Source organism: Chiloscyllium punctatum, chromosome 12 (genome assembly GCF_047496795.1).
Source record: "Chiloscyllium punctatum isolate Juve2018m chromosome 12, sChiPun1.3, whole genome shotgun sequence".
NCBI classification, from domain to species: Eukaryota; Metazoa; Chordata; class Chondrichthyes; order Orectolobiformes; family Hemiscylliidae; genus Chiloscyllium; species Chiloscyllium punctatum.
The window spans coordinates 33,188,101-33,332,279 of NC_092750.1; the positions used below are offsets into that span (position 1 = coordinate 33,188,101).

The 144,179-nt window shown below is 41.4% G+C and overlaps 2 protein-coding genes and 1 pseudogene across 4 annotated transcripts; 1 reads left to right on the forward strand and 2 right to left on the reverse strand.

Moving 5' to 3' along the window:
- Positions 1 to 23,561: 23,561 nt before the first annotated feature.
- actr8 (actin related protein 8) lies at positions 23,562 to 55,501 on the reverse strand. Of its 2 annotated transcripts, XM_072582303.1 has the most exons (14): positions 55,106 to 55,489; positions 54,785 to 55,075; positions 49,367 to 49,537; positions 48,340 to 48,450; positions 47,864 to 47,968; positions 46,151 to 46,324; positions 44,679 to 44,772; positions 43,261 to 43,393; positions 35,498 to 35,651; positions 33,855 to 33,950; positions 32,788 to 32,928; positions 32,317 to 32,581; positions 30,535 to 30,698; positions 23,562 to 24,005 (listed from the first exon to the last, which is right to left on the reverse strand). In XM_072582303.1, the coding sequence occupies exons 2-14, from the start codon at positions 54,896 to 54,898 to the stop codon at positions 23,862 to 23,864; spliced, it is 1,866 nt and encodes a 621-aa protein (XP_072438404.1). In that variant the 5' UTR covers positions 54,899 to 55,075; positions 55,106 to 55,489; the 3' UTR covers positions 23,562 to 23,861. The 2 variants fall into 2 exon arrangements, with proteins under 2 accessions (XP_072438404.1, XP_072438405.1); XM_072582304.1 differs by lacking the exon at positions 30,535 to 30,698 and having other exon boundaries at positions 55,106 to 55,501.
- Positions 55,502 to 68,010: 12,509 nt separating this feature from the next.
- Positions 68,011 to 76,040, reverse strand: selenok (selenoprotein K). 2 transcript variants are annotated; one of them, XM_072582305.1, is made up of 4 exons: positions 75,851 to 75,916; positions 71,484 to 71,574; positions 71,278 to 71,364; positions 68,011 to 68,104 (listed from the first exon to the last, which is right to left on the reverse strand). In XM_072582305.1, exons 1-4 carry the CDS (start codon positions 75,870 to 75,872, stop codon positions 68,011 to 68,013), a joined length of 294 nt encoding a protein of 97 aa, XP_072438406.1. In that variant the 5' UTR covers positions 75,873 to 75,916. The 2 variants fall into 2 exon arrangements, with proteins under 2 accessions (XP_072438406.1, XP_072438407.1); XM_072582306.1 differs by lacking the exon at positions 75,851 to 75,916 and adding an exon at positions 75,925 to 76,040 and having other exon boundaries at positions 68,020 to 68,104.
- An 11,126-nt stretch (positions 76,041 to 87,166) lies between these two features.
- Positions 87,167 to 89,108, forward strand: LOC140483768 (transaldolase-like; annotated as a pseudogene).
- Positions 89,109 to 144,179: the final 55,071 nt, after the last annotated feature.

Here is a 144,179-nt window from a genome sequence, read left to right on the forward strand (position 1 = left end):
TTATCCATTTCATTGCTGGCAACATGTACCACAATTGCTGGCTGTTCACTATCACCTCTCAGGTGGATGGAGAGATGAAGAGTGAAATTAAGTGAGTTGACTTGATTGGGAAGGATGGAGAGCAATTTTGAGAGTGTCAGAATCAGTTGGAGTGAATTAGAGTGTGCTGAGTTTGGTGGGGTTACCTAGATTGTGTTGGAGAGCGTTGGTGTTAGGCAGAGCGATATTGAGTGAGGCGAAGTTAGTTGGAGTGAGAAGTAAACACATGTGAGGTAGTGTAAAGAAGAATGGATTCAAGGGAGTCAAATTGACTGGGAGTGAGGCAGAGCAATTTGTAGTGAGTCAGAGAGAGTTAGAGTGAGTTGAAGTGAGGTATAGTGAAGAAGACTGAATTCAACTATGTTCTTATCAATATATGAATTTAGTTTTACTCCAGAAGCACATGTACAGCTGATTATTTGCAGAGGATAAATCCTCACTTGCCTGCTTTATTCCCTTCAAGGGTCCTGGACCAATGTTGAAATTCGGAAAATTCATCTGTACAAACAACCAATTTATAAAGCATTTGTTATGAGAACAGAAATAATGGTATTGCTATATATGTAGCTGTAGTTATAGCACAATTGTGGGCTCTCTGTAGTGGTTCAATTGGGCACAAATTGCAGAATGATGTTGGAGGATATATTTTCCCTTAATTTGCATCAGTTGCAATATGGTTGTTCCAAAATGTTCACATTTCCATTTTATTTTGTCCTAATTTAGATGGACTAAGGAAAGAATGAAAAATTCTGACATTTCACATCAAGTATGCAATATACTTCTAAAATAACTAACTTTCAGCACTAGCAGTTTCAGCAAGTTTTAAGAAGATTTGTAGCTCAGGTTGAGGTTCTGGATGTAGGTTTGCTCGTTGAGCTGGAATGTTCATTTCCAGATGTTTCCTCACCCTACTAGGAAACATCTTCAGAGGGCCTCCAGGCGAAGCTCTGTTGCTAATTCCTGCTTTCTATTTATATGTTTGGGTTTCTTTGGGTTGGTGACATCATTTCCTGTGATTATGTCATTTCCTGTGGTGATGACATTTCTTGTTCTTTTTCTCAGGGGGTGGTCAATAGGGTCTACCATATTGAGTTAGACCCCATCTACCACCACTGAGAAAAAGTACAGGAAATAACATCACCACAGGAAATGATGTCACCAAATGAAATGACATCTGGATTATTGTAAAACCTGCGTCCACACCTCCTCCCTCACCTCTATCCAAGTCCCTAAAGGAGCCTTCCACATCCATCAAAGTTTTACTTACACATCCACTAATATCATTTATTGTATCCGTTGCTCCCAATACGGTCTCCTCTACATTGGGGAGACTGGGTGCCTCCTAGCAGAGCACTTTAGGGAACGTCTCCAGGACACCTGCACTAATCAACCACACCGCCCCCGTGGCCCAACATTTCAACTCCCCCTCCCACTCTGCAGGGGACATGGAGGTCCTGGGCCTCCTTCACCACCGCTCCCTCACCACCAGACGCCTGGTGGAAGAACGCCTCATCTTCCGCCTCGGAACACTTCAACCCCAGGGCATCAATGTGGACTTCAACAGTTTCCTCATTTCCCCTTCCCCCACTTCACCCTAGTTCCAAACTTCCAGCTCAGCACTGTCCCCATAACTTGTCCGGACTTGTCCTACCTGCCTATCTCCTTTTCTACCTATCCACTCCACCATCTCCTCCCTGACCTATCACCTTCATCCCCTCCTCCACTCACCCATTGTATTCTATGCTACTTTCTCCCCACCCCCACTCCCACCCTCCTCTAGCTTATCTCTCCAAGCTTCAGGCTTACTGCCTTTATTTCTGATGAAGGGCTTTTGCCCGAAACGTCGATTCCACAGAAGATGTTACCTAGTAGGAATGTGAAACATCTGGAAATGAACTTTCCAGCTCAGTGAGCAAACCTACATCCAGAACTAACAGTTCATTAACAAACTACAGGACTGTTTCATAGTATAGTATCAATATCATTCACTTTTTGGTTTTGTGTTTCAAATAGGAATTTCGTCATCGCAATAGCAGATGAACATGGGAGAATACAGAAACCCTGAAGCATTCAACTATACTGGAACTGAATGGGAAGTTTTAACTTCTAATGATCAAATACCTAGTGTCTGGAACCTTCTGAAAAAGACTTCAAATCTGACTTGTAGGGTGAAATGTTGGGCTAAAGTGCCCTAACTGGTTCTTTAGACTTAGAAGGTTGTTAATTTGCTGAGTGCAAGACCAATGCCCTTAATTATTTTCCTGACAGTCTAAGGTCAGGAGATCCCTTTAAAGTGGAAGACATTTAATCTCATGGATTTCCTTCATCCAGAATACCTGCCCTGCTCAACAAGTAATTTCTTTGCAGTATTTTGAATTATTGGACATCTGCTCTCAATGGTGACTTTCGTGGAATTGGACATGCTATACATTCAAGATACATCAGCAAACATTCCATCTCAATCAGCTGGTAAATCTGTATTGAAGTATTCAACCTCTTTATTTCATCTTGTTGATTAGTCTGGACTTGTACTTTTGCTCTCAATGATTGCTTTTTTAGTGAAACTAATATGTCGACTCCCTCACTTATGCAATTTAAAGATTATTTCTTGCTTGGTATGATCTTTGTCACTGTTATTGAGGATTTTTCTTGGAAAGATGAGGAGATTAAATATTCTACTTAAACTTGTCTCTTTCAAGTCACCTCAGATCTGACATCAGACTAGTGATAAATCTGTTATCACTACCTATTCATCCAGTTGAGTTACCCTCTGAATTTTATCAGTTGAGGATTTATTTGTTTGCTCAGTATTGTACTGTTCATTGGCTATCTTATCATTTACATTTCCTTACAAACCTTGGAAACCTTGTCGTCTGACCTTTCTTCAGTGTTAATAACAGTGGAAAGCACATCTGCTAATCTGGTGGGCACAGGTTTCATGTCTGGACTAAGATCTTTAATGCCCTTGGAGATCCCAGACCACTATACTGCTGACCAGCTCTGGCCCTTGGTAATCCCCATGTGACCCTGGTGCAGTTTCCTTCGGACATCTTCCCAAAGTGAAGTTGAAATGACCATGACTGTTAAATTCTATGGGTGCTCAAAATATGTTTTCATGGCCAACCTGCTGGCCTATTCCTCTGACCAACCCACGGCACAACACCAATATATGTACCATCCAGGTCCCTCACCTTTCTTGTCAGAACTGGTTGAGCCAATTGTGGATTAATGACCACTGTCTGTGCCTGTGAGACTTCTTTGTTCCATAGTGCTGAAAGGGATTTACATGTCTGTTCTGCTCACTGTACTGGTTTTTCCCAGTGGTCTTGTGTTTTTTTACCTTAAGAATTGAATAGATTTTGCTGATTTCCTTGGCCAAGGTTGATCTTCTAACCTAATATGGGATGTCTCTGTATTTCTTCTTCACTCATCAGCTGAAGGTGAAATCTAATGAAGATCTATTAGCAATTCTGATAACAATTCTGTCTCTTTTGTATTCTGACTTTATGTAATCACAGTCACATTTTTCCACTAATCTAGAGACCACTAATAAACTTATATATGGATTGTTCTGGATACGAAATTCTTTTGTTAAATCTTGCTCATTTATGCATTCTAGTAATTTTCATTCACTCATGGGGCATGAATGTCACTGGCTGGCCAGTATTTAATGCCTGTTTTAGCTGCATTTGTGAAGGTGGTGGTGAGCTGCCTTCTTAAACAGCTGCAGTCCACATGTTGCAGAGTGACCACAATGTCATAAGGGAGAGAATTCTAGGATTTTGACCCAGCAACAGTGAAGGAACATTGATATATTTCCAAGTCAGAATGCTGGGTAGCTTGGTGGGGAACTTGCAGGTGATAGTGTTCCCATGTATCTGCTGCCTTTGTCCTTCTCGATAGAAGGGGGTTTGAAAGGTGCTGTCTGAGGATCTTTGGTGAATTTCTGCCATGCATCTTGTAGATCGTACATGCTGCTGCTACTGAGCATCAGTAGTGGAGGGAGTGAATGCTTATGGATGTGGTACCAATTAAGCGGGCTGCTTTATCCTGGGTGGTGTCAAGCTTAAATGTTGCTGGAGCTGCACCCATCCAGGCAAGTCAGGAGCATTCCATTGCACTCCTACTTATGCCTTGTAGATGGTGAACAGGCTTTGGGAGTCAGGAGCTGAGTTACTCACAGCTATTCCAAGTTTATGACCTGCTCTTGTACTTATGTGTCCAGTTGAGTTTCTGGTCAATGGTAACTATCAGAATATTGATAATGGGGGATTCAAAGGTGGTAACATCTAAGAATCGTGGTTAGATCGTCTCTTATTGGAGATGATCATTAGCAATGATCATTTGCATGGTGCGAATGTTACTTGCCACTTGTCTGGATATTGTCCAGATCTTGTTGCATTTGAACATGGACTGCTTCAGTATCTCAGGAGTCATGAATGGTGCTGAACATTGTGCAATTATTGGTGACCATCCCCACTTCTGACCTTATGGTGGAGGGAAGGTCATTGATAAAGCAGCTGTAGATGGTTGGGCCTAGACATTACTCTAAGAAACTCCTGCAGGGATGTCCTGAAGCTGAGATGACTGACCTCCAACAGCCACGACCATCTTCCTATGTGTCAGGTATGACTCTAACCAGCAGAGAGTTTGTGCGATATCCATTGATTCCGGTTTTCCTAGGGCTCCTTGATGCCACACTTGGTCAAATGTGACCTTGATATCAAGGGCTGTTACTTTTACTTCACCTATGGACTTCAGCTGTTTTGTCCATGTTTGAACCAAGGGGGTCAGGATATGACTAGTCTGAGTGGAACCCAAACTAAGTGTCAATAAGCAGGTTATTGCTAACCAGGAAGTGCTTGACAGCACTGTAGATGATACCTTCCATCACTTTACTGATGATTGAAAGTAGACAGTTGGGGCAGTAATTGGCTGGATTGGATTTGTCCTACTTTCTGCGTATAGGCTATGCCAAGGCAATTTTCCACATTGCCAGGTAGGTGCCAGTGTTGTAATTGTACTGGAAGAATTTAGCTAGTGGAGCAGCAAGCTCTGGAACAAAAGTCTTCAGTACTATTGACAGCATGTTTTCAGGGCCTATTGCCTTTGCAGTATCTAATGCCTTCAACTGTTTATTGATATCACGTGGAGTGAATCAAATTGGCTGACAACTGATATCTGTAATGCTGGGCACCATTGGAGGACGACGAGAAGGATCATCCATGTGGCACTTCTGGCTAAGATCACTGTGAATGCGTCAGCCTTATCTTCTGCACTGATGTATTTAGCTCTTCCATCATTGAGGATGGGAACATTTGTAGAGCCCCCTCCTCCGGTGAGTTGTTGAATTGTCTACCCCTAGTAACGACTAGATTTAGTAGGACTATAGAGCTTAGATCTGATCTGTTGGTTATGGGATCACTTAGTTCTGTCCACCAGTGGGACAGGACATCTCCAAGGATGGTGGTGGTGGTGGTGTCTGAGACATTGTCTGTAAGGTATGATTCCGGGAGTATGGTTATGTCAAGCTGTTGCGCTAGTCTGTGAGACAACTCTCTTAATTTTGGCAGTAACCTCCCCCCCACCCAAGATTAGTAAGGAGGACCTTGCAGTGTCAACAGGGCTGTTTCTACCATTGTTGACATAAGATGGCAGATGTGACCTATAAACCCACAGTGGTAGTGTGATGATATCATCAGTATGTCTCTTGAGGGTATACTGACTATGAGACATACCACAACATCTACAACCCTACTCACTTATCCACCTACCAATTACCCTCTTACCACACTCCCAACTTGCCACCCACTGACCTACCACCTTATCATTCACTGTTTTATCCAGATGTCTATTTGCCCAGGTGAAACCCTTTTCCTTTATCCATATATCTCACCATTGCATCCCTTTACTCATTTACATCACACATAGTTAGTCAAGAATCATGAATGTTAGATAAATAAAACTAATTACACCTAGAATTATGAAATAAAATTCACAGTTAACCAATAACATTAAATGTTGAAAAAAGAGAACTTAACAGAAAGCTATGTAATACCTAAAAAGAATACTTACATGGGGTATGGGTGCCGCCAACATCATCAGCATTTGTGACTTGTCCTTGTTTGCTTTTGAACTGAATGGCTTGCTAGGCCATTTCAGAGGTCACTTTGGGGTTAATCACATGGTTATGGGTCTGGAGACTCTAGTATACCCTAAAGGGTATACCTAAAGGGTATAAGTGAACCATATTTAAGTTTTGCAGAAATCAGTAATTGAAATGGTTGTTATTATTGAGACCAGCGTTTTGTCCAGATTGACTAAGTACAAATTTCACACAGTAGTCATGATGAGATTTGAACCTACCATCCCACAGCATTAGCCTGGGCATTTTCATTTTTACTCCAGTGAAAATACCACTACATATGTTAAACCTACCTTGCAGTTTAAATCTGTATGTTGTCTATTGCTGCCCTTAGAGGACATTCTCTGCATTTGGAAGAGCATGTTGAGTGAGGGCCTAACTAGCTTACTGTGTCAGAGGCATTAAGAATGGCCAGCACTGGAAGATGCACATTCTCCCCGTGTCTGCATGGGTTTCCTCCGGGTGCTCCGGTTTCCTCCCACAATCCAAAGATGTGCAGGTTAGGTGAATTGGCCATGCTAAATTGCCCCTAGTGTTAGGTGAAGGGGTAAATGTAGGGGAATGGGTCTGGGTGGGTTGCGCTTCAGCGGGTTGGTGTGGACTTGTTGGGCCGAAGGGCCTGTTTCCACACTGTGGTCTAATCTAATCTAAAAAAAAATGCAAGAAGCGCAGGCAGGTAACTGGATACTTTGACCTCTGATTGGCATCAATCAGAACAGTTTTGACAGAAAAAGGAAGTTCTGGGCCTCTCTTAACTTGTAGAAATTTCAAGTCAACTCTCCTTGAAAGTTGCCACCCAGTTGTTAAGTAGGCATACAGTGTGTTAGCTTTTATTGGTAGAAGGATAGAGTATTCGAACCATAAGATTGTGCTGCAGCTGAACAAAACTCTGGTGCAGCTACATTTGGAGTATTACATACAGTTCTGGTCACCGCATTATAGGAAGGATTTGGAAACTTTGGAAAGGGTTCAGAGGAGATATACTAGGATGTTGCCTGGTGTGGAGGCAAGGTCTTACAAGGAAAGGCTGAAGAACTTCAGGCTATTTTCGTTAGAGAGAAGAAGGTTGAGACGCGACTTAATTGAGACATATAAGATAATCAGAGGATTAGATAGGTTGGACAGTGAGAGCCTTTATCCATGGATGGTAATGGCTAGCACGATGGGACATAGCTTGAAATTGAGGAGTGATAGATATAGGATAGATGTCAGAGATAGTTTCATTACTCAGTGTAGCAGGGGCGTGGAATGCACTGCCTGCAACAGTAGGCTTGCCAACTTTAAGGGCATTTAAATAGTCATTGAACAGGCATAGGGACAAGAATGAAATAGTATAGGTTAGATGGGCTTCAGATTGATTCCACAGATCGGCGCAATATCTAGGGCTGAAGGGCCTGTACTGTGCTGTAATGTTCTATGTTCCACCTCTGCAGATTACAACATAACATGCATCTGGGAACATACAAAGAAGAAAGGAAGCAATTCTCATAAGAATATTCTTCCCATGTTGAGGAACCACTATCTGAAATGTGAGTTAAATTGTGTCAAAGTTGTGATTTCAAACAGGCAAATCAAAACTCTGTCAACATATAATCTGGGCTAATCTTCACTTTTTGTGCCAAATGAGATGAAAGATTTTGTGTGCAAAGCCAAGGCACATCTCGTCAAAAGTAAACTTGCAGTTCAGTTTTCTATTTCCATTTGTCTTTGTTTGGCACATGGATATTTTCAGGATTTATTCACAATGAAAACACAAAAAAAAATCATTTCAATGTACAAAGCAGATCATCTACAAATAGTTTTAGTTTCATTTCTATTTCTGCTTGTGCTGTTTATATTATCAATATCATCAAATATAAAGAGTCTAACCCCCACTCCTGGACATTCAACAAGATTCCAACATTAAACCCCTCACCATCAACATCCCTGAAGTTATTTTTGATCAGAAACTTAATTGGACAATATTTATATGGTACACTGTAGTTGCAAACATTGGGTGGAGACTGTGAACTTTACCATGGTTAACTCACCTTCCAAAAGCCCTGAAGACTTACCATCATCTATAGTTCTCACTTACTGGGATGAGAGCAGCTCCAACAGCAGTGACACCATCCACTCTTCCCAATCTCATACTATCCTGATTTGCAAAGTTATTGCACTATCACAGATTCAAACTTATACAAACTCCCTCGCTAATAGAACTGTGTGTGTCCAATATCTACACCACAAAGCACTGCAGTGTTTCAAGCAGTCAGCTCACCGCCACCTTTGCAAGAACAATTAGAAATGGGCAATATTCTGCCAGTGACAGCTAGACTCCATGAATGAAATTAAGTGTATCCAATATGAAATTAATTTGTCCAATATGATAATAAGAAACCTGAAATGTTGCTTCAGTTACAGAAACAGAGTTTCTAACAATACAATAGTTCCCTCTGGTGGTATGAGGTTAAAATGTTCCAAAAAACAAAATTACTGAGGAAAGGAATAGAAATAAAGTTTAGAACAGTATAACGTTGTGTCAAGTGTCAATGTAAACTTTTATTCCTTAAAGAAGATATTTTAAGAAGACCCTTTTGTAAATTAGAATCAGTGCCCTATCAAGAATTATCATCGGCATCAAAAAAACCCTGAATTCTGATCAGGAGTCATCAGCGGGTAACAACCCTAACTCCAACTTGCTGTCTTATAGAAATGAGTAGGGATTATATTAATATTTACACTATCAGCCTTCTACCTGCTGCCACCACCCAAATTAGGATCTGTACAAGGTACTGACAGTGAACTAAATAATCTTTAATTGCTGATTATCAAGGAAGTGAGGCTTTTACTTAACAACTTAATCATTATCATTGGCTGCACTTAAAAACTGAGTCCTGGAAATTGCTGTGACAGTTTAATTAATAAGTTATACCAAAATTTAGGCTCACTATTACAACCACTTTGGTAGTACCAATTTCCTGACAAATCCATTTACATGGAGAAAGTGAGGACTGCAGATGCTGGAGATTAGAGTTGAGAGTGTGGTGCTGGAAAGCACAGCAGGTCAAGCAGCATCCAAGGAGCAGGAGAATCAAAGTTTTGGGCAAAAACCCATTCTTGATTAAGGGCTTTTGCCTGAAACGTCAATTCTCCTGCTCCTCAGATGCTGTCTGACCTGCTGTTGTTTTCCAACACCACACTCTCAAATTCCATTAACATGTTGGAATATAAGATTCAGCCCAAGCAAGCAGATGGTCTGAGGAGAGTGAATAACACATACCATATATTTCTCAAGATATGAAAACTAATTCAAAACCATCTATGCCTCATTTATGCACATCAGGCATATTGGGATAATGTTTTCACCAGGTGGCCAAATCATGGCTTAATCAATCAATAATAGACGCTGCAGTTGTGTTTCCCCAATGCTGTACATTGTTTTAAGGTTAAATTTGTTGGATTAAAACCACTCACAGTCCAACATATTCACAGATCAAACAAAATTTTCCTTTCTAACTATTTATTATTTTAGTTTGGTTTTCTAGATGTTTATCTATTTCCTTGGCCATTGTTGCTTCAACAGCAGGAAGTGCAGGAGCGAGAAGTAGGAGGCTGTCAGAAACGTCATGAGGTTACATATTTAGGTGGTTGCTTTACCTGAAACACTACTCGGGTAGTGGCCCCAACAATCCTCCTCCTCTAACCAAGCATAAAGTTCTGTGCGTCGGTTGGTAAGGTGGTAAGTTTTTCTTTTGTGTTTCATTTTCTCAGCATCTATTTGGGAATTTAGAATAATTGGAATGGAGGTTAGGACTGTTGAATGTTCCTCCTGCAGTATCTGAGAGGTAAGGGTCACCTCTAGTGTCTCTGCTGACTTCATTTATGGGAAATGCACCCAACTCCAGCTCCTTGAGAATCATGTTAGGGAACTGGAGCTGGAGCTGGATGAGGTTCGGATCATTTGGGAGGCAGAGGGGGTTATTGAGAGGAATTACAGGGAGGTAGTTACTCCACAGCCAGAAGAAAAAGGTAGATGGGTTACTGTCCGGGCTAGGAAAGGGAACCAGCAGGGCAGAGCAGGGATCTCCTGTGCTGGTTCCCCTCAACAACAAGTACTCCATTTTTGATAATGTTGAGGGAAGTTTTAGCAATTTTGGAAGATCTGAAAATAGTAAGACCCCTGGGCCGGATGGGATTTATCCTCAGATTCTCTGGGAAGCCAGAGAGGAGATTGCAGAGCCTTTGACTTCAATCGTGGAATTCATTGCCACAGAGTGCAGTGGAAGCCGGGACGCTAAATGTCTTCAAGGCCGAGATTGATAGGTTCTTGTTGTCTAGAGGAATTAAGGGCTACGGGGAGAACGCTGGCAAGTGGAGCTGAAATGCGTATCAGCCATGATTGAATGGCGGAGTGGACTCGATGGGCCGAATGGCCTTACTTCCACTCCTATGTCTTATGGTCTTATGGTTATGTCATCATTGTCGACAGGAGGAGTGCCAGAAGACTGGAGGATAGCAAATGTTGTTCCCATGTTTAAGAAAGGGAGTCAGGACAACCCTGGTAATTATAGGCCAGAGAGCCTTACTTTGGTTGTGGTAAGTTGTTGGAAAAAGTTATAAGAGATAGGATTTATAATCATCTGGAAAGAAATCATATGATTAGGGATAGTCAACTTGGTTTTGTGAAGGGCAGGTCGTGCCTCACTAATCTTATTGAGTTCATTGAGAAGGTGACAAAACAGGTGGATGAAGATAAAGTGGTTGATGTGGTGTATATGGACTTCAGTAAGGCATTTGATAAGATTTCACATGATAGGCTTTTGCACAAAATATGGAGTTTTGAGACTGAACGTGATTTAATTGTTTGGATCAGAGATTGGCCAGCTGAAAGAAGACAGAAGGTGGTGGTTAATGAGAAAAGTTCATCCTGGAGCTCAATTATCAGTGGTGCACTGAAAGGATCTGTTTTGGGGCCACTGCTGTTTGTCTTTTTATCAATGATCTTGATGTGGGCGTAGAAGGATGGGTTAGTAAATTTGCAGACGACACTAAGGTAGGCAGAATTGTGGACAGTGCTGAAGGATGTTGTGTGCTATAGAGGGACATAGATAAGATGCAGAGCTGAGCTGAGAAGTGGCAAATGGAGTTTAATGGAAAAGTGTGAGGTAGTTCACTTCAGACGAACTGGAATACAGAGTACTGGGCTAATGGTAAAAGTCTTGGCAGTGTAGGTGAACAGAGAGATCTTGGTGTCCTGGTGCATAAATCCCTGAAAATTGCCACCCAGGTTGATAGGGTTGTTAAGAAGGCATATGGTGTGTTTCCGTTTATTGGTAGGAGGATTGAGTTTTGGAGCCACGAGGTCATGCTTCAGCTGTACAAGACACTGGTAAGGCCGCACCTGGAGTATTGCGTACAGTCTGGTCACTGCCATTAGAAAAAGGATGTAGAAGCTTTGGAAAGGGTTCAGAGGAGATTTACTAGGATGTTGCCTAGGATGTTGGAAGGAAGATCTTACATGGAAAGGCTGAGGGAACTGAGGCTGTTTTTGTTGGAGAGAAGAAGGTTGAGAAGTGAATTAATCAAGACGTATAAGATCATGAAAAAAATAGATGGGGTGAACAGTGAGAGCCTTTTTCCTCGGATGGTGAAGGCTAACACGAGGAAAGATTTAGGACAGACATCAAGGGTAGTTTCTTCACTCAGACAGTAGCAGGGGCATGGAACGGCCTGCCTGTGACAGTAGTAGACTCGCCAATATTAAGGGCATTTAAATGGGCATTGGACGTGCATATGGATAATAATGGAATGGTGTAGGTTAGATGGGCATCAGATTATTTTCACAGGTCGGCGCAGCATTGAGGGCCTGTACTGCGCTATAACGTTCTGTTCTTCTTTAGGAGGATTCCATTATTTTTGGTACCACCAACGTTAAACTGACTGTTCTGTAATACTCTGGGCATGTTCTGCATCCTTCATAAATATTAGAAATTACATTAGCTATCCTCCAGTCCTCTGGTATAACCATCAATTTGAAACAAATGATCAAATGTATGTAGAAATGCCTCCACGATCACTTCCCTAAATTGTTTTAAAATGATTTGATGTGATCTAGCATTTGATTAGGTTATTGAATTTGCATGTATTTTATGTTTCTTGATCATTTAAATCCCAAGTTCCTTTTTGCCTTCCTAATTGTGTTTTAACTTCTCTTATTCTCTTCATGTTCTCTCTTATCATGCAGTTCTTAACATCTGTCTCTTTATTAACTTTTGGTTGTTCGCTTACATCTTTTTTCATTCTTGGAGAGTTGCACTAGTGTTTATTTTGTTCATTCCTTTTTGTAGAATATTTTTATTTGGTACTCCATTGAAATTTTATGTTTCCATTGTTATTCCACAACATTATTTACCTACATTTCTTGCTTATATTTACTTGTCTTATTTATCTTGTTCATTCTCCATTACTTGTTCATTAATTAGTGAATCTTGTCAACAGGACAGAATAATGTGCTTCTTTGATTTGTGCTCAATTTCCTCCTTCATTTGTACTGGAAATCAGCAATACAATATAGTTATGCATTTGCTTTGATTCAAATTTACAGGTTATTTTATGCTGGAGTATGCAGATTGTAGAATAAGATAATTATACAGAATATAAGGCTGCTATTCAGCTTATGCTCATGCCAGATCTTTGAAAGAATTACTCAATTTGCTCCATTTTTGTGTTCTTCAATTTATTTTTTGAAATTGATCTACATTTTTAGATAAAATTAGAGAGGTAACCAACATTGTCTGTAACTAATACATGCACTGTATATAAAATTATATTGATCTGTTATTAAATTATTAAACTTAAATGTAGTAAGCAGCAATTTCTGTCTGAATTGTCCTGATTACTGGCCTTCTCGCAAACACTTAGCATTAATTAAAATGGAAGCCTTATGAGTAGGTGCTGGTCGGTTGCAAGTGAAGAGTATCCATACCAAAACACATCAGGAGGGCGGTGGGCGCGTTGGCAGAGTTTGGCTCCTGAGCACAGGGCTTGGCTGCTCATGGCTCATGCAGCAGGTTCTGGCACACCCCCATGGCTTCATCATTATCTTTCCAGCTTGGTAACATATTTTTTGTTTTGGTTGTCCTGGATCCTCCTCCTGAAGTCCTCCTATGGAAGGCCGGGACTTTGCGTATCTTCATCCCCTCTCCATCTCAGGTGGCAACATCAGAAAATGGGCCAGGACCTGTCAGTCAACTCGGAGCCACGACCCCATCAGCCCACGTCCAGTTTCAGAGGAAGTGCGGGACATGCGCAGCATAACCATCGCTAGCTCGGAAGTGGCGATGTGAAAGCAATGGGAGGTCATTGTCAGGACCCTGGGAATGAATTCAGACAGTTGTGACTGGAGGAGCAAAAAGGATGAGGTCTACAGAGTGGTACAAGTGTCAATATTAAATGATATTTAAGTTGGTAGCAGGCCTCAGGCTGTTAATGGCTCTCACCCATCAGTACAGCTAGGAGTTGGGGTTAGATCTCATAAAAGCCATGTAAGCCTTTAAATATAGTTAAATGTTAGCATTATGGCTTAGGAGAAGCTTGGGAGCCATTCAAAGAAATAGGGGCCTGGATAAAGCCTTGGAGCCATGGTAATTCAGTGCAGCTGAAAGTGGGCTTGCGGTGAGCACAGAGCAACATTTGCTTGGTGCAGCTGAGAAATATTGGAGCTCAAAGAAACCCCAGTGGTAAGAACAACATAGAAAAGCTAGCTATCTGTGAAAGAAGTGAGATTGTGCCTGTGAGTCTTGGGAGTCTATTGGAATGCAGTTTCAGGGGAAGGGATTCAACTGCAAGGATATAATTAGTCATTGAGACAATCCATGACAGAGCTTTTGAGGGAGTTTAGATTAGATTACTTACAGTGTGGAAACAGGCCCTTCGGCCCAACAAGTCCACACCGCCCCGCCGAAGCGTAACCCACCCATACCCCTACCCCTACCCCTACATCTACATCTACATCTACATCTACCCCTTACCTAACACTACGGGCAATTTAGCAATGGCCAATTCACCTGACCTGCACATCTTTTGGACTGTGGGAGGAAACCGGAGCACCCGGAGGAAACCCACGCAGACACGGGGAGAACGTACAAACTCCACACAGTCAGTCGCCTGAGGCGGGAATTGAACCCAGGTCTCTGGCGCTGTGAGGCAGCAGTGCTAACCACTGTGCCACCGTGCCGCCCACTGCCACCGTGCCGGTCTTCAAACTAGGTCTTCAAAACTGAAGAATCCCAATCCTTTGTAAAAGGACACAAAGCTTTAATGAAATTTGATGACCCAAACACAGTCACTAGCACCTGAGGAGTCGCTGAGAAATCTGAGAGAACTGGCTTGACTGTATTTTCTACTTGATGTGCTCTATGCAATATTTGATCACAATTTGTCTGTTACACATATTAATCTCAAGTGGAACTGTTGACAGACTGTACTAGTAGCAGATGCATGCTGTGCAGGACTAGACAGTGCTATTCAAAATTCAGAATGGTGGCAAGCATAACTGTCAGAGAAATTAGCCCAATAAAGCAGAGACCACGCAAACCAGATAGGGTGAAATTGACAAGCTGTTTATTACAAGCGATATCACTGGAAGATAAATTGACTAGGCTGACACAGAACTGATAGTCTGTACAGGTAGGTCAAGAGTTCTCTTCCTCGAGCTGAGGAAGAAGCCAGGTTTTATAATAATCTTGCACAATAAGGTTAATTAGAAATGGGGAAAGATACAATTTGTCTGGAAATTGAGTAATCTAGTTACAATGATGCTAACTGGAAAACAGTCGTCAGATGAATGTCCTGATTCTCAATACAATTCAACATCCTGACAGTAGCTGAAAATGTGTTGCTGGAAAAGCGCAGCAGGCCAGGCAGCATCCAAGGAACAGGAGAATCAATGTTTCGGGCATAAGCCCTTCTTCAGAAGGGCTTATGCCCGAAACATTGATTCTCCTGTTCCTTGGATGCTGCCTGGCCTGCTGCGCTTTTCCAGCAACACATTTTCAGCTCTGATCTCCAGCATCTGCAGTCCTCACTTTCTCCTCGAACATCCTGACAGTATCAATGGGTCCAGAGCTTCCAGTCCTCTTCACAGGTAGGTGCTAATGTCTCTTCTGAAACAGTAAGGTGCTTCCATTGTCTTGTCCTGGGAGCAATGCTCTTCGAGGTGCTTCTCTGTCTGACCTGTTCTTTGTGTGGCTTTGTTATTACTGGGTTATGAGACTGCCCTTGGGGCTTTGGGACAGCTGTGTTGATCTGGTATTGTTAGTGGGTGCTGGGAAGTGTATTCCCTTGTCTGCGATGCAATCTGGTTTCGCTTATCAGCCTGCTTGGTCCCTGCAGAAGCACTCTGATTGTTTTTGATATAGTTTGGCCAAATTTGCTTTCCTATGTAAAAAAGCAAATTACTGCGGATGCTGGAATCTGAAACCAAAAGAGAAAATGCTGGAAAATCTCAGCAGGTCTGGCAGCATCTGTAAGGAGAGAAAACAGATGACGTTTCAAGTCTAACTGACCCTTTGTCAAACTTTGTCAAAGTTAGACTCGAAACATCAGCTCTTTTCTCTCCTTACACATGCTGCCAGACCTGCTGAGAATGTTCAGCATTTTCTCTTTTGGTTTGCTTTCCTATGTTCTGTATGTGCCTACTATGGGTAGGCAGGGTGGCAGATCTTTTCCCACAATAACCCAGTCCACTATGGCTCTAGGCAATTTACAGAGACAGAACAGTGCTATGCCACAATAGAGAAAAAATCTCCAGCATTAACAAGGGTATGTAAAATCATTTCAGATTACGCTATAGGATTACAGGTAAAAACAGAAACAGGCCATAAACTATTGGTTCGGAGAAAGTGAGGACTACAGATGCTGGAGATCAGAGTCGTGAGTGTGTTGCTGGGAAAGCACAGCAGGTCAGGCAGCATCCGAGGAGCAGGAGAATCGACGTTTCGGGTGTAAGCCCTTCATCAGGAATGAGGCTTGTGAGCCAGGCTGAGAGATAAATGGGGGGTGGGGGTGGGTTGGGGGAGCTGAGAAAGCGACAGGTGGATGAAGATATGGGAGAAGGTAATAGGCCGGAAGGGAGGAGTGATGGATAGGTCCGGAGGGCGGTGCTGAGTTGGAGGCTTGGGACTGGGATAAAGTGGGGGTGGAAAAATGAGGAAGCTGTTGAAATCCACATTTATCCCGTGTAGTTGCAGGGTCCCAAGGCAAAATATGAGGCGTTCTTCCTCCAAGCATTGGGTGGTAACTGTTTTGCAGTGGACAAGGCCCAGGACCTGCACGTCCTTGATGGATTGGGAGGAAAAGCTGAAGTGTTCAGCCACGGGGCAGTGGGGTTGGTGGGTGCTGGTGTCCCAGAGATGTTCTCTGAAATGATCTTTAAGAAGGCGTCCTGTCTCCCCGATGTAAAGAACACCACACCAGGTGCAAGGGATGCAGTAGATGACATTGGTAGAGGTACAGGTAAATTTCTGATCGATGAAGAAGGATCCCTTGGGGCCTTGGATGCAGGTGAGGGGAGTGGTGTGGGCACAGGTTTTGCACTTCCTGTAGTGGCAGGGAAAGGTGCCAGGAGTGGGGTGTGGGCTGGTGGGGAGCGTGGACCTGATGAATGAGTCGCGGAGGGAATGGTCTCTCCGTAATGCTGGTAGGGGTAGGGAGGGAAATATATCTTTGGCGGTGGGGTCTGTTTGGAGGTGGCGGAAGTGGCGGAGGATGATGCGATGTATGAGGACGTTGGTGTGGTGCAAAAGTGAGGACCCGGAGTACCGGGTGGGGGTGGGGGGTTTCTGTCCTTGTTGCATTGGGAGGGGTGGGGTTCAAGGGTGGTGGTGGGTAAAGTGGAGGAGATGCACTGAAGGGCACCGTCAACCACATTGGAAGGGAAGTTGCAAACATGGAAGGAATAGGCCATCTCAGACTTTCTGAGGTGGCATTGGTCATCCTGGGAACAGATGTGACAGAGGCGGAGGAATTGGGAATAAGGGATGGTGTTTTACAGGAGGTAGGGTGGGAGGAGGTTTAGTCTAGTTAGCTGTGGAGTTGGTGGGCTTGTAATAGATGTCCGTGTTTAATCAGTCGCTGGAGCAGTGATGGAGAGGTCCAGGAAGGGGAGGAAGGTGTCTGAGATAGTTCAAGTGAATTTGAGGTCAGGGTGGAAGGTGTTGGTAAAGTTGATGAACTGTTCAACATCGTCATGGGAGCACAAGGCGGCGCTGATACAGTCATCAATGTAACGGAGGAACAGATGGGGGGTGGTGCCAGTGTAACTGCAGAAAATGGACTGTTCCACTTACCTGACAAAGAGGCAGGCATAGCTGGGTCACATGCAGGTGCCCATGGCTACCCCTTTGTTTTGGAGGAAGTGGGAGGATTGGAAGGAGAAGTTGTTAAGGGTGAGGACCAATTTAGCCAGGCAGATGAGAGTGTCAGTGGAACGGTACTGGTTGGGACGGTGTGAGAGGAAGAAACGGAGGTTTGGAGGCCTTCGTCGTGGTGGATCAACATGTGCAGGGACTGGATGTCTATGGTGAAGATGAGGCGTTGAGGCCCGGGAAATGAAAATCTTGGAGGAGGTGAAGGGCGTGGGTGGTGTCACGAACATAGGTGGGAAATTCCTGGACTAAGGGGTAACAGGACGATGTCAAGGTAGGAAGAGATGGGTTCAGTGGGACAGGTGCAGGCTGAGGCAATGGGTCGACCAGAACAGTCAGGTTTGTGAATCTTCGGTATGAGGTAGAATCGGGTAGTGCGGGGTTCATGGACAATGAGGTTGGAGGCTGTGGATGGGAGATCACCAGAGGTGATAAGGTTGTGGATGGTCTGAGAGATGATGGTTTGATGATGGTAGGTGGGGTCATAATCAAGGAGGCAGTAGGAGGTGGTGTCTGCGGGTTGGCACCTGGCTTCAGTGGTGTAGAGGTGTGCCAGACTACTAATGGGGTGGCACGGTGGCTCAGTGGTTATCACTGCTGCCTCACAGCACCAGGGACCTGGGTTCGATTCCCACCTCGTGTGACTGTGTGGAGTTTGCATATTGTCCCGTGTCTGCGTTGGTTTCCTCTGGGTGCTCCGGTATCCTCCCACAATCCAAAGATGTGCAGGTCAGGTGAATTGGCCATGACAAATTGTCCATAGTGTTAGGTGCATTAGTCAGAGTAAACATGGGATAGGGGAATGGGTGTGGGTGGATTACTCTTCAGAAGGTCAGTGTGGACATGTTGGGCCAAAGGGTCTGTTTCCACACTATAGGGGATCTTATCTTGAATCTAATCTATTGCATCCCCCTTGTCTGCTGGTTTATTGGTGAGGTTGGAGTTGGAACGGAGGGAGTGTAGGGCTGTGCATTGTGAGGGCAGGAGTTTGGAGTGGGTGAGGGCGGTGGACAGGTTGAGGTGGTTGATGTCACGGTGACAATTTGAAATGAAGAGATCGAGGGTGGGTAACAGGCCAGCACGGGGTGTCCAGATGGATGGGCTGTGTTGGTGGCAGCAGAAGGGGTCCTTATGGGTGAGTGTGTGTCCTGGTATGAAAAAATTGGCCCAGAGGTGGAGGTATAGATAAACTATTGGTTACCCTACTGAATGTGAACTACCTTGTCAAAATGCCAATAACAGTTCAGTGGTACAGATTAAGACTCGGAGATATTCAATTTGGATTCAGTCACCAAGTATGTACTTGGGAAATACTAAATAATAGCAGACACACTCTTAAGCATATCATCAAATGCAACCAAATAGGAAGATTTACACTACACTGAGGAGACTGAAGCCGAGACTTGCTAATCATTTAGAACTTACTGGCTGCTTAAAGGAAGTTGCAAATGATAAGACAAACCTAAAAAAAGAGATGAAAAATGTCTTCAAATCTGGAAATACTGTCTTGAAAGATGGCCAAATAATATACTTAACAATCCAATGCCACACCAGTAATTTAGGCAATGCAAGTACATCACTGTTATTGATGATTTATTAATCTTTAATTGAGAGATTAGTTAGACTGAGAATATTTTGGCCTGATAATTTTCAAAAGCTTCACTGGGTTTTGTTGAGAATGTAACAAACAATTTGGTGGTCAGGTATCACACTCTATACACTTTAACTGCATTCTTTGTACAGTAAACATCCAAGAAGAAAATGAACCAGTCTTACCTGCTTTTCCATCAAGGTCATGGGAGCACTTGGGAGTGGATGTATTCAACTTAAAGGGAAAATTCTTCATCATGATTAATGCTAAAACTTCAGACTGATTGACGTGCATCATTTATATTGTTTCACAGCTGTTAATTACCAATCCTTCAAATTATTCCACACATGGGACCCTGGTCTTTGTAGTATCAGACAATGGACCACAACTTTTCAAATAAGGGAGTTGCAAAATTTTCAACGCAACTATAACTTCAATCATGTTATCAGTTCATCATATCCTCAAATGAAGAGGCTGAGAAAGGGTTATGAACAAAGTTTTATTAAATAAAAAAAACAAAGCTTGTGTCGTTGTGCATGAATCACAGGAGGTTGGTCTGCAGGTACAACAAGTAATTAGGAAGGCAAATGGAATTTTGTCCTTCATTGCTAAAGGGTTTGAGTTTAAAAGCAGGGAGTTATGTCACAGCTATATAGGGTGCCAATGAGGCCACACCTGGAGTAGTGTGTGCAGTTTTGGTCTCCTTACTTGAGAAAGGGATGTACTGGCACTAGAGGGGGTGCGGACGAGGTTCACTAGATTGATTCTGGAGTTGAGGGGGTTGGCTTATGAGGAGACAGAGTAGACTGGGATTATATTCATTGGAATTCAGAAGAATGAGGAGATATCTTTTAGAAACACATAAAATTATGAAGGGAATAGATAAGATAGAAGTTTTCACTGGCAGGTGAAACTAGGACAAGAAGGTATAGCCTCAAGATTAGAGGGAGCAGATTTAGGACTGAATTGAGGAGGAACTTCTTCACCCAGAGGATTGTAAATCTATGGAATTCCTTGCCCAGTGAAGTAGTTGACGCTACTTCAGTAGAAGTTTTTAAAGCTAAGACAGGTTTTTTTTAACAATAAAGGAATTAAGGGATATAGTGAGAGTGTGGGTAAGTGGATCTGAGGCCATGAAAGGATCAGCCACGATCTTATTGAACGGTGGAGCAGGCTCAAAGGGCCAGATGGCCTACTCCTGCTCCTAGTTCTTATGGTCATACTGTATTGAATTAAGTTAAAAAAAATCACACAACACCAGGTTATAGTCCAACAGGTTTATTTGAAAGTACTTGCTTTCGGAAAGCTGCTCGTTCATCAGGTACAGTGCTCCAAAGTCTAGTGCTTCCAAATAAACCTGTTGGACTATAATCTTATGTTGTGCGATTTTAACTTTGTCTACCCCACTCCAACACCAGCACCTCCTCATTTATTGAATTAGTAATCCTTTTCACTCCAGAATGGCTTATCGCTGTCAGAGTTACTAATGGATAGGAGATTGTTTTGAACAAATGGAATTTATATTCTCAGTGAAACTGGACATTGCACAGCACAATGAGTAAAATAGCAAGAGGAAGAGCTACAGTCAAAACTTCAACAACAGGCACAGTGAATGAATGTTTCAAGTGCTGGATTCCAAGGAGGCAGAATAGGTAACAGACTAGCAATGAGAATGTGCAATCATTGAAGAAATACCACAACTGAGATCATTTATTGTCGAGATGTATAGAATGATGCTAACATTATAAGTAATTATGATGATGATGATGTAATAGTCACATGAGTAGATAGAAATTCTAAACTCATGAAGATATACTCAATGTAAAGAACCATTGTAGATATTGAATTTTTGCACAAAAAGACCGCAGACTCCAGCAGCATATTTTTACGAGAGTGAATAGTCCGAAACTCTACCACACAACCAATCAGTTGGCAGAAGTAAATAATCAATTTTTTTTTCCAATTAATTACCTTTAGTTAGTATTTAAACATAGAGACTCCACCATAGCCCCTGGTGAACAAGGAAGTGCTCAGCATGCTTAAAGGAAGAACTATTATTTAAAATAATTCCCTGAAATCATCTCAAAAATAAGGTCATAATCTGCCACCAACCTCTTCCAGTTATTTTCTGCTACTTCCCTCACTAATTTTTTCTCTCACTAATTATCAAGGTATTAGATATTTAAGCATGCAATTTGTCAGTCACTCAAATATTTAGTATGAATGGCCACACTTTACTCTAAACTTACTATCACACTTGTTTAAAGTTAGAAATCACACAACACTTCATCGGGTGTTGTCTGGTGAAGAATCAGCGCTCCGAAAGCTAGTGCTTCCAAATAAACCTGTTGGATTATAACCTGGTGTTATGTAAATTTTAACAATGCACACTTCAATCCAACACCAGCACCTCCAAATCATGACACCTTTTAAAGATACTATTGCAGCTAAAATTAATGGTTCATTACTTGAATGCATGAGGCATTCAAAACAAAAATACGTGAAATGACAGCTCAAATTTAAATTATTAGGTCTAATCTTATAGCCATTATGGAGACACAGATACGAAGAGATCAAGTACGGGAACTAAACATTCAGAGGTGTGTGACTTTTCGGAAGGACAGGCAGGAAGGAAAGATGCCCTGGTAGTTTTAGCTGTATGTTTGAAATAAGTAAAATTGCAATAAATGATTTTGGATTGGAAAATGTAGAATCCGAATGGGCGGAAGTAACAAATAACAAGGAGTAATCTATAAACCCCTTAACATAGGTGGGACTGAGCATAATTCAGATGATACTGATAGCATGTTGAAAGGCAATACATTAATCTGAGGTGATTTTAATCTTCATGTAGATTGGGAGCCAGATTGGTAGACGTAACCACAAAGAATTCTTAGTTTCCAAGAGAGCTATGTTGCAGATCCAACTAAAGATCAGGCTATTTTTATGAGGAGACATTGAGCCGGTTAGGCCTCTGCTTATCAGAGTTTATAAGAATCATAGAATCCTGTAAAATTCTAATAGAACTAGACACAGGAAGGATGTTCCTGATGACCAGTGAATCCATAATTAGGAGTCACAGTCTTAACAAGATGGGGTAGGCCATTTAGAACTGAGATGAATAGAAATTTCTTCACCCAGGGAGTGGTATGCCCATGGAATTCTCGGACACAGAAAGCAGTTGAGGTTGGCACATTAAGTGTTTTCAAAAAGGAGCTGGCTATAGTATTAATGGACTTAAAGAGTATGGGGAGAAAACAGTCATGATCATATTGATTGGCAGAGCAGGCTTGAAGGGCCAAATGGCCTACACCTGTTCTATTTTCTATGATTCTACATACAGTAGCGCCTCGACATATGAACAACCTCGTTCATGAACAAATTGGTTTACGAACAGGATTGTACGTAAAATTTTGCTTCAACGTACTTACGAAATTCAAGATACGAATGAAGGTACAAGCGCAAAAATCCTGTGTGCGACCATTGTTTCATTGCTCTGCTTTGCTACGTGCTTGTTGAACGCAAAAGCTCTCAGGCCCCGCGTGATCTCATTCAGTTCGTCTTTGGCGCGTGCGCTGTGAACAGCATTCATTGCTACGTCCGAGCATTCTTACGCTATCCGAACAATGGGAAAAATTGATTCAGTTCGCAAACTTTTCGGTTCGTGAACCAGGTCCCGGAACAATTAAGTTCATAAGTCGAGGCGCTACTGTATATTAAATTACATTAAATGCAACCTGCCAGACAAGTGTCCATTTCTACCTTAGATCCGATTACAGCCTTGCTTTTCCAATGCCAGCATAAATCTTTGTATCTTGGAATTGCGCATAGACTTGAGGATAGTTCCACCCAGTTGTCCTTCAATTGAATATGTGAATAAGGCTTTCTTTGTAACATCAATTTTTCTCCATTGGCTAAAATAGTGCTTTGCATGTCTTGCGATGCAGTGTAAGTATCCTTTCCTCTGGGGCAGAAACTCTGAGTTCAAGTGCCTTCCAGTACTTGACTATGGAAGGACTGTTTATGACATAGAACAATAGGCTAATCAGCCTATGAATCCTTCCATGACTTTACCACTATTTCCCAATGGGAAAAGGGTACATTTGAAACTCTGTGAAGCAGCAGCTAAAATAGTACCTAAATCTCTCAGCCAAGACACCATAAGTAAACTGGGAGCAGAACCTGCAGCTTCTGAGCTATTGGTATTTCACCGCAAGATTTCTTGTCTGCTGAAGGAAAATTGAAGGCTGTTTGATTGAAATCCTTTTTAAATGATGTCAGGCACAAGAAACCGGAATCAAATCTTAAAAAGTATTTTTAAATATGAAAGGTAATATGTAAAACAAATGTGCTTACATGCCTAAAATTTAAGACAATGTGAGATACAAAAAAGTTTTATTGATAATAAATAGCAAATATTTGCATGGTAGCAGCATAATTACAAAAATGGTTTTGCAGCCATGACATGGATTTGAATAAACGTTTACTCTTGAATATTTAAAAAATCGTACATATATCAGATTATTTAACCATTTCTGAAATAATTCTAGAACTATTGCTTTTTTCAAAAAAGGACTACATGTATTTATTTTTTAAAAATCAATATTAATAAACTCTATGTTTTCAGAAAGGTCAGCCATCAGCTTTTATTAACAAGGGTTGTTGTGGATAGGACATTTCACCAAACAAATGGTGCTCTCTCCCGTAACATGCGTATTCCAAACCGCTGCCACTCTCGTTGGTGTATCCATAGCTCCTGTGTTGTATCCAGACAAGCCAGAACAGCACCACCTTTCCATGCTATCAAACGTGGATCCATGTCCTAATTACAAAAAATATATAAAATCAAAAAGAATTCAGCTTATGAATGTCTCCAACAGTGATGAAAAAGTACTTTAAAACTGTGCAGCATTATTTTTCATTTTCTAAAAACTAATGAGGATTTATTTAACTTTGATGAATGTCAAATAGAATAAAAAGAACAAAAAGTAAGCAGAAATGCAGATTTTTCCAAAGTTCTTATTCAGATGTGCAACCAAATTCCTAAAAGCTTACATACTTTGCCCAAAGAACAAATACTGACCCCTTCTATTTCCCAGGAGAAAATCTCAGATATATTCCCACCAGTAGATCTACTCAGATACTCAAAATTCTTGAAAACTAATTTAATTAACTTTTAAAAGAAACAAAAGACACAAATCAAAAGACATTACCACACTTAGCACCAGCACATTGTAAATATGAAATATATCACTGGTGTGGAGAAATTTATTAAAGAATACTGAGGGCACAGAACAATTATTCACAAAAAATTAGAATGGTGGAAGAAAATGTTACCTATATGCAGGGAAGCATACAAATAATTTAATTTGCTTTATTTTCTTCCAATTTCCCCTCACTTCCCAGGATATGTTTCAAGACAAAATGGGTTTCTACTAAGGAATTTAAGAAATAGGAAGAGCTTCTAGCACCTGCTCTGCCACATAATATGATTTGTGGCTGATCTTTTGCCTCAGTTCCACTCTCTTGCCCAATGCCCATACACCTCAATTCCCTGAGAGTTCAAAATCTATGATGAACAGCCTTAAAATTGGAATATCCACAACCCTCTAGGGTAAATAATACTTAATACTCAAAAATTTTGAGAGAAGAAATTTCTTAATTCAGTTCTAAATAATTAGCTCCTTCATCCAAGACCATACCTCAGTGTTCTAGATTCCCCGGTCAATGAGAAAAATCTCGCTGGGTATACCCTGAGAATCTCCTTCAAACTTTTGTACATTTCACTCAGATCGCCTTTCATTCTACAAAACTCTAGAGTATAGCCTCACATTACTCATCTTCTAACCACAAGACAATCCTATCAGCTCATGCAAATAAGTCCTTCCTCAGAGAGACAACAAGACTGGGCACCGTACTCTATGAAAAAGCTATTCAGCTGTAACAAGACCTCCTATTTTTGTACTCCAAACTCTGATAAAAGCCCAATATGATATTTGCATTTAATAAAAATAGAAAATATTCAGGAGACAATGGGTTAGCTAACATCTGAGCAGAGAAATTGTTAACCTGAGTTCTTTGTATAAGAAATAACCCATATCTCGTTAAACATCAACATTTTGAAATGTCACATCCTTTAAAATATTTTGCTTTTCACACACACTAAAATAAATAATCTTACGCTTCCCATTTTACACTCCAGATATCACATTCTTACCAACTCACTTAAATTGTCTGTATCGCTTTGTATTTTCCTCATAGCTGAACTCCTTAAAATTCTATCTCGCCATTTCATCTTGGTCTCTTCACTTAAGTGAAGATTCTAAATTCTAAATACAGATTCTAAATAGCTGATGCCCTTGTCCTTGTAACACTCTGATAGTTGTAATTTACCAATATGAAAGCAGCCATTTATCCCTAATCTCTGGTTCCTGTTCAATTACCAATATTTCATCCGTAGTAATACAATACTGTCAACTCCATGAGCCATTATTTTTCTAGAATTTCTACGATTGTGCACACTAACCTTTTGCGTGGTATCTTATCAAATATCTGTTGGATATCAAAGTATCTTTTAGCTACTGGTGGCCTTTACTAGTTGCAGCTTCAAAATGAATACATTTTTCAAACACACTTTTGTTTTCCTAAAACCATGCAACTTTGTCTGATTTCCAAGTGCATTGTTAAAACTCCCCCCATAATTATAGATTCCTGGATTTTATCACCAAAGGGCATGAGAAAGGAACAAAACAGGAAAGAGATAGAGTACTTAGTGGTGTGGTGTAAAGATAACAATCTTTCCCTCAATGTCAGCAAAAGTAAAGAGCAGATGATTGACTTCAGGAAGCAACAAGGAAGGCACACCCATATCTACATTAACAGAGCAGAGGATGAGAGGGTCAGGATCATCAGGTCCTTAGGAGTGATGATAACCAAACCCTGTCCTGGACCACACACATGGATAAGACAGTCAACACCTCTTCTTCCTCAGGAGGCTAAGGACACTCAGCATTTCCATAAGGTTTCTCACCAATTTTTACAGATCACCACAGAAGGATTGTATCTGGAAGCATTACTGGTTGGTGTAGCAACTGGACTGCGCAGGTCCATATGAAACTATAGAAAGTTGTGAATGCAACCCCATTCCATTACTCAAGTAATCCATGGATGCCATCTATACATGTCGCAGTCTCGGAAAGGCAGCCAACAAAGATCCCACCCACCTTGGTTATAATCTCTTCTAAACTCGGACATCAGGCAGAAGATACAAAAGCTTAAACACAAGTACCAACAGATTCATGAACAGCTTCTTCCCTGCTATTATTAAACTTTTGAATGAACTTCTCAAAATTTCAAATCTAGTGTTGATCTTTGCTGACTAACTTTGAATTCCTCGCTTGGTTCAATCACACTATGATCTTTGTATGTTATGATCCTCTATCGCATGCAGAACACAACTTTTTGCTGTGCCTAGGTACTCGTAACAATAATAAATCAAACCAAATTGGAAAGAAACGTGTAACAACCTACTGTTTTTCAGACTGGAGGCCTGTGATCAGTGGAGTACCATAAGGATTGGTGCTGAGTCTACTACTTTTCATCATTTACATAAATGATTTGGAAGTGAGCATAAGAGGTACAGTTAGCAAGTTTGCAGATGACACCAAAATTAGAGGTGTAGTGGACAGCAAAGAAGGTTACCACAGATTACAATGGGATCTTGATCAGATGGGCCAATGGGCTGAGAAGTGGCAGATGAAATTTAATTCAGATAAATGCAAGGTGTTGCATTTTGGGAAAGCAAATCTTAGCAGGACTTATACACTTAATGGTAAAGTCCTATGGAGTGTTGCTGAACAAAGAGAACTTGGAGTGCAGGTCCATAGCTCCTTGAAAGTAGAGTCGCAGGTAGATAGGATAGTGAAGGCGGCGTTTGGTATGTCTTCCTTTATTGGTCAGAGTATTGAGTACAGGAGTTGGGAGGTCATGTTGCGGCTGTACAGGACATTGGTTAGGCCACTGTTGGAATATTGCATGCAATTCTGGTCTCCTTCCTATCGGAAGAATGTTGTGAAACTTGAAAGGATTCAGAAAAGATTTACAAAGAAGTTGCCAGGATTGGAGGGTTTGAACTGAACGGAGTGGTTGAATAGACTAGGGCTGTTTTCCCTGGAGCATTGGAAGCTGAGGGGTGACCTTATTGAGGTTTATAAAATCATTAGGGGTATGGATAGGATAAATAGACAAAGTCATTTCCCCAGGGTGCGGGGGAGTCCAGAACTAGAGGACATAGGTTTAGGGTGAGAGGGAAAATATATAAAAGAAACCTAAGGGGCAACATTTTTCACGCAGAGGGTGGTACGTGTATGGAATGAGCTGCCAGAGGATGTGGTGGAGGCTGGTACAATTGCAACATTTAACAGGCATTTGGATGGGTTTATGAATAGGAAGGATTTGGAGGGATATGGGCTGGGTACTGGCCGGTGGGACTAGATTGGGTTGGGATATCTGGTTGGCATGGACGAGTTGGAGCGAAGGGTCTGTTTCCATGCTGTACATCTCTATGACTCTAAAGCGACAACAGTGAGAAACAAGGAATGAATGATAGAATCATGCTCCAAGCAAGAACATTTTTTTGCATGTTTTTCAGGTGTGCAAGATGTGCTGGGGAAACCTCTGCAGGCGTTTTATTTCACAGCATGAAGCTACAAGCTGTGTTATGAAAAAATTGAGACACTTTAGAAAAAAGGGACTTGATTTTTAAATTAGAAATGGTAACAAAAGCAGTTGGTTATCCTATACTTTAAGATTAAATATTCTGCCTATCAAAATGCATCACAGAAGTACAGAATGTCACAGAATCCTGGGGCTTGCAGGATTTTCTATTCTCTATTTCAGCTGGATGAATGAGGTTTTAATATTCATAAATACTCGCCATCAAGCCAGGTGAAATGAAACTGTAATCTTTATATTTTAATATGAGGTTTCCAGAAGACAAGTAGGTGCTGTCTGTCCTCAGGTTATAAGAGCATGATTTGCAAATTTAGAAAGGATCTCAATCTTGCCTTGTGTTGAATGAGGTTGCAGTCTAAAATGTAAAATTCAAGTAGATCAAATCAAGCAAAGAGTGGGTAAGATCTTCATTCTATTTTAAATCCACCCGCCCAATCCAAACGCACAACACTCAACAACACATCTAATTTCAAATAGGCAGAACAAGTTAAAATAGATTTAATTGCTCAGAGATGAACTGGCATATACGCAACTGAATTCACTGCTAATGCTGATTGGCAATATAATGAGTTATATTCTAGAAATTACAGAATATGTACATTTCTATAGCATTGGTTAAGTGAGTGGAATAAATGAAAGTCAAGCTTCTCTCATAAGCCATAATTATTGATGTAGTTGGATCCATTCAGAAAAACTGTTCTATTTAAACTACTTTCTCTGTAAAAGATAAAACATTTTATAACAGAATCTATAATTCTATAATCTGGCATAATAGAAACTTGTGGTAAAGACCAGAAGATTAAAGGTCATCCTCGATCATTTACAAAAAATGCATACATGATTCAACATACTTTTAAACAGGATGCAATTAATTTCTTGTTGTATACTGAACAAGCGAGAACAACAGCATTCCTACGAGCCAAAATCTGTTCGAAATGGCTTCTCAAACCTAATGATGTCCCATAAAGTATGTTTCAAACATTTTTACCAAGGATTCCTTGTCCATGGTGTCTGGAAATGGGAAGGTAAAGATTAGATCAGATAAGAGCAGGTCAGCTCCCACAGCACTTCATCTGGACTGCTGATGTACTCCTGTGAATATAGTCCCAAGATACTTTGGGGTAGAAGGGGTTGGGTCAGATATCCTTTGTGCGTGTGGGTCACTTATGGAGACAAATTCCCTTTGGGTCTTTCTAACGGTGGAGAAGGTTGTGCATAAAAGATGCAGAAACCGCTTGGAAGTGTCCAAATTGTCAAGACCTGTCAAAAACTGTCAACAAGAGTCTAGAATGGTCAATAAGTGTCAAGAGTGTCAAGTGTCTAAATGGTTTTATAACCTTCAATACAGGATTTAAGTAATAGAACTATATGTTTTCACCTATGTGCGCAAGTACTTGTAGATACTTAATAGCTGGCATGGTAGATGCAGGTGAAAAGATGGAAGCAGGTACTAATTTGGTATAGGAGTATAAGAGGTCATGAGAATGGATTGAAGGCATTAAGTTGTTTGGTTGGGGTACAGGGAGTGCCGTGAGGGTGAGGGCTGGAGGGAAGTCATACATTTCTTCCCCTTTTGAGGCTTAAGTTTGGCCATTGAATTGTGAAAAGGCGTTCTAGTGAGTAACGTATGTATATGCTCATTGGATAATTGCTTGGAAGTGTCAACGTTTTCAAAGTGCAGAGTTTAAATAAAGCTTTTGGATATTTCAGACGGCATGTTTGCATAAAGCTGTTGTAAGATATGTATTGCATGACTGATATAACAAACTATCATTCTTATGATGGGATGCTTATGAACAGTTCCAACAGTTTATTGAATAGAAATAATTGTTGACATAAATACTTAAGGGAAATTACTTAGGTATGAAGCACTTGAATGCAATGTGCATTTATGTAAGTCATTGAGCACCCAAATGAAATATTTGTTAAAATAAAAGATTGACTAAAGCTTTTTTTTGTACTAATGAGTGTGTATTTTTTCAAGGGCGATATCATCAATAGTCTGGTAACATTATTTGCTGTCAGGATGCCTCCAGATTAATGTACATGCTGGATAATAATTGGGCAAAGACTAGTGGGTGAGGTTGTGAGCTGGCACTAAATTGGCACAGGGGCCATAAAGGCTCTTGGGGATGCCAGGGAACGTATGGGTACACAGGACCATGGGAGATGGTTAGATGGGAATACGTTGGCACTAAGGGTACAAGAGGCCTTGGGAATGGGAACAAGAGCATGGGTTTGCACAGGATAGCATAGATGGGGCATGGAGAGTGAGGAATGATGGAATCCCAAGTTTGAACAGTGTTGGAGTCCCAAGCTGGACTTCTTCTCAGACCATTGCCGGAAATGGCAGAGTCCGCCTTTACTCCTGGCCCGACTCCAAATTCAGCCTGGAACAAAGGGGAGTGTGGGCAGCCATTTTAAAGGATTTTAATTCAGAGATGAACTTCCAACCTCATTTTCATGTTATTGCCAAGATTAGGATAGCGTTTTTGTTAACCTCCTCGTTTATCAAAACTCTTGATAGACAAAATTGTCTGGATTAGCCAGATATTAAAACTTTCTTTTTATAACAATACATTAATTTTTTGGTGCAATATAAAATACATTTTTCCCACCTTGGGCCTTGTGATAACTTCAACATTCTCTACTATTCTGCGAAAAGATGGTGGCATCTTGTTCAGAATTCTGTGTTGTAAAAATTCTTGAGCCCCATGGAACATTAGACCTCCTCCAACCACCAAAATGGAACTGTACATTTTCTTTTTTGTTTCGTCAGATCCTGAAAGTGTATATGTTTTTCTTAGGTAATGCACCATTCCAGAAGTATATAGATAACAGATGTAAAATTTATCCTCATTAAATTACACGACGTGCTTTGCTAAGAAAATATTTTATGAATTAACCTATTAAAAATTATACACTCAAACTTCATTCAAAAATTACAGTGGTATTGATGAGGAAGTTCAATTGTTCCATTGTAATCTCACAAAAATAACTCAGTTTCATAAGTTTATGATGGTAAACAAAAAGCTGAGCTCAGTTGATACCCAAATTCTGTACCATTAAATTACTATGTTTCCTTAAATATATTATTGACTTTTTGCTTATACATTTTACATAAATTACTAAAATAATTATTTTTGGAAATATTGAGTCATAAACTGTAAGTATAAAAGGTGATTATAAGATCCACTGGGGTTCAGGCAACTAAAAGCATGGCACCAATTGTGGAGCAATAAAGGAATTAAATGGGCACAGATATCACAGAGTTATGAAGCTGGAACATATCAAGGAGAAAGGGAGGACAGAAGAATTTGAAAACAAGGATGAGGGTTTTTAAATCAAAAAATTGCTTGCCTGGCAGCCAAGATTAGTGAGCAAAGCAGTCACAATGAAACAGTAGTCATGATTTGGAGATGCCGGTGTTGGACTGGGGTGTACAAAGTTAAAAATCACACAACAGGTGGACTATAACCTAATGAAGGAGCGTCGCTCCGAAAGCTAGTGTGCTTCCAATTAAACCTGTTGGACTATAACCTGGTGTTGTGTGATTTTTAACAATGAAACAGGATTTGCTGTGAGTTTATGGAGGATAGAATGTGGGACACAGCCAGGAATGTTTTGAAATACCTGTGTCAAGAGACAATGAAATAAGAAATTAAGGTTTCAGCAGCAATTGAGAACCAAGACAGGAATGTAGTCGAGCTACATTTCAGAGATAGAAATAAATGGAAATAATCTTAGCAATAACATGAAAATGAGGTTGGAAGTTCATCTCTGAATTAAATGTGACACCAAAGTTGTGAATAGACTTGCTTAGAGCTCAGACTGTTTCTATGGAGAGGGGTGGTTTCAGTAGCTACGGAACAGATTTGGAGCAGGAACTGAAAACAATGGCTTCAGCTTTCTCAAATATTTAACTGGAGGAATTTTCTGCTCATTCAGTAATAAATATCCTTTATATTATTGCTATTCAAATATGTATACAATTTTTCCAAATGGTGGCAACAGTTTTTGCCTTACTCGTTTTCAGTGACAAAGCATGCCATCGCTCCATACAAAAAGTTTCGTCTATAATCTGCCCTCATTTGATCATTTTAAATTACTGACTCCTCTCCACTGGGTCCCAGCCAGAAAAAAATAGAAAAGTCATCAAAATGCTTCATAATTCTAAAACCTCCTCTTGGATTCTCCTTTTGATAACGAAATGTCCAAAACTATTCAGTTGCTTCTTTTTTCTTGTATTTTGTGATTCAAACTTGCTATTTAACTTTTGTTTCAATGAAACACAAAATATACCTGATTATCCTCCAAGTATAATATTCACTGAAACCTGTTTTCAACTTAATCCCCATTATTCATTTTTATAAAATAATAAATGTTGTAGTCATTCTTACCACAGCAATCAATACTATGCAGTATTGATTTATCAAGCCCCAAAGCCTTTCCTTCAAACTGTGACATGGTTGTTTTTCTGGCCATCAGAGTTGCTGGCAGATCCTCCGAATCATTTGCTCCTAGTAGACAATCATGTTGAGAAGTTCCAAGTTCTAGTTCATGAGAATGACTCTTCTCTGCACTATCTGTATTCTGAGTGCTTGACTCTACTTCAAATCCAGCAAATTTAGCCAGAGCTTTCCTCTCGGCAATAGCTTTGGCAGCCTATACAACAGAAATGGTAACACATTAAATGACTTGGTAAAACTACGTTTGACTACTTCAAAGAATTTGTAAGGTTAAAACAACTATTTACTCTACAGATTCTTCAGCAAGCTTATTAAACCACTGCACAATGATGTCATTGTTGGCTTGTTTCGCTTCCATTTTGTTGCATAACTGTTAAATATTATGAAATTCATAACCATTACCTGCTCCTGTTTACTCTGGGTTGCCACTAGATAATGTTCATCATGTGGATCCTCTGAATCACCTTGTGATCTGTGTTGCAGTGAAGTTATCTTCTGTCCCACAATTCCAAAAGTAGCTGGATAAAACAATGCCATTGGTGCCTAAGGATGTATGCAAATATTAAACTGATTAACTATCACTCAGTATAATTTGTCTTTTGTGGTTCTGAATAAAGTAATGGAAGGTTACAAAACAAAATCCCTAAGAGCCTTTCAAAGAGATCAGGTTATCATTTTCACCAATTTAAGGCAAGAGTAGTCTCATTTATAATAAACAAAATAACTACAGAAATTGCTTCAGAAAGGTTTGATGATGAAGAGTCACTAAACTCGAAACATTAAGTCTGCTTCCTCCACACTGATGCTGCCAGACCTGCTGAGTTTCTCCAGCAATTTCTGTTTTAGTCCCATTTAAATTTTGTTTACGATGCAAAGTGATGCCAACAGCACAGGTTCAATTCCTGCACTGGCTGACATTACTATGAGGGTCCCACCTTCTCAATTTCACTGCTCACCTGAGGCATAGCAACCCTCAGATTAAACCACCATCACCTCTGATGAGACAGCAGCTCTGTGATCCTCTAGACTTTGGTGACTTTACTAACATAGAGAAACAATTTTCAAACATGAAAATGTGTAAACCTCTTTAGTTTCCTTGTAATCACAATCATCTCCTGGTGATCTCAATAACTTGTTAATATAATGCAAGAAAAGCACATCTTCATTTGTAATTATACATTTTCACCAACAGATGATACTGCTGCATTCCCTTTAGAATCCGTTGTGGAATACAATGGTGGTTAGTTAGTTATCTAAAGCTATCTTTAGCTTTGACTGAATCTTAGTGCATAAAGATCTAGTGTTTCTGCACACATAACACAGAATAAGTAAATAATGGCAGCCACCGAGACAATACAATTACATCTTCAAAACACAATATTTAGGTCAGACTGAACGTGAAATTCTTCAGTCATTACAAATTGTGATGGTACTCAAAGGAAATACGTCAATGTATAAAGTTCAGACACCTGTAGCTTTTCATCTCCTTGTCGCAATTGGTATAATAATGCTGGAGAATCTGGTTGACGGACCTTGAATTCATGATCCTGAATTCCAGAGATATCCTGTTTAGGAAATGGAATAGGAAATTTGATTTACTCCACACATTTATAAAACTTTCATTTTACATAATCATTCAAATATTGTCATTTAATGAAATTATTAAAATTTTGGGAGGTGGGGAGAGGGTAAGATGCAGGAAGGGATGAAAGTGAATCTGAGAGATTGACATTTTAATGTGATTTTCAAACTACATCCTGATTACTGAAAAGTTGGGATAGTGGACTACCTTTACAGATTAAAATTATTAAGTATTTTTAAGGTTGTTATGGGCAATTCCTGTGCATACCTTGATATTCTTCCACATTTTATGATCTGTAAACTCCTAACTCTCATCAAGTCCCAGTCACCATAAGCCCTGTGCTCTCCAAACAAAATTGATAAGACAATTATTTAAAGTCTTCATTCCCATTTATAATTTATTCTATTGAATCACCTCTTCCCATTTCTGTTCTACTCCAGTTCTATTGCTTCTACAAGGTGTGACCTCTGCATTCTTCCAATTCTGGCCTCTTGCTTTTCGCCACTCCATCAATTGCTGCTAAAGCCCAAAGTCACCAATTCCACCTCTTCTCTGATTTCCTTGATTTCTTTAGGGACTTTCTGATATTTTACCATGCTCAAAGGGCGATATAAATTCAAGTTGGTGCTTTTGTGCTATTCTACAGAATACTCTTGTCATGTCTGACGGATTTCCTTATAAAATGCAGGATATTTAAATAGAAGGCTCAATTTAACTTTATACAATGGCAGACTCACATGGTAGAACGAAAGCAGCCTTTCCTCCAACCCTGCAATCACTTTCAGAGAAATCAAAGAGAGATTTCAGTGGATCTGTGTCTGAATACATCAGATGACCCAAGTAAAGCAAGTTTTGGAAAAGTGAAAGGGTCATTTCATAGGCTCCTAATTTTTCACTATTTACATCAGTGAAGGAAAAAAAATTATAAAGCTCATTTACAAGCATGAGCTCTAATTTTACAATCCTAATTTTCCAACATATACTACAGCATACCTAGGTACAGATCTGTAAAAAAAACACTTAAAGCCAGCACTCTCTAATTTTGTGCTGATTTTCTATAGTTGGTGAAAAAATATCTGATACGGACACACAGTGACAACAAAATTGAGCCAACTCTTGGTTCACAGCAGGTGCAAGGTACCTGCAAGGTACCCTCATCTGTGGAGTTGAAACTGGAAAATTAACAATGGGTTAACTTCATAAAGCAAAATACACAAAATATTCAAAGATTATTCATTAGGATTTTTTTTTGTTTTGGAAGTCATTAGCTAGGCCAGCATTAATTGCCCATCCCTAATTGCCCAGAGCACTGACTGAGTCAACCATATTGCTGTAGGTTTGGAGTCACATATAGGCTAGGTAAGGGTGGCAAATTTCTTTCCCTAAAGGCACAATTGAATAAACTGCATCTGCCTTTTTCCAAAATATATTTTAAAACATGAAAAATTGAAATTACAAAATCCAGAATTGTGAATTCACTTATTTTCCTGCAGCTTTACAATTCAAACTTTTATCAGAACAATGTTTGACCTGGTCTAGATGACAGAATGTCTCTTTAAGCTGCTGAAGAAGCAGACAGTCCATTCGATTAAATAGTTGACAATCTCTATAAGGGAAACCAGACCGCTGCATAAGCCAGAAGAAACACCTGGTCACATCAGATCCTCCATAGGCTAAACGCAATCTGTATGGCATAGATAAATCAGTTGTCAAAATACAAATTACTGGTGGTACAGCACTAAATGAAAATGTAGAGTTCTAAACAGACAAATGCTGAAAAAAAAGCACCAAAAGAAAAAGCACATTTATCAAGAATTATGCATATAGATAAACTCAAATTGCAATTTCCCTTCATTCAAACCATCAGCAACTGAACATCAGCCACTGCACACCAAAGAATTCTTTCACTGAACACGACCACCCAGTCACTTCCCTCGTTTTTTTCTAAATCCTCTCCATCACTTTGAACTGATTTTTGCCACTCCTCTATTAACTCCTATTTTTGCATGGTGTCTATTTTTGTCTGAAGATACCCTCTAGGAGAAAGTGAGGACTGCAGATGCTGGAGATCAGAGCTGAAAATGTGTTGCTGGAGGACCTGCTGCACTTTTCTATGTTAAAAGCACTAAGTAATATTATGGACAAAGCCGCAGGATTCCAAAGCAAAATGGATCACATCAAAGTTCAGCAGCCCTACCACATCCAGTTTTGAATATGTCAGGGATGGAAATAAATTATGCAGTGGGTGACTCGCTCGTATTGGTCCAATTTAGATAAGCAATTGTGCCACACAAACACTGAGTTATTGACTGGTTTATTCATGAGCTCACGGGGAGAGGCAAGTCGATCAAATGGTCACAAGTTACTTCGGCGAGTTACAGGGAGTTGCATGAGAGCATGGTGGCCCAGTGGTTAGCACTGCTGCCTCCCAGCGCCAGGGTTTCCGGTTCAATTCCAGCCTCGGGTGACTGTCTGTGTGGAATTTGCACATTCTCCCTGTGTCTGCATGGGCTTCCTCCGGGTGCTCCGGTTTCGTCCCACAGTCCAAAGATGTGGAGGTCAGGTGAAGAGATGTGAGGGAGGAGCGAAGGACTTCTGGGAAGGTGAGTCTAACTGTTTAAAAACCTTACTTCAGGTGTTGGGGCCTCCATTTGCCGAGAGGTGCAAGGGAGGAGTGAAGGACTTCTGGTAAGTCATATATTTATGTGGTTGTGTTACCTGAAACACTGCTCGGGTAGTGTCTCCCACCCATCCTCCTCCTCTAACCAAAAAAAAGGTTCAGTGCGCCAGATTGGTAAGGTAACGAATTTACATTTTATTCCTTATTTTTCAGTAGTCTCTTTGGGAATTTAGAATAGTGGGAATGGAGGTTAGGGTAGTTGAATGTTCCTCCTGCAGAATGTGGGAGGTAAGGGTCACCACTAGTGTCCCTGCTGACTACATCTGCGGGAAGTGCACCCAACTCCAGCTCCTCGAAAACCGTGTTAGGGAATTGGAGCTGGAGCTGGATGAACTTTGGATCATTGGGGAGGCAGAGGGGGTAATTGAGAGGAGTTACAGGGAGGTAGTCACTCCTCAGGTACAAGAAAAAGACAGATGGGTTACAGTCAGAGAATGGGAAGGGAACCGGCAGGCAGTGCAGGGATCCCCTGTGGCCATTCCCCTCAACAATAAGTATACAGTTTTGGATAATGTTGGTGGGGGAACAACTTAGCAGGGAAAAGCAGTGGGGCACAGAGTCTGTCCCTGCTGCTCAGAAGGGAAGGGGAAAGAGGAGCAGAGCTGTAGTCATTGGGGACTCCATAGTTAGGGGGACAGATAGGAGGTTCTGTGGGGACGAGAGAGACTCACAGTTGGTGTGCTGCCTCCTAGGTGATGTCTCTGATCATGTTTTTGGGATCCTCAAGGGGGAGGGGGAACAGCCCCAAGTCATGGCCCACATAGGCACCAATGACACAGATAGGAAGAGAGATGGGGATTTAAGGCAGAAATTCAGGGAGCTAGGATGGAAGCTTAGAGCTAGGATGAACAGAGTTGTTGTCTCTGGTTTGTTGCCTGTGCCACGTGCTAGTGAGGCAAGGAATAGGGAGAGAGAGGAGTTGAACATGGCTACAGGGATGATGCAGGAGGGAGGGTTTTGGATTCTTGGATAATTGGGGCTTTTTCTGGGGTAGGTGGGACCTCACTAAGGTGGGTTTAAACTAATTCAGCAGGGGCATGGGAACCAAAATTGTAGTTCGAATATAGAAAAGGTTGAGAGTAGGGAGGTCTGAAATCAAGTTTCAGGGACGCAAGATGGTGCCAGCAAGCAAGAAGTTGGTTTGTAGTGTGTCTACTTCAACACCAGGAGCACCTGGAATAAGGTGGGTGAACTTGCAGCATAGGTTGGTACCTGGGCCTTCAATGTTGTAGCCATTTCAGAGACATGGATAGAGGAGGCCCAGGAATGGTTGTTGCAGGTTCCAGGATTTAGATGTTTCAGTAAGAACAGAGAAGATGGTAAAAGAGGGGGAGGTGTGGCATTGTTGGTCAAGGACAGTATTACAGTTGCAGAAAGGATGTTTGGGGACTCGTCAACGGAGGTAGTATGAGCTGAGGTTAGAAACAGGAAAGGAGAGGTCACTCTGTTGGGAGTTTTCTATAGGTCTCCAAATTGTTCTAGAGATGTAGAGGAAAGGATAGCAAAGATGATTCTTGATAGGAGTGAGAGAGACAGGGTAGTTGTCACGGGGGACTTCAACTTTCCAAATATTGACTGGGAACACTATAGTAAAAGTACTATAGATGGTCAGTTTTTGTCCAGTGTGTGCAGGAGGGCTTCCTGACACAGTATGTAGACAGGCCAACAAGGGGCGAAGCCACATTAGATTTGGTACTGGGTAATGAGCCCGGCCAGGTGTTAGACTTGGAAGTAGGTGAGCACTTTGGTGATAGTGCTCACAATTCTGTTATGTTTATTTCAGTGATAGAAAGGGATAGGTGTATACCACTGGGCAAGAGATCCAGCTGGGGGAAAAGGCAATTACGATGTGATTAAGCAAGATTTAGGAAGCATAGGATGGGGGAGGAAACTGCAGGGGATGGGCACATTAGAAATGTGGAGCTTATTCAAGGAAAAGCTCCTGTGTGTCCTAGATAAGTATGTACTTGTCAGGCTGGGAGGAAGCTGTAGAGCGCGGGAGCTGTGGTTTGTAAAGGAAGTGGAATCTCTCATCAAGAGGAAGAAGAGGCTTATGTTAGGGTGAGATGCGAAGGCTCAGTTAGGGCGCTTGAGGGTTACAAGGTAGTCAGGAAAGACCTAAAGAGAGAGCTCAGAAGAGCCAGGAGGAGACATGAGAAGTTGTTGGCAGATAGGATCAGGGTAAACCCTAAGGCCTTCTATAGGTGTTTAAGAAATAAAAGAATGACGAGAGTAAGATTAGGGCCAATCAAGGATAGTAGTGGGAAGTTGTGTGTGGAGTCAGAGGACATAGCGGAAGCACTAAATGAATATGTTTCGACGGTATTCACTCTAGAAAAAGACAATGTTGCCAAGGAGAATACTGAGATACAGGCTACTAGACTAGGTGGGATTGAGATTCACAAGGAAGAGGTATTAGAAATCCTGCAGAGTGCGAAACTAGATAAGTCCCCTGGGACAGATGGGATTTATCCTAGGATCCTCTGGGAAGCCAGGGAGAAGATTGCTGAGTCTTTGGTATTGATCTTTAAATCGTCATTGTCTACAGGAATAGTGCCAGAAGACTGGAGAATAGCAAATGTGGTTCCTCTGATCAAGAAGGGGAGTAGAGACAACCCTGGTAATTATAGACCAGTGAGCCTTACTTCGCTTGTTGGTAAAGTGTTGGAAAAGGTTAAAAGAGATAGGATTTATAATCATCTCAAAAAGAATAATTTGGTTGGGGATAGTCAGCACGATTTTGTGAAGGGTAGGTCGTGCCTCACAAACCTTTGAGAAGGTGACTAAACAGGTTGATGTGATGTATATGGATTTCAGCAAGGCATTTGATAAGGTTTCCCACAGTAGGCTATTGTACAAAATGCAGAGGAATGGGATTGTGGGAGATATAGCAGTTTGGATCAGTAATTGACTTGCTGAAAGAAGACAGAGGGTGGTGGTTGATGGGAAATGTTCATCCTGGAGCCCAGTTACTAGTGGTGTACTGCAAGGGTTGGTGTTGGGTCCACTGCTGTTTGTCATTTTTATAAATGACTTAGATGAGGGCGTAGAAGGGTGGGTTAGTAAATTTGCAGACGACACTAAGATTAGTGGAGTTGTGGATAGTGGCGAAGGACGTTGTAGGTTACAGAGACATAGATGAGCTGCAGAGCTGGGCTGAGAGGCGGCAAATGGAGATTAATGCGGACAAGTGAGGTGATTCACTTTGGTCGGAGTAACCGGAATGCAAAGTACTGGACTAATGGTAAGATTCTTGGTAGTGTAGATGAGCAAAGAGATCTCGGTGTCCATGTACACAGATCCTTGAAAGTTGTCACCCAGGTTGACAGGGTTGTTAAGAAGGCTTACAGTGTTTTAGCTTTTATTAATAGAGGGATCAAATTCCGGAACCATGAGGTTATGCTGCAGCTGTACAAACTCTGGTGCTGCTGCACTTGGAGTATTGTGTACAATTCTGGTCACCACATTATAAGAAGGATGTGGAAGCTTTGGGAAGGGTGCAGAGGAGATTTACTAGGATGTTGCCTGGTATGGAGGGAAGGTCTTATGAGGAAAGGCTGAGGGCCTAGAGGCTGTTCTCGTTAGAGAGAGAAGGTTGAGAGGTGACTTAATAGAGATATATAAGGTAATCAGAGGGTTAGATAGGGTGGACAGGGAGAGTCTTTTTCCAAGAATGGTGATGGTGAGCACGAGGGGGCATAGCTTTAAATTGAGGGGTGATAGATATAGGACAGATGTTAGAGGTAGTTTCTTTACTCAGAGTAGTAAAGGTATGGAATGCTTTGCCTGCAACAGTAGTAGATTCTCCAACTTTAAGTACATTTAAGTCGGCATTGGACAAGCATTTGGATGAACATGGAATAGTAATTGGATCAGTAATTGACTTGCTGAAAGAAGACAGAGGGTGGTGGTTGATGGGAAATGTTCATCCTGGAGCCCAGTTACTAGTGGTGTACTGCAACTGTACTGTACTGATGGGCTTCAGATTGGTATGACAGGTTGGCGCAACATCGAGGGCCGAAGGGCCTGCACTGCGCTGTAATGTTCTATGTTTCTATGTTTCAAGCTAGACACCTTGCCCAGTCACTAGCTTCAGTCACGTAGTGTCTGGACAGTGTTGCTAAGTAGCTGCTAAGCAGGTATTAGTATACAATAAGTCCTTGCAAAGAGAAGAGTAGTCCCCTGCAAGGAAAGAATTTCTTTATCAGATATCCGTACAGCTGCAAGGCCAATTGTCTTTGCTGAGCATGGGAAACACAAGCTTTAACAAGCAGGCACTAAGATGAGATTCAAAATAGTTTCCAGGTTTTTAATATGTGACAAAATGGCTGGCCCGAACCTAACAATTCTCCCACAGAATAGTAGTAAGCAACTCAACTAGGCTCCATTAGTCTGCACTCTATCAATAATGGGTAAGCACAGCATGTCAGTGCAAACATTTGGAACCATCTTCAGCCCGACATGTCGACTGGGTGATCCGTCTCCACCTCCTTCTGAGGTTGACAGCAAGACAGATGCCAGTTCACTTTAAAGGAAGTCTTCACTGAAGCAAAGAAAGCGAAAAGCGGATGAGTTTAGGGAAAGAATTCTTATTTACAAATGCTGATCGTAAAGCAAAGGGAGGTGTAATGAGGATCTGATTCACTCCACGTGACATCAAGGGTGGGTTGAAGATACTAGATACAACAAGAATAATGGACCATCAACACCCTAGCAGTAATACTGAAGACGTGCTCTCGAATTAGTTGCAAATCTACTCAAGCGGTTTCAGCACAGCTCCATTCAACTCTGACCAGAACATAAATACTGTAGTTAAAACAGGTCAGAAGCTGGGAATTCTGAACCAAGTAAACACATCATAGTTTCCAAAATGCAAAATTACCAAAAGCAAATAGGAGTTTGATAGAATGTCCTCCACTTACTTGGATGAGTGCAGCTCTAATGCCGAAGCAGTTCGATACCATGCAAGATAAAGCAACCCACTAAACAATCTCTAAACATTCACTCCTCCCACCACCAGTGCACAGTGGCAGCACTGCGTATTATCTTTAAGATGTAATACAGCCAAGCCACTTTCAACAGCTTCTTTCAAGTACACAACCTCTTTCTTTCAGAAAGACAAAGGCAGCAGAAGCCTGGGAATACCACAATGTGCAAGTTCACTTTGAGGTATACATGATCCTGGCTTGGAAATACATAATTACTTCCTCATTGTTACTGCTTTAAAATTCTGCAACTCCCTCTCTACTAGCACTGTGGGTACGCCTATACAATATGAGTGCAGCAATTCAAGAAGGCAGCTCATTCTCTTCTTCTCAAGGGTAACTAAGAATAGACAATAAATACTTGCTACCGATGCTGACAGCCTGTGGAAAATTAAAAGTACATTTACAAAAATATACTTTTGAAAACTACATAACTAAAGGAACTAGTTCAATTATGCTTTAAAAATGGTTATAAATTGCAGAACACCGAAAGACACATGCTCAAAGAAGAGATGTCAATGTGGACTTAAATCCTGGTCGTGTTCACTTTTTTCCTCCACCCCATTTTTGTACTGTCTGTCTTTGTAGCAAGGTCAGAATAATCCTGTCATGGAAACTCGCAATGAGTTAATAGACTCAGGTATTTAGCCTCAAATGTGCAAAATGAGATTGGTAAATGTGACTTCAACTAAGCCCAAATTAACAACCCACTTTTCACTAAAATGTGAATAAGTCTCCCAGGTAACTGTCCAACAATTTTGCTTTTATGTAACCTGTTGCATGTTTTAAAACAAGGTTTTCTTTTGGCATCACGGCAGCACTGGAGCATTACTATTTATCAACCATCATTATTCTGCTGATAACTAATACTAATATATTACTGATGTTGTGATTGAAAACAAGTCAGTGAGTCCCAGAAGCGAGTTGCGGCCGGAATCTGGAGCAGAAGCAGATGCAGACCGAGCACAGGCCAACCTGGAAGTCAGCGCATGGAGGCAGCAAGGCTTTGTGTTCTGAAGCCTTGTGGGCATCGATTCAGTGAAAAGGACTATAATTTGAGTACTTCTAAAATTTTTTTATTCGTATTCTGGACTTTGAATAATTCGAGTACTTTTGAAAATGGTGTATTCCAATGTTAGACTTTTGCTTACTTTGTCAATTCTGTAACAAATACTTAGAAGTATCTGTACCCTGAACCTAAATGGTGCCAAAGAGGTGACATTACAAACTTTTCACTGCACTCTATTCTATTCTAAGTCCATTAGAAAACAATTTAACTATACAAAGCATTAGTTCATTTTGAAGTTAAAAATCACACAACACCAGGTTAGAGTCCAATTTCATTTTGAAGGTAGCATACATTAAAAAATTCATACATTAGATCAAAATGAGTTCAGCTGTACACCAAATAAATGAAACCTGAAATATCGGAATTGCAGATATTTCCTTTCTACCATTAGTGCCTGTGACAAAAGCTCTATGCCCAGGTTAAAACTCTTATGAACTTCTTTGTCCTCAGATATGATGCATAACAAGTTGGGGTATTCTTCTGGTAACGCTAATCCAAACCCAATTACATCAGAATCAAAAGTTTCTAATCCATCATTAAAAGTAGAATATTGACTGACCTGGTATTACGATGTGATACTCCATCTTCTACACAACATACACTGGTCTTCTGTTCTCCCACATCTACAACACAAGCACTACTTAAACCACTTCCAAATGTAGCACAGATGGATTCCTGATGAACAACAACACCTAGGAAATATTTTTAAAAAGGCAAAGATTAATTAAAAATATTCATGATCAAAAGGTTTTAATACTGACCAAACATATATGATAACAGAAATAGTTTTAAGGTAGAATTCTGCTAATTCTCACTTAGTTGAACATATTTTAACTAAATTATAAATGAGCAGTTCTTAAACTGTAATAAACCTAAGAGAAAAATTATTCTAGACTTATAAAATATCATATATACAAAGTTAAACAGCAGGTAAAGTAAAAGTTTTCAATGCTGAGGAGGTGTCTCTACCTCAGAGGGAAGCAAATTTTTCACACTGACTATATGTAGTGATGTGATAGACTGTAGTTTCTCAGGGAATCAGGGATAAGGCAAGCTGACAGGAAAGTGGAATAGAAGCCCAATATCACTTATAGTCATACAAAACGGTAGAGGTAGCTTGGCAGGCTATAAAATGCACACTTGATCTTGTTTCTTACCTTTTCAAAATTTACCCTTTGTTTTTCTTACAGAAATGATTTATACTTGGTTGCTGAACATTTTAATATATACATAAGAAAATAATATTTAGGAGCAGGAGTAGGCCATCTGGACCCTTCAAGCCTGCTCTGGCCATTCTATAAGATCATGGCTGATATTTTCATGGATTCAGCTCCACTTACCCGTGCTCGCACTATATCCCTTAATTCCTTTATTGTTCAAAAAATCTATCTTAGCTTTAAAAACGTTTACTGAAGTAGCGTCAACTACTTCATTGGGCAAGGAATTCCACAGATTTAAAACCCTCTTGGTGAAGAAGTTCCTTCCCAATTCAGTCCTAAATCTGCTCCCTCTGATGTTGAGGCTCTGTTCTCTTGTCCTAGTTTCACCTGCCAGTGGAAGCATCCTCTCTACTTCTACCTTAACTATTCCCTTAATAATTTCATATGTTTGTATAAGAGCCCCCTCAGTCTTCTGAATTCCAACGAATACAATCCCAGTCTACTCAGTCTCTCCTCATAAGCCAAACCTCTCAAATCCAGAATCAACCTGGTGAACCTCCTCTGCACCCGCTCTAGTGCCAGTTAGCAGACCAAAATTGCATGCAGTACTCCAGGTCTGGCCTCACCAGCACCCTGAACAGCTGCAACATAACCTCCCTGCTTTTAAACTCAATCCCTTTAGCAATGAAGAACAAAATTCCATTTGCCTTCCTAATTACTTGGTGTACCTGCAGACCAACCCTCTGTGATTCATGCATATATTAAAAATAAATGAATGCACCTTGATCACTGGCAATAACATATTATGTATACTTACCTGAGAATCCTATATTGTTCAAAAGTAGGTTTATCAATTCTTTAACATGTTGTCTGTTGTAGATATCTGGGATTAGCAGAATACACCTGTAATACTTGTGGAATTAAAACATAGCAATTAATACTACATTGTAAAAAAATCTTGAAAGTGAAGTGCAAAGTGCTTTAATATAATTTTTGATTAGATTACATTACAGTGTGGAAACAGGCCCTTCGGCCCAACAAGTCCACAACCCGCCGAAGCGCAACCCACTCATACCACTACATTTACCCCTTACCTAACACTCCACATTAAAATTCTTGAATGGACTGCAACATTGTTTCACAATACCATGAATACTCCTATGTCAGGTTCTACCTATTTATAGTGAAATATATTTTAAACATTTGAGCAATACTTTGCTCCCAAGTACTTTCCTGGGCTTGATGGCATAATAAAGACTCACTTCAGCACAGTATTAAAGAACTTCTGCAATTTTCCCTGTTGTTCCTTTACAACTTGGTGTTCCAAATATGGGAATACATTAGATGTTACGGTATTTCACAATTTTATTAAAAACTCCAGCAAATTCACCTTCAGTGCGCTAGATGCACATTTATTCATATTGGAATGATCATTTAATCAAGAAAACCTGATTTGCTGAGAAACTGGCCTTGGAACCAATTTGAGGTTTGATTAAGTGGAATAGATTTTTAAAAAAAGGCAGGAGGAAACAGGAAATTAAAATTCAATTGAAATGTAATTCGTCTATACTGGAAGCACAATGGATTTGCAGCAAAATACGTAAACAATTTTCCACTATGCCTAATCTGTTTTCCACTGATGTTTACAGAACATTAATTTAAACTGGAGAATAATTTCCTAGTCCCCACTGTTACTTTTACATAGTTAGAAATTAAAAATTTTGGCAATAATATGCAAGTCAATGAAAATAAAAACTGATGTGGTACAAAATTGCTTGCTGATTTTCTATGAATATATATCATGTTGCTGCCACAGACCAATTCCACATTAAATCAGATATTTTTAATCCAAATTAAGTTTCCATAGGCAATATTAACATTATTCCTAGAAATTATATTTGTATCATCACAGTGTATTACTACCTTTAAGTTGCTGAAAATTTAAAATTGCAAATGAAGAAGGAACACCAGTATCAAATGTTCCTAACACAGGGAGCAATACAAAGTATAAAATATGCAAAAAAGAATTCTAACATTGTTTTCATTCAACTTCTCATTAAAAATGATAATGTTTGTTAAAGGGAATTAATTGTCTAAGTGAATTAAAGAGACTTATAAAACAAAAGCAATAACGTCCAATCTACATGGTTTCCTAATTTCAATAAATTATTAATAATAAAAAATTTACACCAAAACATAATTGATAGCAAAATGGTCAATAATTTTAATACTTCATAATAAAATAAATTTTAGGAGTTTAACTGTTTTCAATAAGAAGCTAATGTTAACCTTTAAATCTTTACGAGGTATTTCAAGGAACTTCTGAATGGCGTATGTCCAAATAGTTTCCAGATCAGCCAGTACTGCAGTGAGAGAGCCTCCAGGTCCTTCATGAAGGTTAAACTGGCCTCTGCGAATTGGCCAATGTACATTGTAGCAGTCTGATGGGTTTACATACAATGCCTTTTGGAAGAGAATAAATTGATAATATTAGATTGTATAATTTCAGTTTCTATTTCGATACAAAATTATTGTTTTATCTATTACTGAATTAACACAAAAACAAAACACACTATATTCTAACAATATTGGAACAGACCAACTTGGTACAAAAGCTTTTCCTATGCTGCAATATATATAAAGAGGAGATTGTTGTTGTTGGAGATCAATCATCTCAACCCGAAATCATCATTGTGGGAGTTCCTCAGGGCAGTGTCCTAGGCCTAGTCATCTTTAGATGTTTCAGACTTTTTCTCCAGCATAAGAAAGGAATGCTTACTAAGGACTGCACAACATTGAGCTTCATTCACAACTCCTTAAACAACAGCAGTCCTTGTGCATATGCAGCAAGACCTGGACAACATCCAGGCTTGAAGTGATGACTGGCGAGGAACATTTGCACCACACAAATGTTCCGCAATGAGTGAATGTAACCACCAATTCTTGACGTTCATTAATATTACCACTGTTGAAGCCCCAACTATCAACATCCTGTGGATTACCATCAACCAGAAATTGTACTGGTCCAATCCAATCCAATATACATTGTGTAACTGCAAGAACAGGGCAGAAGCTGGGAATTCTGCAATGACCAACCCATTTCCTGACTCCCCAATGCCTGTCCATCAGCTATACGCCATAGGTCAGGAGTATGATGGAATATTCTTCTCTGATCTGGGGGATCCAACAAGAAATAATTAAGAAATCTGACAGGATATTGGACAGAGCAGCCCACATAAATGGTACTCTAGCCACCATCTTCAACATTCCCTCCTTTCACTACTGATGCACAATTGCATCAACAACTACAATGCAGTAGCCTCACTAAGGTTTCTTTAACAGCAACTTCCATATATGCTGCCACTACCATCCTGAAGGAGAAGGGAGCAGATGTATAGAAATATCATAATCTGCAAGATCCCCTCTAATGCACACATCATTCTAACTTGGAAATATCTCACTGTTTTCTCATTGGATCAAAATGCTCAAATACGCTTCCTAATTGCATTGTTGGTGTACGTGCAGCAAATGGACTGCAGTAGTTGAAGAATACAGCTCACCACCATCTTCTATGGCAAGTGACATCATATACTATGAATGAATTAAAAAAAAAATTGACCTTGTGTGTCTTCAAATTAAGGCTAACTGATCTTTTATATTCGATTGAGTGGGCAGATACGGTTTTGGTTTATTAGCTTAATCGATACAACAGTGCACTCGTAAAACTCCACTGAAGAGTGAACTTAAATTATGTCCTCAAATCTTTGAATGGGACTTCAACTCTTAACCTTTTGACACAGAGGCAAGATTGCTACCATTGAACGAAGTCTAAAACTTGTCCAAGTCACAATTTATTTGAGACGTTTCAGGACTTTCCGACATCACATTTCACAGCTGACAGAAGTTACTTTGTAATTACACAGCTTAATAACCACAGTCAGAAGTTCACAAAGTTTCATTGTTGGTGAACTTTTTTTAAAGATTTAAAACAAAATGCTCTACCTCTTCTCCTACAAGAAACTCAGGTTGATGTGACGTGTTTGTCCATTTGACCCCTGAATTGGTGTCCAGGACTGCTGGCCTCATCTGTTTGTTATATGCCCTCACCTGAAAAATACATAAAATGTTATAATATGCCATCCACTATTCAAAGTTCTCAGATTCATACATATGTTATATTCATATTGGGGAAACATACACCCTGCCGCGCACTACCTTTTTTTAAAGCATTTTATATTTCAAATTTTTTGGTGCAATAAAATTCAATGTAAACTCTCTGGAAATTCTCAAACTATAAAGAGTTTAGCAATATGATCTGAAACAGTTGATCATACCTTACTGTAATTACCAAAGTAATACCCCAATAAGGAATACAGGTATTCACCAAGTTTATTTTAGAAAGCAACTTACCCACCACTTCCCAAGTGTAAGATTAATACTGTAATAAAATCTTACCCCAAAAAACTGCAGTATTGTACCTGATCTGGAGGAGCTGGTATTCGCCTCGCACCATTTGACATCTTTTTGGACCATATAGCTTGATCCACCATTTTAAGGCCATTCTGTCTTTGCTCATTACTTTCTGGTTTCTTTAAAGAAAAGCAAATTTCATTGATATATTAATTTCCAACTTTAGATTAGCATTGCATTAGCAATTAAGTTAGTTATTACATAAACACACATTTCTCCAATGAACAAAACTGATGAAATTTGTCTTCTCAGAGATAGGATATTTGGGCCTAGAATTTTCAGTGTGTTTGGCAAAATGGCCAGTGTGCCTCTGAAACTGACAGCAACTTGGGAAACAATTTGTGAGGCAAACACAGAATTTGAGAAGGTGTAGTCAGTGATTTAACACTTCTCCAAATGGTACACTGCTAATGTTTCCCACAGTTTAGCCAAGAGTAAATATGTATGTTGACAGAATTTTTTCTTTTATGCTATTAATCTCATTTCAAAACCTCTTGGAAAATTACAACACATTGACAGAGGTGTAACTGGATTTTTGACAGCATACTAAGTTCATAAGCATGCTAAAAATTTCTTTGGCTCTTGAAAATTAATTTAATATTTGCAGGATACTAAATCTTTAAACTATGATTTGAAAATACAGTTTGTGAATTTAGAATCTAACCTCATCTCAAATGTATGCCCAGTCATCAGTTCCACTCACTGAAATTTAATTGAAAGTATAATTAGAGCATTTTACTGCTTGGCTTGCTATTTGTGGGAGTACTTAAATATGGTTGCTTATTTACCTTGCTTGATAATGTCACACCAGACAATCCCTGTTCCCTGTTTTCCGTTGGGAAAGGGAAAGATTACAAAATCATTGTAGACAGTTTTCTTCAAGAACATCATCAAGTGCTGTTATTTTGCAGCTGACATCAAAACTAGGGCCAATGATTTCTCACCATGGTTATCTCCAATATGAATGTCAACAGGTTAAAAGGTTTAGCGGAGATACTTTGGAAAAAAGGCAACTACACAGCAAAGCAAACTTACATTGAGACCATCCCTATGTAGCCATGGATCCTCATAGTGAGGCTGTCCTTGTTGTTTATGTCTTCGGGCAATAATATGAGGTACACAAACAGGAAGTGTATCTGCAGCTCGTCCAATCCTTAGAGTAGATGAACCAGGATGAATAACCACAATGAAGTTACTCTGAATTGGCTTCAAAAGAAAATATTAAAAAGTTTAGTTTGGATCCAATTTTTAGAATGTACACAAGAAAAATCAAGGATTGAAATGTAACTAAAATTTAGTCATCTTCTGTCCAATCCTTGTTGGTTACTGATTCCAAACATTTTGAAATCCTTGGGTAATATTTTCTCCAATATTTTTAACTCACTTTCATTAATTTAATTTCAAATCTCTAATCCTATTTTTTGGCATTAATAAGACGTCCATTGTCCTAATTAAGGATGCTGCCTACTCAGTGTCAGGTTAATTTCTGACGTAGGTCTTCATGTGCCTGAACAGGCCAGTTTTCAATCTGCAGATTTTTGGGGATATGGGGCAGCATGGCCCACAAGGTAGTGAGATTTGCTTCTTTTTCTTTCTTTCTCTGCTACCACTCATTTATGAAAGGTGTTTGGGCTCAGCATGCTGCAGCTTCATGAGCAAGTTGGTGCCGTTTCAAATGATTGGTAGCGAACTCCTCCCAGTATTAAACAGGATCTTGACCAGATGGGCCAATGGGCAGAGAAGTAGAAGATGGAGTTTAATTCAGGTAAATGCGAGGTGCTGCATTTTGGGAAAGCAAATCTTAGCAGGACTTATACACTTAATGGTAAGGTCCTAGGGAGTGTTGCTGAACAAAGACACCTTGGAGTGCAGGTTCATAGCTTCTCGAAAGTGGAGTCACAGGTAGATAGGATAGTGAAGAAGGCATTTGGTATGCTTTCTTTTATTGGTCAGAGTATTGAGTACAGGAGTTGGGAGGTCATGTTGCAGCTGTTCAGGACATTGGTTAGACTACTGTAGCAAAACTGCATGCAATTCTGGTCTCCTTCCTATCGGAAAGATGTTGCGAAACTTAAAAGGGTTCAAAAAAGATTTTAGATTAGATTACATTGTGGAAACAGGCCCTTTGGCCCAACAAGTCCACACCGACCCGCCGGAGCGCAACCTACCCATACTCCTACATTTACCCCTTACCTAACACTACAGGTAATTTAGCATGGCCAATTCACCTGACCTGCACATCTTTGGACTGTGGGAGGAAACTGGAGCACCCGGAGGAAACCCACGCAGACACGGGGAGAACGTGCAAACTCCACACAGTCAGTTGCCTGAGGCAGGAATTGAACCCGGGTCTCTGGCGCTGTGAGGTAGCAATGCTAACCACTGTGCCACCGTGCCGCCCAAGGATGTTGCCAGGGTTGGAGGATTTGAGCTATAGGGATAGGCTGAACAGGCTGGGGCTGTTTCCTCTGGAGTGTCGGAGGCTGAGGGGTGAACTTATAGAGGTTTACAAAATTATGAGGGGCATGGATAGGGTAAATAGACAAAGTCTTTTCCCTGGGGTCAGGGAGTCCAGAACTAGAGGGCATAGGTTTAGGGTGAGAGGGGAAAGATATAAAAGGGACCTAAGGGGCAACTTTCTCACACAGAGGGTGGTACGTGTATGGAATGAGCTGCCAGAGGAAGTGGTGGAGGCTGGTACAATTGCAACATTTAAGAGGCACTTGGATGGGTATATGAATAGGAAGGGCTTGGAGGGATATGGGCCAGGTGCTGGCAGGTGGGACTAGATTGGGTTGGGATATCTGGTCGGCATGGACGGGTTGGACCAAAGGGTCCGTTTCCATGCTGTACATCTGTATGATTCTATGACTTCAAGGAGAATGGCTGATACCATTTTTGTTCTCCGCTCCTGGAATGCTGGCCATTTGAACGTTGAGAAAACGGGACTTGAAGAGTCCCCTGTTCAAAGGCAAATCTAAAATGATTAATTAAGTACACATACCTTAGCTGCCTTCCTTCTAAATTATCCAGCTCAAGTTTAAAACAATTGGGTAACTTGCATATTTTGTTGATTATGATATTTAAAGGTTATTCTTCAGTCATAATTCATCACATATACACTTGAAGACTAGGTATGTCATTTGACTATACATCCTCTCTAATATATATGGTTTCTAAGTTTCCTTCAACATAGCTCAGCAGGAAAACTGTTAGCTGACAATTTCCATATCCAGCTATTCTGAGAATGAAGCAGATTAAAAACCAAGCATCACATGCAACGATCATATTTATGAACAGGTTAATTAGGAAAATATCCACAAACAACAAGCATTACCAAAATGTTCAACCGTCTGCCCTGACCTTTGATGCCACCATTAGACAAATCCCTTATCATTGCCTTGAAAGTAGTTAACATTGATTAGGATCTTGTTTAATTCCGACATTGTGACATTAAAAAAGGCAGAAGTTGAATCCTCTGGAATAATGGCTCACCTCCTGATCGCAAAGGTTTTTCACCACCTGTAAGACTCAACTTATGAATATGACTGAATAAATGTTACTCACCAATTACTACTACTCAGGTGGAACAGTGAGGGCAGCTCAGCGGTTAGCACTGCTGACTCACAACCCCAGGTTCAATTCCACCTAGGTGACTGATCTGGATGAAGGGACAGGGTGCATTCTGGTTAAGTTTGCCGATGATAAGAAGAAGTTAAGCAGACAGACAGGTAGTACTGAGGAGGTAGGGAGGCTGCAGAAAGATTTAGACAGTTTAGGAGAGTGGTCTAGGAAATGACTGATGAAATTCAACGTGAGCAAGTGCGAGGTCTTGCACTTTGGAAAAATGAATACAGGCATAGACTATTTTTTAAACGTGAGAAAATTCATAAAGCCAAAGTACAAAGGGAGTGCTAGTCCAGGATTCTCTAAAAGTTAATTTGCAGGTTGGTTCGTGATTAAGAAAGCAAATATAATGTAGTCATTGATCTCAAGAGGGTTGGAATGTAAAAGCAGTGACGTCCTACTGAGACTATATAAAGCTCTAGTTTGGCCCCATTTAGAATACTGTGTCCAATTTTGGGCCCCACACTTCCAGAAGGACATACTGGCACTGGAGTGTGTCCAGCGGAGATTCACATGGATGATCCCTGGAATGGTAGGCCTAATATATGATGATCAGCTGAGGATCCTGGGATTGTATTCATTATAGTTTAGAAGGTTGAGGGGAGATCTAATAGAAACTTTTAAGATAATGCATGGCTTAGAAAGACTGGACGCTGGGAAGTTGTTTCCATTAGGCAGGGAGATTAGGATCCATGGGCATAGCTTTAAAATTAGAGGGGGTCAATTTAGAACGGAAATGAGGAGACATTTCTTCAGCCAGAGAGTGGTGGGCCTGTGGAATTCATTGCCACGGAGTGCAGTGGAGGCTGGAACATTGCGTGTCTTCAAGGCAGAGATTGATAAATTTTTGATCTTGTAAGGAATTAAGGGCTAAGGGGAGAGTGCTGGTAAGTGGAATTGAAACACCCATTGCCATGATTAAATGGCAGAGTGGACTCGATGGGCTGATTGGCCTTGCTTCCACTTATGATAGTGTAGACTGTTCGCGTGGGTTTCCTCTGGGTGCTTCGGTTTCCTCTCACAGTTAGGTAAAGCGGATTGGCCATGCTAAATTGCCCATAGGGTCCAGGGATATGCTGCTAAATGGATTAGCCATGGGAAATGCAGGATTATAGGGATAGGGTCAGGAGGGCCAGTGTGGACTCGATGGGCTGAATGGCCTGCTTCCACACTGTAGGGATTGTATTTGTAAGTGCAATTAGCCATGTTACTTGAGCTCAGTACCATTCAGATTATAGCAGTCTATTTGACTGCCACTGGATGCATTATTAATTCCCTAAACCACAGCTCACTAACTGTACTGAAAACAGCCAATGCTGGAGATCACAGCAGGGCAGACAGCATCCGTTGAGAGACAGCAGGCTAATGTTTTGAGTCTAGATGACTTCATCAGAGCTGAAGTATACATCAGTTCTAAAATAAAGAGTCATCTAGACTTGAAATGTTAGCTTGCTCTCTCTCATGGATGCTGTCTGACCCATTGTGATCTCCAGCATTTGTTGTTTTCAGTACAGATTCCAGCATCTGCAGTAATTTGCTCATTAATTATAGTCCATCACCCTCCTATCAGAAGGATGTTATAAAACATGGAAGGGTTCAGAAAAGATTTACAAGGATGTTGCCAGGATCGAAGAGTTTAAGCTAAAGGGTGAGGCTGAATAGGCTAGGACTATTTTCCATGGAGTGTCGGAGGCTGTGTGACTTGAAAGAGGGGCATGGATAGGATAAATAGGCTAGACCTTTTCTCCGGGGGAGTCCAAAACAAGAGGACATAGGTTTAAAGTGAGAGGGAAAAATATAAAAGGCATTTAAGGGGCAACTTTTTCACACAAAGGGTGGTGTGTGTTTGGAATGAGCTGTCAGAGCAAGTAGTGGAGGCTGGTACAATTGCCTGTAGTGTTAGGTGAAGGGATAAATGTAGGGGAATGGGTCTGGGTGCGTTGTGCTTTGGTGGGTCGGTGTGGACTTATTGGGCTGAAGGGCCTGTTTCCACACTGTAAGTAATCTAAATCTAAAACATTTAAAAGCCATCTGGATGGGTATATGAATAGCAAGGGTTTAAAGAGATATGGGCCAAAAGCTGGCAAATGGGACTAGGTTAATTTAAGATATCTGGTCGGCATGGACAAGTTAGACTGAAGGGTCTGTTTGACTGTTGTACATTTCTATGATTCTATCACCAGTCAAGAGATCAATCTAATCTTAATGTCACCTCTCCACCTGCAGTCTATCACCAATTAAGGTCAAGCTCTGTGACAGGGTCACCCTAACTTCCAAGTCAGATGCAATCAACATTCAACATTCATTATTTCTTGTGATGAATCAAGATCCCAGAATTGCTTTACCCTTAACACACTCTCTACAGTAGCTGTAATTCAACAAAGTAGCACCAGCTTCTCAAAGCAGGTAAGATAAGCCATAAATGAAGTATTAACGTTCTTCAAATACTACATAAAATAAAAGTATTGAGATTTAATTTCACAACAGGAATAATTTATCTTTATTGTAACACTACTCGCGTCTGTATGTTTTTTCAACATATTTTGTTTGAATTTAATCGTTTCCCCTCTAATGCACCTCCCAATATACTGCTGCACTATTTAAGGAACCAAATGTTGACAGTTTGCGTCAGAGATGGTTAACAACTTTACCCAATGCTGCTAAAACTCCCCCAGGAAGGCTGCCAGCGGTGAGGCCCAGGCCCAAGCCGCGGCCTTTAGTCCAGGCCCAGGCCGGCTGTGAGGACACAAAGCCAGCCAGCGCCGTGACTCAATGCCGCTCGATGCTCGCTCTCGGCCTGGGGACACGGTTCCGGCTCGCACTCACCTCGAGGACAGATTCCGGGATGGCAGCGGGGACTATCGGACGCTTCACACCGCGCTGTTCCTTTTCTTTTTCCTTCTCTTTCTCTTTGCCGTTGTCCTGTTCCACCTGGGTCATTTTTACCGGCTCCCTACCCGACACCGAGTCACAATTTCAAACCCGCGTCAGCGCTCCCCCTGTGTCTGCAGATCCTGTCTCAGTGTAAATCCTGTCAGTGACCTCTCCGATCTTGTCTCAGTGTCGATGCTGGATCCAGTCAGAGGTCTCAGTGTGTCTGCAGATCCTGTCTGTGATCTCCCTGTGTCTGCAGATCCTGTCTGTGACCTCTCAGATCTTGTCTCAGTGTAGGTCCTAGATCCTGTCAGCGATCTCCCTGTGTCTGCAGATCCTGTCTCAGTGTAGATGCTAGATTCTCAGTGATCTTGCCATGTCTGCAGATCCTCAGTGCTGACCCCTGTGCCTACAAATTCTCTCAAAACACATCCTAGGTCCTGTGGCAGTGCCCCCCACTCTGTGTCTGCAAAACCTGTCTGTGCTGATCCCTGTGTTTGCAGATCATCTCTGTGCTCCCTCTTGTGTCTGTCTACAGGTCCTCTCCCTTAATGCTCCCTACCCCATATCTGCAGATCTTAGATCCTGTTAGTGGTCTCTCTGTGTTTGCATGTTTCCAACATGTACATAGTAGGTACTCATGTGACTCGGCCAACGTTGTCAATCTCATACACTTCAGGCAAGGATGACCCGAGGCATGGTACATCGGCGAGACTAAGCAGTGCTTCCAAATAAACTTGTTGGACTATAACCTGGTTTTGTGTGATTTTTAACTTTGTAACCCTTTTTAGCTTCTCTTCTTTTCTAGCATATAATCAACAACCCCTTTGTTTGCTGACTTCTCTGGGGTCCATATCCACCAGTTTGCTTATTTCTTCCCAGTGTCTCCACCATCAGGATAAATACCTCTTCCCAGCTGTTTCTAGTTTTGAAGGGTCACTGAACTTGAAACATGGTCTCTTTTCTCTCCACAGATGCTGCTGAGATTTGTCTTTCGTAGAATAAAATCCTTAATGTAGAAACGGGCCCTTCAGCCCAACAAATCCACACTGACCTGCTGAAGAGTAACCCATCCAGACCCAGACTCATTCCTCTACATATAACGCTTGACTAATGCACCAAACTTGCACATCCCTGAACACTGGACAATTTACCATGGCCAATTCACCTAATCTGCACAGACATAGGGAGTATATTCAAACTCTACATGGACAGTCACCTGAGACGAGAATCAAACCCAGGTCCCTGGCACTGTGAGGCAGCAGTATTAACCACTGAGCCACTGTGCTGCTCCTAACCTTATCTCGTCTTTGTTTTGTAACTTTGTAGACTTAGATAGTGTAAAGGTCTTTCCTGGATTTTTTCCTCTTCTGTTACCCTTCGTCAGTGGTTTTTTGATGATTTCCTTTGCACCCTTCTTGGAAGTTTGCTATCTTTTCTTTTCATCAGCCACAGTATTTATCAATTTCAAACATAGAATCCTTTGTGTCTGTAAGGTGTGATAAGCATACATTATATTGATCCAGATATTCCAATGGCCAAAGGGTCATTAAAGCAGAGTGGCCTGGAGAATCCTTGGTACAGCTGACTCTGGGAATGTCCAGGAAATTGTCCAGGATGGCCAATTCCCCTAAAAGAGTCCTTTAAAGTTGGAGAATTTAGAGGCTTCTGACTCACTTAAATTCAATAATTACCCAAGAAAAGTTGGGAGAATTGAAAACCCAGTATAAATCCTGGAATACTATTAAATCTCTCCCCCACCTCATGGACACGTCCCGCTCCAACATCTTTTGGTATGGGTAGCAGCTGTTACAAGTGAGCCACTGCTCTGGGACTGGGCCCTCTGTCAGGTGGGTTTTAGGTGGCTGTGAAAGGAGATGGCTCAGGATTTCAGGGGTAACCAAACTCAAGGACGTGTTAAATGGAAGAGGAGAGGACTGGATGACATCAGAAAAACTAGCCAATAGGTCATCCATCAGTGTGCAGACTGTGGCCAAAGCTGTCCATTGCCTGATTAACATGGTAATCGGGCCTGAGAATACACAGACTATTAAGACAGCTCAACTGTGTAATGTACATCCAGATAAAACTATCTCCGTCCATCCAGAATTCAACATGAGCCCTGGAGATTGAATCCTCCTTTAGACCTCTGGATCCCACAATTTGAGCAGGCTTGAGATGATTCAAGGTGGCAGAGGAATTTCCTGTACGTTCTGCTCAGCACACTCTCTATTTTATCCAACTCTGCTAGTACCCTACATCCTGGCAGCTAGTGAAAGGCTCTTTGTAATGAGTTCCTCCATCTTTTCTTTGGGTACTTGGGTCTCAATTTAATTAGAATGTCTTCACTTGCAGCCCCCCATCAGTTATTTAAAAGGGGTTGCCTTTAAACTTTTGGCTGCATTTCAGCTTTATGCTCCTGATCTACAGGCACACCATGCAGAAAGGGGGGGGATAGGTAAGAGAATAGTGAGCCTGCTCCTGGGCACAGGCAAGGTGGCCATCAACAGTTCCAGACAGCTGTTTGTGAATGGTTCATGGCACCTGACTGTCCACCTGCATTCTGAGGTTAAGTCTGTGCTGAGGTGATTGTAGAGTAGGAGCACGAGGGTTTCAGTGGCATAGTAAAGGCCATCCATGCTAGTTGTACTTCACAGGGGTTGGGGTATATCATCATTCCCAAAAATTACATTTTAAATTAAAATTTGCTGAGTTTCCACTATAGCAAGTTTGATTTTTGTTACATTGCCCCACCCATGTGGGCTATCTAACGAACTTGTTTAAGAATATGTGAAGCAATATTCCTACTCCCATGGTGCACATGGAGCAGTGTTCAATCACTCTGGATGGAAGACAAGGACTTCCCCAGTATAATACAATCTCAGTGAAAGATCACAGCACTCAAAGAAAGGACTTGTTAATTTGGCCAGAATTGGTCAATCTAACAACCCCCTCCAACTCTATTTTGATTTAGTCCCTACCCTCCCCTTCACTGTTTTGCTCACACAGCATTGCCCTGTGGTTTGAAGGGCAGTGCTTGTCACTGGCCACTCGGGTGTTTTCCTATCTTCCTGGTGGTGGAAAATTGAATAAAGATTCGTGCACTTTGTGTCTTTTCACTGTGTCTCACACCTGCACACACACACACTATGGGTGCTGGGGAATAAAAATAAGCACTAATTAAAAAAAGAAAAAAAAGATTTAAAAAAAAAATAAAATAAACAGGAGTGTGACTACCGCAGTTAGGCGGTAGTGTGGGGAAGAAAAAAAAAAAATAAAAAAAAAATAAAAAAAAGGGCTTTTTGTACGTCGAGCCTCCTCCTAGGTGGTGCGCCCTGGCGACGTATTTTTTCCGCCAGGTGCGTAACCTCAACTACGACACGCAGCTCTTGTTCGTCGACCGTGACGGTTTGGAGGTCGCCCTCAAGGCGCTGCCTGTCTTTTACCAGGACCTGATCACTGTCTGGAACATGGTCGAATCGCGTCGCGCCTACCCTCCGGCTGGAATAGCGGCTGTCGTCAGGGAGCAGTTGCTCAGGAATCCGCACCTCCGTACTCGCGGGTTCGAGTGGCTGTCGGAGGGGAGGGCCGTGGCGGTGAGGGCGACCAGGGTCGGGGACGTGCTGGGTGCCGGGGGCCTGGGCTGGACGCTGCCGCAGGACATAGCGAGCAGGGCAGCGGTAGACGTCCGGTACGTGGCCACCGCCATCCGACGCCTTAAAACGGCGGTGCTCGGACCCGACGTAGTGCACCAGTTGGAGGACGCTCAGGTGTGCGGTGGGATCCCGTCCGTGCTCACCCCGGCCCGGACGGAATTTCACATTGGCCCCAAGGTCCCGTACTTCCCGCGGGAGCCTGTGCCCCACAACCTGAGCCGCCTCCGGAATTTTAATTTTGTTGCTTTTAGGGACATAAAAAGGAGGGCCCTGTATCGACTGCTGCTGCACACCGTCCACCTCTTCTCCCTCATCCACCGTCCGGACACGCCTTGGCGTGCCCATTTGCCACCGGGCGGCGGAGATCCCCAGTGGAGGGCTCTCTACGCGGGAGTCCTCCCCCTTTCTCTCGGGGATCTGGGGTGGAGGGTGCTGCACGCAGCAGTCCCCTGCAACCGCAGGTTGCGGTGGTTCACGGACTCCCAGCCCAACTGCTTGTTCTGTGGCGCTGTGGAGTCCGTGGACCATGTATATATTGGGTGTGGGCGTTTGCACTCCCTTTTTGATTTCCTCAAAAACCTTCTCCTCTGTTTCTGGCTGCACTTCAGTCCCACGCTCCTGATCTTCGGGCACCCGGTACGGAGGAGGGAGGGCAGGTCCGAGGACCTCCTCGTGGGTCTGCTCCTGGGCCTGGCCAAACTGGCCATCAACAGGTCCAGGCAGCGGGCCGTGGAGGGGGTCGTTAGGGCCGACTGCCTGCCCCTCTTCCGGGGTTACGTTAGAGCCCGGGTGTCCTTGGAGAAGGAGCACGCGGTGTCCACCGACACCCTGGAGTCGTTCAGGGAGAGGTGGGCGCCGCAGGGAGTGGAGTGCATCATTTCCCCCTCCAACTCTATTTTGATTTAGTCCCTACCCTCCCCTTCACTGTTTTGCTCACACAGCATTGCCCTGTGGTTTGAAGGGCAGTGCTTGTCACTGGCCACTCGGGTGTTTTCCTATCTTCCTGGTGGTGGAAAATTGAATAAAGATTCGTGCACTTTGTGTCTTTTCACTGTGTCTCACACCTGCACACACACACACTATGGGTGCTGGGGAATAAAAATAAGCACTAATTGAAAAAGAAAAAAATAAAAAAAAATAAAAAAAAAATAAAAGGGCTTTTTGTACGTCGAGCCTCCTCCTAGGTGGTGCGCCCTGGCGACGTATTTTTTCCGCCAGGTGCGTAACCTCAACTACGACACGCAGCTCTTGTTCGTCGACCGTGACGGTTTGGAGGTCGCCCTCAAGGCGCTGCCTGTCTTTTACCAGGACCTGATCACTGTCTGGAACATGGTCGAATCGCGTCGCGCCTACCCTCCGGCTGGAATAGCGGCTGTCGTCAGGGAGCAGTTGCTCAGGAATCCGCACCTCCGTACTCGCGGGTTCGAGTGGCTGTCGGAGGGGAGGGCCGTGGCGGTGAGGGCGACCAGGGTCGGGGACGTGCTGGGTGCCGGGGGCCTGGGCTGGACGCTGCCGCAGGACATAGCGAGCAGGGCAGCGGTAGACGTCCGGTACGTGGCCACCGCCATCCGACGCCTTAAAACGGCGGTGCTTGGACCCGACGTAGTGCACCAGTTGGAGGACGCTCAGGTGTGCGGTGGGATTCCGTCCGCGCTCACCCCGGCCCGGACGGAACTTCACATTGGCCCCAAGGTCCCGTACTTCCCGCGGGAGCCTGTGCCCCACAACCTGAGCCGCCTCTGGAATTTTAATTTTGTCCCTTTCAGGGATATAAAAAGGAAGGCCCTGTATCGACTGCTGCTGCACACCGTCCACCTCTTCTCCCTCATCCACCGTCCGGACACGCCTTGGCGTGCCCATTTGCCACCGGGCGGTGGGGATCCCCAGTGGAGGGCTCTCTACGCGGGAGTCCTCCCCCTTTCTCTCGGGGATCTGGGGTGGAGGGTGCTGCACGCAGCGGTCCCCTGCAACCACAGATTGCGGTGGTTCACGGACTCCCAGCCCAACTGCTTGTTCTGTGGCGCTGTGGAGTCTGTGGACCATGTATATATTGGGTGTGGGCGTTTGCACTACCTTTTTGATTTTCTTAAAAACCTTCTCTGTTTCTGGCTGCACTTCAGTCCCACGCTCCTAATCTTCGGGCACCCGGTACGGAGGAGGGAGGGCAGGTCCGAGGACCTCCTCGTGGGTCTGCTCCTGGGCCTGGCCAAACTGGCCATCAACAGGTCCAGGCAGCGGGCCGTGGAGGGGGTTGTTAGGGCCGACTGCCTGCCCCTCTTCCGGGGTTACGTTAGAGCCCGGGTGTCCTTGGAGAAGGAGCACGCTGTGTCCACCAACACCCTGGAGTCATTCAGGGGGGAGGTGGGCGCCGCAGGGAGTGGAGTGTATTACTTCCCCCTCAACTCTATTTTGATTTAGTCCTTACCCTCCCCTTCACTGTTTTGCTCACACAGCATTGCCCTTTGTGAAGGGCAGTGCTTGTCACTGGTCACTCGGGTGTTTTTCATATCTTCCTGGTGGTGGCAATTAAATAAAGATTGGTGCACTTTGTGTCTTTCACTGTGTCTCACACCTGCACACACACACACACCATGGGTGCTGGGGAAAAATAAGCACTACCGCAGTCACGCGGTAGTGTGGGGATAAGAAAAAAAAATGAACAGGAGTTTTTTTCCCCATCCAACTCTATTTTGATTTAATCCCTACCCTCCCCTTCACTGTTTTGATCACACAGCATTGCCCTTTGATATGAAGAGCAGTGCTTGTCACTGGCCACTCCGGTGTTTTTCCTAAAAAAAATAAAAAAAAAATAAAAAAAATAAAAGGGCTTTTTGTACGTCGAGCCTCCTCCTAGGTGGTGCGCCCTGGCGACGTATTTTTTCCGCCAGGTGCGTAACCTCAACTACGACACGCAGCTCTTGTTCATCGACCGTGACGGTTTGGAGGTCGCCCTCAAGACGCTGCCTGTCTTTTACCAGGACCTGATCACTGTCTGGAACATGGTCGAATCGCGTCGTGCCTACCCTCCGGCTGGAGTAGCGGCTGTCGTCAGGGAGCCGTTGCTCAGGAATCCGCACCTCCGTACTCGCGGGTTCGAGTGGCTGTCGGAGGGGAGGGCCGTGGCGGCGAGGGTGACCAGAGTCGGGGAAGTGCTGGGGGCCTGGGATGGACGCTGCCGCAGGACATAGCTAGCAGGGCAGCAGTAGATGTCTGGTACGTGGCCACTGCCATCTGACGCCTTAAAACGGCGGTGCTCGGACCCGACATAGTGCACCAGTTGGAGGACGCTCGGGTGTGCGGTGGGATCCCGTCCGCACTCACTCCAGCCCGGACAGAATTTCACATTGGCCCCAAGGTCCTGTACTTCCCGCAGGAGCCTGTGCCCCACAACCTGAGCCGCCTCCGGAATTTTAATTTTGTTTCTTTCAAAGATGTCAAAAGGAAGGCCGTGTATAGACTGCTGCTGCACACCGTCCACCTCTTCTCCCTCATCCACCGTCCGGACACGCCTTGGCGTACCCATTTGCCACCGGGCGGTGGGGATCCCCAGTGGAGGGGTCTCTACACAGGAGTCCTCCCCTTTTCTCTCGGGGATCTGGGGTGGAGGGTGCTGCACACAGCAGTCCCCTGCAACCGCAGATTGTGGTGGTTCACGGACTCCCAGCCCAACTGCTTCTTCTGTGGCACTGTGGAGTCCGTGGACCATGTATATATTGGGTGTGGGCGTTTGTTTTTGGTTGCACTTCAGTCCCATGCTCCTGATCTTCGGGCACCTGGTACGGAGGAGGGAGGGCAGGTCTGAAGACCTCCTCGTGTGTCTGCTCCTGGGCCTGGCCAAACTGGCCATCAGCAGGTCCAGGCAGCGGGACGTGGAGGGGGTTGTTAGGGCAGACTGCCTGCCCCTCTTCCGCGGTTACGTTAGAGCTCGGGTGTCCACCAACACCCTGGAGCTGTTCAGGGAGAGGTGCGCGCCGCAGGGAGTGGAGACCATTATTTCCCCCTCCAACTCTATTTTGATTTAGTCCCTACCCTCCCTTCACTGGTTTGATCACACAGCATTGCTCTTTGATGTGAAGGGCAGGGCTTGCCACTTGCCACTCGGGTGTTTTCCTATCTTCCTGGTGGTGGAAATTGAGCAAAGATTCATGCACTTTGTGTCTTTCACTGTGTCTCACACCTGCAAAAAAAAAGAAAAAAAAACTAAAAGGGCTTTTGCCCCAATGGTCTTGTAGTTCAAGCTTTTAAACATATTCTTAGTGTTTTAAAAAAAACCCTAATAATGGCTTCACTAAGGTATATTTTCAAGGTGAATGCCTGAAATTTTTACTTTTAAAATAAAACTTAAGCAAGTTAGACAGACCTAGTGGGGCACTGTAATGAAAACAAAGATAAACAGAATCTTATATAACTGCAATGGAAACTTATTAAAATTAAATCAGTGTTGTTAGTAGGGGTGATAACGCATCCCAGCCCCTGTGGTGCCCAAAAGTTCCTAAACACCTCTGTGGTAGACACCACATGCTCTGTTTAAATAGGCCCCCAAACGCATAAGTGATGTGAAACAGTCAGATACTAAATTTTTGCTTTTTACCTTGAAAACAACAATGTAATACAGACCAACAATTAAGCCTCATCATGCTAAATTATAATCTCAAATTTAATATATCCATATTCTGTCCATTGATTAGTGAAAATTGCACCAAACCAAATGAGAGTAAAGCACAGGCTAAATAGAGTTCAATTTATTTATGTTTAAAATAAAGAACAAAAACTTGCACTTACATTGTGCCACTAACATTAAAAAGACATTCTTTGCTCTTCAAAGATGCAATTTGATCTTGGCATCCATCGGAAATGAGATGGAGTTTAAGCCAGTCCTTAAGACCAGGATTGAAATGAAGAAATTCACAGATAGCAGTAAACATAGTTGAGGCAAAGAGAAGCAAAGTAGGTAAACAAATAAGACGTTTGAGAGTATTGTTGAGCTGGATGTGATAGAGCAAGGATCAGGAAGACATCAAATACAAGGACAAAAACTATAAATTTGGAAGCAGATGTTGGATAAACACATTTTTCAAGAGGTCCGTAGTGGGTAAAGGTTATCCACTAGGCTAGGAAAATATCAAAATAGTTGAACTTACATGAACCGGCAACAGTTGTGCACAGGTAGAGGGACGGGTGTTACTTGGGAGGAAAGATGGGTTTAACAGTGGACTTCTTGTCAACTGATTGAATCAATAATTGACAATAGTATTTTTGTACAACTGTTCTATCATATTAAAAATGAGCAACTGATGCATTGAGTAAAAAGAGATTGAGTTGTTAAAGATGATCAGATTTGGAACTTGCATGGTCAGTGGCAAATCCACCTGTCTCAAGAAAACTAAATTTGAGAGCACATTTCTCTTATACTGCTTGGCTACCTGAGGCTGCACCTACACAGAACATGTGCTGAGGCTATGAACTGAAGCATTAAGCCATGTTCATCATCTTTTCCCCCAATATCTAATCAATACTTTTTTTTATTTTGAACTGCCGTAGCAGTATCGCACTGGTATCTTTTACTACTGTATGCGGTGTCTTGGAACTGCTTCCTAATCTTTGGGAATTTATCAAATTTTGGAAACGTGGAAGAATCTATGCTCATTCAGTGAGGCAAGATTCAATGTTCCCTCTCTTCCACATTTCCCCTCTGGTGAAAATTCTAAAGCAAAGCACACTGCTGACATTTTAAATTGGAATATTTTAAATGAAAATATTTTTGCAGCAATCTTTCTGAGAAGAGTTTGAATGATGAAGCACAGTTGGAGTAAATAGGGCATCAATGCACCAAAATTGATTCAGCTTGAGAAGTAGCTAGCAGGAGACTGAACTTTGTGACAAGGCTATGGATTTTGGGTCAGGCCAAAAGACAATAGCCACAGTCCTCCCAAAGTTTAACTCAAGAAAATGATTGCTTATCCAGAAGCTCGGGGAGGGATGAAAGTGTGAGACAGCAAGAGAGAACACACTAGGTATTATAATATTTGTATAATCTGATCCAAGGTTGGCATATGATTCTGATAAAGAATGGCTAATAGATTCAAAAGAGGGTGATAACAATAGACAGTTGTGTCTTTGCTGATATGTGGGGGTATAGAGACTCCAACGATCATGGTGCAGAACAGAAAAGGCTGTTGCTGGAGATTTTATGTTGACCAAATTTGAACAAAAATCACACCGATCTTGAGATTTGACAATTTGTTACTCCTTTGAGAATTTTAACAGAAATGTTCTGTTTCTGGAGTTTCACATGAATAGAAACCTTTCTTCCTGAACAAATTCAAGGAATCGAAGAAAAGCTCCTCAATAAGAAATGTCATGTAAAAGTGCTAAAAGAGACAAGTATATAACCAATACATGAATTTTTTTCTTACCATCCCAATAATGTCACACCATAAGCTTGGCTATTTAGATATGGTCTCAGGACATATTTTCTACACACACACAGTCTCAAAAGATAGTGGACAAAGGGTCAATTCAAATGTAAAAACAGTAGATTTTTGTTAGGTAAGGATACCAATGTTATGGAAGAAGGTGGGCAATGGAGCTTGAAGTAAAAAATCAAGCATGATTGAACAGAATAGTGTCATATTTAGGAAATTAAATGGCATAGTTCTTTTCCTATAGCGATAGGTGTATCTCCTGGCAAAACCTGAAATAGTATCCATTGAGTTTGTATTTGTCACACTTAGGACAATATGTGGCTGACTTGTCACAAACTGTGTAAAGACCCATCCCACATGGTTGACAAATATAAATTATATAGCTGATGAGGGAACTGTGACATGCGTGAGCGGGCTTACTTGTTGAGAGGTAATGGAAATATGTAGTGATAACCTCTAAACTAAGCAGCTTTCTGAAGATATACGTTGGAACTAGCGTGGGACTGGGAATGGTGCAATGACCTTGCCATGATCTGGGAATGGTAACAGTACATTCAACAACATGATGAAGTGTGCCAGTCACCATGTCCTTGAAGAAGCCAACCTACATCTAAAGCCTTGACTGTTCAATAACTACCTAAAAAAAAAAGTTAGTAACTATTCTTATGGCAAGCAAGGATCCAATCAGAACCCCTTACCACTGTTCTGTACTAATAAAGTGTATTTTTAGATTAAACTCCAATACCACTTTTTTCAAGGAAAGCTTTCTGTGACTTGATGCTTTCCAACCTATGTATGTTAGGCAAATGAATATTACTTCTGTGAACTTCAGTAAATTGACAAAGAAATCATTAAATATAAAAGAAAAGATCGAACCAATGTTCAAACGAATAGCCAAAACAAATATTGCTCTTGTATCAAAAAGTGCTTCTACTCCACCATTGAAACTAGGCATTTTAATTTAAGAAACAAGACATTTAAAATAGTTTACTGGTACATAGACCCAAAGAATAAAAATGTTCAAAATAGGATTATTCAACATAAGTTTGAAAGGAATGCTTGTAAAGTCAATTTTATTAAACACAAGACATTGCACAGTTGCTTTTCAATTGTGCCAGTGCCTATAAATTCAGGTTTTCCTAAGCACAACATCATTAATCAGTGTGTTTAACACCTAGCAACTCTTCTGGGTGGACAAGCACATTCACATTATTACTATAAACTGGTCTTTACAACTTTCCCATCTTCTTGGAATTCTTGCACATCACCTTGTGAACGCACGTCCAACCGCCTGCTTTGGAAAGCAGGCGTTTACCTATAAGAAAAGTTTTACAAAATATATCCGTCACTTAGTTTCCTCCAACATCAATACAAAAAAATCTAATATGTAATTACTGTACATCAAATTAAATTTTAATCAGCTCTGCCATTGAATAGTGAGGTGCGGTTTTGCACTTGGAATTCCACAAACTTAAAATGTGGAATGCAGACTGGACAATTCCAAGCACATGGTAAAAACAATGACTGCAGATGCTGAAAACCAAATACTGGATTAGTGGTGCTGGAAGAGCACAGCAGTTCAGGCAGCATCCAACGAGCAGCGAAATCGACGTTTCGGGCAAAAGCCCTTCATCAGGAATCCATCAGGAATTCCAAGCACATGACTGTTTACAAATAAACATGGTGAAATTATTTATGAAAAGCGCAGTTTTGATTAAAAAGTGAGTGCAGCATGAAATCCTGACGTTTAATCCTGTGATCTTCCCTCCAGAATGTCAGAAGTGAAGATGTCACCGATGATTGCACGTTTAATTCCTTTTGTAACAACTCAAATAAATAAACTGTTTCTGCCTGAAGGTAATGAGTCCTGGACAACATTCAGGTTTGGATTGATTAATTGCAAGTAATATTTTAACTATATAGTGTCAGCAATAAATGTCTTCAACAAGAGAGAATCCAACTCTTTATGATATTCAATGCCAGCAATGTCACTGAATTCTCCATCAGTACCCTGGGAATTATTGATCAGAGATGCAACTTGGTTTTTTATTCACTTACAGAATGTGGGCATCTCTGGCTAAGCCAACATTTATCACCTATCCCTAGTGTGAACTAGTCATACTGTGGCTACAAAAACAAGCCAGAAACTGGGAATTCTGTAGCAATTAACTCACATCCGGATTCCCCAAAATCTGCAAATCCATGTCAGGAGTACGTTGGAGAGCATTCCATCAATCTGAATGAGTACAGCTACACTTTAAGAAGCTTGAGTCTATCAGAGCAGCCTACCCGATTGCCAACCCATCCACCACCTCAAACTCCCTTCCCCACTGGTAGCAATCAATCTCCAAGACGTTTTGCAACAAATCACGCAAGGGTGTTTTGAAAATGCCTTCCATGACCACTACAACCTAAAACAACAAGGTTGGATGACATATTGTCACACCACCACTAAAGTTAATTCCATCCTATATGGCCTGTCTTTTACTGTAGCCTTGCATAAATCCTGGATCTTCCGAGCAAAACTGTTGGTATTCCTACACCATAAGGATAGGGTTAGTTCAAGCAAGTGGCCAGCACCAATTTCTCACAGGTAAGTAGGGATGGGCTAAAAATACTGGACTTGCCAATGATGCCCACAACCCATGAACAAATTAAGAAATAAATTCATAAGTACTATGAAATAAGAATGGAATTTGACTTGGTAGGCTAGTGTAACAAGTGACTTAGCCGACTTGTTTTATTAACTATTTCTTCACTTGTAACAATTAAAAATAATATGTAAAATTAAGCTTGCCAAAAGTTTTGCTCTATTTGCCATCCATTTTAGAACACAAACAAAAAACCAGAATTCTAACTGAACCAGTCACCAAATCGTTTCACGTACTGAATACTGTTATGATTTGGAGGTGCTGGCGTTGGACTGGGGTGGACAAAGTTTAAAAATCGTACAACACCAGGTTATAGTCCAACAGGTTTATTCAGAGCACTAGCTTTCTGAGCACTCCAAAAGCTAGAGCTTCCGAATAAACCTGTTGGGCTATAACCAAACATTGTTATGTTATTCATAAGTATATTTCTGTTTGAAACAGGCACGTTACCTTCCTCATCCTCCAGACATTGGAGGTGGTGGAGGACCACCTCCACCATGGTTTATTCGACCCATCTTTCTCCGTGGAACTCCTGGAGGGCTGTTAAAAAATTAGGTTTGCAAGGAACTTAAATTAAGATTGTTACAACTGGATTCACATAGCCAAAACATATTGGGTAATAATCCAAGTTGAACACAAGTTACGTACAGTCAGAATGTGGTCATCAAACCGCTTTCCCATTATTTATAAGGGATGTCTACATTATAACAGAAAATAATATAGCAACTGAAGGAGGAGCAGATCATACCTGATCCACTAGATTAGTCACAATTGTATTAACTAATGCACTTTTCTCTCTGCCCAATATCCCTCAATTCTGAAACATCAAAATCTGTCTATCCTAATCTTAAAAAGTATATTCAACAATTAAGCATCCAGAATCCTGTGGAATCGAGAATTTCAAAAGGTTCACATTATGCAAGTCAAAAAACTTATGATCCTACAAGATTGATCCCCTTATCCTGAGATGATACATTGTACTTTGGATTGCCCGGTCAGGGGAAACAACATCTGGGCCTATTCTTTCAACACCCTACAAAATCTAGTACACTGATTAGTCAGTGAGAGAGGATACTCAGATTGTTGCTTTCATGACTTAATTTTAGACAGCACCACCTAATTTCCGATGATTTGATGACAAGGAGAATTGCATACACTGACAAGCCACAATACTCTGAGCAGTTTATATAGGAAGAGTATTGATGATTAAGGAAATAATAAGTTACTGTTGATGCCATGTAATTTTGTTGTCACTGCAGCAGCACTTTTACTTGTCCCCCAATGGCAATCAAGAAAACTGCCATTGAAAACCTGGACTTTCTGACTGGGGGTCCAAAAGATTTTTCACTGAAATCAACATGATAACTATGCCATAGGTCCAAAAAAAATCTTCTCTATAGTTTATTTTATGATTATTCATTATTGTATTTGCTACATGTAAAATGGCAAAATGAGACAAATAGTAAAACAAAATTATTTTAGGTTTCTCTAAAAAGTTGCGAAAACAGTGACTGATCACATTTTTTTTCCGACAGTGTGGAAGCAAGCCTACCACACCAACCCTCTGAAGAGTATTCCATGCACCCACTCTATACCCGGAAACCCTTCATTTCCCATAGCTAATCCATCTAACCTGCACATTTTGTACTGTGGGAGGAAACTGGAACACCCTTGGAAACCCACGCAGACATGGGGAGAACATTGCAAACTCCATGTAGACAAGCTAGAGGCTGGAATTGAACCTGGGTCTGTGGCACTGTGAGACAGCAGTGCTCACCACTGAGTCATCTTACCACCCCCACTTAGAAATCAATTCTTCTCCCATGTTTTGTCACAATAGTAGAAAAATCATAAGTCATAAGTATAATTCTTCCAATTGCTTAAGTTGTTATTTTACCCTTTCCATGTTCAATATGTTTCAGTACTTAACAGTTTCAAATAAATCTATAGCTGGATGTAGGTTTGCTCACTGAGCTAAAACGTTCATTTTCAGACATTCCATCTATTTGCTCACTGAAGATGTTACCTAATATGGTGATGAAACCTTCCAGCTCAGTGAGCAAACCCATGTCCAGAACCTCAACCTGAGCTACACATCTTCTCAAACTCGCTAAATCTCTAGCTTTATTAAGTAGAAGTTTTCAGTTGCAATTCTTTCAAAAACTCTTCCTTCCTTCCTCCCTCCCCCCCCCTCCTCCTTTATTTACACCTTTGCAACCTCCTTTATTTACACCTTTGCAATTGGAGCAGTTACAAAAAGGTACTCAACATGATCATGTTTTTGTGGCTGGATATCATTCAAGCCTCTTTAACATTCTATGAATGTAGCATACATTTTCTAAGTTTCACTTATGGAAAAAAAAATATTTAAGTAAATTCTATACAATGCGTGTTCAATAACTTGTCAAGGTAATATACAGGCTTTGCAATCCAGAATGCTTAGGTATCAGTAAAATAGTATCATGTCGAAATCACATTTAAAAGATGTTCATTATTAGCTTCATGCAACATCAAAGCAACTTTAGATCAGCATGTTAATGGTGACATTATCCAATCTATTTTCATATTTCAGATGTATTTCAAGAATAACTTACAAATAGTCATGTACCTGAAAAATTACAGTTGACTGTAATTTCAGATTTTTAAAAAACAATTCTCTTAATTACTTTTCATCCAAATAGTTAGGTCTTTGAAGAAATACAGGTGCCAATGTAGGAAATGTTTAACATTTTTAATCAAAAAGGTGTTGATCCATTTGTTTTAAATACTCCACAAAAATAGTTGAGTATTGCCAAAAGAAATATATTTGGTTGAAGTTTTTCTACTTGCATTTATCAGGACAGAATCACAAGAATACCAAATCTCAAATGAAACAATTTATATTGAATGAGAAAAAGTGTTGGTCGGCTGACCAGCAGCCTCTGGTTGGCAAAACTTTGATATTTGGAATAAAAGACACAATGCGTGTATCCATCAATTTTATTTCTAGAAAGGATACGTGTCTACATGCAAATATACTGTAGTTTCTAGTGTCCATAGTGAATCATAACTGCAAGGCAAACAGTGTAATTATTAGCACAATCAGGATTACTTAGCACGTGTGTGCAATTGTGGAATGATCCAAACATTGGACACACGGTTTTAAGTTTTACAAGAATGGGCCAGTCAAATATATAGACAGTAGGCGGGAGTGAGGATTGTAGATGCTGGAGATCAGAGTCTAGATTAGAGTGGTGCTAGAAAAGCACAGCAGGTCAGGCAGCATCCGAGAAACAGGAAAATCGACAAAAGCTGCCTGACCTGCTGTGCTTTTCCAGCACCACTCCAATCTAGACTCTGATCTCCAGCATCTACAATCCTCACTTTTCGCCAAATATAGAGAGTAGTCAGTTTGTTGCAGTTTGCATTGTTTGATAGTGATCCAGTTGTTGGGACATTTGGTCGACAGAAATATTAAAATTCTAAATTTTGTTTACGACATAGGCTGCATGAAGGAAAAAATAAATGCATTAAAAGGTCTGTTTCCATTCGTATCATTACAGTAATGGCAATGCAGATTGTAGGGCTTAAATTTAAATTCTAAAAACATGGTTCTTTGTTCTACTTACTATGGCATCATGCTTAAAACAAGAAGTGAACCTTCAAAAACAATTTAAAAAAATGATTTTTACTGAAAGAAAAAAAACATCTGCTTGCTTTTAACATAGAATTACCCTCTTCCATCGTCGGGTCTACCCCAGGATGACTGACTTCCAGTTCTTTTATATTCTGCTCCAGCTGGGTTGAACAATGTTCTGAAGCTGAATTATGGAACACAACTGATTACTAAATCAGAATAGATTGTGGTTCATATACTGCTTTAATAATAGAATTGTTTGTACACTGAAGTTAGATCATAAAATGTTAAGTTGAAACTTACAAAAAAGAAATAAACTCCACTATTCCCCAGAAAAACTGAATTATTGATGACAAACTCCATGGTGCTTGACTCCTGCTATCCACTACTTGCCCTATATTAAAAAAATTACAATGAGTAGGGTTATGTATTTTACTCAGTCCACAACAATGCATTACGAAAATATATTTTCAACATATGAATATTTAGATGCCCCAGGTCTTTAGCTCCCAGAGTTTACAATGAATAGCTCAAATCCTAGAATGCAGTATCATTACAATGTGAATGATTGGATATAGTGTTGAAAATCATACTTAAATTTTCCTTGCCCAATCTTTTATATGTTCAATAGACATGTAAACAAGTACTAATGACACAGAGAAGCAATATCACAGCCAGCACTGTGCCTAGGAAATCTCTTGCAAGTAGACAAATAAACAACTTTCCACTAGATTAGGAAAGGTTCTGCATTCCATCCTGTTAGAGGGGACTCTGAAAGTGTTATCAGTGGACCCTAAAAGATTAAATGTTAAGGGACATTACAGATCAAAGATGAATTCTATGTTTGTTAGAATATCATTTCTGTTTAGTGATCCATATTAGCATTGTTTTTTGATTGTTAGAGAGAAAAATAAATTCTGTCCTCCAGATAGCTACAGAAGCTACTGGCAATATTTGAAAGCAGATGGTAGACCTCCCCACCCCATTTAAGGCAGAGGTATAAAAGCAAACAAAAAAGTGCCAATCACAAAGATACTTTCCCACTGCAGTTGCATACTTTCTGTTCAAAAGTTTTTATGTAAGATAATTTAATCTTTTGGAAGATTATTACAGAAAAATCCTTAATCCAAATCTTTGTTTATAAAGCACAAATAGTACAAATGAACATAGAGTCATAGAGATGTACAGCATGGAGACAGACCATTTGGTCCAACCCGTCCATGGTGACCAGATATCCCAACCCAATCCAGTCCCACCTGCCAGCACCCAGCCCATATCCCTCCAAACCCTTCCTATTCATATACCCATCCAAATGTCTTTTAAATGTTGCAATTGTACCAGCCTCCACCACATCCTCTGGCAGCTCATTCCATGCATGTACCACCCTCTGTGTGAAACAGTTGCTCCTTGGGTCCTTTTTATATCTTTCCCCTCTCACCCTAAACCTATGTCCTCTAATTCTGGACTCCCCGACCCCAGGGAAAAGACTTTGTCTATTTATCCTTGTTAAAAATCATACAACACCAGGTTATAGTCCAACAGGTTTAATTGGAAGCACACTAGCTTTCGGAGTGCCGCTCCTTCATCAGGTGATAGTGGAGGACACAATTCTAAGACACAGAATTTATAGCAAAAATTTACAGTGTGAGGTAACTGAAATTATGCATAGAAAAATACCTTGATTGTCTGTTGAGTCTTTCATCTGCTCGAATACCATGATAGTTTCACTTCTTTCATGTGTAAATCACCAAAACCTTTTTTTTAAAAAGTTGCATTCTCAGGTTAGCTGTAACAAAGGGTGTTAGCTGGGCAATATGTTGGAGGTGTTCTCTATCTATGCCATGATGCTTTGATTCTAATCTAAAAAGTGAGATAACAATCTGAGTTTTACATGAATTCATGCAGTTTTTGAGCAAAGTACAATGTAACTCTGCAAGTACAAATTCACCCCACAAAATATGTGCGAGCATGTGGGTCTTTGTCTGTCTGTGTGAGTTTGTCTGTCTGGGTTGGGGGTTGTGAGTGTGAGAGAGAGTGTATGTGTGTGTAGTGAGTGTAGAGTAGTCTAAGTCTCTGAGAGGATCCTCTCAGAGACTCAGACCACTCTACACTCACTACACACACATATACACTCTCACTCACACCCTCCAACCCAGACAGACAGACACACACAAAGACCCACATGCACACATATTTTGTGGGGTGAATTTGTACTTGCAGAGTTACATTGCACTTTGCTCAAAAACTGCATGAATTCATGTAAAACTCTGTTATTTCACTTTTTAGATTAGAATTAATCCAAGTATCATGGCATAGATGGAGAACACAGGGGCGAACACCTCCAACATACTGCCCAGCTAACACCCTTTGTTACAGCTAACCTGAGAATGCAACTTTTAAAAAAAAGGTTTTAGTGATTTACACATGAAAGAAGTGAAACTATCATGGTATTCGAGCAGATGAAAGACTCAACAGACAATCAAGGTATTTTTCAATGCATAATTTCAGTTACCTCACACTGTAAATTTTTGCTATAACTTCTGTGCCTTAGATTTGTGCCCTCCACTATCACCTGATGAAGGAGCGGCGGTCCAAAAGCTAGTGTGCTTCCAATTAAACATGTTGGACTATAACCTGGTATTGTGTGATTTTTAACTTTGTACACCCCAGTCCAACACCGGCATCTCCAAATCATGTCTATTTATCCTATCCACGCCCCTCAATTTTGTAAAACCTCTATAATGTCACCCCTCAGCCTCTGATGCTCTGGGGAAAACAGCCCCAGCCTTTTCAACCTCTCCCCATAGCTCAAATTCTCCAACCCTGGCAATATCCTTGTAAATCTTTTCTGAACCTTTTCAAGCTTCACAACATCTTTCCAACAGGAAGGAGACCAGAATTGCACACAATATTCCAACAGTAGCCTAACCAATGTCCTGTACAGCCACAACATGACCTCCCAACTCCTGTACTCAATACTCTGACCAATAAAGGAAAGCGTACCAAACACCTTCTTCACTACCCTATTAGCTCCTTGAAAGTGGAGTTGCAGGTTATGAACCTGCACTCCAAGGTCTCTTTATTCAGCAACACTCTCTAGAATCTTACCATTAAGTGTATAAGTCCTGCTAAAATTTGCTTTCCCAAAATGCAGCTGAATCAGATCATTGAAGTAGTCACATTACAAATGAAAAAAAATCAAAGAATGAAAATTTTCAAAACAGCAAAAATCCCAGACTACCACTATCATGTAATAAACAAAGATGCATTAAATCAGTAGCTGCATTTAACCTTCAGCAGTCCGAGAGAGGTAAACCTAATGTATGACTCTCAACTGGTGTAAAGGTAAATACAAAATTTATTAGGTATCCCATCCAAGCTGGATGTTTTTTTCGTATATTCTTTAGCACAAACTCATCAAGATGAACATGCGAATTAAATATTTAACATGCTGTCAAGTGAAAATACAAAAAAATAGCAAACATGGGTTTTTGACTCAATTGTTATCTCACCAATTAGTTTGTTAAGGAATTCAGCTGATAAAGCTATTCGATGAGGTAAAATAGCCAACAACAAAAAATTGTATGTTTCTAGAGAACAAAACTAGCTCAACATAAATAGTTAGACATCACAGATTAATTGCATTTTGCACAAAGTGACCGAAACTACTGCAAGGGTCAAAAACAGCTCTGGGTTGAAGCCACACGTTTGGAGTAATGAAAACTCCATGAAAACTGGCATAGATATTGTTTTCTAAAGCATCTACAACTCATTTGTTGAAATTACAGTGGCCAATCCCTGTAAAGACTCACCCTGATAATCTCTGCCTGCTTCTGCAGTGCAGTATCAACTGAAAAGGTACATTGTTTGAAACATTTAGATTTTAAACTCTCATCTGGCATTTAAATTACAGATGATTACCATGGCTTCAACAGGCTGTAACAAGAAACATTGAAGCCTGAAGCACAAGGTTTAGCTTTTTACATACGTAATGTGCTGACATCTTCCCCGTCATACTCTGATTATTTCTGGATTCTTTGATCGTCTAACAGAGTATTGTATCATTCCCACAGGAATGGGAATAGGCAGTGGTTCTAAACACCTCTGGCAAGAAGAGTCCTGGATGTTTAAACATGCCTAGGAATCAAAATCTCATCAAACCTCGACATGCACCTTTACTTATCACCCACCCCACCTCGACGTGAATAAAACCAGGCCTTTTGTTAAAGATCAAGCACTAAACGGAGGTGAACTGGCTTGCTGCACGGATGTCCAAAAACGTTATGCATCGTCGCCGTCATTGTCTTTCGTTCATCCTAATCAAAACATTTCCACCGAAATGTTGTTGCTGGATGTCAAAAGTTTGCCAGTTGATGACGTACATCAGTCACTACACACATTTGTTTAATGCACGCTCCCCTTTCTCTTGCGCAGCCCGGTTTAAACACACACAACAGTTCAGTTTGATTAGTGCGGGCACATTCTATCATTAATAGTGGCGGTGATGCCAGCGGCACTCTCCTTCCTCCATCAGGTTACACCTGACACTGACTGAGGGAATGTGAGGATGGTGGGGGGGGTGGGGGAGGTCCCGGTAGGAAAGCGGGGTCCATCTCACCCTCGGGAACAGGGAGAGACAACACTCGCTCAGTTTAAATACGCTCACTTACTATTACCCTCCGCCAGATACATCCCCCAACCTCATCAAAATGCAGTTTTAAAACCGACGCCGCCACTTTCTCACCGTTGGACACGTACACCATTTTCTCATAATCTATTTCCGTTTCCGCCTTACGGCCGGTTTCTTCCGGTCAGAGGGTCGAGCCTAGAGCGGTTCCACAACCGCCAACTGGCATGTGGATACACGTGAATTTCCAAAATATATTTTCCCAAACTCTCAGTTTCTCATTAATGTGAGCCCATCAACACGCAAAAGAGCAGATTGTGTAAATTTTATGAATTTAAGTGAGTAGTATCCAGCATAGATTTGCCATTGAAAGCCGAGGCGTAACGTGGGCCAGAGTTATTTAATATTAACATAGCTGATCCTGAAGAGAAGGAAACAACTGTGCTGAAGACCTTTACTCTAAAATTTGCGATGTCCCTAGTCAAAATGATATGATATATAGTTAGAACTGTGGCATATATCTGTTAAAATGGAAAATTTCTTAGGTATGTCCAATCCGCAACAAATGTGGTAGTTCCAACCTGTCAAATTTCCACCCCATACACCTTCTGTCAATCATCAGCAATGTTTTGGACAGTGTTATCAAGTGCCACTTGTCCAGCATCAACACTGCAAAAAGTACCTTCACCATCATTCCCCACTTTGGTACATAGTGACAGTGTACATGCTACCTACAAAATGCAAGGGAGGAACCCATCAGAACTCCTTTGCCTGCATCATCGAAACCTACCAACCTCTATCACCTAGAAGGACAAGTGCAACAGTTGTAAGAGAACATGACCACCATGTAATCCTCTAAAGTCTCATGATTTGGAATAAAAATGCTGTTCGACAAATATCACTGTGTCAAAATTTCAGAACTTACTTCATAATAGCATTGTTGGTGTAACCACATCAAATGAACTGAAGCAGTGCAAGAAAGCAAATCACCACTATCTTCACAATGGCAAGTCGAGATAAGCACTTGGAGGACTGCCAGATACGATCCACCTGCTCAAACCCAAGCAAAAACTGATCCAGTGGGGTCAGCAATCAATGGCATCATCAGAATTCAGAGGACAGAGCAGCAGTGGCAGATGGGTAAATGGAACATAATGGCCTTCATAGCCAAGAAGGTGCTTGAGTACAGCAAATCATGGGACTACCTGCCTCTGTGGGTAGGTCAGTGGTTGCCATGGCGAGCCATGTGCAGTACCTTTAAGGTTGCTGGAGAGGAGCATACACCTGCGCTCCATTGCTCCTGAGGGCTGGGTCACAGAGAGGTCAAGGATTCTTGACCTCTCAGAACTGAAGAATAACATCCTGAGGCTTAGTCCCATGGCGATAGATACAGTTGATCCCCTACCCCCCCCCCCCTTTAGTTTCTATGGGTGGACTTGATTGATTGACTGTGGCCCATCTTGTTGATTGACATGGCTGGACAGACCAGTGTAATATGTTTTCAGATCACTGACTGGTGAATAAATATCTCCCCAATTGTATTAGGTCTACCCTTCTGGGTTTGCTGCTGTGGAGCAAATGGACTGACTGTGACTGACTCCTTAGGCTGAATAAGCATGAACCCTCTGCCTGATAACACCCTGACCGTTTGTATGACCATTACCAATTCCATGTGTTATGACACAGGGTAAACCCTTCTGCTTAATTTAAAACTAGCAACACAGCAAAGATTTATCCCGTGCAGTAATCTGTAAAAATTAGAGTGGCCAAGAACTACTTAAAGTAAAAATTAACAAGTTTATTTCTTAAAGTATCACATACAACAATTAACTAACAACTATTACCATTCCTTACTCTAACCTACCTGTTACCTTCCCTTCCATAATACTAGTCCGATAAAACTCCTAATTAAAATGCTCAAAACAAGACTGCTTATCTCAAAACCATGATTTGGAGATGCCGGTGTTGGACTGGGGTGTACAAAGTTAAAAATCACACAACACCAGGTTATAGTCCAACAGATTTAATTGGAAGCACCCTAGCTTTCGGAGCGACGCTCCTTCATCAGGTGATTGTGGAGGGCTCGATCGTAACACAGAATTTATAGCAAAAATTTGCAATGTGATGTAACTGAAATTATACATTGAAGAATTGATTGTCTGTTAAACCTTTCATCTGTTAGAATACATTGATAATTTCACTTCTTTCATGTGTAAATCACAAAACCCTTTTTTTAAAAGTTGCATTCTCAGGTTAGCTGTTAACAATGTGATAGCTAGACAATATGTTGAAGGTATACTGGATTAGTGGTGCTGGAAGAGCACAGCAGTTCAGGCAGCATCCAACGAAGGTGTTAGCCCCCTGTGTTCTCTGTCTATGACCTGATGTTTAGATTGATTGGAATCTTGTTTGCTTCTTCTTAGGAATTTCTCTGTCATGGGATACTGATTGAAAAGGTACCTTTTTAGGAGAGCTACTTTTCAGGGCTAACACCTTCAACATATTGTCTAGCTATCACCATTGTAAACAGCTAACCCGAGAATGCAACTTTTAAAAAAGGGTTTTGTGATTTACACATGAAAGAAGTGAAACTATCACTGTATTCTAACAGATGAAAGGCTTAACAGACAATCAATTCTTCAATGTATAATTTCAGTTACATCACACTGCAAATTTTGCTATAAATGTTGTGTTACGATCGAGCCCTCCACAATCACCTGATGAACGAGCGTCGCTCCGAAAGCTAGTGTGCTTCCAATTAAACCTGTTGGACTATAACCTGGTGTTGTGTGATTTTTAACTATCTCAAAACCAGGCAGCTTTGTTCTTCTATTTAGATCTTCCTGTGTCTTGTTTGCTTCTTCTTAGGAATTTCTCTGTCATGGGATACTGATTGAAAAGGTACCTTTTTACTTTTCAAGCAGTTTGTTTACATGCTGGGCTTGGCAGATCTCCTCTCAATTGTTCAATTTACCCCAGTCTTATTATCCCCAAAGCATCGGGGATTGTGTCATTGGCTTTTAAGGTTGTCAATATACGGGATTCAAACCAAATTGGAGTTTGATATTTTCAGAGTATAATTTAAACTGATTTTCCGAATTCGACTTTGTTTCTGTCTCCAGGCAACGAGCTAATCGATTTGATCAAGTGCGTGTTACATTGTTGCCAGATTGAGAACACTTGGTGCTGTGTCTGGTAGTTCTGCTGCCTTTAACTCTTAAAGTACACCCACATCTTCATAACACATAGACTGCCTGGTATGACAGGCTGTCTTTGATGTAATTTGCTCGGATCTCTTGACTCAAAGGTGCCTCCAAGAACTTCAATGAGGACTACAGCCCTAGAGTTGTATGTTTGTCATGTAAACTGCTGGCAGATGGTGTAGGTGTAAGATTGACATAGCATACTGTCATCCAGCAAGACGTGCATCCCCTAGATTGAGGACTGTAATTAGGCAAAGTGCTAACGGAGCAAGTGAGCAGTCCTGACATGCATCCTTGTCTAATTTATGAGTTGGGTACCTGTCCCTGTTCTCGCTGCAGCCTTTTAATGCTAGTTACTGGTGCATGCTGCAATGTAAATCTGTGCATCCAAAGTGCAATGCCAGTGAATTGTAGAAGTGCCAGGATAATTGTGATGGGTTGGCAGATGCCTGATGCCATTGTCCATGGAGGAGGGGCATGTGTGGCCAATGTCCTTGACCATGCAGAGAGATGTTGTTCAGTGTCCAGCATGGAGGTTGTTTGGTGCAAATAGCAAGCTGAGTCTGCCAGGTACACATTTTAGTTTCCCTCTTGAGATTTCTTCATGTTTTGCTTGTTTGTGCAGGCTTGGTAAGATGGGAGTCAGAATATCAATGAGATGAGTCCTGGCATTAACAAGGCATTTATCAAATGTTAATTGCTGTCAACTGGCATTTTGTCACTTCCTAGCAAGAATCTCACCATGCTGTTTGTGAAAAGCAGAAAAGATTAAATGAAATCATCTCAATGTCTAGATAGACCTCACTGCACTTGTAGCCTAATTCTGTCACACATCTCACCATAGCCTGTGACACTCAGACTCTTAAAAGTTTTGTTGTGATTCCAGACTGCAAAATTCAGCTCCACAATTCCACTCATGCTGCCACAATGGAAGCCTGAAAGTGGCACACATTGAATTTCTGGTTACTTTCTGTGTGGCCTGGCAATGCCTCATGCTGAGAAGGAGGTTGACTTGGGGGTTCAAGGTGCTTGCTCAATGTGTGAGTGGTCAGGTGGTGTCATCAAACAGCGTTTCCAATTGATTTGCTCCTAGTTTCCAAAACCTGTAACTGCACAGATATAATTGTTAACCTGTGCTAATCACTTACAGCTGCATGAGAAACCTTCTGATTACGCCATTTAAAGGAAAGTTTGGGCTTTATTTTTGATAGTCTTGTGATGAGTTAGTACATCTATTCAGGAATGGCTAATAATCTGGTCACTTGCGAATATTGAGACAATAAGAAGAATGGGGAGTGGCGTTGTGGTGAACTTATAGCAAGACCATTACGTGAATTAGAGACTGCAGTGAGGGAAAACAATGACGAGGGAAGAGGAACATGAGGGTTTCCTACTGAAGGGCCAATTCAACACTGAGAGAACACATTTCATGAAATTACCTCATCCAGGAGCATATCTAAGGTACCTCAGGTTTAACAAGGAGCAGGTTACAGAACTGTGGCACTTCCCTCAAGAAAATTTGGGGGCTTCACAATAGGCTGTAGATGGTTGCCAGTGACCAGAAAGTTCACAGTCACATTAAACCTCTGTGTGACTGAATCATTGGCTGACATGGGGTGGGGTAGAAGATGAAATTGGAGAGTAAACTAAGTAGTAACATAAAATAAAGTTGCAAGATATTTGTAGATTTCTAAAAGGTAAGAGAGTGATAAGAATGGAAGTTGTACTAATGGAAAGTGAGAGTGGAGAAGTAGTCACGGGGAACAGAGTGGCAAAGGAACTTACCAGGTACTTTGTACCAGTCTTCACAGTAGAAAACACCAGCAGCATACCAGAACATCAAGAGAGTCAGTGGGCAGAGATGTATGTAGTGGCCATCACAAAGGAGAAGGTGCTGAGGAAGCTGAAAGGTCTAAGGTGGATCAATCAACTGGACTACACCACAGAGTTCCGAAGGAGGTAGCTGAGGAGATTGTATAGGCATTAGTGGTGATCTTTCAGGAATCAGTAGAATCAGGGAGGGTTCTAGAGGACTGGAAAATGGCAAATGTAAAACCTTATACAAGAAGGAAGGAAGGCAGAAGCACTGCAAACTGTAGGCCACTAAGTCTGACCTCGATCCTTGGTAAAATTTTAGAGTCTGTTATGAAGGATGAGATTGCAGAGTACTTGGAAGTGCATTCAAAAATAGGGCTGCATCAGTATGGCTTTGTCAAGGGGAGTCATGCCTGACAAATCTGTTAGAATTCTTGAGGACATAATGAGCAAGTTAGACAAAGGAGAGCCAATGGATGTGACCTATTTGGATTTCTAGAAACTTTTGACAAGGTGCTACAGTGGATGCTGCTAAATTAGATAAGAGCCCATGGTTTTAGGGGCAAGCTAGTTGTATGAAAAGAGGATTGGCTGACTTTGGTAGGAAGCACCAAAGGACTTAGAAGTCCTAGTTTAGGATTCTGTTCAGGTTAACATGCAGATTCAGCTGGCACTTAGGAAGCCAAATGAAATTTTGGCATTCATTTAAAGAGGACTAGAATACAAGAGCAGAAATGTATTGTTTAAGCTATATGAGGCTCTGGTCAGGCCACGTTTAGAATGTTGTGAGCAGATTTGGACCCATTATCTATTGAAAGATGTGCTGAGGTAGGAGGGTGTACAGAGGATGTGTATAAGAATGATCCTGGGCATGAAGGGCCTGTCAAATGAGGAGCATTTGAAGATTCTGGTTCTGTACTTGGTGGAGTTTAGAAGGATGAGTGCGGATCTGATTGAAACTTTCAGAATACTGAAAGGTCTGGATGGAGTGGATGTGAAGAAGATGTTTCCATTAATAGCAGAGACGAGGACCTGAGTGCACGGCCTCACAGTGTAGGGACGACCATTTAGAATTGTCATGGGGAGGAGTGTCTTCAGCCAGAGGTGGTGAATCTGTGAAACTCATTGCTGCAGAGGGCTGTGGAGGCCAAGTCATTTAGTGTATTTAAGACATAGATATATTCATAATTGGTAAGGGGATCAAGGGCTATGTGGAGAAGGCAGGCAAATGAGTTTGAGAAATGTATCGACTATGTTTGAATGGGAGAACAGAATCAGTGGGACAAATAGACTATTTTTGCTCCAAAACGCATGGTCTACAATAAGTATCTCTCAACATGTCCTTTACTGCTCCTCCCAGGATGTGACAAAACTCCTATATGTGAGGAAAGACAATTTAGATTAGATTAGATTACTTACAGTGTGGAAACAGGCCCTTCGGCCCAACAAGTCCACACCGACCCGCAACACACCCATTCCCCAACATTTACCCCTTTACCTAACACTATGGGCAATTTAGCATGACCAATTCACCTAACCTGCACATCTTTGTGACTGTGGGAGGAAACCGGAGCACCCGGAGGGAACCCATGCAGACACGGGGAGAATGTGCAAACTCCACACAGTCAGTCGCCTGAGTCGGGAATTGAACCCAGGTCTCTGGCGCTGTGAGGTAGCAGTGCTAACCACTGTGCCACCGTGCCGCCTTTTCTGTCTAAAGCATATTCTGTCTAAATGGAGAGAAGCTGCTTGAGTGGGTGTGTGAACTTGCTAACATAGCAATATTTGCAATGGTCCAAGGGGACATCTTTGAGATAAGAGACCTGGGTTCGAGTCCCAACTGCTCAAGAGGTGTGTAACAAAATCTCTGAACTGGTAGATTAGAACAACAAGACTGCCATTCCATCAACATGTCCTGGATGTGTGACTATGACTTGAAGAGGATGGATGTTGGGAAGATTAGTAGGAGAGACTAGGACCCAGGGCATAACCTTAGAGTAAAGGGAAGACCTTTTAGAATGGAGATAAGGAGAAACTTCTTCAGCCAAAGAGTGGTAAATCTATTGAATTCACTGCCACAAAAGGCTGTGGAAGCCAGGTCATTGAGTATATTTAAGACTGAGGTAGATAGGTTCCTGACTGTTAAGGGGATCAAGGTTTATGGGGAGAAAGTCAGAGAATAGAGATAAGAAACTTGTCAGCCATGATTAAAAGGCAGAGCGGACTCGATGGGCTGAATGGCCTAACTTCCGCACTTATGTGTTATGGTCTTATATCTAATCTACTATGTCAGTGAATGTCCACAATATTGACAGCAGTCACTTTGATGTTATCTGCTTTTCTTCATTAGTTCACAGAATAAGAGCATCACTGGCTAGGCCAGCATTTATTGCCCAATCCAATGGGTTTTTTCTGACATCTGACAATGATTTCATAGTCATCATTAAACTTTTAATTCCAGATTTTTATTGAATTTAAATTCTACCATCTGCCATGGCAGAATTCCCAGAATATTAACTGGGTTCCTGGATTAACAGTTCAGTGATAGTACAACTACGCCATTGCCTCCCTGCCTTTGCTCTGGTCTTTCGCCCTCCAAGAAGAGTCAAAGGTTGCTCAGTGACAAGGACTCCACCCTTTACAGTTGATGGTGTTCTCTATCACCTCATGATTAAAAAAAAAGAATAAATAATGAAAATTATACAGTTGTTAGAGTGTCTTGGAGCAGATCACCAATATTCCCAAACTGCCTGGACCTGCATTTGTGCTTCATTTAAATGAAAACCCCTACCTGCTGGAGCTTTACATCAGCCATGTAATGCCATCCCACCCATAATGCCTGCTTTTTTGATTTTTGGACACTAAGACTGCAAAAAGATGAAATATTTGGTCTCAGATGTACAAAACACTAACGCTATCTTGGTAAAGGTGCATACGCTTAAACACCACTGGTAGTGACATGTTAATGCAAAATAATGTTCAATACTGATTTGGCATCAGAGTTGGCATTTTCAAACTCTCCATTCTAGCTAGTTCCCGGTCTCAAACTTTGCATATCTGAACATAATATTAAACAGAGAGTTGGATACAAACACTGTACAAAAAGATCATGAAATATGTACAAATCAGATTATTTATTTTGTCTTTTGGTGTACTTGCATGAACTCTTGGAGCTGTCTTATAATAAACTAAAGCTGGGTTATTTTACAGGGAGTGGTATTCAAGTACTTCTTTCCTTTAAAATTAAGTGCTGTTATTGTCCCAGATGATGTGATTAGTAGACAAGTCAGATCCCAGACTCAGATCTGGCTTGATAGATCAAATAGCATTTTGATTTGGTTTTAACAAGGTGATGTCACTGAATCATTAGCACCCAAGCTTATAGTTTTGGTTTAAGGAATAAACTAAAGTTTTTTTAAGCAAAAGAAATTTAGAGAAAATATAATAAACCAAACTATTCACAGAAAATACTTTAAAGATTTTGAAATACATGGTAATTTGACTAATCCCCAAGCACTTCTTTGACTGTTCCCATAAGGAACCCTTGTATAGTACTCACACCAATGAAAAATCTCTTTTTCTAAAAATTTTACAGTATGGAATATCTGACCACCTTTTCCTAGAGCTTTCATATACCTGAGTTTAAATGTTTTCAGCTTCAAATAGCCTCTTCAGAGTTTTATGCAAACACTTCTGGTCTGGGACAATCAATAAATGCCTAACTTAAGGTAAGTTAGTATTACTATCTTCTCAGGAGTATAGCTTTACACCTTTATCCAAGGATGTCTGCATAAGTACCTCACACTTTTTCCCAAGCTATGGTTCTTTCCTTTAAGTTTAAATGAAAACAAATGCTAGAATTTTCAAATAAAAACCTTGATGCAGAATTATCTACCTTGCATAGCCATAATGTAAATAAATGTAATGTAAATAAAAACCTATTTATATTAAAATCTACTCCTTTAAGCTGTTTTAAAAGGAATCATCATAGCTACAGAAATGCATACAATTTAATCACTACGCTCTTTAGGTACACAGAAAAAACAAAATATAACTAATTAATATTTAAAAATCTAAGCATAAATGACGGAATAGCAAACTCAAAGAGGCATCTTGAAAGATATGTGAATAGGCAGTGAATAGAGGGATACAGAGTGCGTGGTGGCAAAAGATTTTTAGTTTCCTAAGGCATCACGTGTTAGCACAACCTTGGTGTGCCGAAGGACCTGTTCTGGTGCTGTTCTTTGTTCTTAAATATACATGTAAATCACTGTCCACATAACACTGAAACAAACAGCTTTCAGATATTGAACTTGGTGACTTGACAGAGCTTTCTCTGGAATTGAACATGGCTGGATGGAGAGAGGCTGTGCAGAACAGGCAAAACTACTGAAAGAGGCAGCAGGAGGAGAAGGAGAAGCACGTTCAGTCAGAGACCATGATATAATAGAAACTTCAGGAAACATTTTTCATATCCTAAATGCTTGCATTAAAAAAGGTGACTGACAACTTGCCACTCCCAAGGTACACAACATCAGCATCAACACGGGGCAATGACAAACTTGCCCGATGACATGATCATAGCCATCAGGATGATCAAGGTTCTTAACATTTGTGCATCTGGCTACTTTCAACCAGTTATTGGTGACATAAGCAGCATTTTTCAGATTTTTACTGCATTGCTGTATATAGAAGTGTACTAGCTCTCTATGCATGGATAAATCTTTTCATTTAATCCCCTCTTGCCAGAAACAAGGAGATAGAGTGGTCATGATGTTTTATATGGATTACAGATTTCCCTGTGGGCATTTGCATAAACTGAGGGATTTCACTTTCCCTTGATGTATAGCAGGTGTATGATCACAGGCAATATGTCATGCAGATGAATGACTGTAGTTTACCTGGCATGTCATGATTTTTTCATTCTGTGGCAGTCTACTATTACACCTGTATTTGACCTACCATGCTCCTTGATATTGAATATAGATTTCTAGCAGGCTTTTCGGTACACAGCACATTTGGTTTTGCATACACCCACCAGCTTGGATCAGGTCCATCGCATGATTCCTCTGTAGCAGAACTAATATGTAATCTCGTACTCTGGCAAGCTGGCACCTGGGATATTCCCTCCCTCCTGTCTTAACTCATGCAAACTTGTTTCATCACAAAACTTCCTTCCCTCCTCTTCTCTATAATACATGCAGTGTAATCCCTGATCTGTTGACTGTGATTGTAGGATAGAATAATAGTGACTCTTCATTTTCACTATCTTCTTCCTCTTTCCCTTTTGGCTGAAGCTTCCAGTTCTTGGATATCCAAATGGCAGATTTTTAAAAAATTTCATAAATATACGTTTTCCATAAAAAATCTCTTTGTATATATATACATCGTCACAAATGCAGTTTGGTTTTGTATGGTAGCATATCAAGTAAGCAAACAAACGTTTGAGTTTGACTCTATTTCAACAAACCAAAGGCAACTTTTACACATGCATCTTTCCTTATATGCATCGAAGCGTGGTGGGGGGACAGACCCCCAATTAACTTCAGCAGGAAGACTTCAGATGGTTGTCTTTCCACTGCATCTTGGTGGCAGCTGTCCCAAGCTTTAGTGCACACCTCAGCGTATAGTTCTGCACCTCAGAATGTGCCAGTCTGCAACACTAAGTCTAGGTCATCTCCCAGTTCTGGAAGACTAACAAGTTTTGGACAGACCAAAGAGTGTTTTTCACTGAGTTGATGGTCCTCCAGGTGCAGTTTGTGCAGAGAAGAGAAGCAAAAGTAAAAGGTGTGTGTGTATACCATCTGCTCTTTGTGAATCGGAGGAGATTGCTGGATGAAGTCCCTTTGCATAAATGTTTAGTGCTGTCTCCTTTGTGGTAATTAAAAAACATACTTGTCTTACATTTCCTAACAGCTTCCTAGTTATGCCTAACCTTTTCCTCCAGGAAATGGAAGGTAATATTGTTGATGTGATATGGCTGTTATGGTGATGTGGACGTCACATTTGAATTGGTGCCTGTGTGTGAGCTGTGAATTTTGGGATGAATCTTGTAACAATGCTATGTATATGAGGGTGAGGTAAAGCACTTGAATTTAAATTTTGAGTACTGATAGAGATTTTTATGAGAGATGAAGGTTTAGTGAATTAAAAACCACTTATCTTGACTTTTATGAAATCATAAGCATTTTTCTAATTCCGAATAACATTTTGGAACAGCACTCCTGGCATTGTACTCCGTTATATTTATTTTTAATGTGAGATAAAATCATTCTTTTTCCATGTGCTTGTGTTTTGTGAAAGCCAGCAGCTTGTGAACATTATAACATTTAAAATATTGAATGGTGTCTATGCTCAAACAGCTGATGGAGTTCACGATGATAGTAGTGGACACCAGGACTTCAATTCCATTGATGCATACAAATCTCAGGAAGCCACAACCAACTCTTCACTCATACGTGCTGCTGCTCAGATGCCAACTTATGAAAAGCTACTGGACAATGCTTTTGACTACACAAAGAGTTGTGGTGGATCAGAGTCTGAACAACTGTCCACTCTCATAGACAAGCAGTTTGTCAATTTTGGTGTTGAAAGTTTGAAGAAAATTCCTGGCAGAGTTTGTAGAAATTGACACAGAGTTATCATTTGACAAATATGCCATGGTCCAAAAGGCCCAACTGGGAGAAAGTGAGGACTACACATGCTGGAGATCAGGGTCAAAGAGTGTGGTGCTGGAAAAGCACAGCAGTCAGGCAGCATCTGAGGAGCAGGAGAGTCAAAGTTTCGAGCATAAGCTTTTCATCAGGAATTAGGGGGTGGCCCAAGGTGGCTGAGAGATAAATGGGAGGCATGTGGGGCTGGGGAAAGGTAGCTGGGAATGTGATAAATAGATGAAGGTGGGAATGAAGGTGATAGGTCGGAGAGGAAAGTGGAGTGGATAGGTGGGAAGAAAAATATACAGGTAGGACAGTTCAAGAAGGTGGTGCCGAGTTGGAAGGTGTTCTTGTGGCACGTTTCAGAGAACATCTCTGGGACACAGGCACTAAACAACCCTACCGCCCTGAGGCTGAATGCTTTAAGTCCCCTTCCCACTCCGCCAAGGACATGCAGGTCCTGTGCCTCCTCCACCGTCAAACCCTAGCCACCTGACACCTGGAGGAAAAATGCCTCATCCCCTGCCTTGGGTCCCTCCCACCACACGGTATCAATGTGGATTTCACCCGTTTCCCCATTTCCCCTCCCCCCACCTCATCCCAGATCCAACCTTCCAACTATGCATTGCCCTCTTGAACTGTCCTACCTGTCCATCTTCCTTCCCACTTATCTGCTCCACCCTCCTCTCTGACCTATCACCTTCACCCCGACCTTCATCTACCTATTGCATTCCCAGCTACCTTCCCCCCAGGCCCACCTGCCTCCCATTTATCTCAGCCTCTTTGGGCCACCCCCTCATTCCTGATAAAGAACTTATGCTTGAAGCATTGACCCTCTTGCTCCTTGAATGCTGCCTGACCGGCTGTGCTTTTCAGCACCACACTCTTTGATCCGAAAGGCCCAGTGCCTAAGTCAGATGTACAAGGATGCAGGAGTTGACAAGGATCGTCTTCTCATCAAACATAGTTGGCTGAGGCAACATTGATTTCTCCATTGTGGGTCGCATTCTAAAATTGCATGTGGCTGACACTGATAAGAAAAGCTTTGAACCATCAGCAGACTCAGGTGTGCAAAGTGTAACAAAGATCTACAACTATCGTAAGAAGTTTGGTGCAAGACTATTGTCATGGGAGTATCTTTTTGAAACACTGGTGAAATCAAGGCATAGCTGTGATTATCTCACAATGTCTCCAAAACTGCTGGAAGAACTTAGGAAAGGCAGTGAACAGCTAACACCTGCTTTGAACATTAACAACACCCAAGCACTTGACCTACAGAAAGTTGAAATGAATGAGCAGATCTTTTGTTGGTATAACAATAAAGACCAGAGGGTGTGAATTGTCTGATGGGATCTGCAACTTTTCCATTGATGCTGTTCAACTAGAAAACATTCTAAAGGTATGGCTTTTTACTGCCAAGAATGGATGCTAGGTGTCTCTTGCACACATCCCTATCTTGAATTCATGTGATTTGATGGCTGAAAATTTAAACTTTCACTTTGACCAACCATGTACTGTATATGGTACACCATACATTGTGTCATTGGTGTACCTGTTGTTGAGCAGTGCTTTGATGTTGGCTTGTTTGATCTAGTGCAACTCTTTCTAATAAATGCATAAACCTAAATAAAATTACAGTACAAGATGTTCCAATGTTTGAAGCATTTATTTCTGTCAGAGGATCAGGACACTCTTGGAGTGTTTTGATATATCACCTTGTTCAGTTCAAGGGTCAGTGAATAACTGTTCAAATATGTCAATAGGTCAGTGAGAGAGAGTTAGAGAAGGTGACTCTATAAAGTTAAAGTGTTGCTGTTAGCTCTGTTCCCATGCAATTCCATCAAAGGTTAATCCATGGACTATAGAGTTCTGTGCAGCACAGTTAGAAAGCTGGACTTCAGATAGTGGTGTGTTGGTGGAGTGTAGCGTTATTAAACACAGGTGGATGCGATCTCAGGAGAAATTGAGTAGTTGGGGTATGAGTAGTTGTTAGTAGTTTTATGGCTGAAGAGATTGGACCATGATTGGATTGAGAGACTATAGCCTGGTCAGAATTGTGGGATATAGTCTCAGAGTAGGTCAACTCAGATGGAAATGAATACAAGAAGGCAGCGTTAGGAAGCTCAGGAAAATGTCAACATAGTGAAGATCGTTGTTTGGTTAAAAAAAAAACTAATTGTGCCAATAGTTAGGTCCTTGTGATAAATCTCAGACATCCTAAGGAAATACTGATTTTGGAGAAGAAATTGAATTACCAGGACATGAATAGTTATTGGGGCAATTCATAGTTAAGCTTTTCTGAATGAGTTTTAAGCCTCAATCTTCAGAAGTGAAGAACTAGAATTTATTGTAAAGGCTTCAACATTTGAACGAGACTTGGTGACTGTAATGGAAGACATATATATTGTATTCTGGGATTTTGAATTTCAAAATAGAGACAGATGGATGTAGATAGGTTCTGTGAAAGTTTTATTTATAAGATGAGAAAGTCAGTTTGGAACAGTGACATAAATACATCAATTATAAGAAACTATGTGCTTGCAGTTGAATGCCTGGGAAAATCCCGAAGTGTTAATGGATAAAATGTTGGGTATATGACAGGAAGAGGAAACACATTAAGGCAATAAGTTTCATTTTGATTTCAGAATGGAAGGTTATAAGTTTCAGTTCAAAAGAACCCAAAGGTTAGTTAAGAAGGTGGAATTGTTTTTCCTAGCAGAAGAATCAATTTAGTGCAAAAGCAGGAACCTCAGCAGAAGTGGTTTCTAGTCTAGAGCTCTATATCAAGAGAGTTTGGATAGAAATCTTCAAAGTATTAGAACTGAGAAAGCTTCAGATATTAGCATTGTTAAAGGTTCATGACAGCAGATTTGTAAAGAAATTGTAAGATTGTTTCCACAATTTGAAAAGAAGAAATTTAAAAGCAAAGTAAAGATTTTTAAGAGCTGAGAGATAGGGATGATATTTTCCTGGAATTGACTATAACAGATTGTGCTGGAAAACTAGCCAACGATTTGTTTTGATGATTGTATTAATTCTAATTCTTTTCACCTTCCTTCTCAAAAGTGCTCAAACTCTCTCAGTTCCTTAGCATCAAGCACATCACTTCATTGCCTGCTCTGATTGTGCAGACCACAGTACGTCTGGATGATGTAACACAATTTGCCCACACTATAACCAGGAGGGCTACACCAGATCAATCCAAGCAGCAGAACTGCATCTCCAAGAGCCCTATTGTCTGCTCCATCATGGCCCTGTTGTATGATGTGCACCAGCTTGGTGTAAGTGCCTCACTGGTTGAGTGAACAACACATTGTGTTAAAAATGGAGTCTCTGCTGCACTCCCAACAGCTTCCCATCCCAGACTCACATTGATTAGTTAGGCTTTCATTGCATTCAGTTGAGACCATTTTCACAAGTTCATTGGGTACCTGGTCGGCATAGATGTATTGGGCCGAATGGTCTGTTTCCATTCTGTCTGCCTGGGCTTTGTCCCAGCCAATTTCCAGATTTCAGGGAAGGTAGCTTGTAGTGAAATCAATGAGCATTGTGCTACCATCAGCCCCTATAAAATTCCACCCCAGAATGTTATTCAAGCATTGTGACAACTAATCCCAAAATAGCCATTAACCATTCTTTCTAAATTGTAAATATTCTGGAAATCTATTTGTATGGAGCTTTTTCCTTCAGCCACAGAAATATCATAAAATAGAAATTATAGTAGAGAGTAAAAACAATAACTCGATTAAAAATACAGTAATGAATTATAAGGAAGGTGTTTACTGTGTAATTACACAGCTTCCAATAGTTAATTTCAGTCTATTTGTACAAATTATTGGAATTCCTGTTATCAAAATTAAATGGAGTTTGAATGAAAAGAGCTAGCAGCTTTTTTGTTTCTCACTGGCATTTAAGTAAAAGTAACAAATTGAAAGTAACAGAAAGTTCAAACTTGTTTTCTTAATTGACTTTATATTTAATTGGAAATATATTTAGAGCATCTTTTTAATATTTGAATACTGAAAGTTACAGAAAATATGGATCTTGGAGATTGATTGAAACCATTAATTGAAAATTAAGTGTGGTTTCATTTCTGAAAATGTCAGCTTATAAACTTTACAAAATGACACTTTCATAATAATTGATTAGTATGCGTGATACAGACATTAGTTTCCAGAGATGTGAGCTAGGTGAATGCCAAACTCATATTTTTCTTCATAAATGTAAAAGTGGGATCTCCATCCATAAGCTTGCAGGTGTAACTTTTTTTTTAACTGTAATTTTATTTCAGAACTTAACTACCTTTATCTGGCCCTTGCTGTCATTGTTTTACAATTATTTTCCATCCATATTTGATATTAAACTGCATGAGAAGTCTTAATACAGAGATAATGTATAATATATTCTTGTTGATTGAAGAAAATGCCTTTCAGAAAACAAAAGCGAAGTACTATGGATGCTGATAATCTGTAATAAAAACAACAGGAAGTGGTGGAGAAACTCAGCAGGTCTGGCAACGTCTGAGAAGACAGAAACAGAATTAATGTTCACTGGACCCGAAATGTTAATTCTGCTTTCTCTCCACAGATGCTGTCAGACCTGCTGTGTTTCTCCAGGATTTTAGTTTTTGTTGAACATTCATATGTTTTTTGAGAAGAGATATTTTGAGGAAAGATGTTAATACTCTATATCACTAGAGGGCAATATTTGTTTTTGGTATTGTCAAAGTTTTTAAGGGCCTTCTCTATTAAAGGGTAAGAGGAGCTACAACGATCCAAAATTCTGAAATATCTATACATTTATTGACTTATGGAGAATTTCATATTCCACAGATTGTATGAATTTAGGTTGACAAAAATGCAAAGATAAAAATCAGGACTGGCCTAAGATCTATTTGGTGCTCAAGTTATTTAAGAAATATAAAGTACAAAAAGTTTTATTCAGCAATTTAACTGGGCATTTGCAAAACCATGCATGGTTTTATTTTAAAAATCCCATGATCAACACCATTAATATCATTGCCTATACTTTCCATGCACTGAGCTACATTGATTTGATACCAGCGGAAAAACATTTGTAGTCACTAATAAAATGGGGAGTCATGGACATGAGAAATTCATGGATCAGCTTGTAAAATAATGATTGAAGTTGTGATTGAGGAAAAATCTGTGACAAACAGGAATTTTCCTATAGAAATTAAAGCACAGCCTTTAAGAAAATAGTACTAGCTGAAGACTGTGGCAGCTTGCTGAGGACCAGCAGCTTGGTCAGGTAACTGTTAGCACGGTTGATCATCGATCATATGTTTCATGAATGGGTTTGTGTGACTTTTCAAGAATATTTACCAGAACAACTGGCACATGCAGCATCTCTCAAGACAGCAGTACTTAGTCTCTAGCTTTCCCTGTCTGTTAATGGAATATAATGGGTAACAACAGGTTGCCCTGAATAAAGCGCACAAAACAATACTTTTCACTGTATCTTGGTACCTGTGATTATAATAAATCAAATCAAAATATAATCAAAAGCTGTTTGCATTCGTACAGCAATTTAATATAGTGAAAAGTCCATTCCTTGTTACATGAATGCTGTTTAATAAAATTGAACTACCTAAGAAGATATTCGCACAGCTGACCAAAAACCCCGTACAAACACGCCTGGTGGATGGCATGCTACAAAGGAAGGCTGACATCTTCCAGAGCACTGGCAGAGGTGGCTGCTCCACCAGCCTCTATCGGCCTGGTCAGAGGTTATCACCTGGCTCAACGCTGTGGAGGAACAGCTTGGACATGCCCTTGGAATACTCACTATCTCATCCCCACAAAAATCACAACTAACAACTGTGCCAGCTATTATGATCTCATTCACTTTCCCTGTTTTCTTACAGCAGTAGAAGACAGACCATAATAAGGAGGAGAGATCCCACAGGAACGAGAATCCAGAGAAAGTATATTCCTGTTGGGGTAAAAGGAAAGACTGTTAGGTATGAGGAATGCTGGATGACTAAAGAAATTGAGGGTTTGGTTAAGAAAATGAAGGAAGCATATGTAAGGTATAGACAGGATAGATCGAGTGAATCCTTAGAAGAGTATAAAGGACATAGCAGTATACTTAAGAGGGAAGTCAGGAGGGCAAAAAGGGGACATGAGATAGCTTTGGCAAATAGAATTAAGGAGAATCCAAAGAGTTTTTACAAAGATATTAAGGACAAAAGGGTAACTAGGGAGAGAATAGGGCTCCTCAAAGGTCAGCACGGTGGCCTTTGTGTGGAGCCGCAGAAAATAGGGGAGATACTAAATGAATATTTTGCATTAGTATTTATTGTGGAAAACGATATGGAAGATATAGACTGTAGGGAAATAGAGTGTGACACCTTGCAAAATGTTCATATTACAGAGGAGGAAGTGCTGGATGTCTTGAAACGCATAAAAGTGGATAAATCCCCAGGACCTGATCAGGTGTACGCGAGAACTCTGTGGGAAGCTAGAGAAGGGATTGCTGGGCCTCTTGCTGAGATATTTGTAACATCAATAGTCACAGGTGAGGTGCCGGAAGACTGGAGTTTGGCAAACGTGGTGCCACTGTTTAAGAAGGGTGGTAAGGACAAGCCAGGGAACTATAGACCATTGAGCCTGACTTCGGTGGTGGGCAAGTTGTTGGAGGGAATCCTGAGGGACAAGATGTACATGTATTTGGAAAGGCAAGGACTGATTAGGGATAGTCAACGTGACTTTGTGCGTGGAAAATTATGTCTCACAAACTTGATTGAGATTTTTGAGGAAGTAACAAAGAGGATTGATGAGGGCAGAGCGGTAGATGTGATCTATATGGACTTCAGTAAGGCATTCGACAAGGTTCCCCATGGGAGACTGATTAGCAAGGTTAGATCTCATGGAATACAGGGAGAGCTAGCCATTTGAATACAGAACTGGCTCAAAGGTAGAAGACAGAGGGTGGTGTTGGAGGGTTGTTTTTCAGACTGGAGACCTGTGACCAGTGGAGTGCCACAAGGATCGGTGCTGGGCCCTCTACTTTTTGTCATTTACATAAATGATTTGGATGTAAGCATAAGATGTACAGTTAGTAAGTTTGCAGATGACACCAAAATTGGAGGTGTAGTGGACAGCGAAGAGGGTTACCTCAGTTTACAACAGGATCTGGACCAGATGGGCAAATGGGCTGAGAAGTGGCAGATGGAGTTTATTTCAGATAAATGCGAGGTGCTACATTTTGGGGAAGGAAATCTTAGCAGGACTTAGACACTTAATGATAAGGTCCTAGGGAGTGTGCTGAACAAAGTGACCTTGGAGTGCAGGTTCATAGCTCCTTGAAACTGGAGTCGCAGGTAGATAGGATAGTGAGGAAGGCGTTTGGTATGCTTTCCTTTATTGGTCACAGTATTGAGTACAGGAGTTGGGTGGTCATGTTGCGGCTGTACAGGACATTGGTTAGGCCACTGTTGGAATATTGTGTGCAATTCTGATCTCCTTCCTATCGGAAAGATATTGTGAAACTTGAAAGGGTTCAGAAAAGATTTACAAGGATGTTGTCAGGGTTGGAGATTGTGAGTTATAGAGAGAGGCTGAACAGGCTGGGGCTGTTTTCCCTGGAGCGTCGGAGGCTGAGGGGTGACCTTATAGAGGTTTACAAAATTATGAGGGGCATGGATAGGGTAAATAGACAAAGTCTTTTCCATGGGGTTCGGGAGTCCAGAACTAGAGGGCATAGGTTTAGGGTGAGAGGGGAAAGACATAAAAAAGACCTCCGGGGCAACTTTTTCACTCAGAGGGTAGTACGTGTATGGAATGAGCTGCCAGAGGAAGTGGTGGAGGCTGGTACCAATTGCAACATTTAAAAGGCATTTGGATGGGTATATGAATAGGAAGGGTTTGGAGGGAGATGGGCCGGGTGCTGGCAGGTGGGACTAAATTGGGTTTGGATATCTGGTCGGCATTGACGGATTGGATTGAAGGGTCTGTTTCCATGCTGTACATCTTTATGACTCTATGTGCCTGATGTCAGGCTCCTCACTCCCTACAAGGAGATAATTTTGGCTCTTGCTGGGGAAAATTTAGATGCAGAAACATTCATACCCTGCCCAGTGAATAAGTACCACTCTTCATCTAGTGTAACTCTTAAGTGAACCCTGCTGTCACTCTCAATCATTGCACACTACTCCTTAACCATTGGCTGTAACACATTTGCTCTTGAAGGTTCTGCAATCCTCTTAAAATGTCTTCTGGCTCCACCAGAAGACCCATATGCTTGCCTGTGTGCATGTGAGTACTGAGGCTTCAGAGGAAGTGTCAGGAAGACTGCCTCCTGTATTCTTTGCCAACTCTGGTACTGATATTTTGGTGGGAGCGGTTGTGATAGAAAGTGAGGGTGCATATTATAGTGAGCACCTCACTGTGACTGCCGTGCAGCTGGCTGAGGAAGAAACACCCTAGGTCACTTGGAGGACTGCTGGAGACAAGGCAGCTGCTCAGTTGCAGGCAGGAGAGGATCCTGTGGTTTCAGCAATCAGAGACTTCATCTACATATACAGGGAGTGGCAGGCAGGCATCTGGGATGCAATTCCTATCACTGCCCAGAATCTACAGCAGGGCAGCAAAATTTCTATTAACCTCTATTGACAGGTTGGTGACAGTCAACGGGAACCAGGCTCAGCACACTCAGAGTCTGCACACCCATTGGTTCAGAAGACTGAAGGACAGGTGACAAGGGAATGGGGATATTTGACCTCACTCCAGCTGCCCAATTCTCACTACCGGTACTCAACTGGAGCAGGAACCACACGCAGGATTCTTGGCAGTTTCCACTCAGAGCACTACAGAGATGACCAGGCCCTCTCCTCTCACCGTGCCTGCCACCTCCCGCATGGCAACTTTAGAGCAAGGAGGATCAATTTGCTTCTGGCCTGAAGGCCAATGGCCTGTCAGGCCTAGCTCCTCCAGTGCGGTCATTCCACTAAGCCATCAGGGCCAATACCCATTGCAACAGAGCAGGTTCCCTCCACCCCATTGCAGAACCAGGGAGTGCAGTTGAACATAGTGAGAGGGAGAGAAAGATGAAAAAGTGGAGTTAGTTTGGAGCAAGCATGAGTTGAATCTTGTAATTACCTTCTAGTTTTCTTGTCATGGTTTTACAGACGTTTATCTTGTTCGGTGAAACAAAAACAGAAATTGCTGGAGAAAGTCAGCAGGCCTGGCAGCATCTGTGAGAAGAAAACAGAGTCAACGTTCAGACTCTGGTAATTCTTCATTAGAACTATTTGTCGCATGGAGAAACTGGAGTAATGCCGAAGCTGAAGTTGGGTAGGTGGGGGAGAGGAGAGGTGAATAGATATAAGGAGATTGAGCCCAGAGAGAGAGAGTAAGATATGATAGAAATTTGCTTCCTTGTCAGCATTCTGCACGGACTGTTCCCTCCGGGACACTCTGGGCTACTCCTTGATTCTCAACGCCTCCTCCCATGCCAATGGCATCTTCCCATGCAATCACAGAACATGTAATATCTGCCTGTTTAATTCCTTATTCCTCACCATCTATGGACGAAGACATACCTTCCAGGTGAAGCAACAATTTAGAAATGATTCATTCAATCCAGTTATCTGTGTTCGTTGCTCGCATGTGGTCTCTTCTACACCAGGAAGATGAAACACAGGCTGGGTGACCACTTTGCAGAACACCTCCATTCTGTCTGCAAAACCAACCCTGAACTTCCAGTTGCCTGCTACTTCAACATACCACTGTGTTCTTATGCCAACATTTCTGTCACAGGCCTGCTGCAATGTTCCAATGAGTTTCAGCACATTCTGTAAGAACAACATGCCATTTAGGCACCCTAGGACTTAACATTGAACCCTAAGACTTAATAGGACCCTGCAGTTTCCAGGACTTAGCATTGAATTCAAAAAAATTGGAGCCTGATCCCATCCTTCCATGTTTTTCTACCCACCCCACACCTGGCCCTCCTGTTATAACATGAGTTACTTTTAGCACAGTCACCCGTTCCTACATATTCCTTAGTCCATTATCACATTATATGGAGTAAAGGTGGCACAGCTCATCCATTTTCTCACCCTTTGCTCTTACTTCCTCTCATTTATTTTGACACACCCTGCTATCCATTATCTCCTTGTTTGCCTACCTCTTTCATATCTCTCTCTCTGGGTACCATCTCTTCCTTTCTGCTCACTTCTCCCCACCTCCACTTTGGCTGCAGCATAAATCATTTTCCTACCACAGTTCTGATGAAGAGTCACTGTACTCAAAACATTAACTCTGCTTTCTTCAAACATATACTGCCAGACCTGCTGAATTTTTCCAACAACTTCTGCTTTTGTTTCAAATCTCCAGCATTTGTAGTTCTCTGTTTTATTTTACCTTGTTTAGTGAGTCTGCTAAGATGGAAATCTGAACATTCATGAGATGAATTATGGTGTTAACAAAGTATTAATGTTTTGTAATGACCACTAATTGGTATCTCATCATTACTCAGCATGAATCTTGACATGTGTGAGAAACATAAATGATAAAGTGAGATAATGTTGATGTTGAGAGAGGGAATGGCGCATATGTCGCCCAATTTTGTCACACATCTCACCATAGCTCATGTCACTCACACCACCATAAGTTTTTGTCCACTGAGTAATACCAACACGAAGGATTGTTGGCAGTAAACCTACCCAGAGCTTCTCAAGTCACTCCATTATAGCAAGCTGACAATATTGGCACCCATTGTTAGAATATATTGCCAGTGACGGTTGTTTGAATGTTCTGTTTAACCAGCACATTACAATAAAAGGCATGTGTATTTATCCAGGTGAAGAAATGTATTAGGAAATGTAGGTTGTCTTGGCTACTCGGTCTTCATTGTGATAAAGGTAAAAACAAGGACTGCAGATGCTGGAAACCAGAGTCTAGATTAGAGTGGTGCTGGAAAAGCACAGCAGGTCAGGCAGCATCTGAGGACCAGGAATCCTAAGATGTTGCCTGACCTGTTGTGCTTTTCCAGGACCACTTTAATCTAGACTTCATTGTGATAAAGCCAAGTATACACTTGCATTGTGCCTGACATTTAACTTTTTAAGAAAGATACTATTATTTGTTGCCAGTTTATTTAATCAAGTGATGATCATTACTATGATCATGAAGAGACAAATAAACCATGATGTTAGTATTGCCATCCGTCCAGATTTAACATGGGTCTCCTAGAATTGAAGATTAATTTCTAAGATACTGTTGTGAGGAAAAGGCTAGGGGTTTAATCATCAGGACAATTTGTTCAAATAGTTTTGCCTCTTAGTTGCACATGCTTTGAAGATTGTTATTTAACTAATCAAATTGTTTAAAAGGTGGAGGAGGGGATGTTCTGTTTCCTTTTCTAAATGCTGGCATAAGGCAGGTCATGAGTTGAGTGATCCAGTGACATCAGTATAGAGTTTGTAGACAGAAATTCACATGACCTCCAGAAACACAGTTGATTAAAAATGGAAAAGCTACTTTGTGGACTGAACATCACATGACAATCAAGAATGTCCAAACAAAGCGGCAACCCTACTTGATGTATTGTCATGTTCAAGGATGATACTGGATTGAGGGAATGAACCTTCATTTCATGATGGGGTCGAAAGAAGAACAGATCCATTGTCAACATGGTAACACAGAAAGAAAGCTTCAGTGATGAGATGTGTTAGGATGTGTTCTGATGCCTCTTTTATATTTTATTAGGGTCTCCATTGAGTGCTAGAATTTGCAGCATTGTCGTGTTCATGGTGAACACAGCTTGTGATGTGTTCGTGGTCTTATGTTTGTCTGCCCCTTGGAACTGCCCTCTCACTGATCTGTAAATTTCATTGTGGTCAGCACCAGAAGGCATGAATGGCTATGATTCTAACATAATTGACAAAAATGAATCTCATGGATATTTGAGTGAATATGTAATTCTAGGTGTAATATGAGGCAGACTTGACTATGGCGCATATGGTGAACGAATCCTAATATGACCATAATATCAAAGAATTTACCCTCAAGAGAGGGTGAATTGGAATCAGATGTAATAGTATTACAATTGAATAAAGGTAACCACAAAGATATGAGGGATGCTGTATAAGGCTGTGGTCAGACTTCATTTGGAAAATTGTGAGCAATTTTGGGCTCTGTCAGGACCCAAATTTAAGGAAGGGTGTGCTGGCCTTGGAGAGGGTCCAGAGGAGGGGTGCAAGAGTGATTCCAGGGATGAAGGGTTTGAGGAGCCATTGAGGACACAGGGTTTATATTAGATGGAGTTTAGAAGGATGACGGTGAATCTCATTGAAATGTATAAAATACCGAGAAGCCTGGATAGACTGGACATTGAGAAGATGTTTCCAATAGTAAGAGGGACTAGAAGCCAAGGGTACAGCCTCAGAGTGAAGAGATGACCCTTTAGAACTGAGATGTGGAGGAATTTCTTCAGCCAGAGGCTGGTGAATCTGTGGATCTAATTGCTGCAGAGGGCTGTGGAGGCCAAATCACTGTCTTTCGGACAGAGATACAGAGGAACCTCGATTATCCAAATTAGATGGGCGGGTGTTATATCATTCGGATAATTGATTATTCGGTTAATTGATTCAATGCCTCTCCTCTGGGGCTCTGAGTTTTCTGAAGTTTCCTTTTTTCTTGCTCTGCCTGCCTTGCTCCCTCTCTCTATCTCATGGGCTTTTTTCGGAGCAGATACACACTTGTGTGTAAGAGACCTGCAGCATTGCTGAAGCCTCCCCCCCCACCCCCATCAGTTCAGTGGGATTGACACAGCAAGCACTTACTAAGTCTGCTCCCTGTTCAGGAGACTAGGCAGCAGCAGACTGTGCGTGAGCCCTTGCCCCCATCCACCTTCCCAACCCCGTCCGCCTCCCCCCCACCCTGGCCCCTGCTTCGGGGCAGCTGGACTGGACACCAACAGTCAGACTGCTGCTGCCTTTGGGGGCTTCGTCTCAAAATCACAAACACACACACACCTTTTTACTGTACTTTTTTTCAGGTTCCACTTTTGCCCTGTACAGGACAATGTTGGAGAGATTATTTGGGGAAGGAGGGTTTAGGGCACACCCCTGTATAGAACTCCAGGGAAAGTGTGGTGAGAGAGAGAGAGAGAGGGCAGGCGGTCTGTCATTTGGAGACAGTGTCTGGGCTCCTATCAATATCCAGGACTGTTCTTGGCAGCATTTCAGTTAGCCGGGTTCATTTTTAATCATTGTAAACAAAAGACGCGATCAGTGTTGGAAACACCTCTTTGATGTAATGTTTCTATTGGTACTTTGAGATCTTCTTCGGATAATCCGAAATTGGGATAATTGATATTCGGATAATCGAGGTTCCTTTGTAGATGGATTCTTGAATGGTAAGGGGATCAAAGGTTACTGGAAAAAGGCAAGAGAATGGATTTGAGAAAAATGTCAGCCATGATTAAAGGTAGACCAGACTCAAAGGGCCAAATAGGCTAATTCTGCTCCTATATCTTATGGTCTCATGAAATGTTTGGTATTTCCAAAAACTGCATATCAAAATTATACATATAATTAGGATATGAATTATTCCTACTATTGGATCTATTTTTCTATTCATTTGCTACATTGTTTCCTCCTTTTAATGGGAGGAATATTATCAAATGAAATCAATGTTAAAGACATGAGCTTACAGGATCAATTGTTGTTACTAATTTAAATGTCAAAAGTATAGTTTCAACCAAAATGTAAAATTTGCTAATGTGGCACTTTTAACTGTTGTGTCTAAGTACAGCCTAAGAATTGTTTCAAAGTAATATGAGGCACTTACACGGGTTAAGCCATCTCATATTTATTCATTCATAGGCTATAATTGTTTCCCTCTCTGTAATAATTTTGCATAGCAGACCAAAGCACACTGAGATGGAATTGCAGCCATACAACAATCGCTTTTGGCATTATAATATAAATAAGGTAGTTTCTTGACTGCTCAAGCAAGCATTTTTCTTTGTAATCTAATAACTCAAAAAGACAGATTATAAAGGGCACCGAACTAAAAGAAGAAAAAAGATGAAGCCCAGACATTTGAAAAACATCAAATTGCTCAGCAAAATTATTTTCTGAAATGAAAGTAAGAAAAATAGATATTATGTTTCATAGATTGAAGCTATCTATTGGAAACTAAGCAGGAATATGGGATGAACTGCAGGCATCAATGATGAAGTATACTATCTTGATTTTCTGACTGAATTAGAAGATAAGAATGAAAGTATGTTGAAGTAGCAGATGTGTTCAGTGCCCTCTAGGCAAATAAACATCAGTGATATAACAACAGCAGAGAATCAGGACCTACAAGCTGTGATGTCTACTGGAGTGTGTCAGTTTGCTCTTCTTTTTAGATGGCATTACTTTAGAACGGTGTATTTGTGGTTTTGTCTTAAGGGAGGGAATAATTACTTGAGTTAATTATAGTCTTAGTAGTAAACTAATTGTTACACTCTTACTTACCTCATTTGTTGATGACTTGTTTGCCATGTATCAACATATATGATCCACACATTGATGATATAAATTTTATTAAACCTTGCTAATGTTCCCATATGCTATCAATGTGACGGGGTATTAGGCTTAATCGCACCTGAAAATCATGGTAGAATCATCAGATATGTGGTGATAACTCAAAAAACCTATAAAGATGCATTCTTACACAAGAGATGGATTATTGAACAATCACAATTGATGAATTTTAGGAAACGATTGTGCGAATAAATTGATGAATGCTGATTTTTGGTTACTTATTCTTGGGAAATGGGAGATACAAGAAGGTCTCCTTGAGAAGGCACGGTGGTTCAGTATAGCACTACTGCCTCACAGCGCTAGGGAACCGGATTCGATTCCAGCCTTGGCTGACTGTGCAGAGACACTTTTTTTATTGGAATTGAACAAAGACTTATTGGTCACATGGATGATTAACATCACATAATTTAAAGTAGGCAATTGTGATTTTACAAAACCTGATGAATATCGATGTCCTGAAATAATGTCTGAATGGACTAGAGAAACTGATCATCTTTTCTTCCATGGTTATGTATTAATGGAAAGGAATTAAAGCAGAAAGGTCTGCCTGCTACAAATGGGGAACTCACATATCTATGCTAATATGTAGGTGAGGTAACTGGGGGATTCACATACCTTTGTTAATATGGAGGGGAAATAAATGGGGATTCACATGCCTATGCTAATATGGAGGGGAAGTGAAACAATGGGAGAGGGAGGTAGCTAGGGGCCAGGGTTATTAGTTCTGTCTGGAAAGGACAAAGGTTTTGTCTAGGCACACTTCCGTGGAAAGGGGGAATCCACATGTGTGGATTGAAAGAGTATAGACTTTCAGTTGCTGTTGTAGTAAGTTTTTTTTTGTTAGTGGAATTTTTAAACCTAAAGTCCCCAGTGTGCCCTGGAAGAGAAGCAAAGCATGGAACTGACCCCCTCCGTGACACTTTAACTTCCCCAACTCAGCAGGTCCAACAATGTAATGGCAACCCAAACTCCCTGCCCACCTCATGACTCCTATAGCCCCCTGCCACTTTAATGCCAATTCATATCAACTCACCCATGGTCAGCTTGCTTCATGTTGTGCGCTGCTTCCACATAGGTATACTTGATCTGGTAGAGCATGTTTTTCCATTAATTCTGGAACTCTAATTATCTCTGCTACTTATCAAACCTCTTGCAGTAACCAAAAAAGAAATAAATCGTACCTCACAATAGTAGCTGGAACCCTTAAGCATCTGCCATTTAGAAGAAATGCCTGATTTCAGATGCCACAAGTAATTTGAGGGTGAAGAAGGGAACTAACCTAATGAAGGTATAAAGGATAAATAATTGTGTCGACACCTGGTGATGCAATTTTGCTTGCATTAATATATATTGATGAAACTTCTACCTGTTTCGGAGATCAGCTTCCACTGCTGTCAAAAACGCATCAGGGAATCAGAGAGGGTGCAAACTGAGCAGAAATCAAGTGGAACTGATTTCGGCCCTATTTTATGGTCGATTACACTCCATCTGCCCCTGAGATTGCTTTAATCATGTAAAGGAATCAGATTGCGACAGCAGTTATGCAGGTCTCATTGCTGCCCAGTAATCTGCTTCCACATAAATCTCTGGCCATGGTGAGGAAATATCCAGTAATAGTGGAATGGCAGAAGCTGACACAGATGAAGCAAATGTCTCACAGAGAAGTGCCAAATCTTTAATATGCTGATTCCACTCTCAAATATATAAAATAGTGTGTCAGCCAGTGCAGCCAACACAATCAATGCTGTTTATCACAGGGTTAGGCAAAAACACAGCACAATGACACTTGACTATCTTCAGTCCCATAAACTAGTAGCCACCAATTTGACATCTTTCTCCCAATGGTGAAATATTGAGAAGGAATTTGCGTTTAAAAGAACAGCAAAAACAGTCCCCATAAATTGCCTGAAGAATTTCTTCAAGGCTCATGGGATAAATTACTCCAAATGGAGATTTAGTTTGAAAACTGAACAGCAGATGGAATTCAGGTATTGAACTGCATGCTGGAAGAAAATGGACTTTTAGTTAACATAAGTGAAGTAAACTATTATTCTGGCTTTTCTCCATTGAATTTCCTAGATAACTTGCACTCAAGATTTTCTGAAGCAGCACTTAAAACCCATAAAAGGTCCTAAGTAACAACTTGAAAAATGATTGTCTTTACACTACAGACCTTCATGACAGTCCCATTGGCCATTATCCTTAACTCAACCCCATTAGGTAACACCTACAGGAACATAACAATGTCACGTTTTTCCATTTTGGACAAAATAAATTCTTAAAAATGGCTATGTCAGTACAGTTTTTAAAAGTTGTAGCATAATGCATGCCTTATTGGGCACAAGGGATGCTCCAGTGTCTCAATGGCTGCCATGGGACTCCACATAATTAAATAGCAGAAGAATGGGGAAAAGCCTTTTGACACCAATGTAATCCTGATTGGTTCAATGAATGCAGGCAGAGTTCCCTTTAAAATTAGGATGTTAAAGTGAAAGATTTAGCACCATAAAGTTTGCTTAATGTTAGACAATCAGTAATCTGTGGTAAGCTTTTCTGACTATGCCTTCTCCCTTTTTGTACAATAAACTGTTCGTTCATTTAGGTTCTCTTTGTTTAGTAAGAACTTTTACCTAGCAGACAGACTGGTGACTTCATGTGTCCAACATACTAGGACAGGAAATAGAATATCAAGCTTCCTGTTTGGTTGTACCAACAAAGAGAGACAATGCAACTTTAATTTTATTGGTTTAAGATCAGAGTGAAGTTAGCCTAGGTAGCATGGGCACAAAATGGATTCAATCACAACTGAGAATCCAAGTGACATAGCTAACAGCGTCATGAAAAGGCTCATTTGCTCAACATTCAAGAGCTGTTGAGGTCTGTGTCCCAGCGATGGTAAAAGAGTAACTCAACTACACTGGTTCTAAAAGTGAGATTCTGGATTAGTGGTGCGGGAAGAGCACAGCAGTTCAGGCAGCATCCAAGGAGCAGCGAAATAAAAGTGAGATTGCCTAAGTTCTGAATATTGCCAATTACATCTAGTCTTAAGCTATTTTATAACCTGTGTTATATTACTCTTAATGTTATTTATCCTATACATTTATGGTCTCAGGTTCTGTTGACTATTGTAGTTAATGTTTAGGTTTCATAAGTGCAAACCACATTGATACATTGAATTGCATGCAATATTTGCCATTTGTTTCTCAAAGTAATTTAATCTATTAGTGTTTATTATATTGCTAGATAGTATGTTTCATTTAGGCCTGTTAATTAAGTGAATACTTGTGTAACTTTAACTTGTAAATTGAATACAATAAGCAGAGTTTAGTTATTGATGTATAATCAGTCCTCATCCTTGGTCATTTGGTAAACTTTGTTAATTCACTCATTGAGCACTGAGCACTGAGAAATTAATTATAATACAAAATGGGCAACTCTGGCATCACATCTTTACACCTAAGCAGGGAGCTAAAACTACATTTGTTGAGGATTTAGAGAAGGGTATTAAGAATTTGTTGGTACTTTACATTTGTGTTTATGTTTTCTATTTATCAGAATACATACAAAATGCTGATTTTTTAAACAAAGTTAAACACCATGCACTGTCACTGTGAGGAAAATTGGAGAAAAATAATTATACCTACAGTACAAATTGTCAGTGAAAATAAAGTGTGGTTCACCAGGTACTCTGAAATATAATTTCACATGAAATGGAGTGGAAAAATTAGTTTTGAGAATGGGCCATGATGCAACACTGTGGGCAATAACAAGCGGCTGTCTTATGTTTAGAGTGTTAAACACTTGTGCTGCTGGCTACTGTGTCGTGAAGCCAGTTCCACAAATATTTTGGAAAAATTGAAAGATCAACTTTGATGCATAGGTTTTGTACTAAACTCTATTTACTGGGATAAAATCACTACATGAAGAGTCTTCCCACTAGATCCAATCTTCTCAGTTCTCAATTTGTTAATATTCAGCATTAACATCAATGACTTGGTGGAGTCTATTGCTAATCTTTCAAAATGGTGACAATCTGTGCATCAATTTGGGTCACAATGCCCTAACAATAAGATAGAGTGGTGGCAGAGAATGAAAGAAAAGGATACAAATACTCCATTTTGGATCCCACTGCTCTGTGGGACATCCTGCCTAGCTTTCTCAAAGATCTGTATGAAAAGAATAAACCTGTTCAGTCACAAGAAGATCCTTGTGCAATCCTGAGTAAACATCATCCTCAAATTGAGGGACATTTGCTGACAGTACAGTCACTAAGTATAGGTGTTGGTTAATGCACTAGCTATTAACAATCCTGGTCAATATCTGATTTTTTTCAGGTATCATGCAGTGAAAATTTCCTTAGATCTACTTTATGTCTGGAATGGGCCAAATGCCACAACTTTGAAATCAGAATGAAATTGGAACTCATGCTTTATTAACATAGGAAAAACTGTCACCTCCATTTGTGTCTCTGCAAACAACTCACCCATTTATCAAGTTGTGTTGCTTCCCTCATCAACTGAGGGGGAAGGGAATGGGATGCAGGTGGGTGGGCATGAAAATTGTCAATTGGGAACTGGCAGTGGCCTTCAGGATTATTGTGGAACTGGGATTAGAGATTTTGCTCCTCCTAGCCCTCCACAGCAGATATTCTTTTTAAAAAGTTGTTTGTTTGCAAAAGATTGTAAGGCCATGTTGTGGGGAAAATCACCAGCCTCGGAGTCAGAGTCAGGGTTCAATGGCACAATTTATTGCACAAGGAAATATTGGAACTCCGGGGAGAGAGAGACACCAACAGCACAGTGGTCAGCTGTGATTTTTCTCTCAACCCAGAGCACATGTCAAGATACTTGTATACATTTTGTAATATAATAGGTCAGTGATGAGGTTATTGTCTTTGTAACGTGGTTTGTTTATTGTAAACATTGTAGAACTGTTAATGGTTTTGGTGCAGACATTGTCAGTTCCAGTGCAGCCTTTGTTAATTTTAGTGCGATCGGTGTCAGTTTCAGTGCAGACATTGTCAGTTTCAATGTCTGCACGGAAGCCCATTGCTGTAGTAATGGGCGCTAATCACGCTTCCTGAGAAGGACGATTACTGCAGCCCTGGCTATTATCACTGTGTATTGAGTATGTATCAGACTGTTATTATTTCTATCAAAGGTGTTGGCTAAACCCAGACACTTCGACAGGCAGTTTACACTATTCATGTGTATTGTCTCCCCCACCCGCCATAAACTAATCTACCAGGTTGTGAATGCATTGTGCTGGCATTCTGGTGGCCCCAGGCAGTGTATGTATTTACTTTGCTGTCTCTCTCCATATTTTGGTCTGGTGGCCATCTTTTGTGTCAAGTGGCCAACTTATGGCTCAGCAGCCATCTTGTGTGTCTGTGTGCCTAGTGTCACCCTGCCCCATGCCATCTCCCACTTCAGCTACATCCATGCTGGAAACTCCTGAGTGGAACAGGCCAGAGGATGTCCAATTTCCCTGAGAGACTCTAAACCCTTTGTTACCATAAATAGCGGTGTAAAGACTTAAAGTGATCACTCTGTGTGCCTGAACAATGGTCCATCCTAACATTTAGGTTTGGTTTCTTTCAAGCAAGATATCACTGTGCAAAATTTACTGTACGGATTTTACACATAAAATGGGAGCATCAAGTTCCAATTTCTGATTCTTCTTCTATTTTCCAGACAAGGTCCATACATTGAAAATGTTTTCTTTTATTGCATATCCATCTCTTTAGAGTGAAATTTCATAAGGTACCATTGGTCTGAAAAATCTGGGATACCTCAATTTGACTTCGCAGTCACCACTTGCTAGACTAAACCATTTGTTTGCAATTTTGGAGATTGTAAATTTGCTCAGGTTGTAAATTTGCTTGCTGAGCTGGTAGGTCTGTTACAATATCGTAGTGCCCCTACAGTGTGGGAAAAGGCCCTTCGGCCCAACAAGTCCTCACTGACCCTCCAAAGAGTAACCCATGCGGACCCATTCCCCTACCCTATTACTCTACATTTATCCCTGACTAATATGCCTAACCTACAAATGCCTGAACACTATGGCCAATTCACCTAACCTGCACATCTTTGGATTGTGGGAGGAAACTGGAGCACCAGGAGGAAACCCATGTAGACACGGGAGAATGTGCAAAATCCACATGGACAGTCACCTGAGGCTGGAATCAAACCTGCGTCCCTGGTGGTGTGAAGCAGCAGTACTAACCACTGAGCCACCGTGCCCCTCCATTCTCAGACATTCATCACCATGCTAGGTAACATCATCAGAGAGCCTCCGATGAAGCGCTGGTATTCTGTCCTGCTTGGTATTTATCTGTCTTTGTCTGTTTTGGTGGGTGATACCACTTCTGGCTCTTTTTCTGAGAGGTTATTAAATGGAGTTCAAATCGATGTGTTTGTTGATGGAGTTCTGGTTTGAATACCAGGCCTCTAGGAATTCCCATTCATGTCTTTGTTTAGCCTGTCCCAGGATGGATGTATTGTCCCAGTCGAACTGGTGTCCCTCTTCGTCTGTATGTATTGATACTAGTGATAGTTGGTCATGTCTTTTGGGGGCTAGTTGCTGCTCATGTATCCTGGTAGCTAGTTTCTTGTCAGTCTGTCCAATGTAATGTTTGTTGCAGTCCTTGCAAGGTATTTGTATATGAAACTCATTCTGTTGGTTGTTGGTACGAGGTCCTTTGAATTCATCAGCAGCTGCTTCAGTGTGGTGATAGGTTTGTGGCCTACCAAAATGCTTAGGGGCCAGAGTAGTCTGGTCATCATTACTGAGATATCTTTAATGTATGGCAGAGTGACTAGAGTTTCTAGGTATATGTGTCTTTTTGTTTATATCGTTTGTGTAAGAATCTGTGAACTGCATGTATCAGGTACCCGTTGTTGCTGAATATGTTGTACAGGTGTTTTTGCTCAGCCTCTCTTAGTTCCTGGGTGCTGCAGTGTGTTGTGGCTCAGTTAAATAATGTCCTGATGCAGCTCCGTTTGTGGGTATTGGGATGATTGCTCATGTAGTTGAGTATCTGGTGAGTATTGTGTGGATTTCCTGTAAATGCTAGTCTGTAGTTCTCCATTGGTTTTGCATTCTACTGTGACATCTGGGGAGGGAAGTCTGTTGTTCTCTTCCTCTTCGATGATCTTTATGACAGTAAGGATGTTGTTTATGTGTTTGTGGGTTTCTTCTAACTTGTTGCGTTTCATGATGACAAAGGTGTCATCCACATAGTGGACCCAAAGCTTGGACTGGATCATGGGAAGGGCTGTTTGTTCCAATCTCTGAATAACTACTTCTGCGAAGAGTTCTGATATTGGGGATCCCATAGGTGTCCTATTGATTTGTTTGAAGGTGAAGTGAGTTGTGAGGCACAGGTCTACTAGTTTGAGGATGCTGTTCTTGTTGATGGAATTGGTGCTGTCAGGTGTTTGTGTCCTTCATTCATCTAGCAGTGAGGCCAGTGTTTCTTTGACTCAGGTGATGTTTATTAATGTGAATAGGGCCTTCATGTCGAAGGAAACAACGAAGGAAACAACTGTACAATGTATTCAGGAACAATGGGTACCCGATAAGCGCAGTCCACCAATTCCTACACAACTGACCTAAACAAGAAGACATAACACGCTCAAAATATCTAGCCACCCTACCATACATTCAAGACATTTTGGAGATGACGACCAGACTAATCCGGCCCCTAAGCATTTTGGTAGCCCACAAACCTACCATCACACTGAAACAGCTCCTGATGAATTTAAAGGACCCCGTGCCAACAACCAACAGAACAAATGTCATATACAAAATACCCTGCAAGGACTGTAACAAGCATTACATTGGACAAACGAGCAGGAAACTAGCTACTAAAATACATGAGCACCAACTAGCCACCAAAAGACATGACCAACTGTCACTAGTATCCATACAAACAGACGAAGAGGGACACCAGTTTGACTGGGACAATACATCCATCCTGTGACAAGCTAAACAAAGACATGCACAGGAATTCCTAGAGGCCTGGCGTTCAAACCAGAACTCCATTAACAAACATGTCAATTGGGATCCCATTTACCAACCACTTAGAAAAAAGAACCAGAATTGATATCACCCACCACAACAGACGAAGACAGATAAATAGCAAGCAGGACAGAACACCAGCGCTTCATCGGAGGCTCGCTGTTGATGTTACCTAGCATCAGTGGGGACACTATCACTGCAACACAAGAGTCAGTGACCTGAAGATTTTCGTTCTTTACTTATACTATTCAGCTGTAACACTTTAGGTCATGAGTCAGGATTCTGTTGAACAGGTATGAACCTCTGAGGTAAAAACAATGACTGCAGATGCTGGAAACCAGATTCTGGATTAGTGGTGCTGGAAGAGCACAGCAGTTCAGGCAGCATCCAAGTAGCTTCGAAATTGACATTTCGAGCAAAAGCCCTTCATCAGGAATAAAGGCAGTCAGCCTGAAGCGTGGAGAGATAAGCTAGAGGAGGGTGGGGGTGGGGTGAAAGTAGCATAGAGTACAATGGGTGAGTGGGGGAGGGGATGAAGGTGATAGGGTCAGGGAGGAGAGGGTGGAGTGGATAGACGGGAAAGGAGATAGGCAGGTAGGACAAGTCTGGACAAGTCATGGGGACAGTGCTGAGCTGGAAGTTTAGAACTAGGGTGAGGTGGGGGAAGGGGAAATGAGGAAACTGTTGAAGTCCACATTGATACCCTGGGATTGAAGTGTTCTGAGGCGGAAGATGAGGCGTTCTTCCTCCAGGCGTCTGGTGGTGAGGGAGCGGCGATGAAGGAGGCCCAGGACCTCCATGTCCTTGGCAAAGTGGGAGGGGGAGTTTAAATGTTGGGCCACGGGGCGGTGTGGTTGATTGATGCGGGTGTCCCGGAGACGTTCCCTAAAGCGCTCTGCTAGGAGGCACCCAGTCTCCCCAATGTAGAGGAGACTGCATCGGGAGCAATGGATACAATAAACGATATTAGTGGATGTGCAAGTAAAACTTTGATGGATGTGGAAGGCTCCTTTAGGGACTTGGATAGAGGTGAGGGAAGAGGTGTGGGTGCAGGTTTTACAGTTCATGCGGTGGCAGGGGAAAGTGCCAGGATTGGAGGGTGGATAGTAGGGGGGCGTGGACCTGACCAGGTAGTCACTGAGGGAACAGTCTTTGCGGAAGGTGGAAAGGGGTGGGGAGGGAAATATATCCCTGGTGGTGGGGTCTGTTTGGAGATGGCGGAAATGTCGGCGGATGATTTGGTTTATCCGAAGGTTGGTAGGTATGAACCTCTCCCAGTTTATCCAAGGAATGGAATCTCAAGTTCAGCTAATTCTCACTTACGACCAGCATGATAAAACTATTGTTTCAGATTGTGATGTTTTTGCATGTATCGTCTTGTTTCTTGGAATGATCCAGCCGCATGCAGTGTCGAAGGAACAAGTAACCTAACCAAGTACTGATAATTGTTGTGCTTTAGTCACCAGATTAAGTTACCTCAAATTTCTGAATATTGAATTCCATCTCCCACTTTTCAGTTCTTTCTTCCTTTCCCATTTTTCTCAGATGTATGATCCCAAAGTATAGCCCCATAAGAGATCATTGCTCATATTCAATTTCTCTGAAAAACTATCTGAGAACTGAAGTTTACATACTCACAATAGTACTTGAGCAAGGGCATGCATAATGTAGGTTGGTGGCTATCCCAACACATTTCCAGCTGTATTACAGTGAACATTTAAAATGATGATGATGTAACTGATGATGTCTCCCTGGCATTAATAAAAAAAATTAAGAGAGTGAGTAAAGAGTGAAGTCTTAAACATTATGCTGGAGAGCTGTATTTTGTAACGTGCAATGTACAGATGTTAATAAAACATCAGGACATTGGGAATGGCAGACCCTAACCTAAAGCTAAAGAGCCAACAGCCTCAGGGACACTGTGTGTGTAGACCCTGCAGCTCAGGGATACAAAAGACAAGTATCTAAATGTGTTGGTAGAGTATTGGATTAAAGTACACAATAATGTATGATGGCAGCTAGGGAAAAGGTTCTAAATTAGATCAGTTCATGGGACACAGATGAAACCAGATGATTCTGAAAGTGGGGCAGGTCCTTGCAAAGGTTTGAGCGAAAAATTAGATAACAGAGAAGACTTCAAAGGTCAGGAAAGACATCAAATGCAGAGCAACGGCGTGGGAAGACTCTGAAGTGTAGGAGAAAGAACCTTAAAAGGCTTTGGAGATAAGCCATGAAGTGGCAATACTCTGGGGAGTAAAAATACAGAAATGAACTCCTTTAACAGTAAGTAGGGAAAGCTCAAGTACTCGCCCAGATTAATAAAGTGCACCAATAGTTCATAGGGATGGCAGCTCCAGCAAAGACTTTGCTATTATCATAGCCATTTGATAATGTGAAGTGTCTACATGAAGTTAGACATAAGAGCTCTGGAATGTGGAGCTTCAGCCCTACACATCAAGTTAGCTTGTGCTGTATATCCAGTAGCTGATGATGTTCTGGTCAGACAAAGATGGAAGAAAGTACTGGGAGTATGATGTATTAGTGAAAGCATTTGATGTATATTTTAACTGATAAATTAGTTAGAGTACAGGGAAGGTTCAATTAGTGATCTCAACTATGGGACAATCAATCAAAATAATGAATTTATATTGTTGAGCAGGATGCTGCAAGTATGCAGACATAGCTGAATTGGTGGGGCAGTGCCCAGAATGCAACAAAGACAAAAATTATGCCAACAGCTACCCCACATTCCTAGAATTGGCTGGGTAAGCCCTGGACTCAGTTACATGCCAACTATACAGGGCCTTTCATGGTCCCGATGTTCTTGGTCATTGTAGCCACCCACTCAAAATGGCTGGATGTCAATAGCGTTCATTCATCAAATTGGGGATGACGATAAACTGTGTGCATCTTTTGCAATTCATGGACTCTCCAAAGTATTGGTCACAGATAATGGGCCACCGTTTACCAGCAGGGGATTTGAATATTTCCTTAAGTCAAATGGTATTTGACATATAAGGACAGCTTCATACCATCCATCAGCCAATGGTCTGCAGAAGGAGCAGTCCAAACTTTGATGGCTAGCTTAACGAAACAGCCTACAGCTTCACTAGATACTAAACTGTCCCAGTTCTTATTTGATTGTAGGACCACCCGTCATGCAAGTACAGAAGAGTTGCTCATGGAGAGAAAATTCAGCGCTAGGTTAAATCGGATCTTCCCAGACCTGGGGTGGAAAAGGTGAAATGGCATCAGGAATGCAAATGCTGGACATAAAACTCCACTAAGCAAGACAGACAGTTTACTTCAGGGGATGAAGTTTGGTGTAGGAACCTCAGGAATGGCCTGGCATGGTTAAGAGATCTGGCATGGTCAACGCAAGGTCATGTCCCATAATGTATAAGGTTGTGGTAGGTGCGATGGTCATGAACATGCATGTGGACCATATGAAAGTTGCAAACTCACAAATGGTGTGGGAGCAAAATGTGCCCAGCTCCTCAACAGCTTTTCCAAATGTTAAGGAACCTGTGGGTTCTCCCTTTCCAGATGATACCTCGGAATCTGAGATTGACATGGTAGATGTCACCACCTTGATACCTTTGACACCTAAAGAAGTGAATGGATTTCTTTTGAGATACTCCAGATGCAAGAGGCAAGTTACCTTGTGTTATACGCCGCCTGTATCAGAGGCAGAGTTGGAGGAACCTGACCTGGTGCTAAAGTGCCACAGGAGGACCTACAAAAATAAGAGCTGGCCTATGTCCTTTGACTCAGATGGGGAGTGATGTAGTGATTGTAACAAGGTCAGCCATGTGGACCTCATAGAATATGATTTTCCTGATTGTGGCCATTAATCTGGTCCAGTCAGGGAGCCCTGGCTCACAGATATAAACAGGACAGTCAGAGGTTCTGTTCATTCTGAGAGCTAGCTCTGAGGGCCAGAGTCAAGCTGCATGCACCTATTATCTTTGTGTTGTGCTGTTAATTAAGAGATGCATAATTACTTTGCTGAAGCCTTGGAAAGAAATGCCGTATATCTTAAAATGCATGGTTTTCTGTTAGAGTGGTGTCTATGGGGATTGGTTAAAGGTGCAATTAATTAAAACTGCATAAACAGACTAAAAAGGTTTTAGAAGTCAAGAATAGCACTAATGGATCCATTTCCACCGAATATTTAAATTTGATAGCCTAAGGCATCGTTTCCAATTTTCAAATGTTTGTTTGAAACATTTTAATGCAGGTGATTGCTGAAATCTCTTATTTAGTAGCTAGCAATAAAACATCGGGTTATGATTTCTAAATTGACTGTTTTTGCTGCTTTTATTTTGCACATCAATGCTTGTAGCCCAAAGAACTTCTCAAGGTTGCCTAGACACATCCAGATAACTTTAGCACTACTCGCTAAGTTGGAAAGAATAATTCCATAAATAAAGCATCAATACTGTTCCTTGTGGAGATGTGCGTCATGTCTGCTATTGAATTTCTACTATAATAACCTAATGTCATTGCAAGTTTGAAATGCTGGTTGGTAGATTGTGAGATATTTTAAAGGGTATTTGCATCTGGTGTTGCACCTTACAAGATGTTTGCTCAAGTTTCCCAACAGAGCTATATATGCAATGAAATTATTGACAATTAACATTGATTGCTATGTGATACTAGATTTGTAAACATTAATGATAGCAAGCTCCTTCTTAACAAATATGTATTGAAATGTTACAGAGTTCCATGCAGATTTTTAAATTGTGAAAACTAGAACAGTTAAGACATGATTAAAATATTGAATGTTTCAAATAACTGCTAATTTCCATTGTTTATAGGTTTTTTTCTGAAAAGGACTAAGTTTGCACTAACACAATCTGTACCTTTTGCATTTATTGGTTGTAACATGTGTTTGTGCTGAAATGTTTATTGCAATATCCTGCCTGGTTGGTACTTTTTTTTCTTGACAAGAAGTCTTCACCTTCAAACGTATTTAAGATCAGGTGTACTAATACTTTATTCAGTTTTATTGCTTTTACTTAGATAAAAAAAAGATTGGATTAGGAGTAAAGGTGATGCAAAAATCAACTGTTCTGGGAACCATTACATAAGTCTGACTGTATTAGAGCAGAGATTTTGGGCAAGCTATGTACAAAAAGCCCGCATTAATTGAGAAGAAGTTTACTGGCTAATCATAATTATCCATGCCCAAGTAATCTTAATGCATGATCCATTTTTGACCTATATGCAAAGTTAAGGTCAAGATTAGAAGCTTTTTCTCCTATGAAGTGATATCACTCCAATTGATGACGATGACGCTCCTGAGCCACTGTACGCATGGTGTTGACCACAGTGGTGCAATTCATCATGTTATGAGACAGAAAACTCCAACTGGTTGATCACTTGCATTTTGTTTATTTCATGGAAACTGTTTTGTTCAGCTGCTGCCTGAAGCAACAAATCAACTTTCAATAAACATTTTAATCCGAAACATGTCAAGCTAGATTTGTTTTCAGAACTGGCAAGTAACTTGAAGGAAAATAATTGATGAGGCTGGGTGTTCAAGAAGGAAATCTACAATTGTAAGTTGCCTTACTTTTTCACAGGAATCGTCAACCCACTGCCTTGCAATTAAGATGCATTTTGCAAGTTTAAGGACAGAATCCACACTTCTTTGAAAATAGTCTTTATTTTCAAGTCCTGACAATGTCCTTGCTGGCAGTAATTCAGTTAATGCAATCCTCCTGAAGATGGCATCCTCTTTGTCTGCTTTTCAATTTAGGATGGCATTTGAGTTCCTCAGATTGCAGGCCAAATCATGAGCCTTCAGCTTTGGAAGGATGGCAACAGGACTGGCAAAGTTGCATGCTTTTGAATGCGGGAGAAAGTGAGGACTGCAAATGCTGGAGATGAGAGTTGAGAGGAGGGGCTTATGCCTGAAACGCGATTCTCCTGCTCCTCGGATGCTGCCTGACCTACTGTGCTTTTCCAGCACCACACTCTTGATGCTATTGAATGCACCTACTTAGAGATGCCATTACAGTGACTTCTGAAGATGTTTCAACTTTGTTTACATAAACTGAGACTCTTGCTGCCAGATGAGTCTGGAGGGGAAGGCCTCCCATAGGATGGCTGGTGGTTGAAGATTGAAGTAGCTCCAGGTAGGCAGGAAAGTGTAGAAGACCTTGCAGGATGTCCAGCCATTTGCAGGCAAGCTGCCTTTGTTGGTACTTTCCAGGCTTTGACCACAGCGAAGAGCTCTCCTGCTACTGCCCACAACTGGGTAACTTAATTATTCAAAGTGACTACCTGCTTCTGTCGGTCAGGTAGTCATTGTTGCTTCCAAACAACCTTTTGTTTAAATCGGCTGGAAGTAGGAACTTGTTGGCCCAACACCTTCCCATTCTACTCTGTCTGAGTCCCACATTCAAGCCTATCTCTTCTAGATGGGATCATTCTGTCCTTCATCTTATAAGTGTCATCTGATGCATGATGTAATCTCAAAATCTCTCCATAACTTTACAACTGAATTTAAAATTGTATTTTTCCTGATCAGTCAACAGTTGCTGAAAAATGAGAAGAAGAAATGTATAATGGCAAAAACAGAAGGGTAATTGGACTAGTTTTCTCTTTTGCATTTCCCAGGTGCCCTCTTTAGAACTATAAAGTAGGAAAAGAATTGATGGAGACCTGTTATATTTGGTGTTTACTATTGGTTGTACTCATTGGAAACTCATTTCATTGGGTTTGATGAGGCATTGTAATTCAAAGAATGTTGCATTACAGTAAGGGCTAATTGACACAATATTGGATATTGGACTTGGAAAACTGTTTTACTGCATTGTTAAAGAAATTATATTTTAAGTACTTTTGGATGAAATGCTTCTAATATTTGTTAAAATTGTTGCTACGCTAATACAATATATTTGAACATAATATTAGCAAATGTATTTAGGTTGTAAAAGCTTAGAGGGTACCATGCTTTTGAGCACAATAGTGGGTCTTATGGGATCCTATTTCACATTGGCATATTTGGAGAAAATGAAAGAGCATAGATTCAACACAATTTTGAGTGTTAATGAAATGATGCACCATAAGAGAAGAATTGCACTCAGCTGGCATCACTCGAAAAGACCAATCCAACTGTTCTGCAGGAATTTTAAAAGCATTTTTACCTTTATAGAAAGGATGTGAAGACCTTGAGAAACAAACTTACCAATATGGTATTAGAGATGGGAGGCTTCAGATATGCAAAGTGACCAGCAAAGTTGGCTTTGTTAGAGTAGAAAAGGCTATGAGGAGATTTAATAGAATTGCTCAACATGATGTAGGATTTTGGTAGAGTAAATAGGGAGAAACTGATCTGATTGGCAGGTTTATAAGAAGGGGACATGGTTTAAAATAGTTAACAACAGGACCAAGAGAGAAATGAGACTTTTTGTTTTTATGAATGAATTATTGTGATCTGGAATGGATAGTTGAAGCAGGTGCAATCATAAATTTTAAAACAGAAATGAAAACCTCTCAGGCTATGGGAAAGGGACTAATTTGATTGTTATTTCAAAGAATAGCGTAAATGGCCTGTATGGCTTTCTATGCTGTAAGATGGTATTATACATGTGATTTGCAGGGTTTTTTTTATTAGGATGATGATACAAAAACTTTCTTTCTTGGAGATGAATCTTTTATTCTGTTGTTGGGTGGACATGGCAAAAGGGATTAAATTGCCTTGGTGAACAGTATATCAGTTACCTCTTGATGCATCTGTTGTCTGTTGATTCATTGGCATTACTAATGTCCCCAGTAATAACTTGGAATCAGTTCCTTTTACAATTCCACAGGATCTTATTTTCAGAGTTTTTGGCTGTTAGATTTTTAGTACATTTTTACTGAGAGTTTTGGTAATTGTTACAGTTGTAGAACTGTAATGAGCTTGATGTCTAGAGTTATTCCTGTGCTACAGGCTGGCTGCAGACCAAATTCAAGATGTTATACAATTCTATCTGAAGCACAAATTTACAAAGCTAGCATACAGTATAATCCAAAGGACATGTTTTGGTATGAGACATTCGCGAGTCAGATTCATTATAAAATGCTGTCAAGATACTATGTATTACTGTGCAATGTGCTAATGCATTGAGTAATATTTCTTCAGTGGTACTCTGATGTGACTTCATCTTACTTTGTCTTTTAAAACGGCTTTAGAACACACTATATATAGGCATATATATATAATATATATATATAGAGAGAGAGAGAGAGAGAAAGAGAGAAAGCTGACATGGATCAATTTTGCATTTGAAAATTTGTCACTCCCTCTCACCACACTTGAGTAAAACCTGCCATGATGATGTTGAATTTAACAATGTTTGGGATTCTTAAGGCTTAAACAGGCTATCCAGCAAATAAAAACAAAGAAAAATGTTGTGAACCAAATGATTTACTTGCTTAGGTCTAGCAGGCTGGCAGCTACTGGCTTGTGTCAGACTCCATTTGCTCATTCTCCATCTTGGGACAAAGAAGATATCCTTATAGATTTTAACATGTGACCATTATGATGATGTTGAATTTAACAATGTGCGAATGGGGACAAAACTGATGTGGAAACTGTGGAGGGATTTCTGTCCTGTCCATTACAGTTAAGATCCTGGCCTATATTTTTCTGATGCATTTTCATCCTATTGCAGAGGACCTCCTCCCAGAAAACGTATATGGCTTCTGAGTATCCTGGGGTACTGCAGGTATGGACTTCATGGCTGGCAGATACAGGAAAAATGTTGGGAGCAAAAACTAGAACTGTTCCTCATCCTTTTCAACCCAACCAAGGTATTTGATTCCCTAAATAGTGAAGTCATGTGGACTGCCTTCCAACATTTTGATTGCCCATTAAAGGACTGAAACGTGTGTAATCCAGGACATCAGGCATCTGGTGTATTTATAATTGGACAAGGAGTTGCTGGGTGTAACACAATGACTGGCCTGGTCAACGTCAGTGATATTTCACTGTAGAAATAGGTACAAGTATGGGATTCACCAATGTAAAAAAGGTGTAGATGATCAGGGAATTTGAGTGATACTTGCAGGAGTGACCATGGCACAGGTAGGAAATTGCAATAAGGAGATGCTCATGGGACAAGCTGAGGCCAGCCAGAAGACACAGGTACTTATTATTGTTTGTAGCCAAAGGATAAATAGGGTAATATAATTCTGAATTACACCTTCAGGTCTTACTTGGTTTGGATGAAGTTTAACCAATATGGGTCAACATCAAATCATTGAATATCACACTTTGCAAAAACATCATATTAATCTATTGGTGGGATTTCTACCATAAAGAGGGGTAAGGACTCTCATTTTGATGAATTTGATCTTGTTTCATTTCAACTTCTTCCTCGACTCCAAATATTACAGAGTAATTCCTGCCTAGAATGCTCATTAGAAAAATAACCATAGCAACAAAATCTGCAACTGCCAAAACTCTGTTTAAAGATATTCGGAAAAGGGCTGATATATAAAATCTTGGAAACGATACATGTTGCACAATGAATACTTTTTAGATATTCATTTGGAAAAAAAATTGTTTTTTTATTAAGTGAGGTTGGGCCTGCTCCCCCAGGGTATATTTCATTTGGATGAACTTGCAGAACTGGAAGAAAGATAGGATGTTGTATATATGGTCAGAAGATTGTAGTATATTAATTACCATTTTTAAATTAAGTTCTTGATGGCTTTCAGTAAAAGCTTAACAGCTTTGTGGGCGGCACGGTGGCACAGTGGTTAGCACTGCTGCCTCACAGCGCCAGAGACCCGGGTTCAATTCCCGCCTCAGGTGACTGACTGTGTGGAGTTTGCACGTTCTCCCAGTGTCTGCGTGGGTTTCCTCCGGGTGCTCCGGTTTCCTCCCACAGTCCAAAGATGTGCAGGTCAGGTGAATTGGCTATGCTAAATTGCCCGTAGTGTTAGGTAAGGGGTAAATGTCGGGGTATGGGTGGGTTGTGCTTCGGCGGGTCGGTGTGGACTTGTTGGGCCGAAGGGCCTGTTTCCACACTGTAAGTAATCTAATCTAATCTAAACTAAAATTAAGAGCTCATGACAAATATTCACCTGGCACAGAATAAGTGGAGTTCTTGCAAGATTTGCTGACATTTATTTGATCCCTCCCAAGACAAATGGGAATGGTGGCCAGATTGCTTCTCCCTTTCTTATGTCTTTCAGTTCTGTTGGATACAGGATATGGTGCTGCAGTCTTCATGCACAACTGCTGTGTTGCACACAGCAGATAAGATGGTGATTTCTGCCATAAAATTGGTTTTTGCTTTTCTCTTATTCTCTTCAGAAGTGCTTCCAGTAACAGATGTATTGGGAAGGCTAGAGGTTATTAAGGTGGACTTAATAACATCTATAGAGGTTAATAGAGTTCTTTGAGGAACTTAATAGAATTCTTTGAGGAAGTGACCATGTTGCTAGATGAAGGAAGGGCTGTTGATGTCATATACATGGACTTTTGTAAGACATTTGATAAGGTTCCCCATGGTAGACATGGTGTGCAGGGTGTTGTAGCTAGGTGGATAAAGAACTGGTTGAGCAACAGGAGACAGAGAGAAGTAGTTGAAGGGAGTTTCTCGAAATGGGCCACTGTTGTTTGTGATAGACATAAGTGATCTGGAAGAGGGCACTGTTGGTATGATCAGCAAGTTTGCAGATGACATGAAGCTTGGTGGAGAAACAGAAAGCATATGGGACTGTCAAAGAATACAGGAGGATATAGATAGACTGGAAAGTTGGGTGGAAAAGTGGCAGATGGATTTCAATCGAGACAAATGTGAGGTGATGCATTTAGGCAAGACTAATTCTAGAGCGAATTATACAATGAATGGAAGAGCCTTGGGAAAAGTTGATGGGTAGAGAGATCTGGGAATGCAGGTCCATTGTACCCTGAAGGTTGCTGCACAGGTGGATAGGGTGGTCAAGAAGGCATATAGTATGCTTGCCTTCATTGGACAGGGTATTGAGTATAAGGGCTGGCAGGTCATGTTAAAATTGTACAAGACATTGGTTCGGCTGCAATTAGAATACTGTGTACAGTTCTGGTCACTACATTACCAAGAGGATGTGGGTGCTTTGAAGAGGGTGCAGAGAAGGTTTACGAGGATGTTGCCTGGTATGGAAGGTGCTAGCTATGAAGAAAGGTTGAGTAGGTTAGGTTTGTTTTCATTAGAAAAAAGGAGATTGAGGGGGGACCTGATTGAGGTTTACAAAATCATGAAGGGTATAAACAGGGTGGATAGAGACAAGCTTTTTCCCAGGGTGAAGGATTCAATAACAAGAGGTCACACTTTCAAGGTGAGAGGTGGAAAGTTTAAGGGGGATACACACGACAAGTACTTCACACAGAGGGTGGTAGGCATCTGGAACGCGTTGCCAGCAGAGATGGTAGAGGCAGGCACAGTAGATTTATTTAAGATGAGTCTGGACAGATGCATGAGTAGGTGGGGAGCAGAGGGATAGAGATGCTTAGGAATTGGGCGACAGGTTTAGACAGTAGATTTGGATCAGCTCAGGCTTGAAGGGCCGAATGACCTGTTCCTGGGCTGTAAATTTTCTTTGTTCTTTGTTCTAAGAAATTTGTGGTAAACTATAAAATACTGACATAGTGAAATCTTGTGTGAATGAACTTTCTAATAACATAATATCATGTATCCTTCTCCTTTATAGGTTCTGTTGTTTATGACACTTCACACTGTACTTGCCAATTGTACTTGTACAGGTAGTTGGAAATCTCAGCTTTTAGCCATTGACATATTATTAAACTGTTTATAAGTAAGTGTTGATCAGCAGATTGGTTTACATTCAATAATGGCCTCACTAACATTAGAAGAAAGAAGGACAAGTCGGAGGAGATTTGCCAAATACAGCTCAAGGACAGTCACTTGAGTACAAGAAGAACTAATCATTATTATTGAGAAACAAAAATGGGATTGTGTTATATGGAGTCCTGTTATATCAATGTACGATTGCACTAATCATTAATAATTTATCCCTTTTATATTTAAAATGTAAAAATGTCTGTATGAGTGTTATTAATTTTTGTGTTTCTTTTTACTGCCTTGCAACATAGTTATCTTTAATAAAGGCACCAGATAAAGAGCTTGCTGACTATTTAGGAACATGGGAAAAAGGAATAAGAGTAGAAAACTTTACCCATTGAGCCCATTCCACTATTCAAGAAGTGTCATAGAGTCAGCATGGAAACGGACCCTTTGGTCCAACATATCCATGCTGACCAGATATCCTAAACTGATCTGGTCCCATTTGCCAGCAATTGGCACATATCCCTCTAATTCCTTCCTATTCATGTAACCATCCTTTTAAATACCTTTTAAGTGTTGTAATTATACCCATTTCCACCACTTCCTTTGGGAGCTCATTCCATACATGCTCTACCCTCTGCATGAAAAAGTTGACCTCAAGTCCCTTTTAAATCTTTCACCTCTTACCTATGCTTTCTAGTTTTGGACTCCTCTACCATGGGAAAAAGACCTTGGCTATTCACCCTGTACAAGCCTCCCATGATTTTGTAAACCTCTATAAGGTCACCCCTCAACCTCTGACATTCCAGGCAAAAAAGCTCAAGACTATTCAGCCTCTCCTTGTAGCTCTAATCCTCCAATCCTAACAACATCCTTGTAAATCTGTTCGGTATCCTTTCAAATTTAACAACATCTTTCCTATAGCAGCAAGATCAGAATTAAATGCAGTATTCTAAAAGTAGCCTCACCAATGCCCTGTGTAGCCGTAACATGACATCCCATCTCCTCAACTCAATGCACTGACTGATGAAGGCAGGCATGCTAAATACCTTCTTCACCACCCTGTCTACCTACAACTCTACTTTCAAGAAACTATGCACCTGCACTCCAAATCCCTTCGTTTGGCAACATCCCCAGGGTCTTACCATTAATTGTATAAGTCCTGCCCTGATATGCCTTACCAAAATGCAACATATTCCTGATGAAGGGCTTAAGCCTGAAATGTAAACTCTCCTGCTCCTTGTATGCTGCCTGAACTGCTGTGCTTTTCCAACACTACACCTTTTGACTCAAAATGCAACACCTCCATTTATCTAAATTAAACTATCTGCCACTCCTTGGCCATTGGCCCATCTGATCAGGGTCCCATTGTGCCCTTCTTCACTGTCCATTACACAATTAATTTCGGTGTCATCTACAAACTACTAACCATTGTTCCTATATTCGCATTAAAATCATTTATATAAATTATGAAAAGCTGTGGACCCACCACCGATCCTTGTGGCACATCGCTGATCACAGGCCTCCAGCATGAAAAACAAACCTCTCCAACTACCCTGCATCTCTTATCTTCAATCCAATTTTGTATCCAATTAGCTAGCTCCCCCGGATTCCATGCGATCTAACCTTGCTAACCAGTCTACCATGCGGAACCTTGTCAAATGTCGTAGACCATATTGACATCTACCGCTCTGCCTCCATCAATCCTTTTCATTCCTTCTTCAAATAACTCAATTAAATTGGTGAGACACAATTTTCCATGCACAAAGCCATGGTGACTTTCCCTAATCAGCCCCTACCTTTCCAAGTACATGTAAATCCTATCCCTCAGAATCCCCTCTAACAACTTATCCACCACTGACATCAGGCTAACCAATCCATAGTTCTTTGGCTTTCCATACCACCTTTTTTAAATAATTGCAACACATTAGCTAATCTCTAGACTTCCAGCACCTCACCTGTGGCTATTGATGGCACAAATATCTCAGCAAGGGGCTCATCAATCTCTTCTCTAGCTTCCCATAAAGTTCTGGAATGCACCTGATGAGGTATCAAAGATTTATTCATCTTTATCTGTTTTAAGATGTTTAGCACCTCTGTGGTAAGGACACTTTTCAAAATGTCTCTATTTATTTCCCCAAGTTCTCTAGCTTCAATATTCTTCTCCACAGTAAATACTGATGCAAAATACTTGTTTAGTATCTCTGCCATCATTGTGAGATGGCCTAGTACATCTTAAAGGGCACTATTTTCTCCCTAGTTACTCTTTTTCCCTTATGTATTTGTAGAAGCTCTTTGGATTCTCCTTAACCCTATTTGCTAAAGATATCTCATTCACCCTTTTTGCCATCCTGATTTCCCTCTTAAGTATACTCCTATTACCCTTATACTCCTCAAGAGATTCACTTGATCCTAGCTGTCCATACCTGACATACGCCTCCTTTTTCTTGATCAGAGCCATAATTTCTCTCATCATCCAGCATTCCCTACCTCTACCAGCATTACCCTTCACACTAAGAGGGTAAGAGTGTCTGAACTCTTGTTACCTCATTTTAAAGACCTCCCACTATCTAGCTGTTCCTTTACCTGTGAATAGTCTCTGCCAATCACCTTTTGAAAGTTCTTTTTTTAATACTCTCGAAATTGGCCTTACTCCAATTCAGAACTTTAACTTTTAGATCAGTCTATTCTTTTTCACAACTATTTTAAAACTACTAGAATTATGATCATTGACCCCAAAGTCCTCTCCCATTGATACCTCAGTCACTTACCCTGACTTATTTCCCAAAAGAAAGTTAAATTTTACTCCTTCTCGAGTAGGTACATTCACATACTGAATAAAAACACTTTCTTGTACACACTTAACAAATTCCTTTCCATACAAGCCCTTAACTTTGGCAGACCCTCTCTATGTTTGGAAAGTTAAATCCCCTACCATAACCACTTTATTATTCTTACAGATATCTGAAATCTCCTTACGTTTGCAGTTTTTGTGAAGATTCGTAGCTCAGGTTGTGGTTCAGTTGTAAATTTGCTTGCTGAGCTGGGAGATTTGTTGTCAGACATTTTGTCACCATGCTAGGTAATGTCATGAATGAGCCTCCGTTGAGGTGCTGGTGTATTCTCCTGCTTTCTATTTATGTGTTTTAGTCTGTTCTGGTGGGTGACCTTCTTACATATTTGATCCTCAATTTCCTGCTGACTATTGGGGAGCCTATAGTTCAACCAATAAGCTGATTGTTCCTTTCCTATTTCTCAGTTCCTCCTATATAACTTCATTGGATATTCTTCCAGGAATATCCTCCCTAACTACAGCTATAATGTTATCCTTAATCAAAAACACCACTCCTCCTCCGATAGGATTTGTATCCAAACACAGTTCCTACAGACAATAGGAACATTGAAGTTCTCCCTAATCTCCCACATCCTGGCTAATCATCTACCACTATGCATACTTCATCCACTTTTCCTTGGTATAATTACTAATGCCATGAATACAGATCATGAACCCGAGAACATCTATGGATATACTGAACTTTTAATTCTAACAATTTTTTAAAAAGAGGACTGATACAGTCATGGTGACTAATAAATTTGTCTGTTTGGAGTGGAATTCTGGATGAGATGATAAGAAATTGACGACTGATACTCCATTCATCATGAATTTATTTTCTTCAGGCATGTTTGTGTTTTATCCTTTCGGTGGTACACAAAACAAGGGGTTAAAAGTGAAGCTTCCGTCCTGGTCAGTATGTGTTAATGGCCTGATGCCCTAGTGTGTGAACTAGTGTACTGTAAAAGTGATAACTTGGAGAACAACCATTAGACACCCCTGCAGAGCCAGTAAAACAAAGGGAAAAGACACTCTGTCACTCTGAGTGCTGCCAGCCAGGGCAAAAGAATTTTAATCTATCTGCAAAAGCAAGGAACCTGTAATCTAGTGCTTAGCTGCCAATGCCAATGCTACCGGCACCATTTGCTGTAATGACAGCAACATTCTGATATCTATTTTTCACAAACAACTCAGAGAATAATTTCTTTAAACATTTACCTTTTATTGGACCCTCTTCTTCTGAATCTCTGTGCATGTTTTGTATTATTGTTTCTTATCATGTTTTAAACAAATCAACTTATTATTTTGTTAACTCAAGAAAACCTAGTTAAATTATCTTATTTTAAAAACTAAAATAAATTGGTCTGGAAAAAAGATATTCACAGGGAAGGGATCTTCTTTAAATTAGCCTTATTGCAACCAATTGAGGGAGTGAACGAATTAAAAAAGGATACTAGTTCATCCTTCCTCTCCGAGGAGTTCAAAGTTTTGGGGTATCTTGTCAGAAACCATAACTAATTATGGAAATTGGCTCAGGAATTTGTAACTGTATTCAGAAACCTATCAATTTATGACTTGAACTCAATCCAAGAGTTTCTCTTGGATAGAGAACTCTAAAGATTTTCTACCTTTTGTGTGAAGAAACTCCTGCTCATATCAGACTTGGGTGGCATGGTCCTTTCTGAGACTGTGTGCCCTTGGAAAACATCTTATCCACTTCAACCCTATCATATCCTGTAAGAACTTTGTAAGTTTCAGTGAGATCTCATCTCATTCTTTGAAATCTTAGAGTTTACAGGTCCAGTTCCTTCAATTCCTCCTCATTAGACAATCATGCCATCCCAAAGATTAGTTTGGTGAACCTCAGTTGTATTCCATCTGTGAAAAAATATATCCTTCTTCAGATAAGGAGATGAAAGCTGTGTATATTCCTCTACGTGTGTCTCACCAAGAATCTATACAATCGCAGCAGAGCATCTTTTATTTTCCTTGTGATGAAGGTCAACTTCATTTGCCTTTCTAATTGCTTGCTGCACCTGCATGTTCACTTTTCTGAGTCATGAACAAAGGCAGACAGGTCCCTTTGAACATTAACACTTCCAACATTTGAGCAGTTAAGGTATCCTCTGCCTTTCTGCTTTTTTTTCTGCCTAAGTGGATAACCACAAACTCATTCCCATTATGTTGCATTTGCCTACCCAAAACTCCCTTAAATCTCCTTGACTGTGAAAACGTGTGGCTCAAGCACTGAACCCAATATTCCATTCATAAAAGCCAGCCATCCTGAGAATGAGCGTTTATTCCTACCCTCTGTCTTTTGTCTATTAACTAGTTTTCAGTACATAACTGGATATTATTCTCAATCTCATGTGTTCTTTAAGACCATGTGTTTCCCCTTTATCTTAATACTTAATTGGAATTGTCCTTAAGAGTGTAAAACTAAAACCTTTGACACAATATATTATTTTCAGTAACACCAAATGACTATAATTAGCATTAATAAAATGCTACTAACATTGGTAGCAATGAATCTTGAGGTCTAACAAAATGCATGTTAATGTAACTCTAGGTTTTAGTCACGTGGGAAGAAGAAAGAAAATGCAAAAGATGAGCAAATAAGTGCAAAGAACATAAAAGATGAAAAAGAAAGGATAAAAGTAAACAGAGAAACTAAAACAATTGAGTACTTCGGAAAATAAGGAAAATTGAAGGATGAAAAGAAAGGAAAATGAAATAGAAATAAGTGGTCAAAGCAGGAAATTGCTGAGTGTGCCCTGGAAATACAACTCAAGCTACAAATAAATCCTATAAATGTCTCTTAAAATGGTTCTTTTTGGATGCTGTGACAAATTTACTTGATTCTTTGAAGGTCTGTGGAATGACTCAGAAGGATTTTGCCTTTGCAAGGAATGTGCAGGAGCAGTGTTGGCTACACATGAGATTATGGATGTACTTCTGGGGAAATCACTTACACTGAAAGCATTAAATTTTTATTAGATTTTCAACTTAACATCTCATGATGAAGTTAGAAGTCATGAGAGGACATGGCTGAAATATGAACCTTTGCTTTGTCTACAAGCTTCAACATCAAGATCTTGGCAGTGAACCTTTTTCTTTTTCTTGAGTTCTCTGCCCGAAAGCAGGTCCTTGCAATTATTCATTGATCCAAGGCTAAGTGCTGTGTTAATTTAATGACAGAGAGGATGAGATGGCATGCTCTGAGTCTACCTCAAGCAGAATGGGATCAAAACACATGCTATTGCTAATAATCTTAATTTTATTCTTTAAAGTTCCCCTCCCAGCCACTCGCTATCCTGTCTTAAAAATATATTGCTGTTCCTTCAGCAGTGATGGGTCAAAATCCTGGAGTTCCCTCTATTTCCTGAAAAGGAGTACTCAAACCTGTTACTCATGTATTCTTTCCTTGTATGACAGACAGAAGACAGTGAACTGACTCAGAACTTAATAAACTAACCCTTCTTTATATAATCATTTAAGTATCAATACTCAATATAAAACATACATTTGTTACAATATTTACTTCTCACTTCATCTAACTCATCTCCATCTTTAACTCACTTCATTTAACTACACTTTACTTTACTTAATGCACATTTAACCCTAACTCTAACTCTCTAAGTTTGACTTGAATCAAATACTACACTGATATGAGTGAAGTGGCCAACTTTGTTCTCTGTATAGATCTTGCCACATGGTTCTTTGTCTTCTCTAAGAGTAAGTTCAGGGTGCATACTTATCAAACATCGTCTTAAAGGATTTTCCTGTTAAAAAATGCCTTTGCTCTGCCAATTTATCTGAAAATCTGCTCTGTTTCGAGAAAGATCTCTGGCATTCAGCAACGAATTGATCAAAGTTGGACCACATTGTTCGATCCCAGCCAGTAGAATTTACTGGTAAACAACTCCCAGGTGTTTACACTGAGTCATAAACAATGACATTTCATGCTCCATATAAGATAGCATAGTGGCAGTATGTCTAGAGACAACCATAAAATCTGCCTTATTTGGTCAACACAGGAAACTGCAGGTAACAACATGTTTTTGCTGCAGTTAAACAGAGGTCAAAGTTTAAACTAGCTTGACCAAAATTCCCAGCATGCTTGATTGTAGCTCTTAACCAGTATTGTAGCCATTTCTGCTGCTGGCCATATGACTGCACCTCTATAAGGTCATTCTGGGCCTATCTTCTTGGACTGCAGTAGTTCAGAAGGCAGCTCACCACCACCTTCTCAACAGCAAGTAGGAATACCAATAAATGCTGGACCAGCCAACAATACCCAGATCCCATGAGTGAATAAAAAATATTCTAGTTCACAAGCTAGCCATTTAATCAACTGTGCTCGCTGGTGGTACCCATAATAAACTTAACATTAAATAAATGCATCCAGTTTTTCTGTCTTCAACATGGAGTAAAGCAAAACCATTGACTTTGAGTTCTTTATTGATGACGTATTGGAATGTTTTATAAGGAACAGTTTCATAATGAGTCTTCTCAATATTTCTGAAAGGTTTCTAGGAACTCTTTTAGCAGATTAGATTCCCTACAGTGTGGAAACAGGCCCTTCGGCCCAACAAGTCCACACCAACCCTCTAAAGAGTAACCCACATTGATTCATTTCCTTACATTTAACCCTGACTAATGCACCTAACACTATGGGCAATTTAACATTGCCTGCACATCTTTTGGAAGCTGGGAGAAAACTAGAGCACCCAGAGGAAACCCATGCAGACACAGGGAAAATGTGCAAAATCCACACAGACATTCGCCTGAGTTGGGAATCAAACCTGGGTCCCTGGCGCTGTGAGGGAACAGTGCTAACCACTAAGCCACTGTGCTGCCTGCAGATGATGCTGTGTTTTTGACAGGCTCATAAGGACTTTGGTAAGATCTTTACATGGTCATGAAAAAGTATTACCTATTGAAAAACAGTAGCAATTCCCAAAGTGCAGGATAATGGCCTTTGATTATTCAAAAAGGGCGTCTGAATGTGTTAGGTCAACAGTAAAATTAGTAAATTTTTGATTGGCTAACTTATGCCTTTATCTAAAATGTAAAATTTGAAATAGAAAGACTGAATTTCTGTAATGTGAAATGATTAATCTTGGTAGGAAAATTAATGAGGCATATGGGGCATAAAGGATACAAGAGCAAGGAACTTATATTAGACTGTATAAGAGCTTCACCTGGAGTATGCTGTCCAGTTCTGAGTGCTATATTTAAGGGAGGATGTGAAGCAGATGCTGGAAAGTTTAATGCAAATGCGCCCAGGAACAAGGAAGTTCTGTAATAAAAATAGATTTGAGAGGTTAGGACTGGTTTCCATGGAGAAGTGAAAGCTGAAGTGACTGTAGATGGCGGTGGAGTAGGCAGCATATATGGTCCTGTGCCCAAACTTGTCCTCTCGTCAGCATTGTTTTCTTTTTCTTTTTCCTTCTTTCCCTTTTTTTCTCCAAGAGAAAGAGAGATCTTCAGCAGGAGGCAGCTTCAATGCCTCCTGAGAAGCAGCAGCATCTTCAGAGGCAACATGGCTACAGAATTGGTTGTTTGGCCTGTGAAGCCTAGAGTGGGACTCTCGCTTTCACATGGAGTTGGCCCCAGTCGCTGTCTTGGTGGCATGGCATGGACGGGAAGACCAGCATGGAACACTCTTGGCAATGTGGCATGGACTGGCAAGCCCGGAGGGGGACTCTGGTGGTGGCATGCTGTAGCAGTGAAGCAGGAAAAGTTGGACTCTCTTTAAGTTTTAAAAAATTTTATTCTAAATTAGTCTTGATGGTGCCTATGTATGGTAATAGTACATACTTTTCACTGTAAATTGTGTACACGTGACACTAAAGGATTCTGAGAGGAACTTTGGAAGAGGTATTCAACACCAAGAGAACGGCATAGATCAGGAGAAATTGTCACTACTTATGAAATGATTCAGAATGAGAGAAGGAAAATAATTGACAAAAGAAGCAAAAGCACATAGTAAAACATCTTCATGTAGAAAGTAGCTAAGGTCTGGAATGCACTGTCTGAATGTGGTAGATGTTGGTTCAATTGATGCATTCAAAATGAAATCAACCTTTATTTGATAAAGAAGAATGTACATAGTTAGGAGGAGAAGGCAGAAGAATCTAGAAGTCCTGGTGGATGTCAGGTCATTTCTCACTTAGAAGAGACTGCCCAAGTTCTTGCTAAGTAGTCGGTGATTAATTCATATATGTATGAAAGGGTAAAATGGTTTCAGTTAGAGTATTTTGGATGTTTTTACCCTTCTTTAATTCATCAAATTCTGAGGATTGACATTTTAACCTTCAGTAAGGCAGACCTAGAGGACAACATGGAACTTTGTGCTACAGTTTAGTGGACTGGTTCCCTGGCTCCATTTTGCCAGTTGGCCATTTTTCCAGAATTTGGATGTCAGGGTAAGGGTGTGTGGCACTAGGACTGTTTGCTTGCAAGTAAGGATAGCCAATGAAGGGCTGTTTTTGAGGTCAGCTAGGATTTTCTGCAAAGCTTCCAAGTGTCTACATGTGAGTGTGGGGAATAGGGCATCTTAGAGGACTCCTCTTCTTCATGCCACCCAATTATTAAGATTTCCAGGGAGAAAAGGCATTTTTTATGTTCAATTTCAATAATTGAACAGTTGGATTCTCCACTTTGGAGTGGTAAATTCATATCAAAAAAGGAAATTAAAGGAAAATGAACATTTTGTTGCATATATCATTGTTACTAAGTGTTCTGGAGGGAGAGTCAGGATAATTTTGGACATATCTCATTGTGAATTCCTGTCAAATGTTCTTGGTAAGTAGTTGGTTATTTATCCTTAGGTGTATAAAAGGATAAAATAGTTTTGGTTAGTCATGTCTTTTAATAAAATAAGATGTAAGCAGAAAAGAGCAGAAGAAAAGATTAGACAATACTCTAGACAATATAAGAAGTTAACTTGAGATTAAAGGGACCAGTCAGGGAAAAGATGAAAAAGATAAGGATGCAACCTAGACTTCACAATTAACAGGATAAGGGGAAAGGGAGGCATATTTTTAAAAAAAGTCAGGAACTAAGTAAACTGATCTGGGCTATCTGTTCAGCATCTGATTGTAAGTTGACAAGAATATTGAGCAACCATATGTGTGCATGCCTTCAAGTAAGGAATCAGCACTTCTAGATTTTTAGAATACTTAAGACTGGCCCTCCTTGAGTAGATAATCATAACCTGTACTTGAGTCTCCTGGTGGCTTGCCAAGTCGTGCCACCAAACAAATCATTTAGGTTGGCTGCTGAGTTCTTGAAGATGAATCAGTTCACTGTATCCAAACAGCCACATAGGAGCTCATCCAATACCTCAGACCAGCATTGTATGACTCTCTAGACTGGATCTTCGTACTTTAGTTGCTGTTTGTAAGCTGGGAGAAGGATCACAGCCTTATAGTCTGATTATCCAAAGTGCAGGTGAGGGATGGAGTAATAGGTATTGTAGCAATGGTCAATGGTGTTTGGGCCTCTGGTGGGACAGGAGACATGTTGATGGTATCATAACAGCACACTTCTGAGGTTGGCCTCGTTGAAGTAATTGAAGCAGGAGTGAGCCATGTCTCTGGAAATCAGGACACACACTAGTCTCTCAATTCTCTTTGATAGATGAGTCGAACTTTATGTTCATCCAGCTTGTTTTCAATAGCTTGTGCATTTGCCAGGAGTATACTGGAGATGGGGATGTCTTGAAACCATATTGTTTCAGTCTCACCTGCAGTGGGGTGGGTGGGTGGTGGTGGTGGTAGTGTGTGTTGCTTTGAAGGTCAAAAGGTCGCCAGACCTGAAATTAGATTTGAGAGAACATTGTTAGTAATGCTGACAAATGTAAAATTGAGATTTGAAAGAATAGAATTATTATAATAGATGTAAGGAAACAATCTGTGGGCGGCACGGTGGCACAGTGGTTAGCACTGCTGCCTCACAGTGCCAGAGACCCGGGTTCAATTCCCGCCTCAGGTGACTGACTGTGTGGAGTTTGCACGTTCTCCCCGTGTCTGCGTGGGTTTCCTCCGGGTGCTCCGGTTTCCTCCCACAGTCCAAAGATGTGCAGGTCAGGTGAATTGGCCATGCTAAATTGCCCGTAGTGTTAGGTAAGGGGTAAATGTCGGGGTATGGGTGGGTTGCGCTTCGGCGGGGCGGTGTGGACTTGTTGGGCCGAAGGGCCTGTTTCCACACTGTAAGTAATCTAAAAATCTGCTGGGGACAACTCACTGAGGTCATGTTCCAGCGCTATCTTGGCCGTAAGATTGGTGGAGTCAAAGTATTCAGTCAAAATATAGAAATCAATCTCCAGCAGGTGGGCAGATTGAAATCAGTTGAGACATTTTAGTTTAGTAAGGTTATTGAAACAAGCAGGTAAATGGAGCTGAGCTACAGGTCAGCCAGAATCTAATTTAACAGTGAAATCTGGGATACTAACTACTGGCAAATTCTGGCTAGGGTAGTTTGCTGCTACCAACTAAGCCTTAATGTGATGAGGCTCTTGTGCGCACAATGCATTTTATTGCATAATAGCAAACAGATGCACTTACGTTAGCAAGATAAACATTGCTATTGAGGTCATGAAGAAACCTATACATGTAAGTTTTCACTCTATAAGGTCTTAAACTGATCTGCCTTATCCCCAAGCCTAAATGATGCAATCAGATTGGATGGAGATTACTGTGTGGAGTTTGCATATTCTCCCCGTGTCTGCATGGATTTCCTCCAGGTGCTCCGGTTTCCTTCTACAGTCACAAAGATGTGCAGGCCAGGTGAATTGGCCATGTTAAATTGCCCATAGTGTTAGGTGCATTTGTCAGCGGGAGGTGGGTCTGGGTGGGTTGCTCTTTGGACAGTCAGTCCGGACTTGTTGGGCCGATGGGCCTACTTCCACACTGTAGGAAATCTAATCTAATTTAATCAAACATTAACCCTTTCAGAAGAATCACCTCATACAGCATCTCTCCCAAGCCTTTTTCCCCATCATTATCATTTATGCATTCACATATACAGCAAACCATTCATTAACCAGCAGCTATGGGACCAGGAGTATGTGCCGGTTGATCAAATATTCCAGATAATCAAAAGGTGCACATAACCACAGTAAACCCTGACCAAGTGAAGCTTTGAGACATCAACATCCCTCAAAAATTCCATGTAAAAGCATCAATGCACTTCCTAAAATCAATGAAAAACACTCAGTAAGTAATAGAAAAGTAATTTAGGGGTATCTACATCACTCTTACGCTTTATTTACAACATAAATATCTGACATTGTGGTGGATTGTAGTATTCGAGTTATATAACTTTTGCAGGTTTATCAAGAGGGCCGATTGATAAGGTACTGATTAAAACAAGGTTTGATGTATAATCATATTTGCCAATACTCCATTTCCTCCCCAATTCTCTCACTTCAAAAATTCTGTTGGTCTGAATGTTTCATAATTCTCCCAGTAAGCTCTCTATTCGGACTTGGAAGATTGGTAGATCTTTGCCTTAAGGACTGTTGACCTTGGTTCTGATGTTGGCTCTGTGCGGTCTGTAAAGCCTATTCACTGGAGGACCTTTTATTGCTTGAAAACAACAAATACTGGAGGTCACAGTGGGTCAGAGAGCATCCATGGAGAGAGACCAAGCTAACATTTTGAGTCCAAATGACTCTTCATCAATATAGATTCCAGCATCTGTAGTAATTTGTTCATTTATTGCTTGGTTGATCTTTGCTGAGGGCATTGTTCTTGTCAAACTAGGTTGGACAGTTACCTTTATTGGGAGGATCCTTTATCTCCTTAATTTCTTTCACAGTGGAACACTTCTCTGCTGAATCAGGTAATTGCTCCATCATCTGGTGGAGCTTTAGTCTCGTGAATTTCTTTAATGGAAGTTGGCTACTCTGTTGAAACATTTGTTTTCTTTTTGTTGTAGCTTGGATCACTGAGCGAGGCAATTTCTATACTGGATCACTGTGATTGGTAGTTTCTTCATGAGCTGAAAATGTGTTGCTGGAAAAGCACAGCAGGTCAGGCAGCATCCAAGGAGCAGGAGAATCGACATTAACCACGCGGCTGCTGCATCGCCCGCGGCAGCAACCACCGCTGTGAACCATGATGTCACTTCCGCCCCCACCGACCTTGCAGCCTCGTGATTCCACCCAGACAACTGCCTCTACGATCGCCAGGAAGACCACGGTAGATTCGTGGCCTCCGCGGGGTGCACGGCTATCGGAAACAACACCGTTTCTGCCGTTGCCACAGCCACTTCCGCTCCCAGTGACATCACTCACCTGCACAACGAACACGCCACATGCGTCTCTGCCCCCACGCCGATCTCCGCCACCACGCTGATCTCCGCCACAACGCCTAACCCTGCCCCCACACCGATCTCCGCCCCCATGCCGATCTCCGCCCCCATGCCGATCTCCACCCCCACGCCGAACCCCACCCCCTCCCTGATCTCCATCCCCGCCCCGATTTCTGCCCCACGCCTAACCCCGCCCCCACGCCGATCTGCGTTCGCATGCCTAACCCCACCCCCGCCCCGATCTCTGTTCCCGCCCCTACGCCTAACCCCACCCCCACTCCCAGCTCTGGCCCCACACCAGGTCCTAGCTCCCAGCCCTGCCGTTTTTTCACCATCCCTCCAGAACTACCCCTCTCTGAGTATGAAAGATCAGTCCTCGGCAGAGGCCTCACCTTCATTCCCCTACGCTCTTGGATTAACGAGTTCAACACGCGGCGAGACATCGAACACATCTTCTGCCGCCTTCGCCTCCGCGCCTATCTCTTCAACCAGGATTCCCTCCCCCCCTCTGATGACCCCTTCTCTCGCCTCCAACACACCCCATCCACCTGGACATCCCATGCTAGCCTTTTACCTGCCCTCGATCTCTTCACAGCCAACTGCTGCCGCGACATTAACCGCCTCAACCTCTCCACCCCTCTCACCGAATCCAACCTCTCACCCTCGGAACGTGCAGCCCTCCACTCCCTCAATTCCAACCCCAACGTCACTATCAAACCTCAGACAAGGGAGGCGCCGTAGTAGTTTGGCGCACCAACCTTACACCGCTGAGGCCAAACGCCAGCTCGCGGACACCTCCTCCTACTGCCCCCTTGACCATGACCCCACCTCCCACCACCAAACCATCATCTCCCAGACCATCCATAACCTCATCACCTCAGGAGATCTCCCATCAACCACCTCCAACCTCATAGTCCCACAACCCCGCACTGCCCATTTCTACCTCCTGCCCTAAATCCACAAACCTGACTGTCCCGGCTGACCCATTGTCTCAGCCTGCTCCTGCCCCACCGAACTCATCTCTGCATACCTCGACATGGTCCTGTCCCCCTTAGTCCAAGAACTCCCCACCTACGTTCGGGACACCACCCACACCCTCCACCTCCTCCATGATTTTCGCTTCCCTGGTCCCCAACGCCTTATCTTCACCATGGACATCCAGTCCCTATACACCTCCATCCCCCATCACGAAGGACTCAAAGCCCTCCGCTTCTTCCTTTCCCGCCGTACCAACCAGTACCCTTCCACTGACACCCTCCTTCGACTGACTGAACTGGTCCTCACTCTGAAAACTTCTCTTTCCAATCCTCCCACTTCCTCCAAACCAAAGGAGTAGCCATGGGCACCCGCATGGGCCCCAGCTATGCCTGCCTCTTCGTAGAATATGTGGAACAGTCCATCTTCCGCAGCTACACTGGCACCACCCCCCACCTTTTCCTCCGCTACATCGATGACTGTATCGGCGCTGCCTTGTGCTCCCACAAGGAGGTTGAACAGTTCATCCACTTTCCCAAGACCTTCCACCCCAACCTCAAATTTACCTGGACCATCTCAGACTCCTCCCTCCCCTTCCTAGACCTCTCCATTTCTATCTCGGGCGACCGAATCAACACAGACATTTACTATAAACCGACCGACTCCCACAGCTACCTAGACTACACCTCCTCCCACCCTGCCCCCTGTAAAAATGCCATCCCATATTCCCAATTCCTTCGTCTCCACCGCATCTGCTCCCAGGAGGACCAGTTCCAATACCATACAACCCAGATGGCCTCCTTCTTCAAAGACCGCAATTTCCCCTCAGACGTGATCGATGATGCTCTCCACCACATCTCCTCCACTTCCTGCTCCTCCGCCCTTGAACCCCACTAGGACAGAACCCCACTGGTCCTCATCTACCACCCCACCAACCTCCACATACATCTTATCATCCGTCGTCATTTCTGCCACCTCCAAACGGACCCCACCACCAGGGATATATTTCCCTCCCCTCCTCTATCAGCATTCCAAAAAGACCACTCCCTCCGTGACTCCCTCATCAGGTCCACACCCCACACCAACCCAACCTCCACTCCCGGCACCTTCCCCTGAAACCGCAAGAAATGCAAAACTTGCGCCCACACCTCCCCCCTTACTTCCCTCCAAGGCCCCAAGGGATCCTTCCATATCCGCCACAAATTCACCTGCACCTCCACACACATCATTTACTGCATCTGCTGCACCCGATGTGGCCTCCTCTATATTGGGGAGATAGGCCGCTCATTTGCGGAACATTTCAGAGAACACTTCTGGGACACCCGGACCAACCAACACAACCACCCCGTGGCTCAACACTTCAACTCCCCCTCCCACTCCACCAAGGACATGCAGGTCCTTGGACTCCTCCATCGCCAGACCATAGCAACACGACAGCTGGAGGAACAGCGCCTCATCTTCCACCTAGGAACCCTCCAACCACAAGGGATGAACTCAGATTTTTCCAGTTTCCTCATTTCCCCTCCCCCCACCTTGTCTCAGTCAAATCCCTCGAACTCAGCACCGCCTTCCTAACCTGCAATCTTCTTCCTGACCTCTCCGCCCCCACCCCTACTCCGGCCTATCACCCTCACCTTTACTTCCTTCCACCTATCGCATTTCCAATGCCCTTTCCCCAAGTCCCTCTTCCCTACCTTTTATCTTAGCCTGCTTGGCACACCTTCCTCATTCCTGAAGAAGGGCTCATGCCCGAAACGTCCATTCTCCTGCTTCTTGGATGCTGCCTGACCTGCTGCGCTTTTCCAGCAACACATTTTCAGCTCTGATCTCCAGCATCTGCAGTCCTCACTTTCTCCTAGTTTCTTCATGACCCTGTCCTGAATCTCTGGATATTGGTTGTCCGAACTTAATGTTGCCTCCCAATGATTCCTATGCAGCCCATTTTTCAATCTGTGAAAACAAATCTTTATTCTCAACCTGCTGACTCATCTGTGATGAAGTATTCAAACTGTTTGCTGCAAGTTGAAGATCAGATTGCATGTTTCAATCACCCTGTGTGGTTGATTTATTGGTGAACCCAACAGGCTCACATCTTTAGGCATGCTACTTTTGGATTGCTGCTGACTGGCTCTGGTACTGATCATTCCTGCTCAGAAGATGAAATAATTGAAGGAGACCTTATGGACTCATGTTGTTTCAATGACTGACATCAAATTGGAATCTGCCATGATAATTTGTTCATCAGGCTTTGTTGATGCCTGAACAACTTCTGTTAAAATTCAGAAGTGGGTTTTACAGCTTATCCTTTTTACCTCTTCTTGCTAATATCATCAGCTGTATGTCCTAGTGAAGGTAATCTGTTATTTACTTACTCAGCTTGTGAGTTAGTGTTTAGTTTTGAACAAATTCAATATCTTAAAATCTGTTTTCTCCCCAGTGTCTAATTCTATGTTCTATTTTGTCCATCTCTCAAATTAAATCTATTAGCCAATATCATTTTCCTGCAATTTCTTCCTAATGTAATGATTTATTCTTCTTATTTTAAAGTTTTTCAGTTCTATAGTAGCTCAGTGTTGCTTCATTCTCCTTACTTTAAAGCTCTTAGAACACTGTACATATGTCACCTTTCTTTTGCCTGATAGACTTTTAAATCACCTGTATAGGTAGTGCTACTTTAGTTTCCTTCTGTTATAGCTTTTAAATTAAGTCATATAACAATGCTGAACCGTGTATTGCTTGCTATAGGTTTTCCAGAGGTTTTGATGTCAAAATAGAGTTTCAATGGCTTATATAGGTGAAATAAAGATTCACTACATTTTCAAAGACAAAATGGATTAATTCCTATCTTTTACTGTCTAATAAAGAACGCTCAAACTTTTCATGGATTTCCCAAATAAAGTTTAGTTCCTGCTGCCTTAATAAACTATTTGTGTCCAAACCATTGTTTAAATTATGGTTTTCCCACTCTTATTATAGCCTTAATAGTCTTATTGTATATTAGACTTTGTCTAATTAGGCTTTTAAATTGCACTTTTGATGCCTTAATTCTGGCTTTGTGATTTTACCACTGCTGCGATCTTGGTGTAAATTATTTCTGTGGAGTCAGGATTCTCTACTAGCTTTGCCTTTTGGTCTGTCCTCAGGAAAGGGCTCACATTTGTACCATTCCGCCCCCGCCTCATGGAAGTCCAGACCTGTCATGACGTGGACCTCTTCTTCCGCTGCCTCTGCCTCTGTGCCTACTTCTTTAACAAAAACTCCCAGTCTCCCTCTGAGGACCCCTTCTACTGTCTCCAATCTTCCTCGTCCACTTGGTCACCCCCCGCAGGCCTTGCACCCACTGTAGACCTTTTCATTGTAGATTGCTGATGTGACATCAGCCACCTCATTTTCTCTACCCCTCTTCGCCCATTCCACCCTCACCCCTTCCGAACTTGCAGCTCTCCACTCTCTCTGCACCAAACCCTGCTTCACCATCAAATCCACTGACAAAGGCGGGGAGATGATAGTCTGGAGAATGGGCCTTTATTTTGCAGAGGCCAAACACCAACTCTCTGACACCATGTCCTACCTCTTCCTTGCCCACCACTCCACTACAACCCATCATGCCAAAATCACTTGCATTGTCCATGCCCTCATTGCTTCCAGTTATCTCCCCTCCACTGACTCCATACTCATCGTCCCCAGCCCCGCACTGCTCGGTTCTAACTGCTTCCCAAGATCCTCAAGCCAACTACTCCAGCCGACCCATTGTCTCAGCGTGCTCCTGCCCCACCGAACTCATCTTGTCTTACCTTGAATCCATCCTCTCCCCCTTGGTTCAGGCACTTCCCACCTACATCTGCAACATCAACCATACCTTCCATCTCTCCAGTAATTTCCAGTTCCCTAGCCCCTAGCGCTTTATCTTCACTATGGACATGCAGTCCTTATACACGTCCTACAAGGATGGCCTCCAGGACTTCCACCTCTTCCTGTCCAACAGACCCATTCAGTCCCCCCCCCCCCCCCCCCCGCCTCACTGAACTGATTCTCACCCACAACATCGGTGCAGCATCCTGTACCCAGGCAAAATGGAGCAGTTCACTGACTTTGCCCACAACTTCCACCCTGCCCTCAAATTCACTTGGTCCATCTTGGACACTGCCCTCCCCTTTCTTGACCTCTCCATTTCCATCTCCAGTGACAGTCTCCAGACAGATGTTTACTACAAACCCACAAATTCCCATATTTACCTGGACTACGCCTCCTCCTACGCAAGGATTCTATCCCTTTCTCCCAATTCCTCTGCCTCCACTGCATCTGCTCGATGAGGAGACATTCCACACCCAAGTATCTCAGATGTCCACATATTTCGAGCAACGTGCTTTTCCTCCCTCTATCATCTAGACAGCTCTCCAGTGCACTACCTCCATTCCCCGTTTCACTGCTCTAAGCCCCTCCTAAACGCAATAAAGACAGAGTCCCCCTTGTCCTCACCTACCACCCCACCAGTCTCCGCATCCAACGGATCATTCTCAAATACTTCCACCAACTCCAACTAGATCCCACCACCAAGGATACCTTACCCTCTCCACACCTCTCTGCCTTCTGCAAGGACCATTCCGTTCACATCAACAGTCCTTGGTTTGCACCACTCTCCCCACCTACCCCCCCCCCGAACCCCCAGGTACTTTCTCCCTACAACAGGGGAAGATGCAAAACCTGCCATATACCACTCCCTTCTCCATCTGGGTCCAAAACAGTCTGTCCAGGTGAGACAGAGGTTCACCTCCCTCTCTTCCAACCTACTTTACTGCATCAGATGCTTCCAAAGTGGTCTTCTCTACATCGGGGAGACCAAACGTAAACTTAGCGAATGGTTCGCCGAGCATCTCGAAGGGGCCAACCGAACCTCCCAGTCGCCGCCCATTTTAATTCACCATCTCACTCCCTTTCCAACATGACCATCCTTGACCTCTCCCATTGCCACAACGAACCAAACTGCAAATTGGAAGAATAGCACCTCATGTTCTGCCTGGGCAGCCTACAGCCTGGAGGACTCAACATTGAGTTCTCCAATTTCAAATAACCTCCCTTCCCAGCCCCTACCCCTTCCACTCCTCCCTGCCACCAACATAAATCATTCCTTTCATTGACCAACCAGATCGTACCTTTACTGTCTTCACATCTCCCCACTTTAGCACCCTGACCCCACCATCCCCTTTATCCACAGCGCTCCCTACACCCACCCCCCCTCCCAGTGTTGAAGAAGGATTACACCTGGAACATTGACTTCTCTTCTGATGCTGCCTGGCTTGCTGTGTTCTTCCAGCTTCCTGCCTGTCTGTATGGTATCTGTTTGGTAACATCCATTGTGAGCTTTAGATAATCCTTTTTAAATTCTAGCCTTCTCATATGTCCTGAACCATTATCTTAAATTTTTCTTCTCCTTGCCCTCAGAGATTTTAAACTTTATTCATGTAATAACAATGACTGGTCACTTCCCAGCTGAGCCTGTAATTGTGACTAGTCTATCAATCTGTCTACTGTGAAAACCAGCATCTGCGTGACAGCAATTTGTGCTTCCACAAAGATACAAAGGCTGGTGACACTTGCTCACTTTGTCTTGGCCTGACTTCAGCATCCCTGGAAAAAAGCAAAATAGACTGGAAAAAGGTTCTTCAAATTTGCAGGTGACAGGCCTTTTAATATTTGGAATCAAACAGTGTTTTTGTAGCTGGATTCCCCATTTTCTCATCTTTGACCTGCTCAGAGTCCCTCCTGGGTTGTCTCTATCACCAATATCTGGTGATGCTCACTCGTGCTAAATATTTTGCTAGCTCTTTAATTGTTCAATCCATAGTGAGTTCCAATGTTTATACTGTTATTTGAAAAGAATGCAAGCTATGAAACTGAATCAAGAGATTTATCCTCCTCTTCTGTATTCTTCTAAAGGATCAGTATGTTGCAAGAGACTAGAAAATGGAGTATTAGTGTGAATTAGTATGGCACTCTATGGGGAGGCATTGGCATAGTGGTATTATCACTAGACTATTAATCGCGAGAGCCAGGTAATATTCTAGGGATCCCACTATGACAGATGATGAAGTTTGAATTCAACACAAAAATAATCTGAAAATAAGAGTCTAATGATGACTGTGAAACCATTGTTGATTGTCATGAAAATCTCATCTGGTTCACAAATGCCTTTAAGGGAAGGAAACTACCATCCGTATTTGGTCTGGCCCACAGACTCCAGACCCACAGCAATGTGTTTTACTGCAGTTAGGGATGGGCAATGAATGCAGGCCTAGCAAATGTCGCCATATCCCATGTATAAATGTATATACAAGAAAAGCTTTGGATATGAGCATCTGTTCAAAATGAAGCTTGAATTCTGAAGGTTTCTGAATATCTACTGAGATCAATAGATAGCTACAAGTAACAGACAGACACCCTGTTTGGATAAGTCACCAGACTTGCCTGATGCTCAGGACATTACCCAGAACATTAATCCTGGTCAACCTTTTCCAAAGGCTAACAGCTATGTTATCTGGAACTGCTCCCCAGGTCTGATTTCACATCCTGGCATCATATTCTGTATTATCCTACAGAATGAGCGAATAAAAGATAATGTTCAAACATCAGTACTCTGCGTAGGCATTTTGGGCATCTGCTGAGAGCTGGACAAGATAGAACAAGTTGATAGTAAGGTGATCAATGTAGAGTTGAGTACAAGGAATATGAAGTGAGAAAGGTCTATTGGAGGAATTGCTGATTGTGTAAAATTTTCAATAGGACAAGAGAACCTTATATATTTCTGGTGTGAAAGAAAAAAGGAAATTGCAAGTGTAAGTTTGAAATATAAATGAGAGTGTTTCAGAGAACTCTTGTGATTGAATGCTGACTGATGTGATGGAAGTGGGAAAATAATTGAGAGCAATGTGAAAGGGTATGAATGAATTGTGATCATATTTTGTTGACAGCAATGGAGAGCTCAAGAGCTATACTCACCCATGTCAGGTCACTGAAGTTTTTTTCTGCATTGATCCCAGGTCTTCAGGGTAATGGTGCTGACAGCAATTCTCTAAACCACCTCTGTTCAGTTGAATAGTCACTATTAGGAGTGCTGGTGAATAGTACTTTCCTTCTTGCCCTTGAGTATGCCTGCCGGTGTGTCTGAAAATCTGGTAGCAGATTTCTAACTTATTATTGCGAACTTAGTTGTTTGTATACTGTTCCATGGAAATATTCCAGAAGGAAATGCAACTTCATGCCTTACTGCTTTGAATAAGGATCAAGCGGTCAGCTGGAAATTGTCTTGTGTTAATGGATAATGTGCCCTTTGGTTAATGCCATCGAATGGGTAAGCTGTCAATCTTGACCTTACATGAACCTCACACATGCCATTTCTCACCAGTTCCTGTGCTGGGTTAAAGTCAATGTTCAAGGTTCACAACCGATTTCAAATTATTTTGTTTTCTACAGTCATCAGTCTGAGAGGTAGCAATGATACTGTGATTAAGGTTACTGTAGTTTCCTGAATATATAACAGACTTTCATTTAAGAAACTACACAGCATGTTGAAAAAAGGTTCATTAAATCCTACAGTATTTATAGATGGATATGTTGCATTTTCATTGTGTTTTTCAATTCGTTACTTCAAGACACTATATAAGCTGATTTTGAAAAAAAATTGGCACAGAACTCTGATAAAAAAGGAAGATAAAGGAATCACACATAAATTAAGTGTTCACTTAGTAATATTGTCAAAACAATTTTTAGGTGGAGCTATTGTATTCTGGTACACAACGTTTGAAAAATGCATTGACAGACAATAAAAAAATTCTTAGATTATCCATATGGAGGAAAAAATAGCTATGTTTACAGCACAAATCTGTTGAGGCCATTTATAGAATAATTCTGTATTGACTCACTTCTTTGGTCTGTGCATCATCTGGTACTAAGTCAGAACCCATGTGCTGTTCATCCGCCCCTCTTAGAATATCAGAAGGTTCACATCAGGCTATAATGATGTGAAATGTAGATATTCTACTACCTAAACAAAAGAAGTTTGCAACCAGGTTGTATGTGCAGCTTATTTTACTGAGGTGCTGTTCAGCATTTTGTTCCACTTTCAAACAATTTTGGCTAGAATGGATCAATCATGATGGTAGTGGAAGAAGACACAAATAAAATGCTGTTCTT

What these genes read in the sequence shown, in the direction of transcription:
- actr8 (XM_072582303.1), bottom strand. Translation starts at nt 54,898, where the DNA reads ATGACCCAGGTGGAACAGGACAACGGCAAAGAGAAAGAGAAGGAAAAA. An exon ending in TACCAGCTCCTCCAGATCAG is followed by an intron (nt 47,969 to 48,339) that starts GTACAATACTGC and finishes TGTATTTTTCAG; the next exon opens with GTGAGGGCATATAACAAACA. An exon ending in TACCTCGTAAAGATTTAAAG is followed by an intron (nt 44,773 to 46,150) that starts GTTAACATTAGC and finishes TAATTCCACAAG; the next exon opens with TATTACAGGTGTATTCTGCT.
- selenok (XM_072582306.1), bottom strand. An exon ending in GTGGAGTTTATTTCTTTTTT is followed by an intron (nt 71,365 to 71,483) that starts GTAAGTTTCAAC and finishes TCCATAATTCAG; the next exon opens with CTTCAGAACATTGTTCAACC. An exon ending in AGACCCGACGATGGAAGAGG is followed by an intron (nt 68,105 to 71,277) that starts GTAATTCTATGT and finishes ATTTTTTAACAG; the next exon opens with CCCTCCAGGAGTTCCACGGA.